We start from the raw sequence: 131622 nt of genomic DNA on the forward strand, positions 1-131622 counted from the left end.
AGGGCCATATTTTCAAAACATTTACATCAGTCTTGAATGAACTCCTATTTTTTGAAAGAGGTAAAACATCTGTTAATTTTATGAAACTAAAGCCAAACTATTAAAGTAATATAATCACAGTTCTCTTCATGTTTTTTTTTCTCTTAAAAAAAAAAAAAAACAGGAAGAAAAACAGGAGTTAGTTAAAGACTGGAGGTAATTTAGTGACACGTGCAAATGTGCATTTTCTAATCTCGATAAAATCATTTTCATGTAATAAGGCCTGCAAAATGTTGCTGTGAAATGATTCTTACCTACTGTCTTATCCTGCTGAAATCACTTATTGTGCCCCCAGATAAAGAGGAATTGTTTGTCCCATCAACCAGTTATTTTGAAATCATCTACCTTCGGCCAGATCGTCCTTCCATCATCCCCTGCCGAGTCACCTCCCCTGCAGTCAAGGTGGCTTTACACATGGAGGTGCCCCCGCAGGAGATCCCTGCGGACGGAGACCAGATCTCCTTTGACCCCAAGGAAGGCTTCATCATGCACAAGCCTGGCCCTGAACACAGAGGGGTCTTCTACTGTAAGGCAAGCCTGCGGGGGACGCCTCAGATGTCAGTCAAGTACCAGCTGCTGTATGTGGAAGGTAAAAGATATACAGCACAGTAGTTTTCGGAGGATGCATTAGTGTTGACCAAGGCAGACTTCTAACTAATATATCTTCAGAGATTAATTAATTCTCCTTTAATGTATTATATGTTTTACTGTGTTGTTTTTTTATTTGTTGAATGGCTCCTATTGATATCCATAGTTTAATACAAATCAGGAAGTTTAATTTAATTTCTGTGCTTACTAGAAGTCCACATTTTCACAAACCACCAGAGGGGGAAATGTGTTAAATAGCCAGCAGGTGGCGATGGTGTAAATGGGTCTAAAAGAATGCAAAGTACAAAAAGCAGCCAGTACTGTAAGTGTGCATTAGACAACCAAACATTGCTTATAACCCAGCATATTCCTCTCCACCTCAAATAATACAAAAGACAGAATTCTTTGAAAACAGGTGGTTTCAGGTCATTGAAAAAAAAACACATTGTTCTAAACTGTTTTCTTGCTTAATTTGATTGTTTTAAAACTTAAAAACAAGCAAGGCTAAAATTGTTTTTTTTACATTTATATTGTGCTTCATGATTTCAAATTCAGATGTTTTACACATCTTTTAACTTGAAGCTTACTGAGAAACAACTTAAGAATGGGGCTGCACTACGTTTTTCTCCTTTCAAATCCAGGTGTAAAAATGTTGCTGTAGTAAACTTTGATTTACTAGTAAAACTCCAAAGACAAATCTAAACTAAAGATAACAGAAACAAGACCAGTTACCACCAATTTTAGTTGACAAAAAATACAGACTAGAAAAATGATATTTTCTTCTTGCAGTTCCAAGTGGCCCTCCGTCTGTAACAATCGAAGCTTCTTCAAGCAGAGTAATGGGAGGGGACAACATTAACGTTACCTGCACTGTCCTCGGGGAGCCGGAGGTGGAGGTGGACTTCACTTGGACTTACCCTGGACAGGTGAGACACCCCATCTGGAACACTGAAAGAAAACCTGTCAATCAAACACACATGTTGCAGTACTAAGCATAGAACGTGAAAACATTATTAAATAGGGATATGAAAAAAAAACATGACATGCCACAATCTTATTGCAATACTTTAGGTGTTTACCAGTAATCTTTTGCTTGTGTCTAAATCCCAAGGTTTAGGTGTGTATATAGCATTTCACTGCATGCATATTGGGCCACATTTTGAAGATGAAGATGTACATTTCCTCTCTTATATTCTGAAAGCAGGGCATAATAACATTTCTCCAATATACCAGACAATAGAGATGGGGCATAACCTTGTAAGTGCTGTATGATGCAAGTTTCAATGAAAATAATGACACGTTACCAGTGCTCCCATAAGTTACCACCTACATCATTCCTGTACTATGAAGTTAGATATTTGCATTATAGCTTGAATTATCAATGCTCTTTAAATTGAATATGTGCTACTCTCCATCTATGGAAGCATTTTTTTTTTTTTTTTTTTTTTAAATTTTCTCTGACACAGGACCAAAGACCTGTGACCATTAAGGAAGCCTGGAGGTTAATAAACAGAGGAATGGGACACACCACACGGATTTCTCAAAGTGTGATTACTGTTGAAGATGCTGAAACCATTGACTTCGGAAACTACGTCTGCACAGCCAAAAATCTTCAAGGACAGACCTCTGTGGCTGCCCGTGTGGACTCCTATTAATTGCTTTGGTATGGTGACAACAAAAGGAAGATTACATGCCTCCACTGCCTCCTCTCTGTACTCCCAGGCAATGCTGCTTTTTGTTATTTGGCAGCATTGGATCTCTTAAAAGGAACAACTACAGCTTTACAGCAAATAGCAACTAATGCATTTACAGTTGATAACTTACTTTCTGATAAAAAAAAATAAAAATTGGTGAAGCTCGCTCTGTTATACAGCACTGTAAAGAAATATGATGTTGCAGAAATTCCAAAACAATTGTATTAGCTGTCAATTATTGGGGATTATGGGGAAATCTTAACATGCCATTAAACAATTCAAGCACAAAAGCTCTAAAAAAATGTATTCCAGTAAATTAAATGACCTAGAAGATCAACCTTATTTCTCGTCTGCTGGATCATCTTCCAAACTGGGATGTTACTTTTATTTCCAGGAAAGTTGGAGCATCTTTAACAGAATTAGTTGGTCATACATTGTTACAATCAACCAACAGCTACATCACATTTTAAACATCACTATGAAGTTACCAACTATTCTACAGTAATGACTCCAGAAGAGGGTTTTATATACATGCACTGTGTAGCTAAGTGAAAAAGAGTATAATATCTAGGCACAGGTATTCGTGTAATAATGTCATATCAATACATGTTAACCTTTTAGGTGGTGGTAATCCCTTTGAAGATTGTTCTTTCTTAAATGCTCACCACCTAATGCTTTTTTTTATTGTATTGTATAATAATAGGGTTAATTTGGCAAGCTGCTTTTTGCATATGGGTTGTAGCACAAAGGCAAGAGCAAAATCTGCATAGTTGCACAAGCATGCATTTATATAAATATAATAAATGGTTTCTGGCTGATCTGTTTTAGGCGTGTGCCTTGTGCTAAGTGGTTCCTTATGTGGAATGCACACAGAAACATTCTGTGTTTCACATTAGCGGGTTTACTGGCTTTCTTCCTATTCATACAAAATGCAGCATTCAGCTTTCTAAGCTGGTGCTTTGTGAGGACATTATAACTTGTCTTCAATGTATCTACATTTGTAACTCTGTGCCAACAAGTGGTGACAGTAATTACAAAACTTAGTAGCTATATCTGTTGTTCTTAAGGTTTTAAAAAAGCTCAGTGTTGTCTACAAATATAAAGCGCTATTCCTCATAAAACAATAAATACATATACATAGAGGGAGTGTTAATTCTGTCTCGTTGCAGGTGCTAATAGAGCTAAGGTACCATTGCTTGCTTTAGTCATAATTCATAAGAAAAGATGAATGTGACAGTAATTTTAAAACAACAAGTAAAACTACCTTTAAGCATAAACTACAAAATACTGTATTTTACTTTGGAGTTCATATATAGATATTGTAAAATTATGAAAAACATGTGTGATGTAGATACTGCTTTATAACATCTAGCTGTCATGACCCGAGTAAGGAGGAATACTGAGGTCTGGTCAGTGTTGAAGTTTAAAAGAAAAAAAAAAATTAAAGTTAGTAAAAATACATGCTATAACATTTTATAAATATGTATTTACATTTTGCATTTGCTCATGTCTTCTTCACGGAACTGTCTCATCTAATAAAGAAGCATATTATTGTAAAGAAAGTGTTGCTTTTATGATTTACAGACAAATTTCCTAGCTGCATAAAACTTTAAAAAAGCATCTCGAGCAGTAGCTCTCTACCCCGGTCTGCGGGAGCCCATCTGTCTTCTGGTTTTCGTTCCAACTGTACTCTCAATTCCTTTACTAAACCCTTAATTGAACTAATAATGTCCTTAATTGGGCCTTTTCAATTGTTTTCAGCTCTTACAACAGTTGGACATTTCAAGTTAACAGTAAAACCGTACAAGTAACGTGAAATCTTTTTAGGAGCTGAGAACAATTAAAAAGGTCTAAGCAAATTATTTGTTCAATTAAATGATTAGTTACATTATTGAGAGCACAGTTGGAATGAAAACCAAAAGACATGAGGATGGTTGAGAACCACTGGTCTAGAGTGACACTGGGCTCTATTTTAATTATCTAAACAAGGACTGGCCAAAGTTGTCCCTTCCAGTCCAGTTCTTAGTTCTGATCTGGTTCTAAATTGTTTAATTGAACCAAATGAATCCCCATCCACACCCTAAAGTAGTCGACTTGCTTCACTTTAACTGTTAAACCTGGTGTGGAATGGTCTTCCAGCACCGTGACAGACACACATAAATGTATCTACTTCAACATGGACGACTTTCCATCGTTTTATTATTAGTAATGTTAATATGGGTGTCAACAAATCTCCCCCTGAACTTTTAAATTATTAATATAGTAAAAGAGTCACATTATTTATAAAAAATTTTGGCTTAATAAACATATAACACTGGGGTTTCAATGTGAAAAATAAATTTAAAGTCATAACTCGACTGATTAAAGGTTTAGAGATAAAAAAAATTAAAAAAAAAAACAAATGCAAAACATATTAGTCTTTAATGGCAGTATATGCAATAATAAATGGGAACTTCCCTCTTACTGGAATTAGTTAATAGCATATCAACTAAGACAAGTTTTCTACAATTTAGTCTAATTATTGCAATTAGATTGTGGCCTTTTGTAGGTTTCATTAGGGAACAAAGAGTACTAAGCCTGTTATTACAGACAACTGGTGAGCGTAAACGCCAAGAAGTCTTTCCAACCCCCTAGACAGAAGAATATTGGCACAAGCTTGAAAAAATAAATAAAAAAAATAAATAAATAAAATTATATAATATTCTGTATATAGAAAGAAACACACAACTGACATATTTTGAATGCCTAGTGGAAATCCCCAGGAAAAAATAAAATCTTAAAACTGTACATCTGTTTATAAAATTCATTAACCAAACAGACTAAAATGTTGAGCAAAAAATGTGTGTTCTAGATGAAAGGCAAGCTTGCTCTTATTGTATTACTTGTATTGTAACACTTGAAATGTATTTGCTTACGATTGTAAGTCGCCCTGGATAAGGGCGTCTGCTAAGAAATAAAGAAATAAAAATAATAGAATACAGCTGAACCTCAGCGTTACGAACCCCTTGGGAGTGGAGGTTTCCGTAAGACTGAAATGTTCGTAACTCTGAAAACTGAATTTAATGGTTTTATTAAAACGTGGACACCTGCTATCTACACCCTCAATCTGGTGAATACAAGGATGCAGTACAGTAATACAATACTCTTTAAAACGTACTATAAATGGAAAAAAGGCTACTTAAGTTACCATTAAAAACATCGATTTAAACGTCCATGAAAACCTGGGTTAACGTAGTGCTTGTTTTAAACAAAATGCATTCATGCAGCTTGCCTCCTTTGGCTTGGGGGGGGGGGAAACAAAAAACAAAAAACAAAAAACACAACTGTGCTTTGTTTAAAACTAAAATGTTCCTAAAAGAAGCCTGTATTTGCTTTGAATTTTGCCTTCTCTGTGACCAGCATGCCGTTTTTAGGAGCGCCTATCTGGTTGCATTGCACTCATGGTTGAGTGCGTGCGTATTTCCAGTTGAAAGTGTGGTGTTCAGTAGACTGGTCAGTTTGTAACTTTGGTGTTTGTAACTCTGGGGTTGTACTGTACCTGGTTGTTCGTGACTTCTCCATGAATAGAAATGCCTTATTTTGTGTAATGCTTTTTCTTATATAAATCTTTTCCTCAAACATTATTTTCTGTATTCTTGCCAGGTTTAGGTGTGACATGTTTATGCTCGGACCAAAATAAAATTAGTTATTCTCAAATACACTTTAAAAAAAAAAATTATTAGTGAACAGTATATAATATTAATTTCTTCTGACATGATATTTAAAAAAAAAACATAATAATAATAATAATAATAATAATAATAATAATAATAATAATAATAATAATAATAATAATAATATGGCAGGTGGAAAAGGCACCAGACAGGGGGCAGTGAAATTCCACCCCATTGTTCCAGCTGCAGTGAATAATTCTGATTACATCTCGAGTTACTCTGATGAGCTGAGCCTTCTTTTCATGATTTGTAGTGCTTCAGTCTGAAGTGTTCTAGGGGTAAGACATGCACAAAAGCTTTCATTGGTCCCATCGCCACAACTCAAAACACATAGATTACACTTCTAGAGCAGACACAGCACCATGGTGATCCTGTTCCCCCTATGAACCACAGTGAAGGCTCCAGACACGCATATTTCATCATATCAATGTACATTACCCTTTTGTATTCAGAACTACAATTTTTACACAGTATATTTCTGTGGACATCAGTAATGAATATTTGTTGAAAGATTGTCCATTAGGAAAAGCCTTTTGAACTGTTCAAAAACCACAAACATGTTCTTTTTTTTTTTTTTAATAGATGTACGTGTACTTTAAGAAACTGTTTCCATAATGCAGTGATTAAAATGTACAGTGCACCTGCTCATTTTATTTAATAAAAGAAGTCTCACACCCAATATGCCATAACCAATTTCATTCACACAGTATATCCACCCTACTCAACCAAGCTTTCTGTGAACACAACAAAACGTAGTAATAAACAGTGACACATTATCTACAGGCCCTGAGTTTAGATTTTTCTCCCCAAATCAGGCAAACACCAAGAATAATCTTGCTCTATAAGTGCTTTTGTGCAACATTGTCTTTGTAAAGTTGGTATTTCTATTGGTTTATATTATACGGCTGAAATAATCCAAAATGGATATATTATTTGCCTCCAGTTAATATTTTCATATACTGTATCATTATCATACATAGCTAATATAGCTCCTGTTTGTCGTGATGAACACTGTTTCCATCAATACTACTGAACTGCTTCCAAGAAGCCCAGTGTTATCTTGGTGTAACAGCTGGGTTACTAAACACTCCAGAACTACGTGGCGATTGTAAAGACATGGAAGGAGATGAAGGGGATAGCTTTCGAGGACTGCTCAAGTCTCCGTTGTGTAACTTCCAAAGAAGTTCCTCATTTTCCATAGATAAACGTTTATTGACTTTTGATTCCTTTTCCAAAGATTCTTGTAGAACAGTCTGTTCAGTTGAAAGTTGCCTAGAATTACAAACAAACAAAAAAAAAAGTATTTAATTACATGCTGAAGGGATAATGACAACAAAACCTGATGGATAATGCACAGAAGCACCCTCTTTTGTTATACAATAAAACAATTGCATTGTCTGAATTTCTTTCATACATAACATCATAATGCACTTTACACAAGTTTTAAAACAAAGTTATTTGCTGCATCTTACCTTGACAGAGCTGCATGTCTATCCATTCTTGCTCTGAAGTCTTCATTTTCTTGCTGGACCTTCTTAAGACATTCATCTAACTTAATATTCTTTTCCACCTACAATTCAATTTAGACAAAGAATCTTAAGTTATTACATAATTAGGGTAACGAATAATGATAGCGGTTGTACTTATACTTATTAAATATCAGTATCAGTCGTACCTAGGGAACTATGCCGTCTTCAATATGTAGCCAGATATCAAAAAGGGGTCAGTTCACTACTAACCACTGAAATATTACACTTTCAGCTTGTTCAAAGAAAGAAATTAAAATACTAAATTATGAATTAAACTATTTCCTCATGAGTGGATCTTAGAACTGCCCTCCCCACCTCCCCTGGTGTCTCTGTTGTGCAGTCTTACTATGTTTTCCATTTGCATCAGTTTCTTATCCTGTTGATGTAACTGCTCGTTCTTCATATCCAAAACAACTTTCAGACTTTCCAGTTCCTGCTCCAGATATAGAGTGTGAGAATCCTTCTAAAACACAAACCAGAGGACCCAGTTAGGCTTTCATCTCTACACCCCACTTACAGTATCTTATCAATACCCTTTAGACATCCGTGACCACATTCCATCAAGCCAGGTTTTTTTTTTTTTTTTTTTTTTTTTTTTAAAAAACCCATCCAGGGCCAAAGCAGGCTCTAAATTATTTCACTGATGCCAGGACTTAAATTGAAGGATCAAGGATGTGTTTGGAACAAGGTTGGAGAACTACAGATTACTGTGCCAAGAGTCAGCCCCACCTCAAAATGATCATCAGTTGCCCATAACAGTCACTTGGTTAATAAGGCACTGTTGTGAGACTTGAAAAGCCTTCGGCATTAATTACCAGTTTGAGGTGTTCACATGACCATTGCAAGGAGTGTGCACACAACAATTACAATTCTTTGAATAAAAGAATTAAGCTTTCCTGATCTAAAGGCTTGCATCAAGCCAAACTCTAAAGTCTTTTTTTTCCAAGCAATATTAATATTAGTAATACAAATGATATATCTAATGGGATTATTTATGATCACATTTAAAAGCTTTATAATACAATAAAGAGTTTCATTCTTCGAGGACAGTGGTATTATAAGAATGTCATCACCTGATTCTTTTCACGAAGTGCTTTCCTTCTGTCTTCTTCAGCTTTCAGTTGCCCATTTAAAGAATTATTCAAAGAATTCAATTCACCAATCTTTTCCTGAAACAACCAATTGCCCTTCATGTTATTTTATAAAAGTGTGAAGACTACTACATTGTACAGAAACAGAAACGGACAAAAAAAATAGTACTACCATGACATACTTAAATAGTAAACTACTTTGTTTGGGAGACTAATCAGAAAAGCTGTTTACAGTGCCAAAGTGCAGACATATGTAGACATGGACTCCTATTTGACCTCACCCCCCACCCACACAACCTCAAACCATTCCTGCATTCCACAAGTAAAGTTCAAGCATTTTGGATATTAGCCTCTATATATTTTCATTTTTGGGAACTGGGACAGGCAGTATGGGAATTTAAAAATGAATTAAGGAGGCACTTCTCCTTAGGACCATGTTTATTCAGCTGTAAGATCTGCAACTGCTTTGCGGCTGGTTTCACTGCACTCAACCAAAAAACAAACAATCAATTATCAGCCACTATTTTTGAATAATACAACATCAATATACTCATTGCTGAGTTATCATGGCCAACATCATCCATAGCTGCATTAGAGATGGTATATTTTGCACCACTGCTCTCTTTAGAAGGTGGTGCTCCGCTCAGCAAGAACCACACTGCGATCTGCTGAAAAGAAATGGAAGAGAACCAAACTCTCTGCTGCCTTAGACCTCTACCGCTCTCCTCTCTCCTCTGCTAAATGTTCTTATTTCCAATCTATAATCCAAGCCTCCACCAACAACCCACGTAAACTATTCTCTACCTTCTCCTCCCTCCTAAACCCTCCCTCCCTCCTCTGATGACTTTGCCTTTCTTCTCTTCTAAAATCTCAGATATCCGCAAACTCTTTAACACCTCTCCCTCCCCCCCAACCCCTCACGCTCCAACCCCTACACCCACTGCATCCCCTACTAACTCACCCCCTTCTCCACCTTCTCTCCCCTCTCAGACTCTGACCTCTCCTCCCTGCTCCAGGGTCACAAACCCACCACGTGTGCCCTGGACCCCCTCCCCACTCACCTCTTTCAAGCTGCTGCTCCTGCTCTACTTCCCTTCATCTCCTCCCTTCTCAACACCTCTCTCCTTTCTGGTCTCTTTTCCTCTGCCTTCAAATAAGCCTCTATCACTCCCCTCCTCAAAAAACCTACCCTCGACCCAACCTCCCTCCAGAGCTACTGTCCTGTCTCCCTCCTACCCTTCCTCTCCAAAACCCTCGAGCAGGCTGTACACCGCCAGCTCTCTGTTTTCCTGTCCAACCACTCTCTGCTCGACCCTCTCCAATCTGGCTTCCGCTCTGCTCACTCCACTGAAACTGCCCTCCTGTCTGTCACTAACTCACTAAACTCTGCCTGTGCTGCCTCTCTCTCCTCTGTCCTAATTCTCCTCGACCTCTCTGCTGCCTTTGACACTGTTGATCACTCTATTCCACTATCCTCTCTCACTGACCTGGGAATCTCTGGCACTGCTCTGGCCTGGTTCTCCTCCTACCTCTCCAACCGCACTTACCAGGTAACCTGGCGTGGAGCAACCTCCACACCTCGCCCTCTCTCAACAGGAGTCCCCCAAGGGTCATTCTTGGGTCCTCTCCTGTTCTCTCTCTACACCCGCTCCCTGGGCCCCCTCATCGCATCGTACGGTTTCTCATACCATTTCTATGCTGATGATGCTCAGATTTTCCTCTCCTTCCCCACCTCCGACTCCACCATCCCCTCCCATATTTCTACCTGTCTGTCTGCTATCTCCTCCTGGATGCACTCGCATCACCTCAAACTCAACCACTCTAAATCTGACCTCTTCCACCTCCTCTGATCTCTCTATCTCCATTCCACTGGAATCTACCACACTCTCTCCCTCCTCCTCAGCTAAGAACCTAGGAGTCACCCTGGACCCCTGCCTTTCTTATCCCCAGCACATCTCCACTCTGGCACGCACTTGCCGATTCTTCCTGAGCAACATACGAAGAATCCGACCCTTCCTCACCAACTATGCCACCCAGCTCCTGGACTACTCCCGCCTAGACTACTGCAACTCCCTCCTGGCTGGCCTCCCTGCATCCGCCACCCGTCCTCTCCAGCTCATCCAGAACTCCGCTGCTTGCCTGGTGTTCTCTCTGCCTTGCTTCTCCCAAGCAACTCCACTGCTCCGCTCACTCCACTGGCTCGTGATCACCGCTCGCATCCAGTTCAAGACTTGTACTCGCCTACAGATGCCTTGACCAGACTGCACCCAGCTACCTCCAGACCCTCATCTTTCCCTACACCCCCATTCGACCTCTCCACTCCTCCTGCACTAGAAGACTGGCTGTACCTCCTCTACGCTCCCCTGCCTCCAGAGCCCGCTCCTTCTCCACCTTCACCCCGCAGTGGTGGAATGACCTTCTTACAGATGTCAGGACTGCCAAGTCCCTGACCACCTTCCAGCGCCTCCTCAAGACTCCCCTCTTCAGACAGCACCTGTAAAACTCCTCTTTTCCCTCTGGACACTCTTCCTTAAAGCGCTTTACTTGCTCTTATCTGCTCCCTATTTTACTGCATTTAATCCTGTACTTTAGAGTAGTGTAATCTGTCACAAGTGTTATTTAATCTGTAGTATTTTGTATTTAATTATATCCTGATGTAACTATCACTGACACTTATCTGCTCCGTTATTGAATCGTATTTTGTCATATACTTGTGCTTGCTAGAACCGTCATTGTCATTGTATTTTATCTTGCTCTTAATTGTATTAATACTTGTACTGTGATTCTTGAAATGTATTTGTGTTTACGACTGTAAATCGCCCTGGATAAGGGCGTCTGCTAAGAAATAAATAATAATAATAATAATAATAATAATAATAATAATAATAATAATAAATGAAACCATTTTTTATTTTGTCCCCTTTACTTAATTGTGTATTGTATGCCAATGTATAAAAAGCAGACCATGGTCCTCTACTTACTGATAATGATGCTTCCATTTCCTTAAATGATTCATTACGTGTCTTAATTTCCAATTCCTGAGATTTCTTAAGTTCTAAAAATAGACAGAAGACTAATCAACCAAGAAGACAATGATGTTTTACATTCTTATCCTGATTTATCTACTGTCTTAATGTTCACCCATTCATTTGATAATAAACTCAATGTAAGTGCCCTGGAGGGCATTTCACCATTACTGGGTAACAGGCCAGTCAGCACAAAAGCATGTAATGCTGCAATCATGTTACTGTATATTAAATACTGACATGTGTATCCGTGGTGTCCCTTTAGAACTTTTCTTCATTTTGCCTTTATTGTACACCTCTTCACCAGAAATAAGATATGGTTGACTGCACGGTCTGCTTAACTGTTACCCCTTGAAACGTACAGGTAGTGGACAAAAAAATGGAAACACCAATGTAAAGTCACTTAATAGGGCGTTGGGCCACTATGGTATCCCGCTCTGTGGAGTTCTCGGTGGACAGTTTTTGATGAAACTGGCTGCTCACGTTCCAGGTTGAAATTTGCAGTCAATTGATCTGCAGTTGTTCGCCTGTTTTGCCTTGCACTTTGAATTAATGCACGGATATCACAATCCTGGAGTATGCGCTTCCGCCCACTGTTGCCCTTTGCTGATGATGTCTTTCCCTCGGAGTTCCATGCCGACATCACCTTAGACACCGTTGCTTGTGAAACATCAGCAAGTTGAGCTGTCTTGGTCACTGAAGCTCCTGCCAAGCTCACCCCAACAATCACCCCTCTTTCAAAGTCACTGAGGTCTCCTCTTGCAGCCATGCTAGACATAATTATATGCAACCAGGCCTGTCCAGCATTTTTATACATGACCCTAAGCATGTTGGGATGTTATTTGCTTAATTAAAGCATGAGCCACACCTGTGTGGAAGCCCTTGCTTTCAATATACTTGGTGCCCTTCATTTCCCCAGGTGTTTCCATTTTTTTTGTCTACTACCTGTACATCAGTAGGAGATGCTTAATAAAATAATAATGCTCTAAATCTCTCCCAAAGAATGCTCCAAAACAATTTATAATTTACCTTCCAAACAAGTTTCATACTGCTGCTTCAACATTTCAATCTTCTCTGAATGGCTAGTTTCAAGTTTTTTCCTGAAAGCTTTGTGTTGGGAATCCAGATCATTAACCTGGAAAGACAAATGAGATGTTTTCAGATAAGTGTGTGCAAAAAAAAAAACACACACATTGTATCTTTGTGAGAAACCAGGGTGATGCTTGTGCACAGAGCAAAAAAAAATGTGGTCCACTGTCCAAACAGCAAAACACAGTACAAGGTTTGTGACAGTATTGCAGAGAAGTGCAGTATATTTTCTTTCAGAAGTGAATGCATTTGGATGGGATGGTGTGGAGGCACCATGTGTACAGATGGAGTATCTTCCCTTTGCCTTTGAAGAACTAAAACCAAAGCTTTTCTTCTGTTTGTCATAGATCTAGTAGTTCTTTTCACAACAGGTTTGTTAAACTTGACACTTAATTTAAATCCCCCTTAGGTCACTTCCATGTTTTAACATGACCTGTGAGGTTTACCTAAACTCGTGAACCAATACATTATTTATGTCAGCTTGCAGGTGTTACATCCACAATGGGTGTTTATCAGCAGGGTGACTTGTTTTTGCTTCTTGTCAGAACTTGCAAATTGTACTTTATACATGTTGCATGGCTGCTTCTGATCATTTACAGGTTTGTCTGTTTTTTTTTGTTTCTTTTTTCAGGTATGAAGATACTGGACGAATTAAAATAATAAAAGAGGTATCCTAGCTCCTTGAATAAAGATATAACTTGCAACAATTTTTTTTTCCCCCGATCAGTCAAGACCTATGGTTTCATTTGATTTAATCTCTTTCAGATACTGGGGTTTAACCCTAAAATGTGTTTATTTTGGAGAAATCAAATCAAAGTTTTCCAGGTTTAACCACAATACATCAGACACTAATAACTGGAAGTTGTTTAATTAGAAGATAGGAACCTTCACTAACACTTACAATATATGATGAAAACATGCTGCGATTGTTTTGTTTTTGCTTTTTTAAAGTCATGCCGAAGATGCACAAGCTGGCAATCCATTCACCATTTATCTTGCGATGGTTATGCATCTAAAATGACAAACCTGCTGCTGCAGTTGTGTTTTTAGTCTCTCTGCCTGTTCCTGGTAGGCCTCATGTACTTTCTCCCACTCCACTGAGTAGAAATTCTTGAGCTGCTCCTCCAGGTCTGCCAGCTCGCTCTGGTGCTGTTCCTGCACTTTCTGCAGTACAGCCTCAAACGCGTTCTGCAGCTCATCCTTCTCTCTCTGAAGCTTCTCACAAGAGGTGTTTGTGTTCACTAACAAACAGAAAAACACAATGTTATTTTGTCTTGAACAACAAATAATATAAAGTTTGTTGTCTGATGAAAACCAGTAAGATATTAATAGCGTACAACAGGCAGGACAGTGACAACACATACATACACACACAGAGCTTTGGCCAAAAGTTTTATCACCCAGAATTTTAGGATTGAGACATTAAATAAATAAATAAATAAATAAATAAATAAATAAATAAATAAATGTATTGACATAATTTGGATCTTTTGTTTATCATCATGCAATCAAAGAAACTACAAAATGATATTGCAAATGTCTACCAGAAGCCATAATAGTAGTACAGTATTTCATGCTAGCTTTCTAAAAGCCACATTTTTCTAGTACAGTTAAACGTTGCAAATCCGAATGCCTGGGGGGGACATACTTTCAGTTTGGAATTGTAGTCGTTCAGATTTGTGATTTTTAGTTCTTGCACCTTTCTATTCCCCCCCCCTCCCCCCCCCATTAAGCAGCAGTAGGGGTTAGGCCTCTGGACTCTTGACCAGAGGGTCGTGGGTTCAATCCCAGGTGGGGGACACTGCTACACTGCTGCTGTTGCCACTGCTGTGAGCAAGGTACTTTACATAGATTGCTCCAGTAAAAACCCAACTGTATAAATGGGTAATTGTATGTAAAAATAATGTGATATCTTGTAACAATTGTAAGTCACCCTGGATAAGGGCATCTGCTAATAAATAATAATAATAATAATAATAATAATAATAATAATAATGCTTGTACTGTATATTGGTATTTTCTACACAAAACACTAATTATTCAAGAATGAAAGTACAGTACTGCACATTTAAAACAACAATACAACTGAGTACATAGTACAGAAAAAAAGCAGGCTACTATCACTCTCAAAAGAAAAAACTAAAAAAGACTGCAGAAAACACCACTACAGCACATACCTCCATAACTAAGTTTTCACAGAAAGAATCAATTCCTGACGTGCCAACAGACAGTTGCTCTAGCTCCCGAACGTGACGTTCTTTAAAACACTTTAGCCAGCCTGTGCTTCCAGTAAAATTCTCAGCATCAAAATTGTGTTCGTTTCCATGTAGCTGTTCATAAAAAAAAATTCTTGCTTGTTCACAAAAGAATTACACCAGACAGTGGAGTGCCATGGGATTGTTCCTCCACAAACCAGGACCACATTGCATTATCCAAAGGTTTGTCATCTGCCGGTCGCAGTGATTTTAGTTTCATTGCATTCACCGAATCTACATTTTGCATAAATGCTTTTTTTAAAATGTCAGAAATTGTGCTTTTACCAATTCTGAAATCATCTGTGATCTTGCTTTGATTGTTACCATCAATTTGTTCAAGAATTGTCAATTTTTCTTTCACGGTTACCCAAATTCATTGTAATTTAAAACTTGTTTTTATGATACTGTATATTCAAATACTGTATGTTTCCTGGCACTGAACTAGCTTTACCTTTTGCAGTTAATATAGGTTTTACGACTATTATGAAGCAAAATTAGTTAATTCTTAGGGTAAATTTTTTTTTTTTTTTTTTAATTTAGTCGTTGCCAATTATTTTTTTATTATTTTCTCCCAATTTAGAATGGCCAATTATTTTTAGGCTCAGCTCACCGCTACCACCCCTGCGCTAACTCGTGAGGGCGAAGACGAACACACGCTGTCCTCTGAAACGTGTGGCATCAGCTGACCGCTTTTTTTTCCCCCACACTGCGGACTCACCATGCAGCCACCCAAGAGCTACAGCGTCGGAGGACAACGCAGCTCTCAGGCAGCTTACAGGCAAGCCCGCAGGCACCCGGCCAGACTACAGGGGTCGTTGGTGTGCGGTGAGCCGAGGACACCCTGACCGACCTAACCCTCCCTCCCCCCGGGCGGCGCTCGGCCAATTGAGTGCCACCCCCTGGAAGCTCCCGTCCTCGGTCGGCAAAGGAATAGCCTGGACTTGAACTCGCGACGTCCAGACTATAGGGCACATCCTGCACTCCACACAGAGCGCCTTTACTGGATGCGCCACTCGGGAGCCCCTGTGATGCAAACTTTTTGGCTACAGCTGTACATGTAAATGACAGAGGGAGACACGGTACAAACCTCAGTCTCAAAGCAAGAGCACCCTTTAAGTCCACATGTTTTTCCCCCATCTCTGCTTCAGGCAAACCTCACCCTACTCAGTCTTTAATCTTTTTTAAATAGAACCATGAACCTGTCATTGCCAAGACAATTTCCTGTACATATAAAGCGTTCCATCATTCTGCAATAGCTTAAAACATGTCAAACTTCTAAAAAACTTTTTGAAGAAAAATCTTTCCATTGTCTTTACTGTACATTTAGCAAATGATGGATTATAAAATTCTTTACAATTACACCCCCATATTTAGTACACCAGGCCTGTGGCCTCTAATAAGCCATTCCTGCATTGAAAACAGGTTCCTAAGATAAGGGTATTCACTACATGTTGGTCTTAGAAAATCAGTTTCTAGTACCATATTGTATAGTGGTCATTACCTTGTGGTATATGTATTTGAACATTAAATATCCAACTAACAGTAGCTCAGTCCGAAAAACCCAAATACCATTTAGTATAAGAAAGTCGATTTGGCTCAGTCTCATCAGTTATCAATCAAGATAGTCTACTTGCATACCAAAGTTCAATTTAAAAATAACTAGCCTTTACTGTTGTATTTATTAAAACTGATGTTTTAATAACAAATTAATAAATGTATGATGCACTCCTAGTTTGTAGATTTATCTTCTCACCAAGCAGCACAATATAATGCCTGTGACGGAACCAATGTCACTGATTTTGTCTTAAATATGTATAATATATCTTCCAGGATGTATATATTTCACGGACATATTGGATATGAGCAGATAAACTTAGTTACACATGTGTAGAATACAGTATACAGTCAACTCTCGATTATCCGTGGGCGGATTATCCTGTTTGCGGATTATCTGTTCCAGCAGAAAAAATGATATACATAACAGTACACATGTGGGTTAGGTCAATGTCAGTCACTCCGTGCCATTGTGAATGCAAACATGGCTGTGAGTAAACGTAAAACGTGTGGTTATGACGATTGAAAAAAAAATTAAAATAAATAATAAAAAAAATAAATAAATATGAAATACTTGAAGCTACAAAAAGGCAGCACTGTAAAACAACTTTCAGTTTTATATGGAATTGGTGAACAGATGGTTAGTGATTTAAAAAACAACAAGGAGTAGTTTGGCTTCGATCCGGTTGTCCAAGAGGAAATCAATGAGAAAGGCAATGTATGAGGATTTGGACACAGCAACATTGGAAAGGTTCAACCAGCAAAGAGTTGAAGGTACGCCAGTGTCTGGACTAATTTGTGCTAAACAAGTTTTTTTTTTTTGATGCACTGAGGATGGAAGGTGATTTCAATGCTTCCTCTGGATGGCTAACTTGGTTTAAACAAAATGACACGGCATCTGCAAGATCTGCATTCAAAGGGAAAAGTTAAGCGCAGATCAGTCAGCTGCTGATAACTTTCGTGAGGATTTCATAAAATTCATTGAAAAAGGGTTCCAACGAGAACAAATCTACAATGCCGACGAAACCGGACTCTTTTGGAAAAAGACCTTGGCATCTGAAGACGAACAACATGCCCCAGGCCATAAGTCTGGTAAAGAGGCTAAGACTTGTGTGTTGTGCAAAGGCAACCAGTTCACATAAACTTAAACCTTTGTGTAATTGGCAAAGTGAAAAAACCACACATTTAAAAGGAACTGAAGACTCTAATATGCCGGTGGATTATTTTAATCGGAAATCTCTGTGGATGGATCGGGACATTTTTAAAAGAATGGTGATAAGAAGTTTGTTCCACGGGTTTGAGAGCACCTGCGAAAAGGCTTGACAGAAAAGGCTGTCATGCTGCTGGATGCCCCTTCTCATCCTCACGAAAGTTTTCTCAAATCTTAAGATGGCAACATCATTGTAAAATATTTATCACCGAACGTGACTTCTGTGACACAGCCTATGGACCAGGGAGTGAATTATCAAATTGGACTGTTAGAAAAGCATGTTAATGAAGGAAATGAATTAAAAACATTTTTGGAAGAAGCTGACAGTTCTGGATGCAATTTATGAAGTGGCTAGAGTATGGAATGAAGTGAAACCAGTTATGATGATCAAATCATGGAGAAAGATATTGCCAGAGGAAAGCGATGACACAGAGATTGGAGAGGAAGAAATCTCAGCAGACAGCCTTGCAGAAATTGTGCAGAAAATAGAAGGTGAAAATGTTGATGTTGAAAATATTGAGTGGCTGAATAGCGATCGCGATGAAGCTGAATATCAACTGATGAAGACATTGTGAAGCGTGTCCAAGGACAGACCACGGAGACCAGTGAAAGTGAAGGGGGGGAGGGGGATAACCTGATTACACAGCATCGCATTTTTCACAGTACAGCCTTCACGTGTTGAAACTCTGCTTAATTGTGTTGAGCAGCAGGATGACGCATCCTTGAATGACAAACTATTTCTGAGAGTGCTACGGACAAATATTAGAAAAAAAGAAAGCCAGTCGACGAGACAAACAAGCATGACTGACTCCTTAAAAAAACAACTTTGAATGAGTTTTATTATGATTTGCATTATCAACTGTACTGTTGTATTTCTGTCATATTTAAATGACAGAGGCAATACACACAATTACACTCAGAAACCACCATCTGTTTTGACATCATGCACATTCATGAAAAAAACTAAAAAAACAAAATAACTGAAATGCCTTACATTCTTGGTTCTACTAACACCACATTTGTCATAACTGTGGTTTCTCACTGTAATATCAGTAGAAATACCAGACCATATCATTATATATGTAGCTGTTTCTGAATGGACTTTTATAAAAACAAAAAGGTGCAATGTTCCTAACTACCTCAATCAAAAACACATTTTTAAAGTAGTAAAATGGCGGCACTGTACTTGATTTATTTGTAGACTCCACAGAGAAGATAACTTCTACTACAGACTATTTGTATGGCAAAATAACAGTAAAATATGGCTGTTTAGTACCGACCAGTTGTGTCTGCTTTTCTTCTTCTGATAAGCTGCCCAGTTTAGTTCGGTCTACAATTGATTTTCCACACTGGATAGATTTTAAAGCTGCTGGCTCCAGTGATAAACTGTACAGCTGTTTACAACACTTCTCTGTCTGAAAATTTTGTAACAGGGTGGCAAGTGGGGCAGCTACAATGTTCATTTATCAAAATCCCCATTTCACAACCTTAAAGCTACAATATCCCATTTCAAAAGAAGAGGATACTGTTTTTCATTATAAAAAAAATATTTAAAAAAAAGGGCAAGAAATCAAAAGGAATGTCTCTGGCAAATACTGGTCGGAACTCAACCCCACCCCTTTTCTTAGAGCTGTCAAGGTTGGCGGATGACCATGTACTAGCTGGGAGATTTCAAATAGTTTAATTGTGTGTATGTGGGGGGGCAGGGGTATGCACTTCAAAATAGAGTACAATAGAGATAGTTATAGAGCAATTAAATAGTGCCAGTTTTGGAGTACTTCTTGGTTCGATATTGTTCTTTAAAGTTTTTAAACCCTTAAAAGCTTTAAAGTCCTCAGGAGTGATGACTGCATATGACCATCAAAATGGCCTCTCCCAGGTCCATGCCTATGATTCGTGTAGAAATGCCAAAAATATCTTGATTTTGGTGGTCTTTTAGTATACCTTTTAGTATATTCTTCTCCTGATGAACTGTAACTTGATTGAGACCATAGGCACCTAACCCATAGATCACAGGGGAGGCAAACTATAATTTTGCCCCTCCACTTTTTTTTGTTCAGTGTATACACACTATTATTCTATGTTTTGTTATGGTTTTGCCTTTAAACAGTTTAAAATGTAATAAAAAAGGGAAGTCATTCAGAAGACGCCACAAGTCCAACATTATTATTATTATTATTATTAAATAAACCACAGTAAAAATGCACCCTACACGTACATTGCTTTGACCCATAGTCCACTCTGCACTACTTACAACAACTAAGGTTAGCAGCAGGGTTGCCAGTTACGCTTGCAAATGTCCCTCTTTGCTTTTAGCACAATTTTGGGCACACTCACATAAAGAAACTGATGGTCTCCTAGGACATTTTGGGGGTCCCAATAAAGTACAATGTAGGCTTACCAGATTTTCATTGATGCCATAGCAACTCCAAAGCAGTTAAAATAACTGTATATAATAACACATTGAAAGTTAAACATCAGGTGTATTTATCAAAGAAAAGTAGGCCTAATAGCAGAACGGAAAGTAATACTACCACCACCTCCCCCCTTTTTGGTTCTGAATTACTGGCAAGTGTGACCAGAAATGGGGCATGGCTAGGGTTTTGCTTATTTTGGGCTTGATCTGAAGAACCAGGGCTGGGTTGCACCAGTTATGCATAAGTTCTTACTTAGTTTAGTTATAGCGGAAGTCTTTACTAACTTTGGTTTTACACATTACTAAATTTACACGGGTTGCACCAGGTATAGTTATAATGCAAGGCTTAGTTGTTACTTACATTTTACGCATACCTTCGGGTAGGTGTAAGCTGTTCGTAGAATCACATTCCAAGATGGCACGGCAACTGTTACTATGTGAGCTTATGTTTGAAGAGGATTGTGTTTGAAGTTTTCGGCAGCAGCTACTAAGCACTTAGTGAAGGCTTTACATGTTAACTTACGGACAAACTTACTCATAGCTGGTGCAACCTAGCCCAGGTTGTTATATTTGTGGTCAGAAATCTGGCAACTCTGGTTAGCAGCGGCGTGACTGCAACAGAAGATGCTGGGCAGTTTGGAGACTACACCAAATGTTTAATTAAATATAGGCTAGGTAGTTTTTTGTTTAGTTTGTTTTTATTCTCCATTAAATTATATTATATTCAGGATGGTTATGTATTTTTTTAAATAAGGAAGTTAGTAGGATCGGGTTGCTGTGGGCCATGAACAGTTTTAAGTTCAACAACAACTAAATAAAATGTTGTTATTAAGCACTGGTAATAATCTGAAGCAGTGGTATTTCAAAATAACAGAAGCCCATTTTTACATTAGTGAAGTAGGCTAAAATGTTTGTTTCCCTCCCCCCCATTAAAAACTTGGTTCTTTAATGAAATTCATTTTCAGGTTTCATGTTGAAATATCTGGTCTCAGTCTCAAAATGTTGGTCCTGACTACGTCACTGATCTTTTGTTGGCGATTTTAATACACACATCACTACTTCTATAAATTTAAGACGGCTATTTTTGAGAACCAAAAAATGGTTTAGAAAGTGCATCTTAAAGTCGAAGGAATATGGTAATTAAAATATGTTTGCTTATACTCTCCCCGTAGTTCTGCACGCTGTCAGCCCTTGTTAAGATATGCATAAATGTACCCGATCTGAAGCAAGTGTAAAACTTTACACTTAATTAAAATATTTTAAAACTAGCAAGAAATGACTGGTTGCACTAGCAACAGTTACATTATTATTTTAAGTTACTTTACTATGGCCAAACTTTGCCCTCCAACTCAAATGGACCACAATAGACGCAAGCACAAAGGCAAAGACACAATTTCTTAGAGGAATAAGCACATTTGAATGGTATAAAACAAGAAACAACTCTTGACTGGTCCTTCCTGCAACTAAGTTTATGTTGTTAAAGGTATACTGTTGAAATGGTTTTGTTAAGAAAAAAAAAGATTTGCATTTGCTTCAGTATTAAGTCATATATATATATATATATATATATATATATATATATATATATATATATATATATATATATATATAAGTTTGAGAAAAAGGAAAACTGCTGTGTACCAAAATGATCAATAAGAACAAAGAAAAAAGAAAAGGATATTTCAGGTACTTAAAAAGGTAGAATAATTGATTACAAATTAATTATCAGGAAGTTTCGGACTACAAGTACTTCATCGGCTGAATACAAAAAAACAGTGCTTTAAGAAGTTGATAAAAAACAAACAAGTAGTCTTTTGAACAAAATTCCAGAATGTTGATGTTGATGATGATGATGATGATGATGATGATGATGATGATGATGATGATGACCTCAGAATAGAATGTTCATTCCAAATGGCTCCAAAGTGCCTAGTTTGAAAATAAGTTCACATTCCTTTTGTTTCCTGACAGCATTAGTTCCATTATATATATGTGTGTGTGTGTGTGTGTGTGAAAGAAAAGGTTTTTTTTTTTTTTTTTTTTTTTTTTTTTTTTTTAAAAGATGTACACAAAAAGTTTAAAAACTCTAAATTTCGGGCAAAAGCCCTTCTTCAGCTGTTTAAAAAGAAAAGTAAACAGTGCAGTAAACTTGTTATTCAAGAATTGTAATTATACAAAAATTCTGTGGATGATGTCATGATTATTAGAATAGAATGTTCATTCCCAGAGGTTCCAAAGTTCCCAGTTTGAAGATAAACTTGTCTGTGATCATCACTGTTGAAGTGATGGGCTACTGGAAATGCACTGGTGTTGATGCCAATGCTTCTTGTGTTCAACAAACCGGTTTGCTAAACGCCTTTTAGTTTCCCCAATATACAATTTGTTGCATTTCTTGCAGATAATGCAGTAGACTATTCCTTTAGGAGGTACATGTAAAATGTTCATGAATGTTGAATGAAGATTTAATGCCTCTAATCTCTGTTTCAGGATGAATGTATTTACAGGTATTACATCGTGGTCTATTACATGGATATGTGCCTTTCAAAAGGTTCCCCAGAAGGATGAATAGCACTGTGTACCACATATTCTCTTATATTCTTGTCTCTTCTATATGATATCAAGGGGGGTGTCTTGAATAGGCGCTGTTGATGGGTCTTGTTGTAAAATTGTAACGTTTCTTTGTAGTAAACCAGCTCTTCTGATTATTTTGAATGGCCTTACTTGGGGAAAACTTGAAAATTGTCAAAACGGTCCTTGAAATGTGGTCCAAAATGGCTCAGAATGCATCCAAGAGTTGTAGAACCCCAGAACTTTGGAAGGCCTAGGTGGCCCCCAGCCAAAACATTGATTTTGCCCCAGGAGTTTCAATCAAAATGATCATTGGTCACTTTCCCCCCATGTAACTGTAACCACACAGAGGTATCTGTTGTACGCCAATCCATTTTCAACCTATATTTAACTTCATGTTTAGTTCTGGAAAAAAAGTCAAGCAAACCAAATAAGTATTTTTTTTTTGTAAGCAAAACACTGGCACCAAATGGTATTAAGGTTTTGGGGACTTTCCTGGAACTTAAGGCCAGTTTTCATAATACTATACACAAACAATTTCAAGATGAACACAGTTTATTCTGGTTGAACTAGAATGGTGAGTTTTTTTTTTGTTTTTTTTTTGTTATCTTCCTCAAAAGTTATCTTTTAAAGTATTTTCAATGCAAAAAACATGGTTTGTGGACATGCAAATACTATGCAATTTTCCAAATGTGTTCAGTCTGTTTCAGTCTAGTGCAAGTTATGGTGCAAAGTATGTTGTTTGATATTATATATGTTTGTAACTAGAGTAATATCACAACACGTATCCAATTGCGGTGGATCCAGAGTAAGGGTGGAGAAGTAAAAAGGTGGATAAATGAATCCTATTTTAAATACCATTATACAAAGCTGTTACAATTACCCTATTCACACAATTATTGTTTTGAGATTCAGCTTTTATTAGGGAGCTCCCCTAAAGATACAGGGTATTGTGACAGAGCAGCCATCTGCTGTGTGGGTGACAGGCTGGAGATCGAGACAGAGGCTGAAGTTGATACGCCCCGCAGGCAAACAGGATTTATTTACATATCAACACACTGAACAGCTCACGTGACACTACCAGCAATGGCAGCGCATGAAGCACATACAAAAACATTGGTAGGACCTACAATCTCTGAACTAATCTTCTCTCTTCAATAATAAACTAAAGTTGCTGAAGAGAAAATGATATCGCAAGACACTACCGGAAGCCATAATATTTCCTTTTTTTTTTTTTTTTTTTAATGCTGTTTACAATGCACACATTATCTAGACCAATGGTGTTGTCTCTTGGAGTCATCTATAGATCAGGTAAATGTGTTGTGCTTTGGTTGGCTGAAAGATGCATAGTTTCCTTCCAGAAATACCTGTTTTATGTACACTTGTGATGCCAAAAGAGAAGCCATTTAGTTTGTGAATATACCAGCACAGAGCTGATAAGTGGTTACCGACCTGTCTTATCAATGCATCTTATTTATCTTAAAATACCACCTGACATAGAAAGAGTGATACAAATAATCACATTTATGAAAATAAATTCTGGTTTTCAAAAGTAAGCTCCAGGGCCATTTGAGAAAAATGTGTTGTGTTCATTTAAATCATATGTTACAGATTGCAGAATTAGGAATTCCTGTACAGTACATGTAATTACAGGTCGTCACCTGCATATGAACACCCCCCAACATTACTCCTGCTTTTTTTCTTTTTTACTAGGCTATATTTAAAGCACTCATTTTCTTTTTTATCTGCCATAGCAGGCATCCCCAACAGATATTTTCAAATGTGTTTTTATATTTGTTTTTGTACTGGATTGTATTTAGCAGTTTCAAAACAAAGCTGCTATTCGAGAGTGTGAGTTTCAAGATTTTAAAAGTTCTGAACCACTGGATACTGCTGTCGGATACCTGGAACCAGGTTGTCTTGGAATATCCATGAGTTTATAATGTTCTTTAGAACATCAAGGTAGGACGGTTATAAAAAACAAAAAAAAAAAAAACTGAAAATTGATGTCTTTCTTTTTTAAATTTGCAATCTCTTGTTCAAAACAAAGCACTAAACACATTTAACTGTTCATTTGCCTTAAATAGGGATACATGCACAAACCTGGAAGAACCAGGTTTTGTCCAAACCAATGGACCATATTTCAAATGTAATAATAAAATTAGTGCAAGTTTAGCCTCTGCATGTACAAGAAAGATAGTTAAAGCTTCAGGAAGGGGTGATCTCCATAGCTGAGCCAACAATCATTTCAAAAGGAAGTGAAAAGAACAGTTCTTAAGGAAATGAGCTGGAGAATAAACAAAGCCAAATCCAAAAGATACTGCAAAAAGGAAATGAAGCCAATGTCCATTGTTGTATTCAACAAACTGCCAGCATGTCCACATGTGCAATACACATTTTTACAGAAACAAAATCACACCTCTTCCTCCAATTTTAAATGCAAACTGTCTTATAAAAGTACTGCAATGTTCTGTGTTGGAACAGACTGCTGCCTTACAGGATCCAGAAAGCCACAAGTGACAGGTCAGTTGTCATCAGTATCCATTATTGCAGATACCATAATTACAGGAAGAGGATTAGTCATTTGATATCTAAAAAGCAAGACATGCTGTATGGATACAAAGTGATTCTGGTGCATTGTATTAAGCACCAACACCCTCTTTTAAAAATACATTTTGACTGGTGAAGTAATGACAGATGATGTCATTGTACTGCTAGGTCAGGAGGAGGTACATGTTCTATCTTTCATTCTGCAAGCATGTGTACGAAGGTTACAGGTCTTATTACACTCACAGGCAAATTAAATCAGTGATAGTTTAAATAGCGACCCCTCCTTTGCGTAAACAGACATGGAACAGAGAATGTGACGCATAATGCAGAAATATTGCAGACTGCAAGTCTGATAAGAGTACTTTTTCAGTGATGGTTTCTCAGATATATGGCTTCACAAAAAAATTATGGAGGTTACTGTAATTATATTGCATGCATTTATATTTTATTTCTGTTCACAAACAGTTTAATGCTTCGTGTACACTACACCTCAAGCATTTGTCAGGTTTCAGTAACAGCCAGTGTCAGCCAAGCGGAGTTGTCTAGAATGAACTACTTTTTATTTTTAATAATCCAAATAATCTCTTATTGTGTTGATAAATCCGGATTAACTATGAAGAAATGAGTGTATGGGCATTTACGATTATAACAGTATGTTAATCAGGAATAACCTCTTGTCCCAGACAGATCGGCTGGCCACTGCTGAGCACTTAATGTGCTTTATTTTAAATGAAACCACAACGATTACCTGATCTTTAAATAGTGCGAATAAACTATCACACATGCTTTACTATAAGAATTCTTTGAGAGAACGCAACACATTCACGATTACATTCTTCTGCAGAGGTCCTTCTAGGGTAAGACACTAATGCCAGGAATTCTGAGAACAGGGGTCAAGCTTGCAGCCCCAAGGGAAATTCAAAGGCTAAGTGTTACAACAGACAGCAGAGGCATCACAAGAAGGATGCCACGGCCCTAAAGTACTGTGTTACATCTAGAAAGTGAAAGGTCTGCATATCAGAAATATAGTACATTTATAAGGAGCAACTATGCAGTGATAAAAATCAAGCACTAAAACAGTTCTACCATTGTTCTCTTGTCAATTTAACCGGCTTGTGACTGTTACATAAGTGAATTAAACAAATTAGATTTGTGGTATAAAATTCAACATCCTCTTACCATTAAAACTGTAACTGTTGACTTGCATTCAAGGCTGAAAATGCATTCAAGTATTTGAAATCTACAGTATTTAAAAATGTTTTTCCTTACCCAATTCCCTGTGCAGGTTAACAAGTTCCTGTGAGGACTCCTTGTGCTGCTGGAGGGCCTCCTCACGCTGTGAAAGGAAAAAATAGTTGGTTGCCAAGTAAATATTTTCTTTTTTTTTTTTTTTTTTTTTTTTTTTTTTTTAAATCTTCAAACAAGTGTTTGCCTGGACAAAAAGCATAGAACAGGAACATAACTTAAGCCAAGATATACAAAATATGTTAAGTGGAAATTACATATACACCACACCTAGAGAAAAGCATTTTTTTTCTGTTATCAATAAAGTAAATAACACTGGGCAAGGACATATTGCAAAAAAATGTTCAACTTCATAAAAACACCTCAGTTTTCTTAACAGGGTCCTTTTTATAGGTTATCTTTGACATTGAGATAACATATAGCTCATTAACTTTTACTCCATGGACTCTAAAAGTTAAACCATCACTAATTTTAAAAACTACCACACTTACACAATGCAGCTTTAATATATACAAAAGATAGGAGTTCAAGCTATTAAAGCTTGAATGGCAAATCACATCGCTTTGCATATACTATCCACTATCTCTTTTGTATTTAGTAAAAAGGCAAAAGAAAATGAAATAAACATGCAGACTGCGGCAAGGTTATGAGATTACTATAGAGGTAATATTCACGCATAATATAATATCACCATATGTTCCACATTTTCAAAATTAAAGACAAAAAAATAAAAATAATGATTCCCATCAAACATTCTACACATCTGACATTGCATTCATTCTTGTTGAATCAAATGGTAAAGTTATATATATTTTTAAAATGACATACAGTAGCATTACCTTAAGACATCATACTAAGAACAACTGAGGTTTAAAGTCTGAAGAAATACACATTCATCTTTAGGTGCTCAATCAGATCATAGTGTAGTAATTCCAGTCCAATGCTGATGAAGACAGTGACTCTGCAGGTTAAACATTGAAAAACAATCCTCTCTGAAAAAGCCGTTCTATCAAAGCCAACAGGGAGTCAGTCCTGCATATTCAGCACCAGGCTGCAGCACTTTAATCAGCTCCAGATAGAGGGTGTGGGGGTCGGGGGGGGAAGAAGCACAAAGTCACCCCCCCCCCCCCCCCCCCTCAAAAAAACAAAAAACCTGAAGAACGCAGACAGATTTAAGTGCTGCTCAATAACTGTTACTTATCTAAGGTTAAGCCTTCCAAACCCCACTCTACTAAATGCACTGTACTTATTATTATTATTAGAAGTAGTAGTAGTAGTAGTAGTAGTATTATTATTATTATTAATAAAATCTCTTGGATACTTAAGGGTTGCTTTGAAAGGTAACTTCCCTTATATTCCTCTGTAAACATGCAGCAAGAAATACAAAACTAAAATGGAAAAAAAAAATAATAATAATAAAAAAAAAACAGCCCACAAGCCTAAACAAACCAGCTACAAATTTCTAAGAGTGTTAATATCCAGTCCTTTTCATCTGACTTCTCATTTGCTGCACAACAAAGAAAAGTGGTTACCCTTTTTCCAGCACGAGGAGTGTAGAGACACATTTTGCTGCTAGAGCAGCCCATTTTCCAGGCTCCTTATTCCCCAGGCTGTGTGGTGTAGAATGCGTAGTGCAGGAGCACAGGTGTAAACACCACAACCAAAAACTGGTCTGTCTACATTTAAGTCACTTCCAAAAGCAGCTCCATTGGACCTTGCCTCCTGTTACCTCTATCGTTACTGGCTACCGTATTTCTTCTTACAGCTGTGCCTGCAAAAGCCCTGCTCCCTGCAGACTGTGCATTTGGCACAGTACTAACTTCAAGCCACAGCCCTTTACATAAGAAAAATGGAAGTCTGGCATTAGACTGATTGCCACTTACCGAAATGCTGGGCATTACAGCAGAAGATTGTGCATTGACCTTGTCTACGGTTAATTGAAGTATGTTTTATTTTTATCCACATCGTAGTAGTGAATACATTAGTTTGAACACCCACATGCATATATAGCTTGATGTTCTAGCTGTCATCTGTTCTTAGTAGCAAAAAAGTATTGCCTTTATTTTCCATCATGTTTTTTTGTTTTGTTTAATTTAACAAAGTCTCCTCCACACACAGACATTCTTCAATTAAATACATGTTATTATGTCTTGTCCGATTCATACATCAACAAGGGAATATGATCATTCATACTTCTCCATTATTAAAAAAGCAAACCTGTCCTGTGTCACACAACTTCCAGCAATAGTGAAATCTCTAACAGTAATTATGAACACGAGAATTAATCTTAACACAATGGTTGTTAACGCAGCACTCCTACCCACTTTAAATTCAGCAGCAACAGCTTTGGATTACTCTCGCAATGACAAGTCCGTTTTCAAAGATCGAATAAACCATTTGAATTTACAATGGGACAATTCCGGATCACCACAAGGTTGTTCCCTAAGCCGAAGCGTTCTCTTAGTAGGTGTTCCTGTAAGAGCAGACTACAATAATTAAAATCACTGATGTAAGAAAATACTAAAAAAATTAAGAAAAAATCAATGCATTAAATATACAGTGCACAACAGTAGTATATATTTGAAACATTATACAGATGAAAGCTGTCAAGAGCCTTTGAGTTTAAAAAAAAAAAAAATACACAAAAAAAAAACCTGGAAAAAAATACATTTTAGCTTGAGCAATTACAACAGAAACTATGGCAATTTTCCTGAATGCTGATAGGATTATGCGAAAAGCCAATAGACTACGTGGAATTCACAAACATCCTACCTTTTGGTAGGATGTTTGTGAATTCCTACCTTTTTAAACCACAGTCTGCATCAACAATAAACAACCAAATGTTAGGTTAATAAATATATTAAATGTGCTAACAATAACAAATACATGTAGCTTTTTTCTGCATAATTTAGAAAATCTAGTGCAACATGTGCCAACAAATGTTTTGTGAATTTACATGGCTCCAGCATTTTATGAATTCCTGCAATATTATTATGCAAGAGTTAATGGAAGTCTACGAATAAATAAATAAATAACACAATATGTTAAATAAAAGTAGCTCTCTCTCTATCTATTATCAAACACAATATTAAAACAAGCCTAGTTATTTATTTAGCAGACACATTGTAAGCAGTAGAAGCTATTGGTATCTTATCTTTCATTACTCTTACCAAGCGTAAGTATTTGTTTTACATGTATGCAAATTGACAGATAGTAGAACTGTGTGTTAATTTAACAAAAGTTACAAAACAGACCCAGTTATCAACTGTCAGAACTGTTTTATAAATAATTCTAGTCACCATTAAATAATGGTTTCTGTGACCTCAGTCATGATTTTGTGACTACAAAACTAACTATATAAATGTTTTTTATAGCTTCATAATGTCATCTCAGAGTTCTGTTGAGCTTTTAACTAAAGTGTTACCAGCATTATTTTCTGGGCTGTATTATTTTTACCTTCACAGTTTGTGCCTCCATTAAATCAGTAAAAAAAAAATACATCACGCTGTGAAAATTGTATGTAAAGTTTTTTGGGGTTGCTGAAGGCACAAATATTTACTTTATTTGTATTTATTTATTTATTTTTAAAATGCCAAGAACTCAAACACTAGCGATCATGTTTTCATAATTTATTTACAAAATATGAATTTCATAAGAAATTTCCAGACAAGAGCAAAAACGCAATAAATAAATAAATAAATAAATAAATAAATAAATAAATGAAAAACAAAAAACAAAATTCCAGGTTATAGCAAACTGGCCTTGATCCAGTGTGTGTTACAGACCAAACGCTCCTCCATTAAATCCCTAGATGTTCAAATAAGTTGGTTACATGCAAATAATCGCCACCACGCCTTTTAAACCAGACATTAGACTAACTAGCTGGAAACAGGTTATTTATAATAATCATATTTAAAAGTAGCAGCGCCAGGCTAGAACTGCTAAGCATGCATGAACACGAAGATCCTCTAAGCAGATGGCAAGCCTGAGGTTGAATTTTTGGGAATGGGTCCTGAAACAGCCATTAACAAATATTCAGAAGGACAACCCTAATTCACAGCACACACTCATCAATATTAAATGTGTTTTTTTTTTTTTTTTTTAATGAAGGTAAACAAAGATGGTGTGTCATGTGCAAGACACCGTTTTTGTGTACCCCACTCCTTAATATTTTATTGCCCCATTATCTGTTCATTTTATTTTCCATTATATTTATTGTATTTTAGACAAGGAATGGATAACTTAAATGAATAAATACCAGCATTTAACTTTTTTCAACTTCCACAAAATATTGGTACTGTAAATCTTACTAACCAATACATTTACAGTAAGTAGTGTAACTAATGCCTGGTTACACTGAGGGTAATTTGAACTGCTTAAAAGTAGGCTAAATGTTGATAGGTATGAAATTTCACTATTGTTTTGCATCACCTTTTCTCAATTGTATTGTTTAGTCTCTTATTGGACATTGGAAGTTTTAAATCATTTGGTTTCTCCTGCCACCTGTATGCCGACGATGCCCAGATCTCCTCCCGTGTCTCTCTCTCTCGGCTATCTCAACTTGGACGTATTCACATCACCTCAAACTCAACCTTCTGCTTCTCCCTCCTCTGACCTCTCCATCTCGGTCTCCCTTGATTACACTTTCTCCATCTCCTGCTAAAAAGCTAGGTGTTCTTTCCTAGGGCTCTCTTCACTACATTGCCCTCTCCCATCTCCAATCCCTCGTGTCTCCCTACACCCCCATCTTGCCCTCTCTGCCCCTCCTCTACTGGCCGACTGGTCATGCTTTTCTCCACTCTCCATCCTACCATGCCTGCTCCTTCTCTTCCCTAACCCCACTGTGGTGGAACCAGGTACCGGGGAACTTGTGCCGGCTCCTCAAGACCCACCTGTTTAGACTGCACTTGCTGATCTCTTGATCTGCCCCTTCCTAATATGCACTGGACTTGCCTGACCTAAGCATCAAACACAGCTGATTCACTAATGCACTACTATCATGTCATCGTAGATACAGATTGTCTTAATCTTAAGTTGTTATCTCTTATTGTATTCTAGTAGTATTTGCACTTACTGTAAACACTATTTATTTTTATTTTTTTTGCACCATAACCTTGCATTGCCCTGCAACACCTGTATGTCGCCTTGGATAACGATGCCTGCCAAATAAACAAATAATAAACAATAACCATCTGCATCCAAACACCCCAGTTTTCTTTACTTGGTTTAAGATGCTTTGCAGTTTACAGTAATTACTTGATGTAATTTCCTGGTGCACCAAAAAAAATCCCCTGCGTTTGCTTATTGTTCTGAGCAGACTTGAGTGACGTGCTGTAGATTTTACTTGTAGATTCGAATATCTTTTCCATTCCTTGCATAGCTGCTGCTAAAAAAAAAAAAAAAAAGCAGTTCCATTTATTATTTTATTATTATGTATGATTTTTCAGGCCTACACCTTATGCTACAAAAATAAATTATCTGTATTTCTTCAAATAGTTTGATTTGTATGAATATTTTCTTTTAAAAGAAAATACTAATTTTCAGTGAACAAAATCATATGCACTTCTATTGATATACTGCTGTATATTGGCACCTGGAAAAATATTTTATATATATATATATTATATATATATATATATATATATATATATATATATATATATATATATATATATATATACACACAGACGTGCTCAAATTTGTTGGTACCCTTACAGCTCATTGCTTATGCTTCATTCCTCCTGAAAAGTGATGAAATTAAAAGCTAATTTATCATGTATACTTGCATGCCTTTGGTATGTCATAGAATAAAGCAAAGAAGCTGTGAAAAGAGATGAATTATTGTTTATTCTACAAAGATATTCTAAAATGGCCTGGACACATTTGTTGGTACCCCTTAGAATGATAATAAATAATTGGATTATAGTGATGTTTCAAACTAATTAGTTTCTTTAATTAGTATCACACATGTCTCCAATCTTGTAATCAGTCATTCAGCCTATTTAAATGGAGAAAAGTAGTCACTGTGCTGTTTGGTATCATTGTGTGCACCACACTGAACATGGACCAGAGAAAGCAAAGGAGAGAGTTGTCTGAGGAGATCAGAAAGAAAATAGACAAGCATGGTAAAGGTAAAGGCTACAAGACCATCTCCAAGCAGCTTGATGTTCCTGTGACAACAGTTGCAAATATTATTATGAAGTTTAAGGTCCATGGAACTGTAGCCAACCTCCCTGGGCGCGGCCGCAAGAGGAAAATCGACCCCAGAGTGAACAGAAGGATAGTGCGAATGGTAGAAAAAGAACCAAGGATAACTGCCAAAGAGATACAAGCTGAACTCCAAGGTGAAGGTACGTCAGTTTCTGATCGCACCATCCGTCGCTTTTTGAGTGAAAGTGGGCTCCATGGAAGAAGACCCAGAAGGACTCCACTTTTGAAAGAAAAACATAAAAAAGCCAGGCTGGAATTTGCTAAAATGCATATTGACAAGCCACAATCCTTCTGGGAGAATGTCCTTTGGACAGATGAGTCAAAACTGGAGCTTTTTGGCAAGTCACATCAGCTCTATGTTCACAGACGAAAAAATGAAGCTTTCAAAGAAAAGAACACCATAGCTACAGTGAAACATGGAGGAGGCTCGGTTATGTTTTAGGGCTGCTTTGCTGCGCCTGGCACAGGGTGCCTTGAATCTGTGCAGGGCACAATGAAATCTCAAGACTATCAAGGCATTCTGGAGCGAAACATACTGCCCAGTGTCAGAAAGCTCTGTCTCAGTCGCAGGTCATGGGTCCTCCAACATGATAATGACCCAAGACACACAGCTAAAAGCACCAAAGAATGGATAGGAACAAAACATTGGACTATTCTGAAGTGGCCTTCTATGAGTCCTGATCTGAATCCTATCGAACATCTATGGAAAGAGCTGAAACTTGCAGTCTGGAGAAGGCACCCATCAAACCTGAGACAGCTGGAGCAGTTTGCTCAGGAAGAGTGGGCCAAACTACTTGTTAACAGGTGCAGAAGTCTCATTGAGAGCTACAGAAAACGTTTGATTGCAGTGATTGCCTCTAAAGGTTGTGCAACAAAATATTAGGTTAGCGGTCCCATCATTTTTGTCCATGCCATTTTCATTTGTTTTCTTATTTACAATATTATGTTGAATAAAAAATCAAAAGCAAAGTCTGATTTCTATTAAATATGGAATAAACAATGGTGGATGCCAATTACTTTTGTCAGTTTCAAGTTATTTCAGAGAAAATTGTGCATCCTTCGTTTTTTGTGGAGGGTTACCAACAAATTTGAGCATATATTTATTTATTATTGTTACAGTACAGTGCCATACAGACACTTCAGGCCTCACTGCCATGAGTACCTTTGTGTCACAGTTGACAATATTATACGGTAGTTTATGAATTAATTAGTCATTTAGCAGATGCTTTTATCCAAAGTGACTTACAGAGACTAGGAGGTGAACTATGCATCAACAACTGCTGCTGCAGAGTCACTTACAATAGGACCTTGGTTTTACGTCTCATCCGAAGAAAGGAGTTAAGTGACTTGCTCAGGGTAAGGTTTTTTTTAAACCACTGGACCACCAAGCCTCCTTTGATTAAGGTATCCTGTAAATTAGCTTGCTGTCCTCAAAGACATACACAGGATCCTCATAGTCAGAAAAGGTAAGAACCACCCCCCCCCCCCCCCCAGTACCAGTAACACGAGGTAGTAGTAAGAGAATTTCCACTGTTCAACAATACACACAAACAAATGCATTATTAATTACATGTACTGCATTATGAATTGATTCTTTTAATGAAAGCACTGTTCCATTATGTTCTAGAAATCACGCATCTAAATGCCATTAAAGCTTACTGTACATTAAGTTCCAAAGCCTATGATAGATGTGATTTTATCCATTACTGTGTTTAATAAGTTGATTTTAAATAAAATAAAATGTACAGATGAGACAATACAGTACAAAATACACCTTGACAAAACAGGGAACAAATTACTCATGGGTTATCAAAAAGGCAAGTAATGAATTACCAAGATATATCTTATGGTTCACTCCTCCATCTAGCAAGAACAGAAAAGTGGATTTTAAAACCACTTCCTCGTGTGATCTTTTCCAAACTGTTTGAAGTTCACTTAATACCATTTCGAAATTGAGCAGGGGGTAATTAAAGGAATGGGACTGAGCCATCACTTTTTAAAAGAGTATTTCTGCAAATCAGGGAAGCTTTTCTTCACAAATCATCAAAAGGAGTTCTGTGAATTCAAAAGGCACACCTTTGTATCTGGTCCTCCCTATATCCTGCTGGTTTAAAGGATATAAAATTATGTTTTTTAATGTACTTAATGGGGATTAATATTAATAGGTTGTGACACTCCCCAGGAAGAAATGTAAAGCTCATTCTTTGAAGCAGCCCAACAGATTAAAAGAAAACATATATTTAAAAAAAAACTAAAACACAATTTAGCATGGAAATATGTGCAGCAATGTTTTAAAATTAGTTTTCCAAACTGGTTTATCAAGGACAATTCCAGGGATAGACTATTTCAAGCACAAGTCTAAAAGGGTCAAAAATAGAACAGTGCTCTGGATTTTGTCCAGCAACAGCAGATACTGTTGTCAATAACAAGGCCCGAGGAACTATTGAACCAAAAAAAGCAAAAGGTGTTATCTGGAATAGGAAAACAATAGAAAAAACAGCTGGAATTAAGCATTATTTCAGTATCACATTTCTGTGGGCATAACTTCCTAGATTTTTACTGGCAGCACATTTGTCCTTATCCGTAAGTCAGATAAAAGGAAAATATATCTAACCTTCAAACACACATTAACGAACGTCCTTGAGCAGATGTAACCTGAAAATAACACATTTCAAAATGTGCCAAAACTTCAATAAAAGGAAGAGCAAGAAAATGGCTTTTAAATTTACAAAACCACACCTAAAACCAAAACGTATGACTCTTACAGCATTATTTTTTAAATTGTGCTGCAAATGAGGATTTAGGGAATGAGCCAATATCTAAAAGCCAAACATGAACGAATTTCCCCTGCCTATTAATCTTTCATTCCTAAGAAGGAACATTGCCATTCAAATTCTTTTGTTATAACAACACCACAACAAAATGATGGGAGACAAAGTATTACAGCTGGAGCTACGGCAGTACTAAAATCTCTCACTCAGTAGTATTCTGCAGAAAATCCTAGCTAAATTACCTCCACTCCTTGTTACAGGCATTCAGAAACAAATATAGTAAACAATGCTATTTCTGATGTAAGTCGGCAGCTTAAGACCCCATTAATGAATGGTCTGAAACTGCTCAGCAAGCTCAGTTCAATGTGCACCACAGCCTCTTGAGCAAACTACATTTTTGTTAATGCCTATTCCAGATGAATCCATTTCCCAATATCACAGAATACACACAGCAATAAATCCATGAAAGGCTTGTGCACAGTACAGTTTGGATAAAGTCAAAGTGAGATTTAATTTACTCGAGTATCAGTTAAGTCCAATATGTAGATAATAAAAAAAACACACACAAAAGACCCATACAGTAAGTATTTAGTCCAGTGAAAAGTTTTTATATATATAAATAAAAAAAAACACACGGTAAGCCACCAAGCTTCATGTAAAAACTACTGCAAAACAATCCCCCAAGCGTGCAGATTTGACAAGATTTCAAACCCTAGGAGTGGCTATTGCGATTCAAAAATGTCCCCCACTCCCTCAGTGAATTCCAAGCAGTGCAGACTGCAACACTAGCCAGAGACTGCTCCCTCTATTATTTATTATTATTATTTGTTTATTTAGCAGACGCCTTTATCCAAGGCGACTTACAGATACTAGGGTGTGTGAACTATGCATCAGCTGCAGAGTCACTTACAATTACGTCTCACCCGAAAGACGGAGCACAAGGAGGTTAAGTGACTTGCTCAGGGTCACACAATGAGTCAGTGGCTGAGGTGGGATTTGAACCGGGGACCTTTTGGTTTTCTTTAACCACTGGACCACACAGCCTCCTATTTCCGTTCCGAATACGCTAATTGAACACACATCTATACTGATTACACACATACACAAACACAAAGGTATAGAAGAAAAATGTATTCTATTTCAGCTTTAATAGTTAGCTATAATGCAGCATAATAATATTTGACTTACCTCTGCCAAAATATGCTGCACCACCAGAGAGATGGCTTCAAACCTATGGTTGCTGGTGGCTAGTAACTTCTTGAGATGCTGAATGCATTCGTTTTTCTTCTCGCACTGTGTTTTGTAATGCGCTAGTCCAAGCGTCTTGTTTTCGGTTGGCAGTAGATCAGACTGGGTCTGTGGTTGTGGTGGCCGGCTCCTGGGGCTTGTCTTCGGCTTGTTCTGGTCCACTGCAAGAGAACATCCATTTACTGTTACCATGTTCAGCATGTTTCAACACACTGCTAAACCCAAGACTGGGGGGTTTTGATCTGAAACCTATTACTCCATCGCCCTGACCACAACACCTAATAGGACATGAAGAGTTCCCATATCAGCGGAATTCAGTAACTGTACTTAGATACGCAACAGCCCAGCTATGCTTAAGGCGTTGAGATGAATTATTTAGCAATTAGGACCAATGTTAAAGCTTAATTTCCTAGCCAGTGAAAGACATTTGATGGTATTACATCCATTTCCACACTGAATATTCCTCTCTGCGCGTGCTGCTGTCAGTGTGCCACATTTTAGCAGAGTCTTGTCACAGTGGTTTTGATTTACATCAGCTTTATAAATATACCACACAGAGCACAATAATGGAAAGGGTACAACTAATGAGCAGATACATTAAGAAATAACAAATAAAGGTTTGAAGAATTGAATATTTATATCAAGCATATACCCTATTTTATAGTCACACTGTGAGAATACCCATCCCATTTCCCCACACAGAAAAACAAATAAAACCTGCTCTCAAACCACTTAAAAAGGTCAGATATGTATAATTCAATGGCTTTAACAGCAGGTGGTGCTGTTTGCACCTTCTCGAACATGAGAATGTTGAATTTTGATATAAAGGCATGCATTGAGAAATATGATAAATTCATTTCACACGACAAGCACTACATGTATAAACTGTTATAGCAGTTTAATTAATTCACATTAAAATTTCACACATTTGAGTGTATTATAAAAGCATTTTTCTGTCTTGTACTCCTATTTTTTTTTAAAGCAGAAAGCAAACTTGGTTTGCAGTACAAATTCATTATTAGCATATAATTAGAAGATAACACAATTATCATAACACTGGATGCTGAGCCCCACTAACATGAAACTAATACTACTATTTATAGAGAAGGAAAAAAAAGTCAATTAAATTACACTGACGCGGACACCCTGGGATCCTTCAAGAAGCTGCTTGATGTGATTCTGGGATCAATAAGCTACTAACAACCCAACCAGGCAAGATGGGCTGAATGGCCTCCTCTCGTTTGTAACCTCTTATGTTCTCACAACTTCATCTCTCACAAGTGCTGCTCATGAAAGAGCTTACTTGCCCTGAGCTGCAAAACACATTAATAAAATGTGTGAGATTTTTCACTAGCTTACAGCACATCTGATGGAGTGTTTGTGTATATATATATATATATTATACACACACACACACACACACACACACACACACACACACACACACACACACACACATGCATACACACACACAGTACTATGCAAAAGTTTTAGGCAGGTGTGAAAAAATGCTGTAAAGTAAGAATGCTTTTAAAAATAGATATGTTAATAGTTTATATTTATCAATTAACAAAATGCAAAGTGAGTGAACAGAAGAAAATTCTACATCAAATCAATATTTGGTGTGACCACCCTTTGCCTTCAAAACAGCATCAATTCTTCTAGGTACACTTGCACACAGTTTTTGAAGGAACTCGGCAGGTAGGTTGGCCTAAACATCTTGGAGAACTAACCACAGTTCTTCTGTGGATTTAGGCAGCCTCAGTTGCTTCTCTCTCTTCATGTAATCCCAGACAGACTCGATAATGTTGAGATCAGGGCTCTGTGGGGGCCATACCATCACTTCCACGACTCCTTGTTCTTCTTTACGCTGAAGATAGTTCTTAATGACTTTCGCTGTATGTTTGGGGTCGTTGTCATGCTGCAGAATTAATTTGGGGCCAATCAGATGCCTCCCTGATGGTATTGCATGATGGATAAGTATCTGCCTGTACTTCTCAGCATTGAGGAGACCATTAATTCTGACCAAATCCCCAACTCCATTTGCAGAAATGCAGCCCCAAACTTGCAAGGAACCTCCACCATGATTCACTGTTGCCTGCAGACACTCATTCGTGTACCGCTGTCCAGCCCTTCGGCGAACAAACTGCCTTCTGCTACAGCCAAATATTTCACATTTTGACTCATCAGTCCAGAGCACCTGCTGCCATTTTTCTGCACCGCAGTTCCTGTGTTTTCGTGCATAGTTTAGTCGCTTGGCCTTGTTTCCATGTCGGAGGTATGGCTTTTGGGCCGCAAGTCTTCCATGAAGGCCACTTCTGAACAGACTTCTCCGGACAGTAGATGGGTGTACCAGGGTCCCACTGTTTTCTGCCAATTCTGAGCTGATGGCACTGCTGGACATCTTCCGATTGCGAAGGGAACTAAGCATGATGTGTCTTTCATCTGCTGCAGTAAGTTTCCTTGGCCGACCACTGCGTTCCTCAACGTTGCCCGTTTCTTTGTGCTTCTTCAAAAGAGCTTGGACAGCACATCTGGAAACCCCTGTCTGCCTTGAAATTTCTGCCTGGGAGAGACCTTGCTGATGCAGTACAACTACCTTGTGTCTTGTTGCTGTGCTCAGTCTTGCCACGGTGTATGACTTTTGACAGTAAACTGTCTTCAGCAACCTCACCTTGTTAGCTGAGTTTGGCTGTTCCTCACCCAGTTTTATTCCTCCTACACAGCTGTTTCTGTTTCAGTTAATGATTGTGTTTCAACCTACATATTGAATTGATGATCATTAGCACCTGTTTGGTATAATTGTTTAATCATACACCTGACTATATGCCTACAAAATCCCTGACTTTGTGCAAGTGTACCTAGAAGAATTGATGCTGTTTTGAAGGCAATGGGTGGTCACACCAAATATGGATTTGATTTAGATTTTTCTTCTGTTCACTCACTTTGCATTTAGTTAATTGATAAATATAATCTATTAACATGTCTATATTTGAAAGCATTCTTACTTTACAGCATTTTTTCACACCTGCCTAAAACTTTTGCACAGTACTATACACACACACACACACACACACACACACACCCCACAACAACAACCACCAAAACATGAACGAAAAGTAAATATTCTTTTAAATTGGTCAATTGAAAGTATCGATTTACTTTTAAAACACAAATGGCTAGATGTTGAGTTTGTCTAAAAGTTTAAAGTTACAACAGCCCTTCTCTTATGCAACAAGGTTGGATATATTACATGTTTGAACAGCAGGTAAGTCGAGTCGGCAAAATAAACAAGGCACACGCGGCTAAACAAACAAATAGTTACACAGTGTACCTTTGCCACTGTTCTACATTCCAGCCCTTGTTGTAGACACTGCCAGAACTGTCAGGCTGTTTTAGAAGCATGATGAAATTTACTGTGAGCGAATACCTTAATCTTGACTACAGTACCTCAAAGGCATTCAGTGGTGCAAAATCTAGTACTTTTTATTACAATACATATCAAATACTTAGTGTTAGACACTTTTACCCTTTAATAAAAATAAACAATATAATTATTGTATAGTTCAGTAGTTAAGGATATAAAGAGTGGATAGAATTGACGGACTACTCCTTACAGTTCGTGGTGGCCAGCCACTAGTTAAACAGCAACACATTGCTTACCAAAACATATTTATATATGTGCTTTAAATGATATATTTTTAACCAATGGCATTTTGAAATAAAATGCAATATAAATGCACAGAGTACTTCTGTCAAATAATTGAAAACATAATTATGTAAAATGACTGTGTATCACAGTACACTGTAGACATCTATTTACTTTTGGTGACACAGTTCAAGGGTTAATTATTGGAGTATGAGAACCTAAAATATATTTGGGATTTTCTGAAGAGAAGGTGCTGCTCAAGCAGAGTTAAATGAAAATTCATATCTGCCATGCTCCTCGTTTCATAAAAACAAAACACATTTTTCTTGTTGGTATGTAAACATTTTTAAAAGGAACAATCCACTAAGAGAATGATAAAGCCTTTTGTCACCTAAAAAATATCTCTGTTAGAACTTGCAGGAAGATTTTTGTGCTGAAAAGAACAGTCACTTTTCTAATGACCATTAATCAAGCTGCTGTTGGCGTCACCTGTGTAGCCTTGGGATGATAAATCTAGGAGTCTTCAGATGAATACAGCTGCTATAATTACGATTTTATTCACAGTACATTTACAACTTCAGATTTTGCCGACTACTTAGATTTGGTTTAACATTTAACCAATTTGACACTGAGCAAATAATTATTGTAGCCTTTTAATGATTTTACTGTGTTCCCTATAAATATCAGTCTTCCATAACCTGTGCTGTACCTAATGTAATGTGTCAGATTAGGGGGAGGAAAGAGAAAATGTAGTCCAGGAGTTTTGGTGCAAGACTACATGCCCCAGAATGCCACAGGAGTGAGCCAGGATGAATTACACCTGGCTCTGATGAAATGAGGGGCACCTGCCTGTGATTAAGCAGGCAGGTATAAAAGAAGGGTGAAATGTTTGTGTGCTGTCTATGTGGAAGCTGCAGAAGAGACCTGTGTGGTCAGACCGGAAGCAAAGGTACGGTGCAAGAAAATGTGTTTTGTAACCGGTAAACAGCTTAGCTGTTTGGTTTTAGTTAGAACCTGAAAAGTTTAGTTTGTACTCAAATGGGATTTAGGTTTGTTTGTTTACAGTGTTTTGTTTAAACCGTTTTGTTTTGTGTAAATAATAAATGTGCTAAACTTAAAGTTCTCTCTGCCGTTGTCTGCCTTGACCGCTAGTCGTGTTACCACACAAGTAAAATGATTTGAGAGATGTCATTTCATAAAAAAAATCACGTTTCAAAAGAGAAAAAAAACAAACCGTAAGGCAATGTTCCACATCACTCAAAAAAAAAAAGACAGAAACTGACAGATTGACGTTTGAATTCCTCTCATGCAACACTGCAAATTATTGAGGAATATTTCAACCCTTCAAAATATTCCACTTATCAATCCCCTTGCACAGCATGGCTTAATAGGTAAATAAATATACTGAAGTTGAAAAACAAAGAAAAAATGCAAGTCATTTTATTACCAAGTTGTTGTTTTTTTTTTTTTTTTTTGTACTACTGACCATTGACAACGATCCTTAGGCAACAGACACCACCCTCTGGTGGTGTGATTACAATTATCATGCAGCAAACATCGCTCCTACATAAATGTTTTTACTTTCCACATTTCTGGAATAAATAAAATATGTATATGTCTAACACCACCCTGTAGTTTTAGAATTGACAATCCTTAAAGTTGTACCTTTGATGGCTCTTGTCTATGTAATAGTACATAATTACTAAACTAACCCATTTCCAACTTTTATAAATAATTAAATAAATGAAAAAATCCCAGAAAGAATGTGGTATTTTATAACTAATTTTCAACACCTTAAGGAAGAATAATTAGCATTCACAGCAAATGTGTTCTATAAGATGATGTCACAATGGGTAAACAAAATGAATTAACAATAGGTTCCTGTCCTCAACAGTACCACTAGAGAATGTCACAAAATGATTTGTACTGTGTACACAAAGCAAAATCGCATGTTTGCAAAATGCTTCCCTTATGGCTTTATGAAATATCCAAGTTGTGATTTTCAGTCACAAATACATTGAGTGACATTACAGTAATCTCAACTGGATTGCTAAAAACAGGATTAGATATTCATTTCATAATGGATTGGTATTGATAACCGTGTTCTGCACACCAGTATGATTAGATTTATCTGAAAGCCTCATTACTCCAACAGCCAAAGGAGGAGTGTCAGTAAAGCTTTTTTTTGGTCGACAACATGCTTAAAACATGAAATAACACATGCTTTTGTGTAGAAGTGTCTGTTTGAACAGGGCAAGCTGCCAAAAAATAAATTATTCATGCAAATCTAGGACTGAACGAAGGGTACATTTTGACCTTTGAAAGTTCGGAACACATCAATGAACCTTCGATAGTACTAATTTGCATAATTTACTGGTGACCATCACCATACCTACTACCATATTCCTTCGAATTTAAGATGTCTTTCTTTTTAGTACAGGAGTGATGCGTGTATTAAAAATAGCCAACAAAAAATACGACTACCCGAATACACAAACAGCAACGTGACTGACTGCCAAGAAAAGACAAACCTAAATGTTACTGCCTGATCATCCATGACATACAGGCAGCCATTTTCAAAGAAGCATCATTTCAAAAGATAAGCTTTTACAATTTCCACATTTATAACAAACAGTACCAGCTTGAACAGATCGGAAATGCTGATCAGACCCCAGTATTTTTCAACATGTCAAGCAATACCACAGTTCACAAATTAGGAGTGTGAGTAATCGTGACTGGAAATGAGAAGCAGCACATAAATAATGCTCTGTGTGATGGCAGACGGCCGCAAACTGCCTCCATATGTGTAACTGAGGTTGTATATTTGTAAATGCGTATTTGATTTATTTTTTTCCTCAAATTGAGGGTGGGAAATTTGGGCTGTGTCTTAAATTCGAGGGTGTCTTAAATTTGAAGGAATTGGTAATTTTATATTTGATTGAAAATCCTATTATCTTACAGGTAATCCATATAAATGGAATAAAGCAAAACAATCACATGTAGTTTAAAACCAAGTTATACAGAACAATAAATCATGTTTTTACAATTTAAATAAATACAGTTTATGTACACGCAATTGATGCGACTTGCAATATACATATACAGTAGTGTTGGCCGATAGTGCCATTTTCTGTTAGATTATCAGCTGTAAAATGATCGCGATAAATCATGATAATCGGCTGAATAAATAATATATACAATTTCTTGCAATGTATTTTGTTATTGTTAACTTGTTTACAAAATAAATAAGTGTTTCAAAAAATGCTTTCCAGTTCATAGAAGTTCTAAACTGCAAATGAAAAATATTAGCTGTTGAACAGTTTCACATTCCAAACAAAGTGTATGTTACTGTAACCCTCGGTTGGGATATTTATATACAGCTCTTGTTAATAGATTTTTGAACCAAAAATATAGGGTTGCAACCTTTATAAAAAACAATGATTAAATAAATATGTACACTTCATTAATTGTAACTCAATGCAGTGTACCCTGATGTATCTTTAGAATATTGATATACATACCAACACTATCGATTTAAGCAGTAGACTACTGATTTTTTAAACCCTTTTACCACATACAAATTTTCAAAGCTAATCATGCCGCTTGATAAAATTATTTTTAAAGAAGTCCAAATGGTAATAACTGTACAGAAGCGTATAGCTGCCATGTAGAGAGAGAGAAAAAAAAAATAAAAATCTGCACAAACGTTAAAACTTCAATTAAAATGCCTCCAGGGTTTCTTTACAGTATTTGCCAGCAGACAGGCGATTATTTGATACCCGGCAATTATTTTAAGTTTTACGGTCTACAGAAAAAAATCGGTCTATAGCCAATAAACACCGGAAATGGTTACTCGATTAACATTGACTTCACCTCTTTCCCATTTAAAAAAACAAAACCCTACTACAAAAAAAAGAAACTACCTTTCTCAATGCAGCTGGGCAATGTCCCTCCTTCCTGACTTGTATCTATCATTGATTCGATCTTAATACTTTAAACCCACCCCAACTATTGAGTGGCAGCAAATTCCTACATTTCTATTGGAGACTCTGCTTACGAGATTTAAAATTACAATTAGAAAACCCCAGAACATGCCCATAACCATAAGGATTTTGTTGAGGAAGACAGCAAAGGAAAGAAGGTACAACTTAAGTGTGCAAGTACTGTCGAGTTATATAATTTCATACAGTATATAATAGCACTGGGAAAAAAAAATCAAAAATAGCTAAAAAAAAACAGAATTAATAAAAGCCCTATTTATAAAGTAATATTTACATGTTCACGATATAATTGTTATAACCTAATTATCTCAAACACAAATATTACGTTATAACATCACTATATTGTGAAAACAGAAATAATTACATTTTAACATTATATGTGCCGAATTCTTTTTTGGACATGTAAAGGTGTTTGCCTCTCTGCCGTGACCTTTCAAATGTGGTTTGTTCATTTTTTTTTTTTTTTACAGGTGCAGTGCTGTAGCCTACTCAGAAACGACCATTCCTAATCAGAATGTCTCTATTATTATTATTATTATGAAAACAGTAAATGTATTGCCACTTTGATGGATTTTTTTTATAAATATACAATAAGTACATTTATGCTCGACGCCCACAGAGAATGAGGAACACCGTACATTTTAGATGCCACCCGTTATCCTACATGACTGCTGTGAAAGCCTCTACTAGATGTACAGTTATTGTAAAAAATGAATGCCAGGATCACTTTGGACGCGAAGCGCTTGCTGTGAAAGGACATTTATGCCTCACACAGACAGTTCAGTGCTGCTACCTGCTTCAATGCAGAGATTACCGTTATCCACAAACATAGGCCTTTCATATTGGGTAACAGACGATAATACAATTATAGCTAATCATTTTACAATGCAATCAAATAAAAATCGGCTGGGGGGGTGGGGGGGGGGCAGTAGTGCTCAGTTTTCAAAATTAAAATTAGTGTTGGCACATAATTTATGTTTCATACTTATTCTACCATAACACTTATCTTACAACGTCTTGTACACTGGGTATTCAGTACATATTTAAGGCAGCAGTGTGGAGTAGTGGTTAGGGCTCTGGACTCTTGACTGGAGGGTCGTGGGTTCAATCCCAGGTGGGGGACACTGCTGCTGTACCCTTGAGCAAGGTACTTTACATGGATTGCTCCAGTAAAAACCCAACTATATAAATGGGTAACTGTATGTAAAAATAATGTGTAAAAAAAATAATGTAATTGTATGTAAAAAAATAGTGATATCTTGTAACAATTGTAAGTCGCCCTGGGCAAGGGCGTCTGCTAAGAAATAAATAATATTTTATTGAAGCAATACATACTCTAAAGGTACCCCACCACCCAGTGCTTTGCCATAATATTCTGCTTCAATACACGGCACCATTAATCCAACCAAGTAGTATGACATGTATGAAGCTGTACTGTTTGTATGCAATGTTATCACGGTATGTTACACTGTAGTAGTATAACACACCATGCTAAAATATAATTTTCAACAAAGTCATATAAAATGTAGTACCATGGACACAAGGACAATACAGATGCTATAGCCTGCCACCATAAACAAGTACTCCAACCGTGACATTCCAATAAGTTTGTTTTAGAAAGGTGGGGTTGGGGTAATGAATCAATGAACAGTGCATCAGATATGAAGTGGACCCAAAAAGGTGATGCACTACCTGTAGTTCCATTCCTGAAGAGGATATGTCCTACCAAGACAATAATGTCCAATCCAATAAACTAGAGGGGGTCAGGACTGGCCTGTGACTTCATATTTTATCTCCCCTGGTTGGTTCAAATGGCTGATCTCCATAAAATGAAAGATCTACAGCATATGAATGGTCCATAATACACAAATGGACAACATTCAAAATCTTGTAGACCTCAATGTCCAAGCTGGTACACCTGCAGGCAGTCCAGCTTTCTACAAGCATGCACCCGATGAGACAGAATCAGGAGTCCACTAAAGAAGGCCTGCAGGACATTTTCCACTTCCTTGAGTTAATGTATTAATTGCTATTTCTTTGACAATAGATTACTGACATAGGACTTAAGTATAGTAATGGGAGTCTCTGAATTAGCTAGCAAACCTTACAGTCTCAATGGATACCACAAGTATTTTGGCGCAAAGTCTTTAATAAAATGTAAGATATCTCTAGATTCTTCCTTTCACAAATTATTTAATTTGATTTCAGTGATTACGGGGGAAGAATTATCAAAAAACAAGTTATTTTCAGGTTAGTGAGCTGCGACTTAAGTATCCAACAGTAAAGGCTGCACAGCTCAATGCCGTTTAGAACCGTAGTACTTAGAACAGCACAGCGATTGTCTGAATTCATCTTATGTATCTGACCTCTTACAGCTGTCAGATTTAAATGTTTAAAGACACCATGACCCAGATATGTTGTAAAACCTGCAGCCAGTTTTTGCCGTGCCCATGCACCATCTACTCAATATATATTAGCATATTCAGGACTGACCCATTCTGACATGCATTTTAAATTAAAAACTGTAACAAAACTACTAGATTTGATGTTTCAGATTACACTATTCATATCTGAAGATATTCATTATACCAGTATCCTCCTACAGAAATTAGCTGAGTTATTTTTAAGGGACAAACAGTTTGTATGATCTTCACAAATATCCACAATTGTGTCATTTTTTATAGAAAATAAATAAATAATTTTTTTTTAAAAAAGAGCAGTTTAGTTTTTTCAGCTTATCTAAATTACAGCTACATAAAGTAGTTTTTTATTATTATTATTTTTTGTTTGTTTTAAGGATTCAAATAAATTCGAATAAAAGGAGAGCTGCAGTCTTTCTTAAAAAAAAAAAAAAAAAAAAATCCCCTGGGAATGTGTTCTGTCAAAATAATGTTTTCACAAGATTGAGCATGTTACTCTAAATCCACGGACTAAATGCTAACCTACTTTAGATATTAAACTATGGAAGTAGGTGAAGACACCTTCTTAAATGTAGCACAAGTAAAGAAAGAATGAATGAAAAATACAAAACAAAGTCCACATCATATATTTTTAGGTGAACCACAGTATCTGTTTACTAAGACAGAAATCAATTTACTTTTAAAATAAGCTTCTGTTTACAAGAATACAAGATGCCGCTCATAAAGCTGCAAGCAGCAGGATAGTAAGTGGTCCAAACACCAACAGAATCACATGTACAATCTGTCTGCAGCTAGCAGACAGACACATTCAAAATAACAACATTTCATTCTGTGAAAAGAAGAAATTGCCACACTGGAGTAACAATATCTAAAATGCATCAAGCTTTTATTTACCACTAGACAAATAATTATAGATGATGCTGTCAGCAGCTGTGCGGTACAAACCTGTCTGGAAGACGACAGTGCTTTTTTTGTATCCTGACAGAAGCTGGAGGTTACGTAGTAACCCTTTTGCAGTTAGTTTCACATGGATGTTGGAGAGGGAAAATTTCGGAGACCATAACATCGCTCCAGTTGAAGAGTGGTGATCCCCCCACCCCAAAAAAAGCTAAAAAAGTCTCTATAAAAACTACCACATGCTATACAGGTTTGTGTTTAACACATGGTCTACACAGTCCGTTTTGGAATCGAAGAGGAGCAGAAGGAGGATAGCACAACTAGCTCTATGTGTGAAAAAGAAAAACAGCAACAATGACTCTTCACTCCATCACAACTACCCCTTCTTCCCTGAATTCTGCAGAAGCTTACATCCAACAAAAATGCCTTTGGCAGTGCTGCTCCCGACAGATGTGACAGAAGCAAAAACTTATCCTGGCGTTAAATCCTCTGTTTACTGATTCACAAACTGACAAAGCTGGTCTCTGTGGTCATACTTAACACATTATGCGAGACTTGGTGACGCTGGTTATACAAAGGGGGAGTGGGGGGCTAGAGTGGGTGGTCTTTGTAGCTGAATGTCATTGGGTAATAAAAAAACAAAAATGTACGAGTCATTGGATTTGGGCAACCGTGTTATTGCTGTACAACAGAAAAATGCACCCAGATATTAATGGTGCAAGACAACAACTGGCCACTTGCACTGCACTAGATTTCATTTGTCTGCTTGATTTATGATTAATCCCAAAGGAGGATCAGTCCTCGGCAGCATTGCTGGCTTTGTTTGGAGACAGACAGCGCCAAAGGCTTTGAAAAATGTATAGAATTTAACTGAAAGCGTTGATAATTGCTTTACAAAATAGTTTATTTTTTCAATTGATTTAAATGTTTAAGCAGGGAAAAATCACTTTGAAATTATATTAATTATATAAAAAGAGTAAATGTATTTACTGGGACAGAACTAAGATATGTTAACTCCAAGGTAATGTTCCTCCACTGAATATATATTTTTCACCATTTAAATGGCTCAAATTGACCTTCAAAAAGAACAAAATCCAGGTACATTTTATCCAAAGTAATTTCACATAATTGATGCGAGGAGCAAAGGCAGGGTTTCTATGCAGTTTAGAAACTCCAAATTATTGACTGAGTCAATAAAAGGTTGACATTTTCTTCATTTTACTTTGTGCCATACATGGTGTAATCCACTTCATACATAAAGAACTACTGATAATCTCTTATGTTGACATTGTACTAAGTTATTACAGTAATATAATGTATATGCAGTATCTGTATCCTCAAAAGTACAATGCATCATTGAACAAAATTTATAAAAAAATGGCTTGTTTGAAAATGCTTGTTCACACAATACCTATGACATAGTGCAATACTAATTTGAAATGAAATAAAGCAGTCTTTTACGGATATCTCAATATGGCCATTGATAAAAACAGGCGACCTTTAGCATGGCATGAGCTGACATTTCGTCCACTCTTTTTTCTGAAAATGAGATCCGTTGAAAGGAAATACAGCAAATTAGTAGCATGTATAACAGTAACAAAGCAGTTCCTATTGAACTTTAAGAAGCCACTGTAAATCACAGTTTCTTTAAATAAAATTCAAGAATAAAAAAAAATACGTGGTGGTGGGGGAGGGGGGGGGGGGGGTCACTCTACATTGGTGTTGTGTAAAAGGATGTCCTTTGTTTTTTTCAAAAAAGCAGCAGAGTAAAGGAGTGATTTTATAACCACCCTGTAGTATATGGAGTGCACAGAATGTTCAGATTCAAGCAATCCTGCTTTATTTTAATTGCAGATGATCTGTTACCGTCACAAGGCTTTAACTGGAACTCACATTCCAATCATTCTGCACAGCTGAACGACTGAGCAGCATTCATTCATATGATGAAAACTATAGAAAATCACTACATTGAATTAGTACAAATTTGTCAAGTTGCTATTGGGCCACACAGCAGTCAAAAATCATGCAAAACAAACCTTTACAGCTAAATTACTAAATAGGGAATGCGATCGTATCAAATTATTTCTTATTGCAAACCCCAAAAAATTAATTAAAAAAAAAAACACCTTTTCATAAACTATACAGTACGACTACTTAAATATAAAACTGATTTATATTGTAAACATTTTTAAACTTGTTTTATGCTCTGCATGCATTCATTTATGGGTTGTAGGCACAACGGGCAACTCATTGGAAACAGAGTGATTGCTTGCTGCTTGTAAAAGCTACCGAGGGCTAGAGATCTCAAGAAATGCCACCGTAACAAACATTCAACATACTGAACAAAGTGATACATAACCTTAATATAGCATTAAAATAAATGTATTTTACACTGTTCCACTTTTTTATTCACATCATTTTTTACATCCACATTTAAATTTGTGGGTTACAAATTCTAGCACATCATGTTTTGTATGCGTTGTATTTTAAATCGATTATTTTTGTTGATAATCAGGTTCAAATGCATGTAGATTACTGATTTCCATCATTGCATTACTCAATTTTGACAGGGTAGCTTTACACACAGTCACACAAAACACCTAGTTAAAATTAATAATTCAGATTTTACATTTATATGCCTTTAAAAATATATTTCATGTTGCTGGAGGATTTCTATTAAGTATGAATGACAGCTCAGCCATGAACACATTTCCATTTAGAACCAATAAAACTTCATTTTCACCAACATATATTTGAGCCCACAGCCTCAATTAAATGTATTTATCAAATCATTAAAGCATGTATCAATATTATTTTATTTATGCATTAAAATCAGGTTTACTATTTCAATAAAATTGTCATTAACATTTCAACTTTGTTTAGAAAGGCTTAATCTCAGTTAAAAAGAAAACTCTGATTAACACCTTTGGGTAAATAAAACTACAATTACAGCATACAGTGTAAATCTCCAGCACCATCAACGTCTATTTTTATTATAGCAAACATTGGTGTTCTTTAAGGTAAGGGAGATCCACCAGTTAACCCATGTAGCATTTCCAATATATTTTTAGTGTGGATTAATGGTTTTACCCTTCAATTATGTAAGGTAACTTACATTCCTTTGTGTGTCTTATTCAATGAGTGTATTAAATTCCAGTATTACCTGCTAACTGATTCCGTGCTGAAGACCCCACTGGTCTTGCAGAAATGCCAGGAGCAGTCCTTGGAGTTATTTGATTCTGTGAAGTGGTAGATCTTGAAGATACTTGATTTTGGGAAGAATGTGTCTTGTTTCCTGAGTAGAACAAGAGTAATTTAACATATTGACTGCCATGTCAGGTAGACGGGTCCCTCTGAAGACAAGTATCAAGCATTGTCACATGCTGTTAAAACTTCCGTTTAAATAAACCAAGGAAAACATGTGATAGGATGTGTTTGACTAAAATGAACTTGACTGATACTGAATGTACCAGGTATGTCCTCCTCGAGTAATGCAAAAAGATAGGAATTTCTACTCTCATTTAAATTAATTTTCTTCAAAATTAACCTTATTTTTTAATTCTTATTTGAACTTGTAAAGGGACTGGTAATTGTTCAAGCCCTTCAAATTGTGGTCATTCTTTGCCGTCACTAGCATTGCACTGCTTGCCATGTGGGCAGGGATTTTGAAAGTAAACAAACAAACAAACAAACTCCTCTGATTAGTGAAACACTTTCACAGAAAAAAAAAGAAACTCTGGGAATGAGAGATTGGGGTCTATTCAATCTAAACAGTGGTGGATCTAAAGCTTGCCCAACCTTTGAATGTTGTTTATATTTTTACAAGCACAAATAAAACTACAGACACCAATACAGTGCTGGACATTTGATTTCCATAGTATAGGTCCTTTATTAAATATTAAAACAGTGGCAAGTAGTATTTAGATCTGATTAAATTAAATCAATTCAATAGATCAAATTATGGCAGTTTGCCTATTTTTGATTCCTCAAGTATGTTTCCCTGCACCTCAAATTGGTTTTTCTTATATAGCACAATGGTAACTTTAAGGTCGCTGTCACTCAATGTTGAAAAGGTGTAGGCCTAAGTGTTCACAGCTTCTTCCTTGTTAGACGAGACCCAAATCAGACTACAGTCCACCATATCCGCTATTACAGATGCTCATCCTACTTAAAAACAAAACTGTTATAGGTTTGATTACCTGTTGCAGAAGTTGGATTAACTCCAGTCCTGTTTCTCATCACTGCTTTTGCAGAAGATGTTTTTGCGGAATTGGGAGCTCCACTTGAAAGTATAGGTCGTGATGATGCATCCACAGTTTTACAGCTGGTAGAAGTTGTAGCTGTAAAAGTCAATTTTCAGAATACAATGAGAAATTACTGTGTGGGTCATAGAAACAGCATTGCATAAATTAAGTAAATACATTATTACTTAAGTTCTTTGTACAAGAGCAAACTAATTTAAAATCAAAATAAACTGAACTGTTCAGTTTTGTCTTATGCAAGTCTGAATTATATAGTAAATAAAAATGTGAATCCATTTAGAATTGCAATTTGTCAGTAATGTTGTAAAACCTTCTAAAATCCTTAATTTACCACTTGTTTAAAACAATCTTTTAGGAGAGCCATAGACATGAGATGCACTTTTATTCCAGTTAGGAACAAATGAAGGCACTCCCATTTTAGAATTACACATGGAATACTCCAGTGTAAAATACATTCTTAGCTTCCAGACGCTCACGTGGCTACATAACCTTTGGGGAAAGGAGTTATTTATAAAACAAAAAGAAAGGTGGCATGTAAAACTGTCCTCAGGGGAACCACCAGGACTCAGATAGTATGTGTGTGTGTTGCACCACAAAGACAAAGCACATTTTTAAACAAATACAAGCTATTCATTTAAACATACCTGTACAGTGTGTACACTAGAAAGGAAAGTCCCCTAAAGAGTGTCATTGAGTGTAATTACCAGAAATAAAAACAAACATACAAAACTTGGATTGCTTTAAATCAGGACTAGTATTATTACTCAGCAAATCTACATTTAAGGAACAGCAAAGTTGCTTCCAGTTATAAAAAGATTCAACACACAGTGCTAGATTTGTGTGATTAACTTACTTTTTCATAGCTCTTCCCATTAAGAGCAGCTAACAAAGGAATGATACATAACCTATATAATCCAACCAGTAGACAGATCAGTAAGGTTATATTGCTGTGGTTTTCTGCACTCGTCTGTGGTATGTGTGGGATTAATTATAACATGCAAGGAAAACTCATTCAAGGTACAGCTCTGAAGTTCTCCTGGTACAGTCATTGAGAGAAGTTGTAAAACAAAAATATAGTACTAGCGTGCTAGAGATACCTCAGCCATATTTCCCTTAGTTTTCTGGTGCCTCCATTTAGTGAAATAGTGGAATAAATCCAAGCTGCCAGGCATCAGCCTGATGTGAATTTACCAGACAGACAACTGGCCAATCAGGAGCAAGCACAACACCATGGAGGATGCTGAAACTGGAGGCACTCTGAGGGATTTTACTGAAGCATTCAGAGATAACATAAAAGTAAGCCCTTCAGATACGTAGAACTGTCTTTCATTCTTTGTAGTCAAACATACTGTGAATAAATGGGGGTCTACTGTATTAAAGGAGGCTATTTACAGTACAGCATTTGAAACACTGGGACAGAAATTAGTAAAATGAACCCTAACTATAGATTCTAAACTTTTTTTTTTCTTCTGTCGTCAGTGCTGCAAAAAGCAATAGATATACAGTATGCAAAAGCATTTTTCAGTTTCATAAAATGCAAGTCATCTATGGATTATATAAAGTCTATAGCTTTTATGTTCTACTACTAAAACAAATACAAAAAGGCAGAAAAGACATCACAAATGTCATTGATTTTCTGCTGGCACACATGAGCTTTTTTATATATTTATATAGGAAATTAACCCATTGAGACCTAGATCTCATTTACAAGGTGGTCCTGTCAACAAACATACAATAAAACACAATATCATGTGTGGCACTGTCTTAAACAGCTTTTTGAGTGGGCCAAATCAGACTTGCAGTGAAATCTCGAATGGGAAATACTTCATGACTTATTTTCAATTTAAAAAAACATATGCATTAACACTTATTGCAGGAATGGATTTTTTCCTAAACTCGCCATATTATATTTGATTCTGTTCTGTACAGTGTATGATCCTATGTGTCTAATCTGCTGTGTAGTGTATGGTATCTTGCTCTTGCTGACAGACAACAGGACCCTTTTCTCCTGAGACAAGGTTAGGTTTCAAAATACATTTTATTAAAATGTCACCGAGAGGAAATAGATGTTCATCATTTATGTCAAGAATTTGATTTCTGTTAGGAAAGGTGCAGGTTCTGATAAGAGTTTGTTTATTTATAGTTTATTTTTGATGTTTGTAAGCAGTTGTATAGGAGGCCCAGATTGATGATTCACTGATAAACCATTATACCAGTATCCATTATCTTACATACCCCAATCTGGCATACCTCTGCATCCCTAAAATCAACCAATTACAATGTTGTGTTTATATCATTGACGTCACCATGAAACCACCTCCTCTCAGTATAAAAATAAATACATGTTTGTGGTGGAGGAGTGGAAGGCAACCAGTCCAAATGTTTATTATTATTCCTGTGAGAAACAAACTCCAAAATGGATCAGGGGTGGAGAGAAGGTTTTTGGTTTTAAGTGTAACTTAAAATTCCTGCAACTCAACAAACATATTTCCAGGCCCTTAAAGTTCAGGATTACTAACAAATACCTGAATTACATTTTATAAACACATACAAATATTTTAAGCTGCACAAATGCCATTGATGAATACTCACATTTACTTCTGCAAGTACCGGTACTCGTCTCACTGTGAGAGCTCAAGAGTGAAGACACACTGGAGGATCTCTCTAGTCCTGAAGTTTTCACAGGCAGTCTGGACCCTGTTGAAGATCTAACTGAGACAGACCCAGCGTTTATGGACGTCCTTGCAGAACTTGTCTTTTCTCTGGTAGAAATAGTCATTTTGCGAGTGCCTGTGAATTTACAGAATGCTGAATTAAAACAATGCAATGCCATTCACCATTCCCTTGAAAAAGTCAAAAGGACTAGGCTACAAGAGGTATGAAGTTGAAAGATCTTCATCTGGATCCGACATATATTTATATATATATAGCCATTTATCTGGGCTCAGACACCGGTAGTTAAAAATTGCACACATTAATTATGTAGACAGGTTCATGAAAAAATAATTTTACAGTTCAAGATTGCCTCATTCATAATACATATACAATCATGCCCTAACTTGCTACACATCAAAAGACAGTTCTGGTTCAACATGAAAACTCACACTGAAGTAGTTAACCAAGATTTACAAGAAAACAAAACCTGTCTAAAAGCAAACAATATATCTCAATTAAAACACAGGATGAGCGACAACACCACTACTTTATTATTATACATGACGAGCGCATTATGAGACAGCGACCAGTCTCGACAGGCAAATGCTGCACAGTTCTTTATTTGTTGTTGTTATTATTTCTTAGCAGATGCCCTTATCCAGGGCGATTTACAGTTGTAAACAAAAATACATTTCAAGAATCATACAAGTAATAATACAATTAAGAGCAAAATAAATACAATGACTTTGGTTCTAGCAAGTTCAAGTATGACAAAATACGATTCAATAACGGAGCAGATAAGTGTCAGTGATAGTTACATCAGGATATAATTAAATACAAAATACTACAGATTAAATAACACTTGACAGATTACAGTACTCAAGTACAGGATTAAATGCAGTAAAATAGGGGGCAGATAAGAGCAAGTAAAGCGCAAGTAAAGCGTGATGATGATGATGATGATGATGATGATGATGATGATGATGATGAGTGTTGAAACTAATGACTGACACAGCAAGGACACAATGATGTAACCTTTGGGTTGAACCAGATGCTGGTTGAACCAAGCTGTACAGCAATTTTGCTGTACAGCTTGGTTTGCCTCCCCTCCCGCCTCACCTAATACTTCCACTAACAACTACATCTCCCAGAATACAATGCCACCAGTTCCTAGGAAACTGTACACAAAACAAACCAACTTAACAAACATTATTCAATCTCTGGTTAGCCCTGTTGTCATTGCAGCCAATCACGGTAAGAATAAGAAAAATTCAAACCAACACAGGTTGAAAAGTAAACACCCCAGTCCAGCTACAAATCCAACTGGAACCATCGTCAGAGGCAACTGCTAAAAAAAGGTGCCTATAATATCGTAATGACCCTGGCAATGGCATCTTGCTGGACACTTGTTTGTCTGGTTTGTTTATTTTGTCATGTCTCGTTTAGTGTTACATGTATTGTGAGGGTACGGGGCATGCTAAAAAAATAAATAAATAAATAAATAAAAACACAACACAACACTTAAGAATCTCAAGAATCTTGCTTCACTCAACAACGTCAAAAAACGTTACAATAAACACTGTTTTATAACTTATCAATGCATTTCCTTATTTTATTTATCTGTATGGCTTTATATTGAAGTTAACATGTTCACTGAATTTAAGAGTTTAATGTTAAAATATAAAAGTAACGTAATTCATTTGCAGAGGAGTCAGTGTGATACCTCGAAAAAAAAAAAAAATGTGCTGAGCCGATAAAGAACCTGAACACACGCGTGGTTGTACAGTAGTTCAAAGTAACAATGCAGTTAAAATGGAAGGCTCTTTTTTAATGCCTACCCCATTACCATTAAAAGATTGTACAGTATTTATCGAGATTACTCACGACTTCAAAGTAATGTTGCATTTTACCCACTGAAAATACATTTTACTCTCTGTGTTAATTAGAGGTTAAGTTACTCCCAGACCCAAAATCTTATCTGAAGTACAGTTTTGAACCTTTTGATTGCACAAGGATCAACCAACAATGATTACTTTTTAGAGCTCTGCAAGTCAAACCATAAAGATTACTTTGTGGTATCCTTGCTGGCTCCTACTCGGGAGCTGGATAGGTCTGATTGTAGCCTTGCCATTAAGTTCTACATGGTTTACTTTTGATAATCATTTTTGTATAATTTAGACATAGCCATGCATGTTCCTGCTTGCATTTAAAAGGTCCAGCAGTGCCTGATAAGAGTTAAAACATTCATACAGTTAAGGAACATATATTTGTCTGAAGAAGTGGTATGCAGGTTTCAAGAGGGGAGGAAGAGCTTGTGTCCCTGAAGCCAAAACTACCTTTGTGGAATGAAGCAGCATCACTTTTAGTGAATATTGGAATCCACTTTTGTTACAGTACCATACTACAGCTTCTCAACACATTTTACTTAGGCATTAGGTTCAATAGGTCAGCAGCTTGCATTTGTTTTAGTTAGTGTTTCTTCCAGGATATTTGCAGTGATAAAGAACGCAAAACCTTGTTTGCTTACAAGCATTAAAATCCCCTTAATGATATCCATTTGAAATGCTAAAAGACAAATAACTGGCGAACAGTTTATTTCCATCATAATAAAGCAATCGTCTCCTTTTCAGAAGCCTGTGCATGGATAAATAAATAAGACACCCTCTCTATACACTGTGTGGCACTGGACTGTATGCACAAACTAATAAACAGCTTTAGAGTTTTATTTCAGAAGTACAACTGAAATATTCAAGTGTCTTTACATCCTTTCTTCCTGTTTGTTCCATTAATGAGACTCATTTCCTATTATAAGAAACCACCGCCCCATTGAGGCCATTTTCCTTCTCACTACTTGGAGCAGATGTAATGAAAAAAAAAGATTTTTTTTTTCTCTTCACCATAATATCCCTATGGGAATTTGTAGGAGGTTACGTACATCTGTATCCATGGCAATGCCCTCAAGGGATTTTAAAAGGCACTGACACATGTGCCTCAATAAGCTTGGTTCATCAGGAACAGGAAACCTGCTTTGTTTAGATTACAAAAACCCTTTAGCCAACTGCCACCACATGGTGATTTTGGGTACTGCAGAAAAGGTCAGAACATTCCAGCACTTAGAGGGGTGAATGTTTAAAGGGGAAGTGTAATGCAAATTAATATATAACCATTTCAATAGAAAACATGTTAACTAAACCTTTTGGTACATTTTCATCCTCTCCTTGACCAGTATATCGTATAAAAACCATTAAAACAAATCAACATTGAATATACTGGAGCTCTCTTCCGTCGTGCTTTGTGTGACGTCCTGTCGTTGACTCGCTCGATAGTCACACATAGTATTCTGTTGAGCGTATGTCCTGTTCCTATATTATGTAGCCATTGTTTTGTAATGACTGCCCTTTGTTGGTTTAAAGGCTTAGGCACACAAAGTTTTTCCTTTTGTTATTTTTGCACCCGAACGCTTTCCATTCCGACATAATTCACCCTGCCGGCATTCACTAGTGTGAGTGGCTGTCAACGATATGACGTAACAGCGGCGCCAGAAAGGTTTCAATATGGCGCGAGCCTGCATTTCCAGCTGACCCAGAAGGCTGACAAAAATTAAATACATGCCAAACACTTGACTTAACAAAATTGGCGCAGCGAGACGCAATTGTTATGTATACAGAGCATTTAGAGAGCCTTGTTATTTTAAGTACAGTTCCCCTTTAAGGCCAATTGTATACTACTGTTGCTAGCGAAAGACTGAAGAGACATTTTCAAACACGGACTTCCTTCAAAGTAAAAGCACCCCCCTCCCCCCAAATTAATTTATTTATAAAACTTGATTTTGCTACAGTATGAGAAACTATAATGCCTTTGTGCAATATAAATTTCAAAAATAAGCTGCTGGTGAGTTTAAAACTACTTTGGATTGCTAAACCAAATCCTTTTCATTGAATATTTAATGGACTACAGCAAATGACCAAGAACAGGATATAAACTACATTGTATTTGTCATGTACACATGTTTTGCAGATAAGTTAAATATGTTTTTCATATTACTGGTATATGTTACACTATATTAAATATTTTTAGTCTGAAAATGACAAATCTGAATGGCTATTTTGTATGTAAACTTGCATATTTTCTTGTTCTGATTTACCACATTCAATAAATCACTGAAATCAAATTATGTTAACTCATCTTTAAGATAAGATACTATGCATTTAAGCATTCAAGAATATCCAATATCTAAAACTGAAATTTTCTACAAACAGTTTATCATTTCCCTTAATTAAAAAATGTCCCTTGAATACAGGGGTGAAAAAAAAAATCTGAGTTTGGATAAACTTTAGACTAAAAACTTCTCTGTTTTTAGACTAAACATTCACACCCTGACAAGAAGGATAAAAAGCAGTGAGGCATCTAAGACCGCCAAGCTTTCCTTACCATGAGCTGACATCTGTTTGGTCCTTGGAGGAGACAGGATTCCAGTGGTGCAGCCATCTTTGCTTGAACTTCCCAGCTTCAGTTTTGGTACAGCAGGTGGCAGTGTAAAGTCTGCAGATCTAGTCTGCGGACCTACACTGCTTTTCGGCTTGCTGAGGGATGGCTTCTGTCCAACTCTGGATTTGCTTACGTCTGGAGCTGCTGCCAATTCAGTTGAAAACGTCTGTAAAAATAAGTCAGTTTTACTCACAGTATCCCATGTTAGTATTCTGTAATCAATATTTCTAACTCTCCCTATAGTGTTGGCCATCTAAAATCAGAACAGTGAACATGGACATTAAGCTCAGGCAAGCTCTGTGCTAAGTTGCTATTGTACTCTATTCCCTTGGGATACTGTCAGCTCCAGCCAATTTTTTTTTTTTTTTTTTTTGCATAAACACTCCAAGCACATGGACTGTATTTGTGCCCAAAAACAGTCTAGTCCTCTTACTCACAGCAGAATAACTACGCAGGGAAACTTTTTTACATTTGGTTTGCAACCAAGTTTTACTCTAACATTTTCAAAGAAAAGAGTATTGCAAATCATTTGGCGTAAATGTGTGTTGTGTTTTTTTATTATTATTATTTTTACCTTCTAAATGGGACTTGAAACATACTTTACAACAGCAACATAATTTTGAACAGTGACCTAAAAATGAATTTTAAAAAATGGTTTATAAATCTACACTTTCTTTTCTGGTTTGTAATGGCTATGTGGCCTCTGCTGCAGCCACATAAAATTTGTCTAGCAGGTAAAGACCGCTCTGTTGGACATTAAAGTCTTAATTTTGTTTTGAAAAAAAAATTAAATACAGGCCCGTTAAATTATTACTAGGTATATTTTCTTTATAAATGATTTAACAACAATACAATACTTTGAAGTTGGGCCACCTCCTCCTGATGTACATCCTGAGAGAAGCCAAGGCATGGAGTCTAAAAGATGTTGGAAGGTCTCATGTGGTATCAGAAATCAAATCACAGAGTCCCCACCAAGAACCAAAAACATTGATTCTATAGCAGAACTGACAACTCAGTACTGTAGCAGGTATAAATGACCACAGTGAAGTTAGAAAATGTTATGTATTACTTACTGCAGTTCAAGATAAATAAAAGAGATAGTGTGTTTCAATTTTAGTCAACTGAACTTTTCAGTAAGTCTCTTTGGAAAACCTAAATAAATATACAATGCTCTTCATAGAACAGTTAAGCCACTGGCCGTTGATTACATTTCACTCAAATATTTGAGATACTTGACCTTTACACCACAGATATGTAAAGGCATTTCTCTGCTTCCTAATCATCAGGCCTAACTAGACTAACCAACTAAAATGTTTAAAATGTGTTACACGGGTTTTAGCAAGTTCTAGTACAGCTGCAAATGACTATATGTGTGTTTGAGGCTATTGTTTGAATACTGCAGACAGTGAAACTGAGCACACAGTATGTTAAACTGATCACGGGTAGCAGCAGGCTTTATGTCTTTTTTTTTTTAATGGATCCTGTAAACACATCTTTAAAAAAAAGCACTGGTATTTCTGTAACCAAATCTGTTTGCAAATAATTCAGGATTTACACCGCTAATACCAACTACATTGACTTGCATCTTTGTATGAAACAGCTGTCTTACTTTATATATTAGAGACCATTAACTTATACATTTGTGTACAAGAGCATCATTCTGAATATTGAGTTGTTACACTTCCCATCTTATAAACTATTTGAAACCATTTTCCCCTATTTTAAAACAAACTGCCATCAGACTACATCTTTCATTTACAATGTATTTACAGTAGTGACTACAGTTTGAGCATTACATTTACCATTACCATAAGACATGTGTTACTGGTGCCAAAATATCCAAACAATGATGTAACCCTGTAGGGAGCAGGTGAGTGTGGTTTACTTCCAAGAGTAGAAGAGCAGGGGGCCCTTTTATTTTATTTCCAGTAGTTAAACTAATGTCCCCTAGAAAACGTCTTTACTACTGTAAATCAGAGTGACGTCTAAATGTATGAGATATCAATTTATATTATTATTATTATTATTATTTATTTCTTAGCAGACGCCCTTATCCAGGGCGACTTACAATTGTTACAAGATATCACATTATACATTATTTCACATTATACAGATATCACATTATTTTACATACAATTACCCATTTATACAGTTGGGTTTTTACTGGAGCAATCTAGGTAAAGTACCTTGCTCAAGGGTACAACAGCAGTGTCCCCCACTGGGGATTGAACCCACAACCCTCCGGTCAAGAGTCCAGAGCCCTAACCACTACTCCACACTGCTGCCCATGAATTTTAACTTGCTTTTAGTCTATATATTTTACTTAGTGACACTTACCCTACATTGAACATGTACGGACTTCAGCTATGTACAGTTTATAAGGACATACCTACATACACTGTAGTGTCTTTATATACATTAAAAAAATTAAAAAATAGTGTCACTTGTTTGAAAAGTAGAGCCTAAAAATTGTACCATTTACAGACAGGAGGTCCACTGATCCAGAGGTGAGTTTGCTACCAACTATGTTACGCAAAAGGACATTTGCACATTACTAGTGTAACAGGAATAGGAGATCAATGTTGGGGCCAGCAACTGGCAACTACATGATAATGGTACAAGGTCATGACTGTAATGTAATGTGCAAGTGAATCACCTGTCTCAGCAGATCAATTGACCCATTATGGCAAAATTAAAGACTGTAGTGGCTAAACTAGATTTCAGCTGCCCAGACACACATTTTTATTGGCCAGAGTGTACTCCAAATTGCTGTTCAAGGGTAGTCAGTTCTAATAATACTAAAATAGTTTAAAAAGTCATTTGTCGTCCCCCCCCCCACCCAAAAAAAACAACAAACAACTTACAGCAGAGGTGGTTGCAACATCTCCAGAAGTCAATTTGTGTGCAATGCCATTCATCACATCACCAGTTTCTTTGTTAGCCCTTGGTGAGTTATTACATTCCTTACTTTCTGTGCGAGACAAAGAAACCAGTATCACTGAAGACTTTGTTTTCTCAGCTTTGTTGTTACGAGTGGTCCGGCTGAATCTATTGTGGGCACCAGTTACTGCAGTCTCGGAGAATAAAGAGCTTGTTGAATTTGAAGAGCTGCCTTTGTCCAATACTCCATTCCTCAAATTGGATGCTGGTTTTTGGATCCTGTTGGCTATTGTTTTCGAAACTGCAGAAGAGGGGGTTATCTTGCTTGGAAAACACTGGGCGCATGCCCCCACCTGCTTCTGATTTCTTGATGCCACTGAACTGGGTTTAGTAGCTTTAAAGTGTGCTACTTCATGTCCTTTTTCAGGCCCTTTCTCTTTTTGCAATTTTTCTTGTGATTGTGAAGCCCTTGGAAGTGGGCAATCATGACTGGGCATGGAAGGTGATCTCAGCAAGTTCCTAATATGTGAGGGATTGTCAGTTTTCACCAAAGGTCTTGAAACAACTTTGGGCTTTATATTCTTGAAGTCAGGTTTAGGATATTTCAATATTTCTACTTTGGCAGGTTTACTTGTAGTAGATGTAGTTGGTCTTGTACTGTTTTGTATTTTTAATTCACAGGGCCACTGGTTGCATTTAAAGGTCTGAAAAGAGTTCTTGCCATTGCAGGAAAATAAATCTTTTACATTTTCAGTTGCCTGTTCTGGAATCCCATTCTTTGACTCTGGCAAAGGAGTGGACATATGTGTATGGTAATTGCAGTTCTCTGGACTATGGACCAAAAATATTTCATTGGCAGCTCTAGCTGCCTCTCCTTCATTTGGTGAAAGCACTAGTCTCAGTTGAGGTATTAGGACATCAGCTTCAGCTTTGGACATAGGAATCAAGTCTTGAGTAGATGGGTCAACAGCACTCACTCCAACTTTGTGTATATTGATTAGCATGGCTCCCTCTTGGTCAGATATTTCTATGTTGCCAGGATCTTTTACACAATGATCTGCATGGGACACACATTCCATTTCACAAACTGTTGCTGCATCCGAGAAGCTTCCACGCTGAGCAGGGTGGAGACAATTAGGCAGACAATGTCCTGCTCCCTCCTGCATTTCATAATGAGAGTTTTCTTGAGAGACATTGCAGTCCACTTGCAAATCATCCTCAGGGAGCTCTTTTGGTACCTCTACTGTACATTGTTTGGCAACAAAATTACAGCTAGATATTTCTGGCTGGATTTTTTCAAATGTCCCACCACAAATGCCAGGCATTGTGCTTGAAAACCTTCCCTGACCAGAAGGGATGCTACTGGTGCTATCTGGGGGCTCAAGTATAGAGGCACTAGGAGGCTTCCCAGAGCTACTCAACATAAAACTATTGCTCCTCATGACCATCTCATCATAGCTCAGAGAATCCAAGGAAGCATGCGTGTTACCTGCAGACCTGTTTTTTGGAACTAGAGAATTTTCTGTGACTGCAGGGTCAGGGAGCCTTCCACCTGCATCAATAGCAATCTCATTGCCTGGTGTCACATATTCAAGATCCATTTTCTTTGTGCCTATATCTACACTATATCTATTCTTTGTACAATCCTGCATACAAGGCACCTCAAGGGTAATATTTGGATTCCACGTTTCCAGGTTTGGGTCGGCCTCAGGAAGATTAGACTGCACTATTCCCTTAAACTGCTCTTTTACCTGAGGCAAACTGACCAATTCTGTTCTGCCACAAATATCCAAGTTCTCTTCAAGTATAGGATCACCGACACTCTCATTTGGAAACACAGAACTATAATTAAAGGCTTTGCCATCATGGTCCAAGCTTGAGTTACACTCGCTCATTTCAACATCGGGAGAATTCCCATAACTTAAGCAGCTTACACTTTGAAATGAATCTGGGGGGGACCCAGTATTGCATGAAACTTCATTTCCATTTTGATCACCAATCAACAGTGGATACTGCAGCTTACTAAAATCTCTCTCTTGAGTTCCTGTGCCTTTCCTTATTTGATTTTGCACTGTAATTTTCTCGACACTCATGTTTTTGCTGTTGTTGTTTTGTAGTTACTGTTGATTCTTGATCTTTTGTTTTTCAGAATTGATTCGTAGTTCACCATTATCTGTTGTTCCTTTAACGTTCTTCACTACAAAAAGGAATAAGAACACAGCAGGAAGTAAAGATTTTTTTTCTGTACGCCTTCGTATTTAAAATCCTGTCTGTATCCAACCCTGAAAAAGAGAGATAAAATATTGATTACAAATATATAATTGTGTATTTAAAAAGACAAAAGGGACTATATACTTCCAGTTTTAATAATTTTCAAAAATACCTATATTGTACATTTTGAAACAAGGTTTGCATTCTAAAACCATATACTTTGTTACAATAAATCTGCTTAAATAACTAGTGTACAGAACTGAAGCCCTATCCAGGTGATACCGAATTAGAGTTAATAACCTATAACAGGGGTATTGAATTACATTCACTGGAGGGCCAGATAAGGCAAATTGTCCAAATCTTGGGAGCCAAAGGGAGCTCATGATGTGTGTAAGGGGGGGTAACCACTTACAATGATACAATTTATGATTGTCATTTAATAATACAAATACAAAGCAAATATATTTATCACTGTAATGCTATTAAAACTCTTAATCTTAATTTTATTAAAACTATTACATTAAAATGGACATCTAATTTCCTTTTTGTCATTAAGGAAAGACAGAAGTTACAGGAGAGGAGTAATTATTTTGAGAAGTTAAATAATAGTAAACTGTAAAAAAGAATATTGACTGTTAGGCTATGGAGTGTACTGACGCGAACGGGAATGAATGTGCATACCGAGTGTGTGACTAAACTAACGTTTATTGATTGAGGGTAGCTTACATACAGAGTGAGTTGTAAACAAGGAAGGAGAAGGGTTATTACCAGATAAAGAGCAGCAATTATTTGTTGCTGTATTATGGCGCAAAAAAACACAAAAAAACCCTGCAGCATTTTGCTAAAACCGCCCAAAAATAAACATCCCGCCTAGCATCATTTACTCCTGCAAAACGGAATGAAAAACAGCCCAATTTTAAAGAAAAACCGCCCAGTTGTTGACATCCGACAGACCAGACGGACGGCTCTTGTGGGCCACCAATTGAAGAACGCTGACCTATAATTCTCTGTTATAGTGTATCAAGTTTCTTGATGACAATTAATATCTACAATTAGATTCATGGCTATTTCAAAGTAAGTTCAATGGTTTAAAACTGGTAATGTACAACTCAAAACAATAATTTGTAATCATGTTGTTTCTTTGCTAGTGTTATACTATTAAAATTGTTTTTTACTTTCAAAATCTCTCCTGGCTTCAAAAGGAGGGCCCTTAGGTTTACACTCTCATGCATTTTCTCTTTTTATTACATTGATAACCTATTGATTGATCAGTTTCCGCTGACTTGCGATGTACATTACCTCTTATTTGAAAAAAAAACAAAAAACAGGTCTACACTGCCCAATATAACAATACCCCCCTCCCCTATCCAATTGTCATCTTTTGCTATAAGTAAACATAATATTTGCAGTTCTTTACACGGTACCCATTGGAGAGCACTATTGCTATTCACATGAAAACAGGATAACAACAAGTGTTCAAGACCCCAGGTCCTCAGGGTGCATTTAGCCTCACTGAACGCTTGAACAATAATAAATCAACTGTGACACTTCCAGTATAATTTGCTGTTTACCAATTCCATGGCTCACTAACCCAATCCAGCTATTACGATTCATACATTTAAAAACACCCACGCCTTCTACTGCAGCATGGATGTGATCCAGAAGATATCACCAAGATATATGTTGTTTCTCCATGAACAGTCAAGCTTTAAAAGCTTTGGACAAACCCATCATATCTTGTGACCAAAACACTTGCATCACACTCGCACTGAAATAATGGAAGTCGATACTGAGGCTACCTACTTTAACTGAAACACAATACCCTTTTACATTTTTAATGACAGGAAGACTACACGACCTAGCTCTTGCATTATAAATGCATTTGTTACCGACATTACATTCAGTTATCAAAATGTGCTATACATACAGTATAAAATATTATTATCACTATGCAAAATAGTGTAAAGATGTATTTGTTTTGTATTAAGACACGTGTTGCAGATGACAATGTCCTAAACAGTAAGGGGATTACAGCAAAACATTATAGTCCAGCTCGGCGCTATTTCAGCTCAAATCTTATCACTTAAATTATCTACTACAACTTTACTGGATTTTATTACATTTACCTTACATCACATTTTATGCATAAACAAGCATAGATTTACTTTAAACTTTGATTGGGGGCAGTAAAAATCTGTAGGTACACATTTTTCTGTAGAAAAAATACTTGGTAATTTTTTGGTAACCTGGTTTCAGAAGCATCTGCAAAACTGCTTCTACTGTTCTCTTTGTTCAATAGTGAAGGTTAAATTGAGCGTGAACAGGAAAAAACTTAACCCACATTTTTTTTGTTCTTTACGATTCAAAGGTTTATTGTGTAGCCCATTTAATAATTCCAATTTAACACCAAAAGCATAATTTTGTTAAATTATTTTATTGACATTATTTCAGCACTGATTAAAGTAATTTTAAATGTATGTTGCTGGAATTGTCAGAATCTTAAGTCTGAAGCCCTTGGTAATGCACTCTTGTTTTTCATGGAGTTTTGCTGGCAGGCATTTTAATAAATGCTGCATTAAATTAATGATATCATCAGTCAATACTGCACACAAAAAGCTTTGTATGTTATTTTCTTCACTATGAAAGTAATGTATTTGTAAGCATCTACACATTTGATTTAGAAAACGATTCAGTATCAGCAGAAAATCAGCTTCCAGCTACAGCGGGCGTCTAATAAAACAGTATATGCCCGCTGGAATCAAATTTAAAATCAATCCACGCACGTACTGGCTGTTTAATTTTGACTGGCTGTGTTGAAAGCTCAGTTCACATCTTATGGCAAAAACTAAACAAAAGATACAATTGGTCCAAATTAATTTTATTATCCTCCCAAACCAGCCAATGAATACTTTGCAGCAACAAAAGTAACCAGTCCTGTACCAGAAACTGCAGCCGAGTCAGCCAATCGCAGCCTGTCAGCTCGACTGCAGCTCAGCTCGGACAATTCAGTAATATATTACTATTCAATATCTGGTACTATCCAGATAAACTAAAAGCAACTCTGACAAGCAGCTCTCGAATTATGTACGTGATCCTTTATGAACATTTTTGGGACTATTTTCCTAAAACTTCTCAGCAGAAGGGTACTCGATGAATCATTACAAATTTAAAAGGTAAATGTAGGTTTTTAAAGTGTTTTTAAAGAAAATAATGAGAAATCGTTTTCTAATAGCGATAGTACCACTTGTGGTAGTGACCATGACTGGAGTTATGCACCCCAAGCCAAAACCAACGGGCACTATCGCGTAAATAATCTTGCATATTATTATCACAGTAGACCGGACAGGACATTTCATTAAAAACATATTTTTTCTCCTAAACAAAGTTACTGTATAATTAATTTCAAGTAGACTATTTATGATTTACCCATTATCTAGACCGTACTGGTAGGCATACAACTCATGGGGTCAATTGCAACAAACTTGTAGATTTAGTATGCGCATACTAAGTTGCGGACTAGCTAATGCGGTACCATCTCAGGATCATCCCCAGCTGCGTAATAACTTCGTACCAATTGCAATGAAAAAAGATGGGGAACAAAGTTGGGGGGCACAAAATGCCAGCTAATTATGTGTTAAGAGTGTTATTAAAGATTGTTTTTTTATTTAATTTTTAACTTAAGAAAATTAATGTACAGAAATGTATTATGCACAAAACTAAATACCAAGGCTGGATTACATAAGAATATTTTCTTAAACCAAATTCACATGTATAATCTAATTTCCCTAAAACACCACCAAAATTAATGAAGCTGTGTTAGAGGATAAACCAACCTTAATTCACACACAAAACAAATGCATTCGTTAATAGGACCAAAAGGTGTTTTGTGCACTATAAAAAAAGGTGTAAATCGAATCAGAAATGCTAATTTCACATTTCAGGTATAGCATATAAAAGGTTAATTTTTCAGTACATCCATACAAAGGCAGTCACAGCCAGTAGTTGTGTGTAAAATTATACAATGGAGCAAAAACTGTCAATGTATAAAACATTTTATTGAAACAGTGGAGGGTGGCCAAAAGGATTCCACAGCAATTCTGCAGCACACAACTGCATAGAATACACTGTAAGCAGATTTAATGCGGTCTTCCCTGAGAGGCAGCCAGTTACAGCAGCACGTTTAAATAAAATCTGTGGAAGAGACTGAAAGTGGAGACACTGCAAATTAGTACTGGAATTACTATTTACTATTATTTATAAAATAGGCCTACGTTAAGTTGAATAAGGATGAAACTGGTCCGTCCCCGAAGATTTCACATTTTATATATATTTTTTATTTTACGTATTTATTTTTATTTTATATAATTTTTTGGTTATGAATAGTTCAGTTTCACAAGTTGGCACTGTACGCAGGACCCGCACTAGGCAGAGCACCTTGGCCTGGTCATGCCTGATTTCCTCCAGACACAGTGGGAGCAGGGCGAGCGATGAGAAGGCATATAACAGTTGCCTCGGCCACTGGTGTGCCAAAGCATCTATCGCCAGTGGGTCCCCAGTTCCAATTATGGAGAACCAGAGGGGACAGTGGGATGATTCCTGAACCTCTCCCAACTGAGGCTCACCACCTCGGGGTGAAGCCTCCACTCCGAGGCACTGGGGACACTCCTTGAGAGTGTCCCCAGCGCCTGTACTGCCCGTAGTAAGAGGAGGTTCTTGTGTGCCCAGAGCAAAAACTTGTGGGCCACACAATGGAGACTGGACGACCCAAGGCTGTCCTGGTGGTTGCTGTAAGCCACCACTGTTGTGTTGTCTGTACAGACAAGCACATATCTCCCTTGAATGTCCTGCAAAAATTCTGCAAGGCTAGGTAAACTCCCTACAGCTCTAAAACATTGATATGGAGACCCTGCTAAGCGGAGTTCCACACACCTTGCACATCCCAGCCATTCCACACAGCACCCAAGCCCAGGTTGGACATGTCCGTGATAACGGCTTCCCTTCTGGTGACACTGCCCAGCGCTACACCAAGGCGCAGATGGGTCAGCTGTTTCCACCAAGAGCATGCCTTTAGACAGTGATGAGACACTGTCAATAGGCGGTTGGGGTTCAATGCGGGCTGAAAAACCCTGCTGTTGAACCAGGCCTGCAGAGAGCGCATGTACAGGAGACCCAATGGAAGGGTTTGGGAAGCTTCTGCTATCGAGCCCAGAAGTTTCTGGAACAGCAGTACCGTGAACGCTCTGTTGAGCTGAAAGAGTTCCAAACAGGTGGCTATTCTGTGCACTCTGCCGTCCGACAGAGTGGACAGCATGGCCCTGTTGTCCAAGCACATTCTAGATAAAGGGCTGTCTGAGAAGGCGAGAGCTGGCTCTTTGCCTGATTCACCGTAAAAGATCTGGTCACACGGACGGCACTGTCGCCTTGCGTGACCACCCTGGTCAACACGTCTCCCACTTTAGGACGATGTTCTATTTTTCAGGCGACACAAGGGCAACATTTTCAATATCGGCCAATCATATTTAATAGCAGTGTCACATGATAAGGATACAGACCAGTCGGACAGACGGCGCATATATGATACATTCTGATTCCTGCATTTCACCCAATTATATGTAGGCTATAGATATGCAATACAGTGTGTATGTGGATAAGAGAATGCTAAATGTCCACGATTACAATAACATATTTAAGCTATGAATAAAATTCTTCCAATAATAATACACGTGTCGCATATTTTTTTGTTAATCTGAGAAATAAATAACTCATCACAGGCTCTGTGATTCAAAGGAAATCCCTTATAAGCTTGAGTCCCTGTTGGTTACACCTGGGGAAGTGGTTGTATTTTGGCATCGTCAACACCACAATTGTCAGCCGGGAAACTCATTCAGGTGTTGAAGGTGAAACTAACAATCAAATATGTCTCACATTGAAGCAAAAAGCCCTTGTGGGATACTGAACTAAGGCTACTTGAAATGGTTTTCAGCAGCAAGGATTATGAAAAATATGGAGACAAAAAAATAAAAATAATCACCGATGTCTTTTCTGTTTTCATCACGAGAATTAGAAACTAAAATAACATCAAATGACACACGGATAAGAGAAAAATAAATGTTTCACAACCTTTCTGTTCTATCTTTAAATGTTACCTTCACTAAAACACAGAAAAATGTAACTAATAAAATGTCAAATTGGTCTCTTGCCAGTATGCATTCGGATAATGATTTATACAGTACATGTTTAGCTTAGTGGAATTAATGCATGTAAAATGCTGTTTTAGCACTGAGTTTGCTATACAGAAAGAAAACAAATCTTTGTTTTCACATTCTTACAGTAGTCAAAATACCCCTACTATGATCAAAATATGGAACTAACTTGCAATGTTAAAGTACAAACTTCTGTTTGATGTAAATCTTTTAAATTAAAATACAAGTAGGTCACAAAGGAGGAACAGAAAACAATGATCCAGTTTCATATTGTTTTCAAGGAAATACTTTAAAATGAAAGTACTGCATCTCATGTGTAATATCTTTCACAAGGAACAGTGCAGACACTATGAAGTTGCCTATGTAATGGCTGCAGAGACCAGAAGTTTAGTGTGTAATTTGGTTATTTAAAAAACACTGGCAGATTACATTGACACTAAAAATTGAATCTCCTAATAAAGCAGCCAGATCTGTATTCGATTAATGAAAACAAATCACAAATGTGACTCCATCTATTAAAATATTGAAAACCCTACGGGCTCCCGAGTGGCACATCCAGTAAAGGTGCTCCACGTGGAGTGCAGGATGCCCTCTATAGTCTGGACGTCGCGAGTTCGAGTCCAGGCTATTCCTTTGCCGACAGAGGACGGGAGCTTCCAGGGGGAGACGCTCAATTGGCCGAGCGCCACCCGGGGGGAGGGAGGGTTAGGTCGGCCAGGGTGTCCTCGGCTCACCGCGCACCAGTGACCCCTGTAGTCTGGCCGGGTGCCTGCGGGCTTGCCTGTAAGCTGCCCGAGAGCTGCGTTGTCCTCCGACGCTGTAGCTCTTAGGTGGCTGCATGGTGAGTCTGCAGTGTGAAAAAAAGCAGTCGGCTGACGGCACACGCTTCGGAGGACAGCGTGTGTTCGTCTTCGCCCTCCCGAGTCAGCGCAGGGGTGGTAGCGGTGAGCTGAGCCTAAAAATAATTGGCCATTTCCAAATTGGGGTGAAAATAATAAAATGTTCAAACAAACTGAGGCACACAGTATTTTAAAAGTTCTTAAACAAAGAAAACACAGTCTACATAAAGTGTCTCTATTTAAGCTATATCCTATACAATCAATGGTCAAACCAACCAAATGCAGCTCAGTTGTAAGTGCACTTAAAAATAAATAAATAAATAAATAAATAAATAAATAAATAAATAATACTAAGGCAAATGCCGGCATTCAGAAATCACATCTCTGTCTGATCTTGTTAGGAGCAGCTTAGTCTTCTCCCTGCAGGAATGTAGTTATTCAGCCTTATTTAAAATTGCTGGAAAAAAAGATTGGTATGCTTTGCTGCATTCCTGTCAAATACATAAGAAAATTCACTGCCTTCTCGTTTAACAAGGTTTACAGCCTGACTATAGGAAAACACTGAAGACCCTTTTTTTGTATACAATAAAAAAAAATAAAACAATTTAAAATTCCCTTCTAGGGTACTTATTTACTTTGCTTCAAAAGGCAGTTTCAGTATTGTACTAAACAACACTGAAACAATGTTTTATAGTATCAGGAGTGTGCAATTCGTATCGCCCAACGCTCGGGACAAAAAGTTTTGCCATTATACTTTGCCCGTCAGACAAGTAGTTTTCATTTATTTACTTGTCCTATGTTTGTTCTGTTGCTAGAAAGACACTCCGGGTATATTTTTAGTGAGCCATGCAAAGTTTCTGAAAACTGAATTGCGGAAGTCTAGCACCTAAGCACAAACATTTTAGAAAGTGTTTATGTCCCACCCCTATCACTTCATTTCAAGACCAACTTTCCCTGGCAAAAAAATGTAATGATTTTTATTCTTTCAATTTTAGTGTTGCTAACCTAGTTTGCCATTTACCATATTTATATATATTTTTTAGATTTAAATGCTATATATTTTTTTACTAGCTATAAAAACAGAAGTGATATTAGTTATTTATTGGACATGCGCAATCCATCAATTTGTAAAGCTATTAAAAGTATTAAAACATTGACAAATAGGTTTATAAATGATAGAGATTATCTGTACAATATTTTATTAATAATTTAAAATAAGACAGTAAATCTCATGGCAATGTGTTTATATATTAATTCATTTATGTATTTATTTTTCAGTGATAGTAGTGCAGGGAAAATGTTGCCCTCAAACAAAAAAAAAAAAGAAAAGAAAAGAAAAAGCCATCAGGGTATGAAACCAGGATCCCCCTGCTGCAGCAGTGTTCCGGTTAGCCATCATGGGACAAGATGTTAAAAGGAGGGAAAAAATGGCTGTAAAATGTTGTGCACTGTTCAGAAGTATATAATAGATATAAGCAAAAGAAAAAATAAACATTTTGTCTCTGCAGAAATTTGATGGAGCCAACTGTATAAAATGCAGAGAAACTTGACAAGACCACAGTCACTCTACCCAGGAGTCGTCGCCCTACCAAAATCTCTCCAGGAACAAACCGGAAAATCATCAAGGAAGTCACAAAGAATCCCAGAGTTACATCCAAGGACCTGCAGGCCTCTCTCGCCTTGGCTAATGTGAGTGTTCATGACTCAACTATCAGAAAAAGACTGAACAAGAATGGTGTTCATGGAAGGGTAGCCAGGAGGAAACCACTGCTCTCTAAAAAGAACATTACTGCCCGTCTGAAGTTCGCCAAAGAGCACATAGATGATCCACAAGATTTCTGGAACAATGTTCTCTGGACAGACAAGTCAAAGGTAGACCTTTTTGGCCTCAATGAGAAACGTTATGTTTGGCGAAAAACAAAACACTGCGTGCGAACAGAAGAACCTCATCCTAACCGTCAAGCATGGTGTGGGAGTGTGATGGTTTGGGGCTGCTTTGCTGCCTCAGGACCTGGACAGCCTGCCATCATTGACACAACCATGAATTCTGCATTGTATAAGAAGATTCAAGAGGAGAATGTCAGGCCATCCGTCCGTGAGCTGAAGCTGAACCAAAAGTGGGTCACGCAGCAAGACAATGATCCTAAACATACAAGCAGATCTACGAAAGAATGGCTGCAGAAGAAGAAATTCCACGTTTTAGAATGACCTAGTCAAAGTCCAGACCTAAACCCCATCGAAATGTTGTGGCAGGACTTGAAGCGAGCTGTCCATGCAAGGAAGCCCTCAAATGTCACCGAGTTGAAGCAGTTCTGTAAGGAGGAATGGACCAAAATTCCTCAAAACCGATGTGAGAGACTGATCAACAGTTACAAGAAATGCTTAGTTGAAGTCATTGCTGCTCAAGTGGGTGCCACCAGTTACTGAATCTAAAGGTTTACATACTTTCACACATGGCTATTGAATGTTGAATCATTTGTGGATAAATAAATGTTGAAAAAGTATCATGTTTTTGTGTCATTTGTTTAATCAGGTTATCTTTATCTATTATTAGAACTTAGATTAAGATCTAATAACATTTTAGGTTTGAAATATGTGAAAATCCTAAGGGGTTCACAAACTTTTTCTTGGCACTGTAGCTCCTGCAGTACAATTCTGTACTGCTGTTGCAGAATAGTATTGTACTGAGCTGGATGGCATTTAAAGGAAGACTCGCACAATAACTCTGCTGAAGGTCAATGAATTGTTGCCAGTGTTCTACTAATTATTATTATTATTTATTAGCTGACGCCTTTATCCAGGGCGACTTACAATTGTTACAAGATATCACATTATTTTTACATATAATTACCCATTTATACAGTTGGGTTTTTACTGGAGCAATCTAGGTAAAGTACCTTGCTCAAGGGTACAGCAGCAGTGTCCCCCAGCTGGGATTGAACCCACGACCCTCCGGTCAAGAGTCCAGAGCCCTAGCCACTACTCCACACTGCTGCCCTAATGAGGCTGCTGCAGTGCTTACTGCAGTTTAAAATAAGGTATGCCCCTGCAAAGGACTGAATGCAATACAGCACTTTTACTATGAAAAATAGTTTGTCATGACCTTCATCCACAACATGTGAAGCAGAATCTAAGAATTCTATAGCAAATATCAGGATACAGAACTAGCTCTGCAAAATGAGTGTCAGTGTGACACAAGTTACATTCACAAGTTGTGAAACAACATTTCATCAATTTTGGTAAGCGGTTTTAAAGATCTAGCCTTCAACAGCTTAATCATAGAGGCTAAAACGCATGGTAAACTCTGAAATTGTGATAAGGAGTTCCCTACCATGCATTCATCACAACTGGATGGGAGTTCTCAAGTGCTCAAAATGACTTATCGGTACATACATAATATGTCTGCACCAAACCCAGTTAACAATTCCCCAATAGAACAGAAATCGAAAATCCTAAATATGCTCAAAATGATACAGTATTTCAGCTACCAGAAAATGAACAATAAAAATCCTACCTACCCATATAGCCTACTGACAGATAATTTGCCTACCATAAAGCACCTTTGTAAATTAGACACACAGTATAGCTACAAACATCATCTTTTTCTGGGCTATGCCATTCTGCAAGTGCTTGTGAATATTGCCATGCAGGCATTCTAGTTTGAAAATAATGAGAATATACTGCAGATCATTATGCTGGCCCTAAAAACCACAGCATGTACTTTGATCTTTGCATCCATAAGCCATTTCCCCCCCCCATTTTCCTTCATTTTGTGTTTGTGTGTGTTGGTATTGGTCACGTTAAGTTGCCTCAGCAGTTCAGCTGCAAGGGTCATCATGCATTAGCTTTCACACAAGGTTAAACAATTTGATACGTGCTTTTCTTCTTGAAAAGCATAGTCTACAAAACAATACCACCACCATGAGCATTTATGCATTCACGTCCTTGATGAAGACAACATGTTTAATGAAAAGTGTTAAATATTTCCTTAAAGTCTGACTGACTAAACATCAGTCTCAGCTATGCAAATGTGCAAGAAAGGTTACCTTAGGAATCGCAAGCATTTATGCTTAGTCATTTACAGTAAAATACAGGGAAGAGAGATTGACAAAGATGCACCTAGATTTTCATGTTTTTAAACATGAAATACAGCTTTCATTCCATGTTCATGGCCTGTGTGTGCGTGCCTTTACAGTAATACGTTACAATATGCAACATGTTAAAGGTAGAAAAATATCTCAGGACTAAAGAATACATTGTGTAGGCCTTACTTTACTCCAGTGAATTAAATACAAAATAAAAGGAGGCCAAATAGCAGTTCAAGTTAAATGTTGTTTTGTTTATTCCTGAAATAAATAGTACATAAAGTTGACACTGCATTTTATTTATTTTACTTTTTTTTTTTTTTCATTTCTTGTCATTGCCATTTCTTCACAGTAAACAGTGGCCATTGACACGTTTTCATAAAGTAATAACATGAGGTTTACTTGTGCCTTTTTGTAGCAGAACAAGCAAACTGAAATTTAACTTTAAACACTTCAAATAAAACAAAAAGGTGGAAATGGCATGGTGAAATAAAGGGGGGAAAAAAACCTCACCATTTTGGTTCTCGTTTACTACATTCCACATAACGTCGGCAACAAAAAATATATACTGTAAGGTGACCAGATTTTTAAGTCCTTAAACTGGGACAGTAAGGAAATATTGTGGGAAGAAATATTAGGGGAAGATCTCCGGTTTTTATTTTCACTTTGGCAATGTTTGATCTAATATATTGAAAGTGAATGCAGAGACTCATGGCGATATTCAGAGTGGAATCTTTTACTTTCAAAAACTTTTTTTTGTAAATAAATGACCTTACTGTCTTTGTAATATAATTTCTACACAACAGGTAGTCATTACATTACACAGTAGCAATTCAATACATCAAATTCTCAGATTCTATTTCATTGCTGATTACTGCTTCAAATCTAGTCCCTTTTCTGCCTAAGAAACCGCATCTTCTCTGCTTTCCACTTTCCATCTCGCTCTATCGCTATGCTATCTTCCAGTGTCCAATCTGCAAACCAGGCCTGTCCTGTATGAAAACATTACATATCTCAATATTTCTATTTATTAAATGGTTACTTCATAGAATCTATATTAGAACGACCACGTAAAGGATCGACCCGGATACAACGATCTCAGTACTGACTGACACTGAACTTTCTCCAGTGTCAAGTGTGTTATTCTCTCAGTGAAAACAAAGACCATGGTTGACTAATTAAAAAATAACGGCAATTCAAAATTGACCTATTGTAGTACGAATCATGCATGACGAATGCAATCGTTGCCTGTCCGTCATCTTCACACAAACTGCAACCAGGCGACGGGCGTGAGGAGCAATCTACGCTGGATAGTTTTTTCAAGAGAAAGGACATGCAATTACTTTATTCAGCATGTAAGTGTACATTCTTTCCTTTTTCATTTCTTTACTGTTTTCTTTTAAAACATACCTGTAGCAGGGCGATTGCCCTGCACAAGGGAAATTAGTGTTGGTGCAATTTAAACATTTAAACATGTTTGTTTTGTGTGATTTTTGGAGTTATGTTCGAGCAAATGATTATTTACAGACGTGCGCTTGATTGGGACTTGATGCCTGCCTGTCTTGTATGTGTTCTCTGTGCGTTACCATTGTTGGTAGCGTCACATGACCTGTTTGTTTACCTTCTGTTTTGCATCTAATAAATCCTGCACACATGTGCCAGTGTTTCTCTCCGTCTTGCAACGCGGTTACCTACACGTGTCACGAGTACCTTGTCACAATACCGTTTAAATGTTTATCAATGTGAAGGAATCTTCATAAAAGTACTATATAACGATGTTCAATTCAAATTTGCCGTTTTGTCATTATTCAGATATAGAAAAATGCCAAACCTTGTTATAGTGAACACCCTGACATAACTAACATTTCTCCAGGTCCCATGGGGGTTCTTTATAGTGAAGTTAGCCTGTTGTGTGGAATGTAATAAACGCGTTGTCAACTTTATGTAGTATTTATTATTTCGGGAATAAACAAAAACAAACGTTTAACTTGAACTGCTATTTGGCATTCTTTGTTTTGTAGTTAATTCACTGGGGCAAAGCAAGTCCTACACAACTTATTTTTTTACTCGGGGGTGGGGGGGGGATATTTTTCTACTTTAACATTTTACAAATTGTAATGTCCTGCTGTAAAATAAAGGCACACACACAGGGGCCACGGCCACGCCCCCTGCGGCTATACTGTCTCTGCCTGCGTTAAATTAAACCCTGTGTTCGTCCCAGCACTAATTTATTTACTTATATAACACACACACACACACACACACACACACACACACACACACACTATTACCTTAGTAAGAAACACTAGTGGAAAGCATGCTCCCTAAAATAGGTTTCCTAAAGAATCATTAACTAACAGTAATAAGCAAATACTTGCACTACCATAAACATGTTTTTCTAAAAGGAACAGTTCCTTGAAGTTATTCTGGAATGAATTTCAAATCTCACAACTATCTATTCAGAATCTCTATGTAAAGCACTATTTCAATAGAAAAATAAAATGTAATTCTTCTGTGTATTGATGATATGCATCCTGGTACATATGCAGCACACTTTGCTTTCTATTCAGTACGTATTACGCAATGACATGAAATTAAAAATGTAAACAAAATACAAAACATGCAATGAAAAAGCTTGAATTCCACCATAAAAACAACATATTGATCACACCAATGAGATTCTGTCTCAATACAACTGAAGCCTGTATGATCAATTAAAATTGTCACTTTTTACAACTTACACAATAGTCATAACCCTACCTTAAAGTTCCAGTTAAAATGTATTCAACAAACCCACAACTTACCCCACAATACGCATTCTTAAAGAAGGTTTGTCACTCAGGACTGCAGATCCATATAAAGCTATTTGAATTCCTCATTCCTCTGCCAGGAGTTTTACTCTCTGTTCAGATCCCATTAATGCTTAGTGCAGCACTAAACGGAATAAACCACAAGTGCAATAAAAACTACAACAGCAGCCTGAACTCGGCCTCCTCTCCTGAGACTGCTCTGTTTTCTCAGCCGAACTCACTGGTGCAGAAGTAATAAGGCTAAGCTTTGTAACTCTCGGGCAGGCTGGAATGTTTTTCGTAGGAACTTCTTTCCAGTAGTTTATCTGGCTTCCCTTTGCACACCTCCGTGCTGTCAACTCCCACAGGCAGGAGCACAGTTATACTGTAATCTTGTGCAATAGTTCAAGGTCCAGCTCTGGAGTGTTTCCTATATAGTGCCCAAGCCAAGTGCTAAGTTTACTAGAAACAACTGGATACCTTATCCATGTCAGACTCTCAAGAGGGAGTGGCCAAAAGGCTGTCAGACCACATCAGCATTCAGGGTTGCTTAGCAACATAAGTGCCTTTTATAGGAGAACAAGGATCAGCAAAGACTGGAAATTAATGGAGAGAAAAAAAAAAGTAATAAGAAATCAAGAAAATTATAACTCTTTTTTTTTTTTACATACCTAGCAGGTTGCATATGTGCATATGCAAACATTAGACACTATTTTTATATGGCAATAGTCAGGTTGTCCTACCTTAATATCAGCTTCAATAACTAATGGAGGTTTATAACAAAAAAATAAATAAAAAAAAAACACACCCTACACACACACACCACCGGACGTTACACTGGACAAAATGCAAACAAACCACAGAGGTCTTACAGTTGCCGATTGCCTTTCCCAGGAGGACTAACGCTTCCAAGGACACAGGAACCAAGGGGGCTCAGAGTGAGGCTGAGGAGCACAAGCTGGATGGGGACAGGCAAGAGAAGACAACAAGAGACACCAGGGATTGCTAAAATGGACACTGTGGGATTTAAAAACATGTGTCAAGTTGGAGCTGGTCAAGCAGGCCATCCTCCATTGGCTCGGGATTACCCCAGAATCATACCGTCTCCAATTTCAGGAGGAGAGGCGCAAAAACACCGCCACCTGTGCCATCAGTGACTGAAGCCGAGGACAAGCCCGGACCACATGTGGCTGACCACATTATCATGGAGCAACTGCTAGAGGTGATGTTGTGGAGGGTCAGCACTTGGGTACAACAACTTCAACCCAAGACTACCACGGAGGCAGTCGAACTCGGAGGCGTACCAGAACACGGAGGCTGTCAATCCTGCCATGTGCGCTCGGAGACTTTATCGCTAATACTGCTAAAAATCCAAAACGCAGTATAATCAAGTTTATTTTATATTAATAAACATCACACAAAGTATTATTTAACCATTTTATTCCATTGATTAGCGTTTTTCTTTTTCCAAGAACCCGATGAACAAATGTATTTCAAAACATTCAATAGCTATAAATCAAGAAAAACAAATCCACAACCTGTGCACCCTCTCTCGTATGCGCTACTCCTGTTTCTTCACCCGTTTCCTCTCACCAGCCAATACCTTACCGGAAACTATATCCGGTTTTCAAAAAAAGTGCTCACATCAACTAATTAAGAAACCGTCTTCAGCACCGTCACCCTGTCAGAAATATTGCTCAGGAGATCTGTATACTTCCTACAGCCAGCCGCTATAAGAGTCCAGGGTACCTTGGAGTGTAGAAATGGATTCACGGTTTTCAAATCTAAATGATTCTGTAGAATTCTGGATCTTGTTCACCGCTGAGATCAGAAAGGCCAGGTCTTCGCCACTCCCTGGCTGGGGATTGCTGCCTCCAGCCAGGCCTGAAATCGGATCAGGCTGAGTCGCATCTGTGGCTTGTACCTTCTTGGTTTTTGGCTTGGACATGATGTAATAATATATTGCAGTTTTTCACTAAAATAGAAGAAAATCACTGGTTTAATGAAATAAATTCTTAATATTGCAGGAGCTTTTTTTTCTAGCATCTACACAGAAGCCATGCTCGACAGCGCCCCCGAAATAAATAACTGTAGACATCTATTTCTTTTAACTTTTTTTTCCCTCATCCTCAAAAGCAAAACTATTGCTACAAGAGATTTTTCCTAAAATTTTTTGAGAAATTTCTAGAAATTATAAAAATTTCCATTGGGGTATGTAAACGCACACAGATATATATATAAAAACACACACCAGTTAGGCTGTCTTTAATTTTATATCAACGAAAACTTACATGAGCTCATCCTTCCTCAAGAATTAAATTCACTACATGCTAGAAGCATTATAAAATTGTCTTAAAGCCAAATCATGAACTAGAAAAGGGATAGAGCTATTTAAACAAAACCCAACATTAGCTGTGGATTATCCAATTCTCTGTTACTTGCAGCATGTATAAAGCTACACAACAAACCATGAAGTTTGATGGTATGCAACTGCTTGTGAAAGCAACATTGCTTACAATGGTAATACAAATCTGGGGTTTAAAAGTAAAAAGGTACAGTGTTCATGCCCTTCTCAGCTTGGGGTTGCCTCTCCTCACCCTGTTGGATCAGTCTATGTAGGACCCGTCCACAGGAAAACCCTGCTTTATGGGATTCACAATAGAACAAGACATATCATCTTCTTTATTGAAAATTCACATTTCCAAGTAACATAGTACAACTTGCATTGTAAATAATTTTCCTTAAACTATCCAAAAAGAATAGCTTAAGCCTTGAGAAGTACTTCAATACTCGTTAGCAGATGACACGTTCCCACTAATGACAAACTCAGGGACTACAGTAGTCTCTAAATATATCTTAAAAGTAGGCAACAACCACATTCATACAGTATTCAACAAAACTAAAATTTTAGGTGCAATGGGGAGTCTGTATACCTATATGTGACAGTAATTATCAGTCATGTGGAAGTATTTAATGCTTACTACTGTCCTTTCTGGGTGCTCAGGCTGGTATGTCACCATAACATTTTGTGCCACACGTGGATGAAGTTAGCATAATTACAGTGGAACAATCGAGTGTCATATTTCTATGAAACAGAACAGTAATTATAAGCTTTCAAAATAGCAATCAATCAGTCACAGATGAGTGCAATAGGGTTGATTAAATTAAATAGACTTTAAAATAACTAATTCATAAAGCCTGCTCATGTGTGCATTTGCCAGATTGAATTTCTTTTCCAAACGAAATGCGAGCAGTTGATGTATGGAAGAATCTGCACACTGAAAACCGTGAAGTGGCAACAGGAATCACTAGCATGCCAAATGCATGCCAATAGAATCAATGTTCTTTATTAGAGGAAGTACAGACAAAAAAAAAAAAAAAAGTGCTGCACACAAATGTTTCGATCAAATTGTGAACATCCTCAGTGCTAGCAAATCAAGAACACCTGTGTATTTAAGGTTTACATTTGATTTGCAGGTTGTTCAAACTCTATATTAATGTCAGGTGTTTAATTGAATTAGGCCATCACGTACAAGGACCAATAATTACACACTTGTATAGATAGACATGCATAAGTTTACAGAATTATAGAAAAGGCAATCACAGAAGTGAAGACATATTCAAAAGTAAGGATGGCATTCTACAAAATGACATTATCTTGAATCCTAACATGAATTTTAGACATCACATTATACATGTAGTATACAATGGAAATCAATGAAATCAGTTTATATGTATATTTATTACATTTTATAGAAAACATGTTTATTCTAATTCTGTAAATATACTGTTTGTCAAAAAATTTAATTCCTAATTATCCAACCCAAAATACACAGTTATAAATTTGTTTGTGCCGAGATAATCCAATCTTATTTAGAAGGCAGTGACTGTGCAGGTCAAGGGGTGGAGAAATGGGCACATTCTAATATTCAGGTCACTCTGATCTTCGTGTACAGCATTATTTTCTGTTACTATTGGCTACAAAATGCATTAACATTGTAGGCACAATTGCCTGGAATTAATAACTATTTTTTATATAAGTACATAGCTGAAATAATCTTTTGGATTCATTCTTGAATACGCAGTATGCAGTGCAGCATGTGACTGGAGCAACTCCCGAACCACCCTACACAAAGGAGGGGGGGGGAGTGAGCCTCGGGCCGGTGGACTTCAACTGAACCCAACACAAAGGGTCTCTATAGGATCATAAATAGATCGGAGCATCTGATCGGAATTTATGGAGGAAACGAAAGCTGGAGACGGCAGAAGGGGAGTCATAAAGGAGATCATGTGGTCATCCCATGCAGGGTAAGACAACCCATAGTCCAAAACAATGGACGACAGTTTGGGGGGGGTAGCGGATGTATAGGTCTTTGTGTGAAAGTCCTATAAGAACTGGCAACTTGCAGCAAGAATTTTGAATTGGTTTCCAATTAGGTTCCCGAATTGGTTTCTGAGTCTAATATGACTTCATAAGAGAAGATAGCGCTAAGCTTTATACCTCTTGACTGCAAGAAGATTCTGTACCCTGCAATAAACAAACGCCAAAGAAAGCTGGGTGTTCAGGACTCCTGCTAATAGGAAAAAGAGACGTCTGCGAGTCAGTTTATCTACGCGTCAAAAAGAACCATTCCCGGTTCGGATACAGGCTATTGTTTCCAGTCATAACCACAGCATAACGAGACTGTGTCTGCCTGCGAGGCGAAGCATTCAAAGAAGAAAACACACAGGACGTGTGGAAACGAAGCGAGAATATAACTACAACGGAAGATTTGTTCTGCAGACTTTTGGGGCCTCTTTCAAGGAACCGTTGAGTATAATTCCCTTACCTTTCCCTTGTGGAACTCGAGTAATTAATGATAATTACAACACATAGCAATTGATAAAATAGTTATCTTAAAGTGCTCTTTTAACACGCGTATGAAAAACCTCAGTTTGAACCTGGTTAAAAGTCACTAAGCTGCTTAACTCATATTGTCATATGAAGTGCTTATTTGAAAGTATACTTGTGTAAATTGTTAGTAAACAATTGTAGTCCAGCCTTAGCTGGGATATGTTACTAGAAGAATTGTAATTGAACAGGTTTTATTTTGCATTTAAAATAATAAATGCTCATGTTTAACTAAAGTTAGAGTTAAATTGCCTGTGAGCAGTAGACACAGGGCCACTGTCTGTGTAGTTGAGCTGAGGGAACTGCCTGCAGAGTGACGTCATCACCTGCTGGCAGATCCGCGCAGCTTCTACTGAGATTGAGACAGACGAGTTGATGTACTGTGTTAGAATGAGATGTTGAACCTATACTGAATGTTGGGAAAGCAATAGGATTTCACTTGTACTGTAGTTTAATTGCATTATTGAGAAACGACAGATAGAAGCATATACGTTCCATGTATGTGAATTGTTACCTCATGATGGTTTTCTAAGTTTTTCCTTTCTGTACCATTAGTATTATTATCTAATAAACTGCTACAATATTTTAACCTACCTTGTTGTGGTTGAGGGCGTTTTGTGTGTTCATTGTAATTCCTCAATTTTATACACGTCATTAAATAAAATGATTATGATGAGGTCTTAAATTAATGTGAAAGAATATTCTGATTAAATTTAACAGATAACTAATAGATTGTCTGTGTTTAGTCGATCTAATATGATAATGGTCATATAATATTCATTCAAGTTGATTAACGCACGTTAATTTGAACTATTGTAATTATTTAAATTGTTTAAATTGATTATTAAACAAACTAACGTAATTAGCCCCACAGCATACTATGGTCAATAAGCTTTTAAAGCAAGACAAAAAGATACAAACTATTCCAACAAGATGCTGTACTGTATGACAGGAACTGTACATTTTAGAGCATTATGCATTTTGGTAATATTTTCAGGGAACATGAAGCCAACCTCAAAACACCTGACCGCTGTTAAAAATCAACCCTATCTGATAACTGAAACAATAAATAAGCCATTATTCCAACAATATAACAGGTATTGTTTCAAATACATTCTTAAATGTTTTCCCAAAGATTCTAGAAGACACAACAATTGAATGATATTATCCTACAATCCCTCTATTCTTTATGCTATGCATTAAGCTGGGTCCACACCTGAGCGATCAGTTGCGCAACTTAGTTGCTTGCAACCGAGTCGCTTATATGTGGACGTCCCTGCAACCAGTTGCTTGAAGTAGAGCAGTGCTCTACTTTCCAAGCAACCAGCTGAGCGACTTCTGTAGACAAAGGCGATCACGTGGCAATTCGACAACTCTGATTGGTTCTTGCTGACTGCACGGCTTGCATATTAAGAAGCTCTAATTTTAAAAATGTTAAAATTAAATGGTTTCCTCCAGCTTTTACGCGGCTTTTCTTTAGGGAATATGGCATTTAAAATAACAGTTGAAAAAATAATAACAGCCAACTCTTCCTCGTTAATTACTGGACACATTACGACCTGTGTCACCTCGGTTGTCAAAAAAAATAAAATAAATACGATTCTAAACTTGTAGACACGGCAGAAAAAAAAAAGGTGTCAACTCGGTTGTCAAAACCAAAAAAAAACTACTTCACCTTGTAGATAGAATAAAAATGTAAAAAAAAACAAAAACAAAAAAACCTGTCACCTCAGTTATAAAAAAATGAAACTTGTAGACGCGGGAACCTTGTTGCACAAGTAATTGCTCAGATGTGGACACTGCAATTGCTCGCAAATGAGTTGTGCGACTTTGGGAGCAACTGGGTTGCGCAACTGATCGCTCAGGTGTGGACCCGGCTTTAGTGTTACATACTGTGGCAGAGTGGTTGCAGGGCACAGGTGTGGTGACGTCACGGACCAGGAAATGAAACAATAACAAAGTTTATACGGCAAAACAGCGATGCTGCGCTCGTATTTAATAATTAAACAAAATAAAGTGTAAACAAAAATAACATACAAAAAAAAAAAAGCAAAAAGGGCACTCTGACCAAAGTAAAACAAACACGAACACTTTCAAACAAGTATATTTTCGATATAGCAATTGTTTTTCTATTCATTTAGATTCACATCTCGCCTCGGACACTCTCCTCCTAATAAGCCTGGAGTGTGTCCTTTTATATTCTTTTATAAATTGTTGCAATCTGGTACATTTACAAGCTATCCTGGATGCTACATATGTTATATGTTATGGTTGCGCTAGATGGAGCATAAAGAAATCACACATTTTGACAGCATGCCAATGGCAGCGCAAGGGCCGACCTTCAGTCTGGAGTTCACCACAGAATGTGGTACTGGTTGAAGCTCCCAGCTGCCAAGATTAGAGTAAGGACCTCTGTTTCAAATGCGGCAAATTCACATTTTCCTCAAGACATTTTCTTTGCCATTAGAGAAAGTAATGTTAAATACAGTTGTAGTCAAAAGTTTACATACACCCATTTCTCAAAACAAACAATTTTAGGAAAAATCTTTTGTAACAAAAGTTTTGCTTTTGTGGATGAGCAAAAAAAAGTTTTTGCAAAACTCCAAAAATGCCAATTCAAAAGTACTTCATACCCCGACAAGGAAAACAAATTAATAGCTAGTTGAGGCACCTTTAGCAATAAGAACCTCTTTTAAATGATTAGGATATTTGTCAATGAGCTTTTGGCATGATTCTTTGTGATTTTTGTGGAAAATTGTTCCAGTTCATTCAAATTCCGAGGACTTGTCTTGTGCACACTTCTTCAACTCATACCGAAGATTCTCAATCGGATTTAAAATCGGGACTTTGACTAAGCCATTCCAGAACCTTGATTTAATTAATCTTTAACCATTCTGAAGTAGATTTTGATGTGTGCTTTGGATTGTTGTCGTGTTGGAGCGCCCAGTTGCGCTTTTAAAAAAGCTTTGTAGCAGAGGGTTTCAGATGGATTCCATAGATGCTATGGAATCCATTTTACCATGTATTGGAACTAAATGTCCTGTGCCATTAGCGGAAAAACAGCCCCATAGAAGGATATTACCACATCTATGCTTGACAGTATACACTGAGTGTACAAAACATTAGGAACACCTTCCTAATATTGAATTGCACCCCCTTTTGCCCTCAGAACAGCCTCAATTCATCAGGGCATGGACTTTACAAGGTGTTGAAAGCGTTCCACAGGGATGCTGGCCCATGTTGCCTCCAATGCTTCCCACAGTTGTGTCAAGTTGGCTGGTAGTGGATCTCTACTCTGAATAGCTCGTTCCATCTCATCCATCCCACAGATGCTCAATTGGATTGAGATCTGCTGACTGGGCAGGCCACTGCAGTAAGCTGAATTCACTGTCATGTTCGTGGAACCATTCCTGGACAATCCTAGCCTTGTGGCATGGGGCATTATCCTGCTGAAAAAATCAAATCCATTAGCAGATGGATACACTGCTGCCATGAAGGGATGCACCTGATTAGCAATGTTCCGATATCCTGTGGAATTCAAACGTTTCTCCACTTTTATCAAGGGGCCCAATGTGTGCCATGAAAAACACACCCCACACCATCACACATCCACCACCAGCCTGCAATGTTGACACGCGGCATGATGGATGCATGTACTCGTGGTTTTCTCCATACCCTAGTCCTCCCATCAGCGTTAAACAGCAGGAACCGAGATTCATCAGACCAGGCAATGTTTTTCCAATCCTCCAGTGTCCAGTGTTTTTGTTCCTTAGCCCACTGCAACTGCAGTTTCTTGTGTTTTGCTGAAAGAAGTGGAACTCTGTTAGGTTGTCGGCTGCCATACCCCATTCGTGTCAAGGTACGACGAGTTGTGCATTCTTTTATGGGTCTTTCATCACCAATGTGGTACTGGACTGTCAGTTGACTAACTGTAGCCCGTCTGTTGCTCTGCACAAATTGGGATACTCGGATGCTTGGAAATCTTCTTGTATCCTTCTCCAGCTTTATGACAATAAATAATGTTCTGCCTAAGGTCTTCAGATAGCTCTTTACTTTTTCCCCATATTGACCTATTGGTAATGACAGCAATCATTCTATTCCTAACCCTTTTATACTCTCCAAGAATCCAGCATTTCTTAGACTTTTCTAGAATTAGGTTCTGCATTATCATATTGAAATTTCTAGCACCTTGTAGACAATATCATAGCATCAAAAGGGCATGAATACTTGAATTAGCATTTTTTGACTTTTGCCAAGAAAATTGCGTAAATAAATAATTGTAGATATCTATTTCTTGTAACTTTTTCCTCATCCACAAAAACAAAACTTTTCCTACAAAGATTTTTCCTAAAATTCTTTGTTTGATAAATTTCTAGAAAGTATAAAATTTCATTTGGGGTATGTAAACTTTTGACTACAACTGTGTGTGTGTGTATATGTACAGAAGACTGGCTCTACCTCCGCTACGCTCCCCTGCCTCCCGAGCCCGCTCCTTCTCCACCCTTGCTCCGCAGTGGTGGAACGACCTTCCTACAGATGTCAGGACTGCCCAGTCCCTGACCACATTCCGGCGCCTCCTTAAGACTCACCTCTTCAAACAGCACCTGTAGAACTCCTCTGTTGTATCCTGGGACACTATCACCCTTCATTTAAATATGCTTTATTTTGCTCTTATCTGCCCCCTATTTTACTGCATTTAATCCTGTACCTCAGAATATTGTAATCTCCCAAGTGTTTAATCTGTAGTATTTTGTACTTAATCATATCCTGATGTAACTATCACTACTTAATCATATCCTGATGTAACTTTCACTATTATCTGCTGTATTATTGAATTGTGGTTTGTCACACTTGAGAATTATTGTATTTCTTGTTCTTATTGTATGACTTATATTGTAACACTTGAATGTATTTGTATTTGCTTGCGATTGTAAGTCGCCCTGGATAAGGGCGTCTGCTAAGAAATAAATAATAATAATAATAAAGTATATATATAATTACACACACATATATATATATATATATATATATATATATATATATATACAGTCACTGTGCAAAAGTTTTAGGCAGGTGTGAAAAAATGCTGTAAAGTAAGAATGCTTTCAAAAATAGACATGTTAATAGATTATATTTATCAATTAACTAAATGCAAAGTGAGTGAATAGAAGAAAAATCTAAATCAAATCCATATTTGGTGTGACCACCCTTTGCCTTCAAAACAGCATCAATTCTAGGTACACTTGCACAGTCAGGGATTTTGTAGGCATATAGTCAGGTGTATGATTAAACAATTATACCAAAGAGGTGCTAATGATCATCAATTCAATATGTAGGTTGAAACACAATCATTAACTGAAACAGAAACAGCTGTGTAGGAGGAATAAAACTGGGTGAGGAACAGCCAAACTCAGCTAACAAGGTGAGGTTGCTGAAGACAGTTTACTGTCAAAAGTCATACACCATGGCAAGACTGAGCACAGCAACAAGACACAAGGTAGTTATACTGCATCAGCAAGGTCTCTCCCAGGCAGAAATTTCAAAGCAGACAGGGGTTTCTGGATGTGCTGTCCAAGCTCTTTTGAAGAAGCACAAAGAAACGGGCAACGTTGAGGACCGTAGACGCAGTGGTCGGCCAAGGAGACTTACTGCAGCAGATGAAAGACACATCATGCTTACTTCCCTTCGCTATCGGAAGATGTCCAGCAGTGCCATCAGCTCAGAATTGGCAGAAAACAGTGGGACCCTGGTACACCCATCTACTGTCCGGAGAAGTCTGGTCAGAAGTGGCCTTCATGGAAGACTTGCGGCCAAAAAGCCATACCTCCGACGTGGAAACAAGGCCATGCGACTCAACTATGCACGAAAACACAGGAACTGGGGTGCAGAAAAATGGCAGCAGGTGCTCTGGATTGAGGAGTCAAAATTTGAAATATTTGGCTGTAGCAGAAGGCAGTTTGTTTGCCGAAGGGCTGGAGAGCAGTACACGAATGAGTGTCTGCAGGCAACAGTGAAGCATGGTGGAGGTTCCTTGCAAGTTTGGGGCTGCATTTCTGCAAATGGAGTTGGGGATTTGATCAGAATTAATGGTCTCCTCAATGCTGACAAGTACAGGCAGATACTTATCCATCATGCAATACCATCAGGGAGGCATCTGATTGGCCCCAAATTTATTCTGCTGCATGAAAACGACCCCAAACATACAGCGAAAGTCATTAAGAACTATCTTCAGCGTAAAGAAGAACAAGGAGTCCTGGAAGTGATGGTATGGCCCCCACAGAGCCCTGATCTCAACATCATCGAGTCTGTCTGGGATTACATGAAGAGAGAGAAGCAACTGAGGCTGCCTAAATTCACAGAAGAACTGTGGTTAGTTCTCCAAAATGTTTGGGCCAACCTACCTGCCGAGTTCCTTCAAAAACTGTGTGCAAGTGTACCTAGAAGAATTGATGCTGTTTTGAAGGCAAAGGGCGGTCACACCAAATATTGATTTGATGTAGATTTTTCTTCTGTTCACTCACTTTGCATTTTGTTAATTGATAAATATAAACTATTAACATGTCTATTTTTGAAAGCATTCTTTCTTTACAGCATTTTTTCACACCTGCCTAAAACTTTTGCACAGTACTGTATATACAGTATATATATATATATATTTTTTTTTTCTTTGCAAAAAACATTAATACATCACTCTTAGAGTTAATATTAAAATGACAAAAGTACAGAAATGCTTCGTTAGTGTAACCCTAACTCTGCATTCCCTCCCACCCCCATACAAGCAGTGGAAGGGGCAAGGCAACACAAGTAACCACAGACAGCCATCATCAGTTAAGACAAACAACATACAATTCTCTGCAGATAATACAACACATCCATCAAGTGTATGTGGTCTTCTGGCATGCCAGTGTTTTAGGGGGCTGTGTATATCTGGGCACTTCTTATGCAGGTCTAGTAGTAGACGGATGCATAACAGTGGCACCAACATCACACTGTACCTCTATGAATTCCACTGCCATGATCAGTGTCTAGTGTGGCATCCACATGTTTGATGTGCGTCAGTTTGTTGGGTGGGGGTGGGGAGCTGCATGCACGGCAACATGAGGGGAAGTGTATATGTATGGTAAATCGTGAGACACAGGTGCATGACAGAAGGACTACCAATAGTGCTGTAATATGAATCTATGTCCTAGCATTACTTTTGTATAGAATTGCAGATGTTCAATGGAATACTACAGTCTTTTGAAAGGGAGGAAAGGGTGATGGGCCGGCATTAGCATTCATAGTAACAGGGATAGGGGGAATGGGAGCACTTTAAGAACAGGACACCTTTGCGACAGATGCATGACAATGATATTGTCACCTCCTAAATTGGAAGTGTAGGAGGTACACTGATGAAACTGTGTTTACATGGGCGAGTGGAATGTGCTGTGCCAGACTGAGAAGGCATCACCAACAACAACAAAAACAACATGGATCAACCAAGAGTTTTTCAGTGTCATACTGGATGAGCAACAGAATACAGTTTAATGGGAGGGCTGTATAAAAGTTGTGGACCATGATGATGGATGTCTTATGTTAGCCAATAAAAAGGCTGTCATTAATCACATGACTATCATTAGTCTCCTCGACAAAAAAAATAAAAAATTCAAGATATTTTTTTTATACATCCATAGAAAAGAAAATTCACTGGTGTTCAATAGATTTTTTACTGGTAAATGTATTCTGAAATTATGAATTGGTTTTCTATTAAAACAAGCACAAGTCAGCTGCTACCCGATTGTTTTAGGGAATCCCTGTGTGATATACATGAATTCAAATCATGTGATGAATACTATCCACCACCCACCAAACAAACACAACTGAACTTGAGTTGCCTCAAAAGTGACTGGTCAGAATCTGTATTACTTCTGCAATAATTTAGTAATAAAAACAAATACAAAACTGGCTAATCTCTCTCTGCAAAAAAATAAATGTTACTATAACCATTAAAAAAGGGTAGCAGTGTGGAGTAGTGGTTAGGGCTCTGGACTCTTGACCGGAAGGTCGTGGGTTCAATCCCAGGTGGTGGACACTGCTGCTGTACCCTTGAGCAAGGTACTTTACCTAGATTGCTATATAAATGGGTAATTGTATGTAGAAAAAATGTGACATCTTGTAACAATTGTAAGTCGCCCTGGATAAGGGAGCCTGCTAATAAATAATAATAATAATAATAATAATAATAATAATAATAATAATAATAATAATAAATAAAATATTTAATAGATAAAATGTAATACACTGTCAGCATTTCAGATGTTCACACTTATGAACAAAAACTCAAAAGTATAATATAAACCCCCCCCCCCCCCCCCAAAAGATCAGTGATCTTTGGCGTGCTAGGCAAACGTGCTAACTACTACACTATTACAAGTTCATGCTTAATGCTTGGGGAGGGGAAATGTCTTCAAGCAAGGGGTGATCAATTTGACGTCATCGGGCATGCAATACATGCTTGCGCATGCATACAGGGCCCAAGGCTTAGGTCTGTGCTCTAGTGTAAATTGGGTGGCTCAAATGATAAAAGGCTTTTAATCTGATCGAACCTCAATCAGCTCAAGTCTGAGATGCAAGTGTAAAGGCACCATTAATGACAAGACAATCCCTTCAGTGGGTAATCTGTCAGTTCTCAATTGTTCTAAACTGTAAAACCAACAAAACATTAAATATTTGCAACTCACTGGTTAAAGAATTGTAACGGACTACTTGCACATAAAAATTACTATCATTAAGCAACTCAAATGTTCAACAAACCTACCTCACTCAGCACATGGCTGTCCATTGTCAATCTCTCAAATAATTTGACATATTTATTTGATTTACCAGTTATTTTGACTTGCTTTATGCTACAGTAAACATTATTTAACATCTAGGAACTTATCACCAAGTGTAACATGGCGAGGAGCCCTGTACATTGATTTGTTTATTTTTAGAACGGGGTCTCCCCCTCCGCCCCTGTGCAGGTTATTGTTTTGTATTTGTTTTATGATTTATGTATTTATATGATGACGAAGAGCCGTCGGTATTGTTTTTGTAATTAATTATTGTATTTAAATATGACAGCGTAGCCGTGTGTTTTTTTTTTATTGTATTGTTTAGTAGCGTGGCTGGGTAGCCCCATCCACAGTAATTAAAAAAAACTTGTGCAGATTGTGGCCGAGGGGTAATAGAATAATTGGCAGCTAGTTAAACCCTTCGACCACGGTATAAAAAGCCTGCAGCTCTCCATGTTCGGGGTGGGTGTCAAGAGGAGGAACGAGAGCGAGCGAGAAACTAAAATAAAAAGATTCCAGGAACAGTGACAGCAACTGCCCAGCCTGACCTGGGATCGTATTGTTTTGTGTTCATGATTTTGTTTTGTTTAAATATTCATTTGTTTTGTTTAAACCTTTTCATTTATTTTTGTTATTAAATAAAACGGCGCACGCCGCGTTTGTTTTGAACTGCAGTACTACCTGCACTTTATGCATTTGCTGAATTTAAATATTAATACTCTTCCTTGTACTCAGTGAACATAATTATTTAGTGTTAATTATCCTAAAGCAAACGAAAGAGATAGCAGAACAAGTATGACAAATTGAGAAAAAATAAATAATAAAAAAACACTGTTCCTGAAACTGTTTAATGTGCTTTTTAAAACTGCAAGAAATTGAGTGTGCCTTGAAGACCACATGTAACCAATTCTAAGGGTTAACTCGTGTAAACCGATAGGATTGTGTAAATCTACCTGCTCTGTTTCAAACTAGACTTTGGTAGTCAGATAAGTGACGGCTTATAACAGCTAGAGCGTCTAGATTTACATGTTTGTTTGTTTAGGGATTGCTTGCCTCTTAGGTATTACACAAATACAATAGACTTTACAAGGCAGATTAAGAAAGAATGTAGTCATTCAGCACTGCATACCGATCTAGGGAAAGATAGCACCATTCAAACCAGCACACCAGTAAACTTATGTATGTTCTAATACAGTATGTATTATTTTTTTTTACACCTATTTAAACTAGTTAGTGCTTAAAAAGAGTTATTGTACAGAAACCTGGAACTAAAGTTTTGAAAAAGGCATCCTAAAATCAAGTCCAGAGAGGGTTTGCAGTCACAGTTTCCAGTTTCTGATACTTCAAGCAAAGCATTTAATAATTCAGGCAGTTGTTCACAAACTACCTTTGCAGCTTCAGCACGAGCACTCCAGCGGGTCTCTTAAAGTGACTTCAGTGTGTAGCGTTTCAGGTGCTTAACAAGGATGTCCCAATGTTCAGTGGACCCTGAAAATATGCTGTAAAAACGCTGCAGTACCCCAAAGAAATCTTTTGCTTCTATGGAATATTCGGCTGCATGTTCCAAAGCAAGATTCCAGTTATGTGGACAGCAAGGCACATACACTGCACTATCATTGACCTGTCGTATTTTCGCCTGAACGCTTCGATGGACCCCTCTCATGTTAGCCCCATTGTCATAACTGTCCCCTGCAGTCTTCAATTTTTATTTCATGTTGAGTATGTCGGTTTAGCAGCAAGTCAGCCAACGCCTCTCCTGTAGTATTTTCAAAGTGCAAAAACTCCAGAAAGCTCTCCTGCACTTCAACTTGGCGTCCAATGATTGTAACATATCAAATCATTATCGATAATTGCTCCTCGTGAGAGATCTGGACTGCAATCCATCAACACACTGTAGTATCAAGCTTCCTGGATTTTCTCCCGCATCTTCCCAGTGACAGCCTTAGCTAATAGCTTCAAAAATTAGTTGTGGCTATCCTTGCTTAAATAATGAATGTTTGTGCCTTTCTGAATGCGTTACAAATGATCAGCCATGACAGGGTCATACTTGGACAACAGCTCCAGCAATTAAATAAAATACCGTTCTGTGTGTACAGTCTGTCTACTGAACCACGGAAGGCTAAACTGTGTAACACCAAGAACATAATTCTACAAAGCACAGCATGCCATTGTTCCTTTTCCTTATTTAGTTTTTGTTGAAAATGTCTGTATTGTAGTTTTGTTCTGTAAATCCAGTTCTAGATGTTTTCACTTGTAATTCTCCATGTGCAATTGGTATGCTTTGTGTTGCGATAGCCTTTGTGATAACTTTTGCCAATTGGAGAAACCTTGTGTAAACACGCCCCTATCTTCACCAAAAAGCTTGTAGCAAAAACAAAATACAGCATCTGCAGACTTAGAGTTAACCAACCAAGGCCTGTGAATCTCTGCAGTGCTCACTTTACGCTCGTAGTTTGCAGATGTAAAGCAACGACCAGCAGTTTTCCACATCAGTGTCTTTAAGCTGCAGAGGTTTCCACTTCACAATTTCAACTCTAAGTTCTTTGGAACAAACTTCAGGCCGAGAAGCTGGATTGTAAAAATAACATAAAGGAGGCGGACTGGGTTCAGGGTTTACATTACTACAACATGATTTAATACCTTGTGTTTGTTGCTGTGCATTTTCAGAATCACAGTCAGTGTCCGATTCCTGTCTCTCCTGTATTGGCTCTACAGCTGATGTTTCGTGTGAGGAAGCTGGCAGTCCCCCACTAGTACTTCCATCGGGCCACTTTTAAACCATTTACCATATACTTTCTTAGCATTTTCAGCTTCTTTTTTTGAAAGCTGTAGCTGCCTTTCCTGTTTTTTGTGCTTCGCACAACCCGATTTTTCCTTTGGTAGCATATTTGCCAAATGATTGAATAAAGATTTTACTTTCCCGCCGCAGACTCCCCACTCCCCCCCCCCAGACAAGTCGTTCTGAAAAAGGTGGTGGTGGTGGTGGTGGTAGGGGGGTTTATCATGGAATTTGCATAAATGAAAGTTGAAGGCTTAGGTAGAGAACCGAGAGATTAAAAAAAAAAAAAAAAAAAAAAATAATGGATTCGTCTAGGCCCCCACATGGTCTGAGCCCGGCTGCAGTCACATCCCTCGTGCACCCCCTGACGCCAGGCGTGACCTAACCTATATTTAATTATATAAGAATGTCTGTAGTCTCCACAAACTGCCCAGCATCTTTGGCACACCGCTGGCAATGTCAACTGTTGTAAATAGTGCAGTGGGTCAAACTAATATTCATGTAAGTTGCATTTTATTATTTCTTATTTATTTATTTTTTAAATCAATGGTCGGACTTCTGGCGTCTTCCGATGACTATTTTTTATAAAACTTTAAACCATTTAAAAGGTAAAACCATAACAAAACATAGAATAGTGTGTATACATGGAGCCAAAAAAAGTAGAGGGGCAAAATATGTAGTTTGCCTCCCCTGTTCCCTATGCCAAACTGGGGGGCACAAGACTGTATCCTGGGGGGATGTTTTTTTTTTATTACAGCACAAATCTTAACTTGTACCGTATAACAGAGCTGCTACTTTTAAATTGAAAATTTTTCAATCTATTCCATTTCTCATTATATACATCGAGATAAATACTGAATAATCGATTAAATGACATTTTTGTAACGCACAGTTAATAACATTATTTAAGTTTATCAACGAAACTGCACCGAATGCCCTGCCTTACTATTTACAATATTTCTGCCAAAGACAAGCAGTGGGTTCTTCTTTTCCTGCTTACGTTTTAACTAACATCTGATTTGCTGGTCCCAAAACATCGAATCAGTTTTGAAAATACTTCAAGTACGCGTCCTCTGTGTATTCGATGTAAACAAAAGAGCACCACCTTGGATCAAGAGCAGGGCGACAAGCTTGTATTCCTGGCAAACAACATATAAATAAAATTAAATTGTGCACATTGAGGAAAACTGACTGTATATAGTTTGCGCTTCTATGGAGTTTCTGCTTAAACCTGTGATAACTGCTATAGTAATTACATAGTTCATTTTAACCCCATGAAACCTAGTGCCAAAAGCTGCGTTAGTGGACTGCGTGTGGATTTGACTCACTACTCGCAAACGTTCAGCAGTTCTATCAATGGAAAGTCTGCAGGCTCACAGGTTTCTTGTGAAACTAAAAGCGAAGCTTCCAGGTGAGCTTCAGTTAGGTGGATTTGGTGCTTATTTTTCAGAAAGTGCAGAGCACCGAATGCCCTCTCATACAGCACTGTAGTAGGGAACAGGGACAAGAAAAGCAAAACAAAGCAAAGCAACTTTAGCCAGGGGCTTGTCGTTTTCTGCAAACTGGTACATTTTAGTCCAGAACTCCTGTACTGTAACACCAGGCTGACTCAAGTATACTTTCATTCTTTTATTATTACACATTTGCAACACAAGGTACTTGAGATCAGTTAAGTTCACAGAGATAAAAAAGCAGCTAAGCAGTTAGGTTGCTTGCAGCCAAAGACATTAAACCACTACTGTTGAACGGGTCAATCATGAAGGTGACCTACCGATGAAAAAGGTTCCCCTCGCTGAAACGTTTTTCAGATACTCGTTACAGTTGAGCAGATCCTTTGCTGTACACTCATCCTGGCACATGAGAAACTGACTGAGTTCACTAAATACTGAAGAGTCACGTTCCTATTGAAGGTGAAGGACGATGTCTGGGTCATTCTGAACATATCAATCACTTCAATGCTGTCAAGAATTGTAAGCTGGCTTTTCTGACGCTCCAGGTTAACAGAAGCAAGCTTTGGTAAAAACTATTTCAAAAAGAGGTAAACATCATGCACATACCCCTGGATCATGTAACTTTTGGGCCAGATCAGGAGAAATGGTGGTTAAAACTGCAATGAGCTCTTCCCAAAACTCAAACAGCCTTTGTACAGGTATTAAAACTGAGCAAGCAAATTAGATTGTAATTCAGCAGCACACTATGTGCTTCACTGCCTGTTTCACAATGTTGCAAATCTCAGTTTATTAACACTGCTAGTGTTGACTGCATTGATACTCTTTTTCACTGTGGATTCAACCTCATCCGTGGTTTTCATGGAAGCCTTACTGGCAAGAACAACTTGGTGGGCAAAACAGTGAAACATAAAAAGCTTTTGGTGGCAGCTCTCAGAAATAATTTAGCACCCTTACTTGTGTGCTTTGCATAGCTGCTGTTCCGTCGGCTGTCAAGCCACACAGGTTGTCAAAGCTATGAGGCATTCCTCCATTCTGGCTTTAACAGACTCAAAACTGTTTGCCACATGGCCGATCACAAAGGGTTACCAAAACTAAAACTCTCTCAAAAGCAATGGTCATCACAGTCAAAAAACCGAAGGCATATTATTGCCTGGGGATTCTTTGACATCTGTGCTCTCATCAAGACAGGCTGTAGAAAGGGCTGCAAATGACTTTCAGCTGTTTCATGTTGGATGATATTAGTCAAAACTCGTGTGCTCCTCTGTAGTGTGTCCTTGCTCAGTGGTGCATCTCTGAAAAGGGGTCAGGTTGTACAGCCAGAACATTTTTTTCCACATAACTTTAAAAGAAGCCAACCGCATTTTCTTCCTCAAAAAAATCTTTTGTTTTTGCAGTTTGGTTTTTGCTCTATTTAACAGCTTCTGTCTCTGAAAGTCATTATGGTAGTTCTTTGCAACTTCACCCGCATGTGTGTTATAATGACGCTGCATTGCATACATTGCATGAATCGCTGCAACTTGCTCAGAAGCTGAATCACTTGGCTTCGGAAACACCAGGAACTGTGTTCCCCACTGGTCCTGAAATGTTTGCTTTTCTTCCTTCCATGTTCTGCTTTTCTCAGCAGTTGGTTTCACATGGTGTGTCTCTGCAACGTTATCAGACTCAAACATTTTCTGATAGGCCTACTGATTTATAGAAAAACTTTGTTATCCATATTATTATTTTCACATAGCTCGACCAACGCCATCTCTCGTTCACCTAAATTTATGTGCACTACTTTTTTAGCATCACATTAAAAAATCTGTTCTTGTACGTTTCTCTGAATCTTCAGCACAGCACTGCTTAATCTCATCTGCTTTGCGTTATCGCCTACGTCCACTGGAAGGTAAACATTGTACACGTTGAAAGACTGTATAATGTGCAGCTACTGAGTATATTTGATGTGCTACAAAACACATCTCATAGTACGATTTCACCTTCCTGTGCAGGGATTTTCACTGCAGTAAATCAGTTAGGGCACTAAGTAGCATAATGGCACTGATTAAGGATGGTGGGCTATTCAGGAGCTGCTATGGCCACACAATCATGCTGGTGGCCGCATTTGAGAAACGTTGGGTTAGGAGCCTATGGTCTCAATCAAGTTACAGTTCAACAGGAGAAATATAAAACACCTCTAAAAGGTCACAAAAATAAAGTATGTGCAAAAATATTACAGTTTTCCATGATAAAAATATGAGGAACACTTTCACCCATGTGTCTTGGTATATAACAGTTCTAGCTGTTTTTAGATTTTTATAATGAAATTTTAAAATACCTTTTTATCGGAGTAAGATGTGGAACACTCGCTAGCTGCAGGCTGTGTCGATAAGTCACTAAGAAAAATTGTTTTCCCAACCCCCACACCCAGTACTTAAAGATTAAAATCAAATGTACCTATCTTTGTGGAAGTAAAAACGTGCTGATGTGGAGCTCTCCACCACAAACTGAGCTCATTGTAAACATGATGATACAGCTCAGCAACTCATGTCTGCACCAAATTAAATGACTTTTCTTCAATGTGCTTTGACAACAAACTGTCGTTAGAACATTTAGTTGGCATATTGCCCCATAATCATGCCTCAAGTCTTCACTTTATGGACCACCCTCTTAGGGCTTGAGGTAGCAGTTTACTCTCTATGTTTGGCCTTTTTTTTGTGTGTGTGTGTACTCCTTGACACTGAATAACCCAACAAATTGCAACCCTATTCTCACAACCAGTGCTGGTACATTAGTTTCACTCTCAAAATGATAACATTTTACAATGTTTGATACACTGTCACACTGCAAGAGGGGTTAGCATGAATACACATCTGTTGAGCCACTTGTGGCCTGGTTTTGTGAGGTGAACTGCTGTGTGACCACCAAACTTGTCTAAATCCAACCTTTGTCACAACTGAAAGGAAAGTTCAATAAAGCACTGCACTTTTAACCTCTACTGTCAATTATTATAGCTGCTAGAACTTAGTAGGCCACAAACATATTTAATACACCTTACTTTTTGTAGGTAGCGTATTTGTGTGCTATTCTGAAGGCTTAGAGTATTGCAAGACTAAAGCCCCTTTCACACTGGCATGCTCCACCTGGGTCGGAACCGGGTGTCAAGCTGGTCGGGTACGCGATTTCACACTGCTTTTGATAAAGCTGGCTTGACCTGGGTGACAGATACAAGTAAACAATATGCATATCAATGCTCCGGAAGCTTCTCTGGATTGAACCGTCAACCCAAATTTTGATTAGAACAAACGTTTCTTCATCCCTGCTGCAATCTGGCTCATGATGTGTCTTAAATCAACAGAAATATGGCTAAACAGAATAAACAAAAACATTCATTACAAAAGTGAAACCTTCATGCAGACGTGGCTGTTTGTTATTTCGTCGGCTTACAAACGTCCGTCATGCATTTTGTCTTGCTCAACCCGGGTCAAAGCGTGTCGACCCACATCCTCGGGTGGGTTGCTGGGACCCATGTTAACCCAGATACGTGGTTTCACATTACGCGGGATTGTGACCCGGGTAGACGTGCCAGTGTGTAAGGGGCTTAATACCTCACTTTTTTTTAGGTTCTGTGTATTCATTAGATTACTGTATATGGTTAATGTAAATACCATTAAAGAAAGTAATACCTCACATACCGCACCTTAATAATAATGTAAAAACGTTCTGCACCCCATCCAGGATAGATTAACTATTTTACAATTACATAAACCAATTTCAAATTGATGTACTTGTTAGCACTGTAGTCAACCGCTGTGTAGCCCTCACGGAAGATGATCAGATTGTTGTAACTTCATTAACATGAGACAGATCTATTCCCACTCATGGTATTATGCGTCTAAACAGCTTCATCCCTACGCGCTAAATATATATTTACCAGCTAAATAAATACAACTACACACGATGTTCTTACTAAATAAATAGTGTGACCTCTATAATGTTTTTTTTTTGTTTGTTTTTTTTTTTCCCCTATGAAATCAATACGCCCCTCAACCTAAATTAATGAAATGTATTTCAACGGAATACTAGTGTGGTTAGGGCTCGAAAATAATTAAATTGCCGACAGCTGTGTTACAATGCTAGTTTCTCGGGAGGATCACAAAATAAACAAAACACTTTTGACTCCCTTTCCCAGCAGTTTACCAGCAGAACAAAAATACAGAACACATTTTAACGCAAGGGTATAGCCAATTGGAAAACATCAATGTAGGCTTTGAAAATAAATTACATTTGAGACTTGTTACTCGAAAGCTTTATTATCAAGCAGAAAAAAACTATATAGCTAAACAATATAACTATTTTTATATATACGGAAAACAGACACAAACTGTTAAAATATACTTACATCGTAAACAGTAAACTTCAAACTGCAAACCATGAGTGTTTCCAAACAGCAGTGTCGTGCAAAAACTCTCTCTGGGATTCTGCACCTGCATTTAAACCCTGTGACGTCACTATTGCTTCTTACGCGGTCCCATGTCGCCACACTTTCCAGCAGCACTCAGTCATTAGGTAAATAAGCAACAGAATACGTTAAGGTTACCACCTGTTCTGTTTTCATTAGGACATCTTGCCTGTTATCCTGGTAACCTGGTAAGAAAATATCAAAAACTGAAAACAATCAAACCCTATACGCTATTAGAATAATTATTTGGGAAAACAAGTATATTATTCAAAAATATATTTGAAAATCTGTTTCATTAAAATAGATATTTGATTATCCTTAAAGGAAAATACTTTAGTTTCCAATTTTAATATTGCACAATGCACTTGTTACTAATACTGAAATGGTTATCACTGTGCATTGATTTATAATATGATATTGTTTTCAAGGATGTAAAAATTGCTCATACCACTGTGGTTGTCTTTGTGATCCTGATGCATTTGCATTTAAGACCATTATGGGTCATGCAGAATGGGCACACTCCAAATGCATGTTATCTACCAGTCCACACACCACTGTGACTTTTACAGTAATGTACACTGTCTCTCATTGGAAACCATGTGACCAGTTGCCCACTAACCATATTGACCATCTGAATTATCATTGGATTTTAAAGACTTAATCCATGTTTATTGTCTGTGTGGTCCAGTGGTTAAAGAAAAGGGCTTGTATCCAGGAGGTCCTCAGTTCAAATCCCACCTCAGCCACTGACTCATTGTGTGACCCTGAGCAAATCACTTAATCTCCTTGTGCTCTGTCTTTCAGGTGAGATGTAGTTGTAAGTGACTCTGCAGCTGATGCATAGTTCACACACCCTAGCCTCTGTAAGTTGCCTTGGATAAAGGCGTCTGCTAAAAAAATAATATTTTATTTAGTGTACTGCAAACAAGTATGGAGTTAAAGTGTGTTCTGTGTTTAGTTGCTGTGCTACTGATTAAACTGTGTAACCTAAACGGGTAATGAATAATACTATGTCTGCACTGTCTGCGACCACCAGTATCGATTTACCTTTTACTATTCCTGCCAATGCCATTAGAACAAGTCAGCCTGAAGTCAGCCTGCCACATCTATTGCATTTCAAAAGAAGTACTACACATACACTTCAAAAAGAGTAATGCTGTTTTAGGAGAGAAATAAAACAAGCTATAAGACTCTTGACTGACTGCAGTGTAAAGGTTTTCTTTTTGAACTAATTGGTGGTTTTGTAAACATTGTTTAAATGCTTCCTAAATATCAGTTTTAGCCATGTGTGACAAACCGGGGGAGCTTACCACATGCAGGACCGTCTTCACTTCTGTAAAGAGAAACCACTGGATCACAGATTGATTGCAAAAACTGGGCAGTGCCTGTATATGTATTCGTACAAAACAAAAATAATGTAAACAAAAACCTAACTACTTCCAGGAGTGTTAGTTTGAATCAGGGTGGGTTAACTTGATTAGAGCAGTTTGCATTTAAATTGGTCTCCACACAGCTCCTGCAGTTGTGTGATCCCATCAAAGTGTGTGAAACTATTGTCTCCAGAGCAGTTAGCAGCTAGTTCCCTTGCTAAGTGAAGGGAGTTATTTAAGAGTGGGCATCTGGTAATTAGTTCAGTCTACTGGTAACCAGGGAGAGAGGCAGATAGATAAGTTCCTGCTTTTTGTAATTGTAACTACTACATTTGGTGACACTGTAAGGTGGTGTTTGAATTGGCTGAGTTTGTGTGTGATTAGTACCAGGTGAGTGGCTAAATTGATTAGCAGTTGATTTTGCTATTTGATTGGTTTCCACACAGTTTAGTTGGTTCTTCTGCCAAGCAGGTGTAACAACATTTATTCAAGCAGCTTATTTTAGCGCCAGCAAGAAGCGCCAGCAAACCGAAGAGCCTCAACAAAAGAGCCGGGAGTCTAGCTGTGGGAGTCCAGCAAGGGGAGACCTGCGCTAAGACACTGGTCGAATAGATCCACACCTAACAGCACTCTGGAAGAAGCCATCTACTAGTCAGGTCTGTATCCTCCACCCCACTGCTCCTACTGTGCCTTTTGTCTTGCTTGTCCTGCTATGACTGTCTCTCACATCCCTGTTCTGTCCTCCCGTCCTCGTCCTCTGCCCTCCCTCCGCTGTTGCTCCTCCAACCCCTCTAACCTCATTTCTCTGCCTCTCCCCCCCTCCCGCACACTCTCTGGTGCACTCTGGAACTGTCACTCTTCTGCTAACAAAGCTGATTTCATCTCTGCCTTTGCCTCCCACCTCTCGCTCGATTTCCTTGCTCTCACTGAAACCTGGCTGTCCCCTGATAACACTATTACTCCTGCTGCCCTGTCCTCTCTCTACGTCCTGTCCCATACCCCGCGTCTCACCGGACGGGGAGGTGGGACGGGTCTTCTCCTCTCTCCCTCCTTACTCTTTTCTGTCCCCTTCGATCTCACCTCCCTCTCTGTCACTACCTTTGAATTTCATGCAGTCCAACTAACCTCTCCCTGTCAACTCCTGCTCATTGTTCTGTACCGCCCCCCTGGGCCTCTCACTCACTTTCTGGATGAACTCGACTATCTACTGTCCTCCCTCCCCTCTCTGTCTACCCCAACTGTCCTGTTGGGTGACTTCAACATCCATCTCTCCAACCCCAGCCACTCTGCTGGATTCCTCCCTCTCCTTCACTCCTTCGACTTCTGTCTCTCTCCGTCCCCTCCTACCCACAAAGCTGGCCGTCAACTGGACCTCACCTTCTCCAGGGCCTGCTGCCCCTCCAACCTCTCTGTCACCCCCCTGGACCTCTCTGATCACTATTTCATCTCTTTTTCTCTGTCTCTCCCCCCTCTCCCTGCTCCTCCTACCCCCACTGTCACCTCTCGCCGTAACCTCCGCTCTCTCTCCCCCTCTGTCCTTGCCTCCACTGCTCTCTCTCACCTCCCTCCTATCGACTCCTTTTCACAACTCTCCGTAGACTCTGCTACCTCCACCCTCTTCTCCTCACTCACCTCCTCCCTCGACTCCCTCTGTCCCCTCACCTCCCGACCTGCTCGCCCCTCCCCTCCCCATCCCTGGCTCTCCTCTGTGCTCCGCTCGGCAAGAATCACACTGCGATCTGCTGAAAAGAAATGGAAGAGAACCAAACTCCCTGCTGCCCTAGACCTTTACCGCACTCTCCTCTCCTCCTTCTCCTCTACTCTCTCCTCTGCTAAATGTGCTTATTTCCAATCTGTAATCCAAGCCTCCACTAACAACCCACGTAAACTATTCTCTACCTTCTCCTCCCTCCTAAACCCTCCCCCCCTCCTCCTCCCTCCTCTATCTCCCCTGACGACTTTGCCTCCTTCTTCTCTTCTAAAATCTCAGATATCCGCAAACTCTTTAACACCTCTCCCTCCCCCGCACCCCCTCCTGCTCCAACCCCTACACCCACTACATCCCCTACTAACTCGCCCTCCCTCTCCACCTTCTTGCCCCTCTCAGACTCTGACCTCTCCTCCCTGCTCCAGGGTCACAAACCCACCACGTGTGCCTTGGACCCCCTCCCCACTCACCTCTTTCAAGCTGCTGCTCCTGCTCTACTCCCCTTCATCTCCTCCCTCCTCAACACCTCTCTACTTTCTGGCATCTTCCCCTCTGCCTTCAAAAAAGCCTCTATCACTCCCCTCCTCAAAAAACCTACCCTCGACCCCACCTCCCTCCAGAGCTACCGTCCTGTCTCCCTCCTACCCTTCCTCTCCAAAACCCTCGAGCGGACTGTACACCGCCAGCTCTCTGCTTTCCTGTCCAACCACTCTCTGCTTGACCCTCTCCAATCTGGCTTCCGCTCTGCTCACTCCACTGAAACCGCCCTCCTGTCTGTCACCAACTCACTTAAGTGTGCCCGAGCTGCCTCTCTCTCCTCTGTCCTAATTCTCCTCGACCTCTCTGCTGCCTTTGACACTGTTGATCACTCTATTCTACTATCATCTCTTGCTGACCTGGGGATCTCTGGCACTGCTCTGGCCTGGTTCTCCTCCTACCTCTCCAACCGCACTTACCAGGTAACCTGGCGTGGAGCAACCTCCACACCTCACCCTCTCTTAACTGGAGTCCCCCAAGGGTCAGTCTTGGGTCCTCTCCTGTTCTCTCTCTACACCCGCTCCCTGGGCCCCCTCATCGCATCCTATGGTTTCTCATACCATTTCTATGCTGATGATACTCAGATTTTCCTCTCCTTCCCCACCTCTGACTCCACCATCTCCTCCCGTATCTCTACCTGTCTGTCTGCTATTTCCTCCTGGATGCACTTGCATCACCTCAAACTCAACCTCTCTAAATCTGACCTCCTTTTCTTTCCCTCCTCCTCCCCCTCCTCTGATCTCTCTATCTCTGTTCCTCTGGAATCTACCACACTCTCTCCCTCTTCCTCAGCTAAGAACCTTGGACCCTGGACCCCTGCCTCTCTTATTCCCAGCACATCTCCACTCTGGCACGCACTTGCAGATTCTTCCTGAGCAACATCCGAAGAATCCGACCCTTCCTCACCAACTATGCTACCCAGCTCCTGGTCCAGGCCCTGGTACTCTCCCGCCTAGACTACTGCAACTCCCTCCTGGCTGGCCTCCCTGCGTCCGCCACCCGTCCGCTCCAGCTCATCCAGAACTCTGCTGCTCGCCTGGTGTTCTCTCTACCTCGCTTCGCCCACGCTACTCCACTACTCCGCTCGCTCCACTGGCTCCCGATCACCGCTCGCATCCAGTTCAAGACTCTTGTACTAGCCTACAGATGCCTTGATCAGACTGCACCCAGCTACCTCCAGACCCTCATCTCTCCCTACACCCCCACTCGACCTCTCCGCTCCGCCTGCACTAGAAGACTGGCTCTACCTCCGCTACGCTCCCCTGCCTCCCGAGCCCGCTCCTTCTCCACCCTTGCTCCGCAGTGGTGGAACGACCTTCCTACAGATGTCAGGACTGCCCAGTCCCTGACCACATTCCGGCGCCTCCTTAAGACTCACCTCTTCAAACAGCACCTGCAGAACTCCTCTGTTGTATCCTGGGACACTATCACCCTTCATTTAAATATGCTTTATTTTGCTCTTATCTGCCCCCTATTTTACTGCATTTAATCCTGTACCTCAGAATATTGTAATCTACCAAGTGTTTAATCTGTAGTATTTTGTACTTAATCATATCCTGATGTAACTATCACTATTTAATCATATCCTGATGTAACTTTCACTATTATCTGCTGTATTATTGAATTGTGGTTTGTCACACTTGAGAATTATTGTATTTCTTGTTCTTATTGTATGACTTATATTGTAACACTTGAATGTATTTGTATTTGCTTGCGATTGTAAGTCGCCCTGGATAAGGGCGTCTGCTAAGAAATAAATAATAATAATAATAATAATAATAATAATAATAATAATAATAATAATAATAATAATAACTAAACTTTTCTAAAGATTTAGTTTAAACTATCACCAGACAGTGAAGCTCTTTTCCAGTACCCAAAACACATACTTATTCAATTATTAAAATACCTTGTCTGTCTCCCTTCTCCCTTCTCCCTTCTCTCTATGTCAATCCCTGACATAACTCTGTTATATGCTATATCGGCCCATTTTAAGTCTATCTACCTTCATCTACATTTATGGTCTTAAAAAAACAAATAAACATTGACTGAGGCCTTAACTTCTGTAACTGCTAAGCCTGGAATGTGTCAGGATAAAAAAAATAAAAATCCTTCAGGGGATGTTGTAGCAATTAAAGCAATAGTAGAGGGCAGCAGTGTGGAGTAGTGGTTAGGGCTCCGGACTCTTGACCAGAGGGTTGTGGGTTCAATCCCAGGTGGGGGACACTGCTGCTGTACCCTTGAGCAAGGTACATTACCTAGATTGCTGTATAAACCCAACTGTATAAATGGGTAATTGTATGTAAAAAGTAATGTGATATCTGTATAATATATAATGTGATATCTTGTAACAATTGTAAGTCACCCTGGATAAGGGCGTCTGCTAAGAAATTAATAATATAATAATAATATACAGGGTGAGACAACTACTGCTTTATAAAGAATAATTTGCTGTAACACACACACTTAACATAATCACTAGAAAAAAATGTCAGTCTGTAAGTATACTGTGTTATAGTTTAGCAGAATAAATACCAATGTAAGTAATGAATTTACAGAAAACTATTTATGAGTCATTAGCACCATTTTCTGTTTGGGTATATAGCCAAAAGTGTATAGTATATAAAAGGAGGTTTTTCAGAGGTTATATAATGCAGTAGTGAGACTGCACTTAGAGTACTATGTCCAATTCTGGACCACTAAAGGGACACTGTGACCCTGGAGAGAGTCCAATGAAGAGCATCCCAGGGCTTAAAGGAATGAGCTATGAAGATAGACTGAAAGAACCAAATCTATTTAGCCTAGAACAAAAAAAAGAATTGGGGGGAAAGGGGGGGCCGGACATGATTGAGGCCTTTAAAATCTTAAAAGGACTTGACATTGTTAACCCTAAACAATACATTAAGTGCACTACAGAAACCAGAGCACACCGTTGAAATGATGTGGAAACAGGACAGAGGGAAGGAGGTATGGAATGGGTTACCTAGTCATGTTGTTGATGCTGAATCACATGGACCATTTAAGACCCAACCTTGACAAAGTTTTGAGATAAATCAGCCCCTGTACTAGGAATCGGAGGAGCATGGGCCAAATATCCTCCCCTCGAGTAAGAGCAATTTAAATCCACCAGGTATACATTTTATGGAAAGTCTCCAACCCTTTTTCTTACTAAACGTTTTTGTGAGTGACATAAAAGGCATATTAAATGTTCAATTTTTGCAGTGTTTGTCTTTAGGCTCTTTATTTAAATATTTGGAATTTAGTTTAGTCAAGAAATTTGGAACCAAGCCTAAAAATAAGAGTGGAAACTGTGTGCCAATAACAGGTCCATGGTTTGTGGATCAGTCTATCTTTGTAACATCTATACTGCTCTTGAGACCATACTACTGATTCAGGCAGAAGGCAATCAATCTCCTTCATTTGGTGCTTACTCCGAGTGACTGAAACATTTGACTTGTCAAGAGCCATAATACTAAAAGATCCTGTAATAAGTTCAGGCAAACACATTTTGTTCCTCAGAAGAGAGTTGGTTGAAGATTATTATTACCTAACCTTAGCTTTGAACTTTTAATATTACTGATGATTTTATATTGATGATGACCTGTATAACATAACTTATACTTGTTTTGTATGGCAATGATATCACAGTACTGATTGAGATAGTTGTTTTTTTTTTTCAAACCTTATATACATATCACTGGTAATACCAATTAGATTTCAGATAGTATGACTGCAAGGTGAGCAAACATGATGTTGTAAAATATAATCTTTTTCTGTTCGGTGTGTTTATGTGAGCATGTGAATAATAATAATAATTAAAATATGTTGTAAGTTTTAATTAAACAAGGGAATTAAAAAGTGACAATATCAAAAGCAAATACCAGTAGTTGCATTATGATGAACTAACAATATAATTTGCATTCCATTGTTAAAGTCAATATTAAAAAATAAACAGAGCTTTTAATTGATACATGATTATAACTAAATATATAATAACCTCCCTAAGCCTGCCTGAAACTACAGTAAAATATGGGCAGAAGGGATGCAGAGTTAAAAATTAACTTAGAATACTTTATGAGTTAACTGAGTTAATGAAATAGGACCGTACATTTGCTAAAAATTCAAACAGCATTTGGTTCAAATTCAGCAGGTCTGATCTTCATGATGACAGTTTTAATGGAGTACCACCATCCATGCCATGTGTACCAAATAATCCCATTGTCAGTCTTCGCAGTGTAAGGTCCCTTGTAGTAGTAGCCATTCAGGTTGGCAGAGTGACATCTAGAGGTAACAAAAGAAATAACACCCATTCTGAATTTGGAGGACGTGTTTTTCAGTACAAATCACCAGTGCTCAACTATCTATTTCCTGTCTTTTTAAACCATCTAGTGTATGCCCCCACGTGCCACCAGAACACACTACAGACCAGCATTGTGCTTTTTTACACTGAGGTTATAAGGCTTTTAGTATAAAAAGACCAGTAGAAATGTATTCCTAAACAACACAACACTAGTATCTTGCTTCCCTAAAAGTATATTACAGTACCTGAATCTGCAAGTATTATTTTGGTTAATCTACTTGTATTATTTTATCAGTTGTAACCTTGAAATAGTTTCCATTACCTTTTTACAGCCAAGAATATTACAATTGTTATCACAACAGAAGTGTATACAAGAACTGCTTACATTGTCAAACAAATTGGTAATGAATAAGGTTATTGTGACTAGGACAGCCAACAAAATAAGTTGATCTGATGGTTTCCTTGTGGTTAAAAAGAAGAAGAAATATAAATGATATATTCAGTACATGGCTAAATGATCCATCAATTTCCCCAATAACAGGTACTGCATTTTTCTTAACCTCTCTTTTGTATCATCTGTCTTTCACAATACCCGAATTCCATTTGCTATACAATGACACAATTAGAAATTAGAGGTTGTAACCTGTTGAACCACCAGCCAGCCTTGTCCTCTATGGCACAGTTGCCCTCATAACGGTCATTGTCCCTGTCGTATGTGCTGAACTTCATTCCGTTGTGACTGGCCCACCATTGGACTTCTGGGTGATAGCTCCCAGACAGTGCATCTCCTGCAGTGCCAGAGTATTGACCGAAACTGAGCTGGTATGAACTCTGGGGGAAATAAACAGCAGGGTTTATGCTCATACAGTAGCTGCTTGCAAAATGATCCATATTCTTTTCTATCCATATTCTTTTCTGCATAGTTCACACACCCTAGTCTCTGTAAGTCGCCTTGGATAAAGGCGTCTGCTAAGTAAACAAATAATAATAATAACACCATTCGGACTGTCTAGATTAATGTAAGAGTTGAAAAATGTATGATTCCAGGGAGCACTGACTTAAAGAGATTCACTTGTGTCCAACCTGTACAATAGCTGACTAATATAAAGCCTATCATATTGTGTTTGGGGAGACATTATGGCAAAGCTCTGCCTTGTGTTGACAAAGTGTAAATGCACTATAATTTTCAATACGCTGTTGCAGTAGTATATGACATTGTACTGCACAATAACATGCTGTTACAAAAAGATGCTGTCAACAACAACAAAATGCCTAACCTATAACGGAAATATAAAAAGGTTTTGGCAAACTGCAATAAAGAAAAAATGTATCTTCCAAATATAAGACTCCAAAGTGCACTTTGCACCCTTTTTATGAAAATAAAATTGTATAATTGTCAACAACTAACTCAGAAGGTTAATTTAAGGACTAAAGGAATCCCTCAATTCTTTGTTACTAGGTTTGTAATAATAACAGTTTCATTTCCTTTCATGAAATTGCAGTTTATGCAGTTCGACTAATTACCCACAATTTAGAAAACTAAAACTTGTAAAATGTACACAACTCACATTTGAGTTTAGGAATCTATTATTCCTGTTATACCATATATTAAATGGATAATATTTTGAGTACAGTATTTCCCTCCCCACTTTGCACTGATATTTTTATTTAACCCAGTAAAAAGGAAACACTAAATCCCTTTCTCATCTTCTTTTCTTACCTCTTCATCTCCAACTTTAAACTCTTTGTAAAGGGCTGAGCGCTGTTCTCCTTCAAAGTCTGCCAAATTGATTTTCAAAATGTAGTTTTCTAGTAAATAGGAGATTGTTTAAATATTTTAACACTCTAGGTACCAGATGTTAGACATGATTCTGACAGAGATGCAAAGTGAATCTAAGATTACATTTCCTTTCTTCCGTGTGTATTTTCAGTCTTTTGTGAATTTCCTTTCACGCTAAAATGAAACATGGCGTATGAGGCTTAGAACAGCATCTACCATCTGTGTGCTAAGTTCAGTTCAGGGTAGCTTAAACACAGACAGCTGCTTTATTAAACATAGCCTTACAGAAATACAGAAAAAATGCCTTTGTCTATGCTTTGGTAGGCTGCTTGTAAGATACTGCAAACATCCTTGTATAATTTATTGAGACACTTTTATATTGTATGGAATTAGTTCACAAAAAAAGAAGCATTGTCCCACTGTTGTGTTCAATTTTACAGTGTTTACAACATATTCTTCCATGTATCACAATATTGACCAAATATTTGTTATTTTTAGGAATATATATATAGAGTATGTTTAGTGTGGAAAGTTAAGAACTCACTCAGTGAAGTTATGTAATGTAGTTTGTCATTTCCCAGCCAGGATTCTCCATGTATGTTTCCAAATCCACCCTTGTAGTCACTCCAGGCCCTGTGTGAGAAGATGATTATTCTAGTGCCCTGCCTAAAGTACACGGGTAACATGTGAGACACCACAATAAACTTAAAAGAACTGTATTAGTGAATGATATGAGACAATTATTAGAGTGTGGCTAGACAGTAGTTTAACTTAGCAGCATCTGCACTAAAACTGCAACCACATCTCATAAAGCTACACCCTCAGCTTAGTGTACTTAAACTGAAGTTAAGACTAAAAATAAAAGATACGATATACTTTCTGATGCAACCTTTCAAAGTTTTCATTGCCATCGGTTCTCCTCTGGATGACTGTCCACCCCCCTCCTTCAGTCATGTCACAGTAAACCTGGAATTCATTGGGGGATTTCAGGGGCTGAATCTTGTAAATCCCACTCCTTCTATTCCCATCATTGTAGATCTCTGCACAGTCTGAACCAGATAAGATAAATGCATCAAAACATGACCGTTGCTCAAACGTGTGTTTTTAAAACAAGTAAAGGGTTTGTTGTTGTTAACTTCTTTATGTAATTGGAGATTTAATAGACAATAAGATCAAACATTTAACATAGTGATACAATCATATCATAATGTAGTAAAGCCCTTGTAAAAAGCATTGTGAAAGCATGACAAAACACAGCAATGAAAAAGCTATGTAAAAACAGTGTAAAAGAGATGGTAACATACAGTAAACAGTAGTTATGTTTTTTCTTTTTTTTTTTGTCGGTTACTTTAAAGACTTTTTATCTGTATACAGTGGTTCTAAAAATAACAAGGTGAGGTACTGTATTTTTAAAAGTATTACACTTTATGAGTGTTATGTTCTTCTCTGAAGGACAGTGATGACACAGCATCTTTCCTCAAGGTGAATGATGATGAGCGTTCCTTTTCACAGCCGTTTGCCACAATAGCTTTTTGTTCACTGAGAGATACTGATCAGCTATTTAAAAAAAAGAAAACCTCAGTCTAGCCTAGTCCATTTTATGAATATCAAATGTTGTATTCAGAAAAGCAGACTTATTTAAAGACCCTCGTTTGAAGCCTTGTACTGTAAATGCATCTTGGTAATGTAATGCATAACCTGGCTTCATCTATACAGAGTAACATGACCAAAATGCTAGGCCTGATTCCAATTACATCTATCGCACTAACAAAAGAAAGTCTACGATTTTGCAATTTACCCACTACAGTATTAATGCTATGTATGATAAATTGGTAAATAAGTTTTGTGTATGTGCCTGGTGGATTGCTTCAAGCCTCACTAAGATAATCAGTTGCCACTGATATTAGTAATAATAATATTGAGACTTTCCAACCTGCATACTGTGTTCTAGCACCCAGATCAATGTGCTCATCCCCTTGTCCGTGCAGTGAGATCGTATTTCGATTGCGGAGCTCCTGGATTTGCTGTTGCTGCACCATGACACGGTTTTCAAGTTTCCTCACCTGGGATTTCAGCCTTTGTCTCTCTTCCAAACAGCTATCAGGTGCCTAGAAATACACAATGCAGGCAAACAACAGTAACAATAAGAGCTGCACGAAAACCAATAATCTTCATACACTCTACTCTGTACTTCCTTTTTTACTGATATTACAATGGTACACCAAAATAATAAAAAGAATTAGTCAGAACTTAAACTGAATTTTCTAAAGGTCATTTTCAGATATACAATTGAAGTGTCCGGTATTTTAATTATAATTAGAATTTCTTAAAAGATTAAGATATCATGTTGATAAATATGACAGTAATTTAGGAGTAAAAGCAAAGGCACATTTGCTAAAAGGAATAAAGCAATTTTACAGTAACAAACTATCAATAAAATAGAATAATAACTACTTAGTGCTAATTTTTAAAACTTTAAAACAGTTTTATTCTTGTCAGAAAATTGTTTTTTTTAATCAAAGCTATGAGGATACTGGAAACCATCTTAAAGTTTTTAGATCATTATACAGCACTGGGCATCACTCAGGATTGCATCAACCAAATTATTGTTGATTCAATCCAGGGTGATTCAGCAGTGCTATAAAATGCTGTAAAAATTCACTAGGGGCTTATGCAGATGGGGTATAAATTGATCAAATCAACACCCTTTGAGAGCTTATGCTGACGAATAAATAGTAACGTGTACTAGCATGATGAACATATACATATAAATGTGGAACACCAATAATAATAATAATAATAATAAAAAACTATAAGCTGTATTAACAGTACTTGAATTACAGACCAGCTGTGTCTGAATAAACTCTCTCCCTTTTATTAAATATAAGCAAAACTTACAGAGCTGCAGAAGTCCACAAAAAGAGCAATTCCCACAGCAAAGAACTTTAAACCCCAAACCATTTTCCTCATTAGGTTTCTGAAAGAAAGACAGAAGACCTCAAGTAAAACATGCAATGTATTCCTTGCTTCAAAATATTTACATTTGTGTTTGTCCATTCTAATAGAATTCATCTTACTTACATAAACCCAAATGAAGCCTCACACATACAGCTGTCCTGGCTTCTCTTGCTCACTTCACAATGGACTGTGCCTGCCACCAGTTAAGATTGTCTTAACCCTCCTTAACCCTGCAGTATTTAGCCCCATGTCTGTGATGATGAGTCACACCAGAGGAATGTTTGGATGGGTTCTGGTGAACTGATGAAAAACAAGTTATCCTAACTCAGATTAGGGGATACTTTCATCTTCTTCAACACAATACGTTTCCGTGTGCAAAACAATTACATACACACATCAAAACCTAGTTAGTATAAATAATCCCAGACAATACCCTGAAGTTTATACTGCCAAATACCAAAACTGTTTTGCTTAATTACCAAATGGAGGCTATGCAAGGTTAGTAACTATTATACTCCAGGTGTTTTTTCGTTTGTTTGTTTGTTTGTTTTTACTGTGGAGGCTATATGTGAAATAAACAAACAAAATCAGTATACCCCAAAAAATACCTCTTGATTTCAAAATGCTGTTTGTTTTTTTTAAACCAGCTGGAGTGACTAAAAGAGCTTCCTCTTCCAGTGATTGAGCTTGTTGGAATGCAGAGAAAATCTAGGTCTTCACAGTGATTTGATTATGTGTTTTTCTGCCCGCTTTCTTTGGCTGACACAACACAGAAATATATTCCTGTAATCCCTGTGTCTTGTTCATGTTTCTCCTAATTCACTTTATGAACATTTACCTTAACAGCAATTTCAGTTGAATCCTGTACTTGGAAAATAATGCAAAAATGCATTGATAATGCATACAATCCAGTTTTCTAGATTTTACCTTAAAGTATACACATCTCCCAAACACAGAGATAATAGAATATAACAACAGATTGTTTGATAAACTTAAAATAAGCAAGCCAAGTAAGACGTTTCGGGACTCAAAAACAGTACCTAAAATTTTACGAGGTGCAAACCTTTTGCGCAAAACCAATCTGAACAAAAAAGTGTAAATCATAAGAACATAAGAACGTTTACAAACGAGAGGAGGCCATTCAGCCCATCTTGCTTGTTTGGTTGTTAGTAGCTTATTGATCCCAGAATCTCATCAAGCAGCTTCTTGAAGGATCCCAGGGTGTCAGCTTCAACAACATGATAAAAGCTGCAGCAATAAACACTTGCATTGAAGTGATAGAATCTAGTCTCAATCTGAAGGAGTAACAGCTGCAAGAATGCAGCAGGGTGGTAGAGGTGAAAAACATGTTGAGAAACCCAAACTCTTTACAGTACAGTATTAAAGCAACAGTGTCAAACCAACCATGTAATATACTGTGTTTGGCCCTTAGGATTATGACAGGCCTCCAATACAATCAGCTTGTCCTTCGATGTACACTGTACATGTGCTTTATTGCTCTACTTTTTTTTTAATAAGTTGTTCCTATTATTATACAAATGTTCCAGTACAGTTCAACAAGCTTTCTCTTAAAAAAAAATGTTTAAAGGCAACTGTTTTCTTAGTAAGCCAAGTATAAAGCTCTCTTTAGGAGAGTGCCCTTGAGCCGCTGCATCTGTTTTTTTCTTTCTCGTTCCACTAGGCACCCTGGTACATTTCATTAATAACCATTTATACAATCTGTAATTTATTCTACTAGAACATGGTATATGTGGTGTTTATTAAGCTTTAGTGCTGAGTGAAACGAGATGGTATTTCCATGTTGCCAATGTGCTGTAGCAGGTTTCCTGGCCCATAAGGACAGAGCAATTATTAGAATGAACTGTATATTCATTGTTATTTCCCTCCGTTTTAATCATCCATTTTAGCTAAACAAAATATAATGTGTTTGTAACCATACTGAGCCAAGCAGGAGGAAACAATACTATATATTTATCATATTTATCATATATATATTTATCATATTTATCATCAATCTCTGAATGGTTAATGATTGTTGCTACAGGAAAACATGTGTTGGAAACTTCAGACATAAACTTCCTGTATACCAAGTAAACAATATACACAAATATTGGGACGACTCCATAAGAAACTTCCCAGAACAACTATCTTTGAGATAAATAAGAAAGGACCGTTACAAAGCAATATTGTATAGATAATTACAGGTTTTAGACTTTAAAGACTGAAAGATTGATTGAGTGAGTCAGCCTGAGCATTTTATTATTATTATTATTATTATTATTTATTTCTTAGCAGACGCCCTTATCCAGGGCGACTTACAATCGTAAGCAAAAACATTTCAAGCGTTACACTGTAAAAGAAACATACTGTATTCTCACAGTAACAATTACTGAAATTTTTAGGTTGTGTATTTTGAACTTTTGGCCTCATTCTCTCCTGTAAAGAAAGGTGTTGTTACATGATAACTGTAAAAACAGAAGACAATCTGAACACACTGGCATGCTCTACCCGGGTCGGGACCCGGTGTCATGCGGGTCGGCTATGCAATTTTACACTGCTTTTGATAAAGCAAGGTCGACTTGGGTGACAGAAGCAAATACACAATGTGCCTGTTACGCTTCAAAGTGTGTTGACCCACATCCTGAATTGGGTCGCTCAGACCCGGGTCAACCTGGGTTCGACCCAGGTACGTGGTTTGACACTACGCAGGATTGTGACCTGGGTATCCTGAACCCGGGTATGAGTGCCAGTGTGAAAGGGGCTTAATTCTAGGTAAATATTTAATGGATGTGTGTGCATTCCTCATTTTTATTCTGTATTGTATCTTTAGTTTTACATCTCACAGACTCCAATAATACGAGATGAGTAACCACTGAGGTATGTGCACCCACATAAACACTGTTTCAGTTATTGTTGTGCATAACCCTATTTTTTAGTGATGCATCTCACCTGTATAATTCCGTTTACTAGAAAATAGTAAGTTCTCTTTGATCCTGCTTTATTTTGTACCTGTGTGTTAGAAATTACAAGTTAGCTATTAAATAATCACTATACTAATTAAGCAGCAGTTTCGTTCTTAATTGGCCGTTTTAAAAAAAAAAGAGCCTCTAACTAGTGAAGAATATGCCATCTAGCTCAGTTAACAAAAGTTAGCTGTGCTTTTTCAAATGTGCACACCTAAAACAGACACCACCTTGAACCACACCAAAAAAGACCTCCCTCCCTCCCCCACCCCACACATTAGCAGCTATACATACAGTATATTGGTTTATTTTTTGGAATACCAATACAAAAATGTAATATAAATGTGAGCTAGGCAATGAAATGTTTAATCACAGTTGTATATGCTTTTCTCCAGATGTATGGGTGGGACATACAGAAGGACAGATGTTCAGATAGAGAGACTCTTACATATACCCCCATAATCTGATCTCCTCAATAATGGCAATGTCAACAACTGCGGTTCTCCAGGTATATCGAAAAATATGACATAAGTGTGGCCATATGTAATACTGCCTCCACTAAATACCTGTTGCCAGGAAGTTAAATCTTTTTAATAATATGGTTAATGACTATATATGTATTATAAGTCATTATGCTATGATAATATTACCGTGTCAAGATCTGGATTAAACAAAAGCATTAATTAAGAAAAGAAGGGTTATAGCCTAAAGTGTCTTTCACTGTAGCCAACATTAGTTATTAAGGTCTTAAATTTCCTGTGCTAGAGGGTATTTTAGAACTTTATGAACCTCTTAATCCAACATTTTGTTCTGAACGATTATTAGAATTATCTTGAGGTGCATGATCTTCGCTTTTTATAATAATTCAGTATAAAGCATGTCAGTGATATTCATCCTTCGCCATGGCAGTAAATTCTAAATTACAACCACAATTAACATAAAAAGTAGATCACTATATCCATTGTACGTACAAGTTTGAAATCAACATATTGGAGAAATATTAAAAGAAACTCAATAAATTCAATGACAAGCGTTTCGACAAGTTTTCCTAATATGTCATTAATCATTGAGAAAGACGGCTAGTCAAAATGTTTGACATTGAATTCAATACTTTCTTTTAGTATTTCTAAATCTAGCACTATTTATTCTTTAATAGTTCTGGATGTTGAAATGCAGACAGAAAAATAAGATTGTCTCCATATACATACCTCCAGACTTCTCAAGTTTATCACAATTGGGTAAGCGGTATACAGTATTTAGAAGATTATAATTTTCTCAATAACTTGTGATAAAGAATATCAATTGTGCTAGATATTCTTTATCTACAGTATATGCAAAACTCTAAAATGACATGCAGAAAAACAGTCTGATGGACATACAATCAGCCTTATACACTATATTGTGAGCTTATGATATATAATATAACTTGTACTAAATAAGGTCTTGTGGCGGAGTGTCCCGCCCCTATATATATATTTATTATTATTTGTATTTTTGTTTGCGGCGCAGATCAAAGCGCAGCGTATTTGTTGTTTCTTTTTATAAATGAAAAACCTTGTGAGGATGCGTGGCTGATCAGCTACTGATTATTTAACTAGCTGACAGTCATGCATCCTTACTAAACTCGTGCAGACTGTGGCCGAGGGATAATAAGATAATTAACAGCTAGTTAACCCCTCGGCCAGAATATAAGAACCTGCAGCTGTCCATGCTCGGGGGAGAGTGTACAGAGGAGAGTACGGAGAGCAGAGAGAGCGAGGAGAGAGGAGAGAGAGAAATAACATCTAAAAACAACTGCTAAGTGTCGTGCTGGTGCTAAAACCAGCACACTTATTTGTTTGTTTATTTGTTTGACCAACGTGCCCTTTTGTTTTGTTGTTTGTTTAAATCTTTTGTTTTTGTTTTATTATTTAATAAAAGCAGTTGAACGCTGTAGCATTTCAGCTCTCACCCGTACTTCCATTGTTTCTGGTACTTCCTGGTCCGTGACGTCACCACACACGCCACTCAACAACAGCACTCAGTCACAGGTCTTTAGCAAGTTTAATCACTATTGGACAAGCAATTCCTATGTGCAAAACTGTAAAATGACATACATAAAGACTTCCCAGTACCCAATCACTTCCTGTGTTGTAGGGTCACATTTACTGTTATGATCCAACTGAAATGAGGTCAGGTGACAATGTGTAAGAAGGACAATGGCACATGACATGACACATTTACAGAGCAATGTTTTCTTCTTTCTGGCTATATGCTGCTGTGAATTTAAGGCACAAGACACTCGGCTGTTATTTTGTTGCACTGGTAAATGATAGGCTTTCAACTCAGTCTACTGTACCTCATGACTCATTTTGTCTCCAAGATTATATTCATCACGTTTCCGTTCAGATGGTAGACATCTCTTTGTAGTGGCAAAGAGGCCATTTACTATAATATGTTGTATAACTAGCAGAGTCATGTTCTACCCACATCAGAGAACACGTGGCCAATAGAAATAGACAGCATTTAAAATGAATGCACGATCATTTACTGCTTAACTGTATTTTGCTTACATACTGTATATACTGGTGCTTCAAAAAATCCATACATTTTCATCACATTATGTAATGTACATTATATTAGAATGTTACATTGTTACAATTTAAAATATACAGTATTTCCTTTTGTCTAGTTCAACCATATTCATAATCATTAAGTCACACTCACTAACTTAAGCAAAACAAGTGAAGTCAGAAGTGAATTGAAAATAAAATTATGTTAAATGTTTTAACTTTGTAATCAGTTTAGTGTTTATTAGGTTCTAGATTTATATGTGCATTTTTATTTTTCTGAAAGGGCCAGGGTCCTAATTATGTATGACAAAAGCTTCAGCAATGTATGACTGCAGATGCAATTAAACTCCCTTTGTCTCATGTTTTCAAAACAGGAGCAGTCAGACAGATCTAAATCTGGTCTGAACTAACAATGAATGAGAAATGAGGCTGCAACAGGGAAATCAAGACAAAAAATTACTGAGCAAGAATGGAGAGGTAGCCAAAACAGTTCTGTGCAAAGATAATGATATAAATCGCAATTTGGCGTTTTGCATGATTGTTTTGTATAACATGGCTTCTGTAAATTAAACTTAACCCTCTATCTCCACCTGCTGGCGAAAAAATATTATTTATATTTTATTTATTTATTTGCATTTTTATAGCGCTTTTTGTACAGTAGTATCTCAAAGCACCGTACAGTACATAGTAGAAAAATCAAACCAGAATACATTTGTAAAAGTTCTCCACAATCATACCATTTGAATATCATATTCAAACAACAGTATAATAAAAATATATATTGTAATGACTGTGTGTAGTGGGTTCAGAGCAATGGAAATGAAGATGTTACCAGGATATTTCTTTGGCTTTAACAAGGGCCATTTAATTCTTAGCTCTTTTAGCAATAATGGATTTAGCTCCTTTACACTCCTTGGTATCACACACACCATTCAGCGTGCAGGCCGTGTTTATATAGGTTCCTTCTTATTGCTCATTGGCTGGTATTTACAGTGACTAATTTACATAGCCTCCCACCATTCATAGGCACAATAAGCCTGCCGTGGGTGGAGCACCCATATTATTCTTATTTTATTATTATTTGTTTACTTAGCAGACGCCTTTATCCAAGGCGACTTACAGAGACTAGGGTGTGTGAACCATGCATCAGCTGCAGAGTCACTTACAATTACATCTCACCCGAAAGACGGAGCACAAGGAGGTGAAGTGACTTGCTCAGGGTCAACAGAATCGGCAGCAGAGAGTTATTAAAATAAATACAGGTAGTACAGCTCATTCACATATAATGGTAAAATAAGAGACCTACTCACAGAAACGATGATCCCATTCCCCCCACAAGTTCAACACAGAACACACAAAGTCCCAGTCTTTGGTTGCGTTTGACCTGACGCTACATTGCCTCCCGCTCAAACACTTCCCGGCCTAGGAAGACCCAGCTTCGGTCCGATAGCGGAGGGGCAGTTGGCGCTGTCTCGTAGGGTGCCCGATGGTAACTTGTGGGGCTGGCAGACTCATAGCAGCAGGGGGCGGCCTTGAGTGCGACGCAATGGTACGCCCTTGCTCTTCTGCTGGGGAGGTTGTTTCTGGTGGTGGGACGAACCTTGGTGTGGAAGTCACAGGGGAAGGAGCAGAGAGGTGATGGTGTGCTCGTTTCTGTGCAGCTGATCCGGGCCGACGACGTGACTTTGTGGCTGGTGGGCTCGGGAACGGTGAGGGGCAGCTCCTTGCTGACTCGCCGGGGTTTGGTGAGGAGCTCGCTGGCTGGTTTCCCAGGTAAGGTGCCAGATGATCTCGGTGCAGCACTATTTCGGCCGGGGGAGGGTAGTTGAAACCGTTACACGACCTCCTCGACCCACTCCAAGACCAGGCAAGGGCCAACCCAGGGGCTTTCGAGTTTGGGACAATGGCCCCGTCTTCTTTTCGGTCCGAAAACTCAGACTCCTGATTTGAAGGCTCTCCTCTTCCCATGAACTTCATAGTTGTGCTTCTGGCGCATACCGGCTGCTTGAAGTTGGTCCCAGGCGAACTGTTGGGCTGTGTCCAGCCGGTCCTGGAGCTATCAGGTGTATTCGGGCCCTGGGGGAGGGAGGTGCGTGCTGGTGACGATGGCGAGCTGCGCCCCCAAAGTGCGATTAAATCTCTCCACCAGTCCGTCGCTTTGAGGGCAAAGAGGGGTGGTTCGGGTTTTGTGGATCTCCAACCGCTGGCAAACCCCCGCAAACACCTGGCTTTCAAAGTTTTGCCCCTGGTCTGAGTGCAGTTCCTGGGGCATGCCGAAGCAGGTGAAGAAGCCTTTGAGGAGGGTGTTGGCGACAATGGTGGCTTCTTGGTTGGGAAGGGCAGAGGCTTCAGGTCACTTGGTGAAGCAGTCCATGGCCTCCAGCACAAACCTGTTTCCAGACACGGTGAGGGAGAGGGGGACCAGCACGTCAATGGTGACCTGCTCTATAGGTGCTCTGGCCTGGCACTGTTGGAGGGTAGCATGGGACTGTCCCAGGGGGCCTTTAGGGGCTGCACACTAGTCGTAGTGGTGACAGAAGTCTTCAACATCGCGGTAGTTCTGGCTCCAATAATAGCTCTGTTGGTGTCGTCACAGCGTCTTGTGTACTTCAAAGTGCCCCGTTCGGGGGCCCCATGCACGGTGGCCAAAACCGTGGCTTGAAGAAGACGGGGAAACACCAGTTGCCATCGTTCCTCTCGGGTGGCAGGCTCCAGCCAGCGATGCTGCATCACCCCGTCTTTGATGGTCAGTCCTTGCCACTGGGACCAGCGGGGTCGGGTACCTTGTGTCAGCCACGGAAAGAGAGGTTGTAGGTCGGGGTCTTGCTCCTTTTGTGTGCGCCAGTCAGGAGGAGGAACAGTGGCGAGCTCTTTGCAGGCTGGCAGGGGAACAAAGCACTCACTGCAGCTGTCTTCTTGCTGATCTTGTTGTTCTCTCCTTAGACATTAGTGGCAGTCATCAGGTGTGCAGGGGCGATGAGACAGAGCGTCTGCATTGGTGTTTTGTTTCGCTGCTCTGTGCTGTATCGTGTAGTGATACTCCTGCAGCCGTTCCAGCCAGCGCGCCAGTTGTCCCTCTGGTTCTTTAAAGTTGGTCAGCCATTGGAGAGAAGCGTGATGCGTGCACAATGTGAAGTGCCTGCCAATGAGATACGCACAAAACTGTTTAAGTGTGGTGATTCATGGGTCTTGGATGGAGATACTTCATGGCAGTATTGGTGACCTCCATGCTCGATCTTCAACCAGCCTCGCGGTTTTATGGGGGCTAGTTCGACAGTCACAGTCCGAAGCTGTACTTGGGTGTCGGCCACTCTTGGTCTGCAGTCAGTGTGGGCTTGGTGGATGATGTCGGGACAGACGATCGTGATTGACGAGCCCATAACGATAAGTGCACGGTACGCCTTCAATCTTGACAGGGGTGTATAACAAAACTCCCTCTCCTGTGCGCCCTACAGTGACAGATGGGGGTGACTAAGTGGTGTCTTGGGGATCATTAAATGGGGTCTGCATCTCCCCCTCTATGTGGACCTGCTCTTGTTTCCCGTAGGCTGGAAATTATCAATCTTGGATTCTAGCTGGCGGCAGTTAGCCATAAGGTGTCCCGGGATCCCACAGTGCCAGCAGATTCTCTCTGTATCCCGCGCCCTCTTGCGGTTCAGCGGTTGGTCCAGAAAATCAGATGGTTGACCGGGCGGCATGCTACAGGTTGGTGGGTTCGATGGCGGTAGCACGGTCGATTGCCTAATCCAGGGATGTCAGTGCTGTAAGCCTGACTTGGTAACGTAGCTCTGGGGGGTCAATGCTACGTAGTAAGGCATCTAGTGCAATGCGGCGGATGAAGCTGCTGTCCTCGTTGCTGTACTCCCTCCTTGCTAGGCGGACGATGTCTGCTCCCAGTTCTCCCAATCTCCAGGTGTTTGTCTGCAGCTCTGCAACTGGTCCTGAAGTAGAAGGTAGGACTTGGTCTCTCCAAACCACCTCTTCAGAGCCCTTAAAAGGACTCGGTAGTCAGCTCTTTCCTCGGTTTCCAGATCTGGTAGTATCTCTAGTGCAGCTCCTTCGAGAGACTGTGTCAGATAGGACGCCTTGATGGTTGAGCTCCAGCCTTGCTCAGCGGCTGCAAGCTCGAATTGGGCAAAGAATGCTTCTAGTGATGTCTGTCTTGAGAATCTAGGAAGTTTTGGTCTGGGCCTGGGGGCAGTATGCTCCCGCCGTGGCCAGGTAGTAGCAGGGGCAGGTGATGGGGCGGAAGCGGTAGGGGACAGAGAATCGTAATCTGTTCCTTTGCATTGGTTTGTGTAAATAAACTGAGAAGGACACCCAACAGAAGAACTAAGCATCAAAGAAACTTATCACTTATATTTGAGCATCAAAAGAAACGCATCACTTATATTGGGATAAAATTCACTATATGTGATCGAAAAATGACAAACTCTGTTTTAGAGCAGGTGCAGTGACTTTTTATTGTGCTGATTAACAAATGACATCACGAAGATGCTGCAAAATGATCTGCCGATCTTGGGCAGGTGTTGTGACTCTTGGTCTCCCAGTTCGTGTCCTGTCATTGACAGAGTGTGTCTGGTTATACCATCTCACCAGGTTTGAAATTGCTGGCGTGAGCACCCAAGATGGCGAGCTACAGTATGCTGCCCTAGTCCAGCCTACAACATGCTGATTGCACGAAGGTGCTGCTCTCTTGACAGACGTGGCATATTGTTTTTTTTCTGTGATTTTCTTTATTGCTTTTATTCATGCTTGCAATTCAACAGCTGAAATCACTCCATATCCAGTGTCCAATCAACTGTCCAATCAACTGTCTCACTAGGTGATTAACTGCATATGCTTCAGTCATAGTCACTCAAGCGTGTCATGGTCAAGGATGAATGATCGAGTGATTAAAAAGAAACCAAAAACATTTTGTCAGTGTCCATCATTTACCTCCTTTACGCTCCCCTGCCTCCAGAGCCCGCTCCTTCTCCACCCTCGCCCCGCAGTGGTGGAATGACCTTCCTACAGATGTCAGGACTGCCCAGTCCCTGACCACATTCCGACACCTCCTCAAGACTCACCTCTTCAGACAGCACCTGTAGAACTCCTCTGTTTTTTCCCCTGGACACTTATCACTCTTCCTTAAATGCGCTTTACTTGCTCTTATCTGCCCCCTATTTTACTGCATTTAATCCTGTACTTTAGATTACAGTAATCTTTTGCCACGGGTGATCCCGAACCAGTTATTATGTGTAGTAAAACATTGGATCCCTTTGCATGGAGAATTTCAGTGGCTAGAGTTCACGGTTCATCGATTGATTCAGATTCAGTGGTATTAAGCCTAGCCATTGATGATGTAGAGCAGAACAGATGCTGGGTGCCCGCTGATATGAAAAACAGTGAGTTTTGGCCTCCTACTGTGTTCTGGATGGATGGCATACCTCGTAAAGTATCTCTATGTGAACAAAATGAAATGTATGAAAGAAACATGTATAGGTCCAGAATGATTGTAAAGGGTACAGAGCTAACTCTGAATCATCAAATGGGAAAAAAATCCTCTTGTTATGTGTGCCTGTGACAGGTGCAGAGGTGAATCACCCCTGGCAGGGCCCAAGCCATGTCCAGCCTGCAGTCACCTAGTCAAACACTGTCGAATCTTGTTTGAATGTAAAGATGCTGAGGGAATATCTTTCTCTCACTTGAATGTACATCCAAGAGATGTAAAAAGAGTGGAATGCATGGATTGTGAATGCGGTCACCTTTCAAAATGGGCACATCTGGGCAAATTGGAACATGAGGAAGGTGTCCCTATTAAGCGTGTACAAGTGTCTTGTAGGTACAAAGTCCGGACCATGGCAAAGCCCACACCTGTGATGCGAGACGCTGGATTAAAGGGCCTGTGGTGGTCTTTGCAGAACCCACTCGAGCTGAACCTGACACAGACTTTGAAACCTGCTGGGAACGTGCAGATCTGCTGGACATGGACTGGATGATTTAAAAATGACATGTATTGATAAAATAATATGTAATGTAACCCAAGGTAGTGCTTAATAATCTTTAGTCTGTAAGAAATATTGTGAAAATACTGTGTATGCTTTCTGTGTAAAACCATATAGTAAGAAACCAGCACTGCCTGGTACACTAGCTAGATTCAAGCAGCCTCTTATCTAGATAGGCACGGCTCCAGGACTGAGTGCCAAGTCTCTGTTAAACGCACTTCAGTTTGAATGTAAAATGTTGCTGTACTAAATATGTGTGTGTTAATATGTTTACTTTAAGTAATATAGATTGTTGTGGTAACATGTAATCATAAGCAGTGTTAATAATCTTTAGTTTATATAACAGTGTGAAATACTATGGACAATTTGTATGTATAAGACCATATGCTTAACACTGCCTGATACGATAATATGCCTGAAACTGTTTCTTATCAAGATGGGCATGGTTGAGTACCAAGTCCCAATTCAATGAAGGGTGTTGCTACGTGTATTCTTATGCTTGCATTTAAGAACTATACATTCTGAATATAGAGAAAAAGGGGTTAGGAGTATTTTGAAAAGAAAACAGAAAAGGATTAAAAGATTTCATTTTGAGTCGGTTTTTACTTGTTCACCTATCTTGTAATTTAGTCTTAGGATGAGTAGGTGGGTAAAAACTGATTTAGAGCAAAAAGCAGCCTCTGATTCAAGAAAAACAAGTATTTTAGAAGATACGCCACAAAAAGGGAGCAGAAAAGTTAAATAAATTGTTATTTCGATGTTGCTGCTATGTTGCTGCTAGTAAAAAGAATATAGTTAACAACCATATCCTATGAGGAGTAAAATACTTAGTTTGGCTCTGAGTTAAAGAGATAATGCAGCATAAAAAGATGGTGTGTTTAAAATACAAATTAAAAAGATTGAATAAATATTGAAAAGTAACTTTAAAAGTAAAGGATAGGTTTTGGAAAGGTAAACTCTATGTAACCTGTTTTCTCGAACTTTCTACAAGCCTACTTTTGGAAAGATCAGTGCTTGGTACCGAGAGGTCTTCGTTGGCAAGAGAAGCAGTGATTCTCTTATCGGGAAACTTACTGTATCAAGGCCAGAATTATTTCTTGTCTTAGAAGAAGGAGGGTCAGAATAGAAATGGACTAATTCCAATATATATTAAGATAGTAATACCTGCTAAACACACACCTGTAAGGAAAGAAGGAAACTAATTTGAAAAAATGAGATGATATGAGGGAATATATTTTTAGAAGCCAGGTACATATAATCAGTATAATCAAGACTGTTGGTGTTGTATATATTCACACAACACTCATATATTCAGACACAATTCTTTTATTTGTAATACACATATAGAAAGTAGTAAAGTAGCAAGGACTTTGTGAACTCTGCTTCACCTAACTTTTCAGATAAAGGAGGGGGTCGAGAGATGAGTGGATGAGATCATGGTCAAGTGTTTTAGACACGTGTTATTGGCATATGACTCTAATTAATTGTGAAAAGTTATTTATTTGCCAAAAAAGATAAGAACTGTCAAAAGCTAATTAATGTTTGGATATGATTAAGTCTTCCCATGTATTCCAATGGAGAGAGAATCTTATAAAAACCTAGATCTCTCACAATGAGGTACTACAATCAAGACTCAGCTTGGCAGAGTGACGTGGTCCATCCTTTGTGAATCTCCACAAGACAGTTCTTTTCTTTTGTTCACGCTACTCTCCCTTGTAAGAGGAGGTAAGCATATTAATGAAATTATTGTATATTGCATGTATTGGTTGTATTGCTATAAGGTGTTGAAACTATGTTTTAGTATTACGAGGGTGATGTATTGAATGTGCTAAAATATAGCAGTGGGTGCTTGTAGGCTTTGTGCTTAGCTGGCCCGAGGGCTGCACAAATACATATAATTGTATTATGTTATTGAAGTATTAATGCTGAGCTTGTAATAAACTTAGGACTGCTGATTGCACTATGTAACACAATTTTTGTTCCTGGGTAGTAAGTGTTATTTCCTAATTGCTTATGCCTCAAAAGTATAGAAAATGGCTATTATTCCCCACAAACTTTGCTTTTGTGACCAGGACAGTGATATTTTGAAATTTACCTATTTCCAATGAGAAAACGGGCGAATTTGTGTCTTTTCGTTCACATAAAGTCAGAAAAAAAAACATGCAAATCCAAATTAACATGTATTTATACTAAAGTAATACAAAAATGACTACAAAAGATTTAGAAGTGAGTAGTTTTTCGAGATTTACGATTATACTGTAAATCACTTTCACGAATCAGCCCCCAAATGTAGTCTCCCATCATGTTCTCGTTATACTGTCCTTCATTGACAGCTCATCCAGGAGCCTCAAAGCCGTGCTGCTCCATAATGGTAACAAGTACCCGTCTCTTCCCCTGGCTCACTCGGTGCACCTCAAAGAGGATTACAACAGCATCAAGACCTTGCTGGACGCCTTGAAGTATGATGAGTACGGCTGGGACCCCCGGAAGGTGCTGATGCCACCACTGCACATCAAATTGGGCCTTATGAAACAATTTGTCAGAGCTCTAGATAAGGAGTCGGCAGCCTTCAAGTGCCTTCAAGACTTCTTCCCTAAGCTGTCTGAGGCAAAGGTCAATGCCGGTGTCTTCGTCGGACCACAGATAAAGAAGATCCTGGAGTGCAATGAATTCCCCAAGAAGCGCACTAATAAGGAGAAAGTGGCTTGGAACAGCTTTGTCGCAGTGGTTCGGGTCTTCCTGGGCAATCACAAGGCCGAAAACTATGTGGAGCTGGTTGAGACTCTGGTGAAGAACTACGGCACAATGGGCTGTAGGATGTCCCTCAAAGTCCATATCCTTGATGCTCATCTTGATAAATTCAAGGAGAACATGGGAGCGTACTCGGAGGAGCAAGGCGAGCGCTTCCACCAGGATATACTGGACTTTGAACGCCGCTACCAAGGACAGTATAACAAGAACATGATGGGAGACTACATTTGGGGGCTGATTCGTGAAAGTGATTTACAGTATAATCGTAAATCTCGAAAATTTACTCACTTCTAAATCTTTTGTAGTCATTTTTGTATTACTTTAGTATAAATACATGTTAATTTGGATTCATATGTTGTTTTTTTCTGACTTTATGTGAACGAAAAGACACAAATTCGCCCGTTTCCTCATTGGAAATAGGTAAATTTCAAAATATCACTGTCCTGGTCACAAAAGCAAAGTTTGTGGGGAATAATAGCCATTTTCTATACTTTTGAGGCATAAGCAATTAGGAAATAACACTTACTACCCAGGAACCAAAAAAAAAAAAAAAATTTGTTACACGGTGTTGTTATTACATGTTTCTGGGTTTTGATGGTATGTGCAAACTACTAATCCAATATTAAAAGCATTTTAATAAACCGAAGGAGCGCCGAGGTTGCTCTGATTCGTAAAACTTCAAATAAATGAGTCTGAGTGATTTTCTTGGTTAAACAAAGGTTTTATGGACACGCAGATCGTCCAGTGCTCGAACATAAACCACTAGGAGTTTATACTATCTCTGTTCTCCTAATGTCTTCCCTGAGTTAAGAGTGTGTGCAGAATAAAATAAAAAGAATACGTAAAAACTTAAAACATGACACTGTCAAGTGTTATTTAATCTGTAGTATTTTGTATTTAATTGTATCCTGATGCAACTATCACTGACACTGTTATCTGCTTCATTACTGAATCGTATTTTGTCATACTTGTACTTGCTAGAACCAAAGTCATTGTATTTATCTTGCTCTTAATTGTATTATTACTTGTACTGTGATTCTTGAAATGTATTTGTTTACGACTGTAAGTCGCCCTGCTAAGAAATAAATAATAATAATAATAATATCAATCAATTAATCTTTATTTTATATAACGCCTATTTTATATATTATTTTATATAGCGCCTTTCATAGTGGACCACCATCACAAAGTGCTTTACAAGATGCAGTAACAACAAGAAAATCCATAATACTTTAATACAGAGAAATGCATAATACATGATATACAGTTAAAAAAAACAAAAAAAAAACACAATGCATAATACATGATAGTAGCATAATACATGAAATAGTACATTAAATACAGTGGAAAGTGCATAATACATGAAATAGTACATTAAATACAGTGGAAAGTGCATAATACATGATAGTAGCATAATACATGAAATAGTAGCAGCAACACAGCAGCTAATAGCAGATATCAGGCTTAAAGAGCATGGAAAGCAAGAGAGAACAGGTGGGTCTTGAGAGTTGATTTAAAGTTAGCGACGGTGGGAGCATCACGCACCAAAGCTGGGAGAGAGTTCCAGAGTCAGAGCCATGAAGCTAAACGAGGGTTCTCCAAATGAGGTGCACTTTTGCTTGGGGATAACAAGCAGGCCAGAGTCAGAGGACCTCAGCTTGCGGGCAGGAACATAGCAGGTCAGCATGTTGAGGAGGTACTCGGGACCTGTGTGATGAAGGGCATTGTAGGTGAGCAGGAGAGTTTTGAAAATAATCCTGAACTTTACAGGTAGCCAGTGCAGCTGGGCAAGACGGGGGGTGATGTGATCATGTTTCTTTATATCTGATAAGGATCCTGGCAGCGGCATTCTGAACAGCTGCAGTTGGTTTATGGCCCATGCCGGGAGACCACCATATACATAGTTGAAGTAGTCGAGTCGAGAGGAGACAAATGCGTGACAAAGTATATCTGCATCTGGGAGGGAAAGGTAGGGATGGACTTTGGAGATGTCTTGAATATGGTAGAAGGAAGATTTGACTATGGAGGAGATGTGGGCATCAAAGGAGAGGTTGCTGTCAAGAAGTACACCAAGGCTTCGTACTGTAGGGGAAGGCAGCAGCAGACAGTTTCCGAGGTCCAGGGCAGCTATATTTAGATTCTTTTAGATCCTACCAGAAGGAGTTCAGATTTGCTAGCTGAAGAAAATTGGCAGACATCCAGGCCTTGATGTCTTGACTATGGCAGAGGGGCTTCCAGGGTCGAGTGTTAACTAGAGCTGGGTGTCGTCAGCATAGGAGTGAAACATGAGGCTGTGTTGGCGGATGAGGTGACCCAAGGGAAGCATGTAGATATTGAAGAGAAGGGGCCCGAGAACAGATCCTTGGGGGACACCACAAGTGACTGGGTTTGCAACACCACTGCTTCCATCATAGAAGACAGACTACATGCGTCTGGATAGGTAAGAGGACATCCAGGAGAGACAGGTTCTAGAGATCCCAGCATATTTCTGAAGGCAGTCAAGAAGAATGCCATGATCTATGGTGTCAAAATCAGCTGTTAGGTCAAGGAGGACAAGCACAGAAGGAGCACCAGCATCAGCATTGAGCAGGAAATCATTCACAATCCGGAAACCAGACTGTAGAGATTCATGCTGATTGTTGTCCGTGAGATTTTTCATCAGCTTACTGGCTACAGCCTTTTGAGAGTTTTTGCGAGAAAAGGGAGATTGGAGATGGGACGGAAATTAGATAAGTCAGCCGGGTCAAGGGAGGGTTTTTTGAGTACCATCGTAACTCGGGCAAGCTTGAGGGCAGCAGGAACCGAGCCAGAGTCCAGGGACAGGTTGAGAGTGTGCATAATGGAGGGAGCAAGATCAGAAACACAGAGATGGACAAGGTTAGTCGGCCAGGGGTGCAGGGGGCATGTGGCAGTAGTTGATTTCATCAGCAAGCCGGAAACATCAGCAATGAAGAGAGGAGATAGGTATTTATATACCTTATTTTTTTTTTTAAATAAATGTGTTATAATAGTCATGCATTTCTTTTGATGCTCGGTATATTAAAACTAGGTTGCCTACTGTGTCATTCTTATCTTTCTGTAATTTACAAAGATCAAAATAACCAGGATCAGCCTAAAACAAGTGATTTGGTAATATTTGTAAAACTTTTGTTGACTCTAAAACAAACACCCTGCTTCATTTATTTTATGTAATCCTTAATCATAAAAGAAGAAAAAATACCTAATCTAGTTTGAATACAGTAATGAATTTTATTTTGAATAAACTGGCCGCCCTTGTAACACTCTGCTCCTTGTGGATGTAAGGAATACCTGTTCTCCACACAGGACGCAATGAGATTTGTCATGAAATAAAGTGGTACTTTCGCTGGACACTACCTTTCACACCAGTGGTGACAGGTGTGCCCGATGTGATAGGCAACTCTCCTCTGATTGTATCATCAGCTGTAAAAAAATCACACGTGTGATAGTCCTGTTATACAGCTAATAAAAATGTAGAATACATAATAGCTTTTCAGAATACTTATTTCAGTAAAGGGAAACGAATTGTACATACCAACTATATCCAGTTCCCTGTAAATAAACTGTCAGGTGTTCTCCCTCATTGCAATGTCTTTATAATTTGTATGTCCTTTATTGTACAGTACAGCTCCGAATATTTTGATACTGCAAGAATGATCTTTTCTTCAACCATTGTTTACTGAAGGCATGCAAGGGAAGGTGTTCCTCATTGGTCAGTTCCCAATCTGTCACGCGACAAAATCTCAAAAATAGACACCAATCCTATTTCGCTTCAGTGTCGCATCGCAGGCAGTGTGAACGGCTCATATAAAAAATATAAAAAATAAAAATGTTTTATTTTTTTGTCGTAGCGTGTCGTACAACACATCTGCTTGTCACAACGAGTCCGGTGTGTAGAGGCCTTAGTGTTCAATTTTGGCCCACTGACTGTTGTTGTAGCTACATTGGCATTTATTTGTGTCTGTCTTTCAGCTTGCTTGGAAAATTCCAAATGTTTGGCTATTGTCTGTGTTTTCTGATTTCCATTTACACGAGAGTAGATGTTAAAACTTCATGCTGATTTGAACTCGGCTCTCACCAAGATAAGCACCAACTAAGACGTAGCTTTACAGTAAACTAATGTGATCCATATGTGTCTCCATCCATTTGCG

General features: G+C 38.3%; 3 protein-coding genes across 6 annotated transcripts in view; 1 reads left to right on the forward strand and 2 right to left on the reverse strand.

Moving 5' to 3' along the window:
- Positions 1-2542, forward strand: part of pdgfrl (platelet-derived growth factor receptor-like) — a 5068-nt gene extending 2526 nt beyond the window's left edge. Inside the window, exons 4-6 of the mRNA XM_034034609.3 lie at positions 335-628; positions 1417-1553; positions 2094-2542. Coding sequence (XP_033890500.3) covers positions 335-628; positions 1417-1553; positions 2094-2282 — 620 coding nt within the window. The 3' untranslated portion in view covers positions 2283-2542. The remainder of the gene's footprint in view (positions 1-334; positions 629-1416; positions 1554-2093) is intronic.
- A 4052-nt stretch (positions 2543-6594) lies between these two features.
- On the reverse strand, positions 6595-100642 carry LOC117421229 (microtubule-associated tumor suppressor 1 homolog A-like). 4 transcript variants are annotated; one of them, XM_059027041.1, is made up of 15 exons: positions 100488-100638; positions 62033-64330; positions 59112-59334; positions 54618-54815; positions 51963-52103; positions 50927-51058; positions 36737-36957; positions 26592-26658; positions 13796-14010; positions 12710-12815; positions 11636-11709; positions 8637-8732; positions 7910-8026; positions 7507-7604; positions 6595-7306 (listed from the first exon to the last, which is right to left on the reverse strand). In XM_059027041.1, the coding sequence occupies exons 2-15, from the start codon at positions 64139-64141 to the stop codon at positions 7090-7092; spliced, it is 4014 nt and encodes a 1337-aa protein (XP_058883024.1). In that variant the 5' UTR covers positions 64142-64330; positions 100488-100638; the 3' UTR covers positions 6595-7089. The 4 variants fall into 4 exon arrangements, with proteins under 4 accessions (XP_058883024.1, XP_058883032.1, XP_033891230.3 ...); XM_059027049.1 differs by lacking the exon at positions 100488-100638 and adding an exon at positions 78191-78593; XM_034035339.3 differs by lacking the exons at positions 50927-51058; positions 51963-52103; positions 54618-54815; ... (1 more) ...; positions 62033-64330; positions 100488-100638 and adding an exon at positions 47812-48266.
- A 7341-nt stretch (positions 100643-107983) lies between these two features.
- fgl1 (fibrinogen-like 1) lies at positions 107984-113423 on the reverse strand. The gene is made up of 8 exons (XM_034035995.3): positions 113324-113423; positions 113141-113219; positions 112176-112350; positions 111132-111291; positions 110787-110875; positions 110183-110271; positions 109106-109293; positions 107984-108443 (listed from the first exon to the last, which is right to left on the reverse strand). Exons 1-8 carry the CDS (start codon positions 113347-113349, stop codon positions 108284-108286), a joined length of 966 nt encoding a protein of 321 aa, XP_033891886.3. The 5' UTR covers positions 113350-113423; the 3' UTR covers positions 107984-108283.
- Between the last annotated feature and the right edge of the window lie 18199 nt (positions 113424-131622).

Source organism: Acipenser ruthenus, chromosome 1, assembly GCF_902713425.1.
Source record: "Acipenser ruthenus chromosome 1, fAciRut3.2 maternal haplotype, whole genome shotgun sequence".
Taxonomy (NCBI): Eukaryota; Metazoa; Chordata; class Actinopteri; order Acipenseriformes; family Acipenseridae; genus Acipenser; species Acipenser ruthenus.

What these genes read in the sequence shown, in the direction of transcription:
- LOC117421229 (XM_059027041.1), bottom strand. Translation starts at nt 64,141, where the DNA reads ATGAGTGTCGAGAAAATTACAGTGCAAAATCAAATAAGGAAAGGCACA. An exon ending in CGGTACTTGCAGAAGTAAAT is followed by an intron (nt 52,104 to 54,617) that starts GTGAGTATTCAT and finishes TGACTTTTACAG; the next exon opens with CTACAACTTCTACCAGCTGT. An exon ending in TAACCTGCACAGGGAATTGG is followed by an intron (nt 14,011 to 26,591) that starts GTAAGGAAAAAC and finishes TCTGTTTGTTAG; the next exon opens with TGAACACAAACACCTCTTGT.
- fgl1 (XM_034035995.3), bottom strand. Translation starts at nt 113,349, where the DNA reads ATGTGTGAGGCTTCATTTGGGTTTAT. An exon ending in GAGGCTTCATTTGGGTTTAT is followed by an intron (nt 113,220 to 113,323) that starts GTAAGTAAGATG and finishes TCTTTCTTTCAG; the next exon opens with AAACCTAATGAGGAAAATGG. An exon ending in TTGTGGACTTCTGCAGCTCT is followed by an intron (nt 112,351 to 113,140) that starts GTAAGTTTTGCT and finishes GTGTATTTCTAG; the next exon opens with GCACCTGATAGCTGTTTGGA.